The following is a 144,179-nucleotide window of genomic DNA, read 5'->3' on the forward strand; positions in this document are numbered from 1 at the left end:
TAAATTAAGTGAATGCACATTTAGCTTAGGAGTGTAGTCCACAGGAGTATTAACTTTTGTTAACATAAAAATTGGTTTTCAAAGGAGAAGTCCCCATAGAATTCGCTTAGTCATTATGGAATCCAATCAAACAGAATGCGTAATGTTCCATAGTCCAGTGATATATTGTTATAATGAGAGCTACTCTAGGTCAGACTTAGAGCAGGGCTGCCCGAGCTGCCCCACAGACATACCTTGTGGATGGGACTTCTTTAGTTTCACTTCCTTCCTCTACTCTTCACCTCTGTGTAGAGTACCAGGATATAATATCATATTCAAGCCCTCTGCCTTAGAAGACTGCATACCGCAGGTGGGTTAGAAGAGAGATCTCTGATCTTCCCAACCTGCCCATTGAGGGGTAAACCCACCATGAAACCAACTCCCCATAGAGTGATATGCGCCTGATAAAGGAGGACAGGGGTTGCTTAACCATCCAAGGCCAAAATGTGTCACTGCTTCTATGGTGTTAAACTCAAAATACAACAATGTTCGTATATACAATTTGAGTATTAACTACACTTTTACTAATAATCAGTAACAAAGTTTAGACTTACCCTATCCTGTAACATAGGAATGCAACTCCACTCTACTCCCAGCTATTCCAACCCTATTCTCCTAGACTCCTATTCTCCTAAACACTGCTGTAAAGGGTTGAAAGCCTGCAAATTGGTGATAGATGAACGTGTAAAAGCTACAACGAATTGGATCCCTTTTGATATGTGTCATACTTGATACATATGGCCTCATAACTATATTGAGTCTTAGGAGCTAACAGTCTGATTTAGAATATTTTACATGTCCATACAGCAAAATGTCTAAAGGTTATAATTCTGGGTTTAACGTTTCTTGAAATTTTAGCTTTAGAAAAGAGATGAATGACCAGTATCACTGATGAGAGTCGACATTCTTCTACCCTAGATTGCTTGCCAAAAGCGACTACAAGCACATCATCTCCAAATTGTCATTTTCTAGCTTATAGCTAATGTCACTTGGAAAATAAATTATATTTGAGACACACAAATAGAACGCACTTCCATCACTAGGACACATTAATACCAGGATATAAGATAGGTAGATGGTGTACCTACTGTCTATTCCCTTGATCACAGTATGACAGTCCAAATAATTACACTGGTGACTCAACCTTCCTTTTAGGAAGGGAATCTTTGACAATCATTTAACCAATATCAGCCCTTACTAAGATACAGGCTACACAAATAGCTCATTTTCCTTCCCGTGATTCACTTAACCACTAGGAGTTAATGTACCTTTACTAGAATGCTGTTTACCAAGAGGGTGGCAATAAATGTGTCTCTATTAGTGAACATGATCTTTATCATGTACACATTACTCTTGTTCACTATCCTTATATTTGATATATTGCATTTTTAGTAATTCATTTTAAGTGATATATTTATATGACTGTGACTGATGAAAATTTGTATAATCTATTTTTATATTTCTGTATAGAGGCCCTCTACAAACTTTGATCAAATGGATGTAAAGTAGAGGGTGAACCATAAATGACCCAAAAAATGCAAGAGCCTGCACAACAAGTCAGTACAGACTACACAAAAATGGAAATGGTACCTGGCAGAAAGAGGCTTGTCTGGCCAGGACCCAGCTGACATCACTAAACTGTACACCAACAAAAATAATTTTAATTTCGTTTTTGGTCTATTTGTTCAGAAAATACATTTTGTTTCCCGCTTTTCATTTCAGACAAAATTCGGGGGGAGGGCTTTTTCAATTTGGACACAAAATTCGTTGTCACTCACACTCATTCACACTCTCTCACACATGCCCTCTCTCTCACACTCCCTCACATTATTTCATTCACTCTGTCACACTCAGAGCGGACTAGGACCCAGAACATACACAATACATGCGTCAACAAATCCAAGAATGTAAACAGGTCCTGGAGGTAGGAGCTAAAATAAAAATAACCCTCAGCATAGCAGGCAAAATACTTCTAAGAGGGGGGAAATAGATAGTTCAAGGACAAGTTGTAACCTTTCTTCTTAATAGAGGGCAAAACTAAACTTTAATATTTTCATCCTTCCAGGTTGGTCCTACTACCATCAGTTTTTTATGTTCTTTTTTTTGACTGCGGGAGGAGTTGTGGGCATGATCTGAGTCCAGTATTGGCAAGAGACCCATAGCCAACCAAAACATAGAGGACAACTAACTGATGACATTGCAGAAGCTATTGAATAACATATGGAATGAGTAGAGTTGTTGAAGGTTCACTTTGCCAAAACTCACCACCATTTCAGTTGGTTTAAGGATTTTGGAGGCTGGATTGCTGTAATGTTTGTTTTAAGCTTTTAATTTGCATACAACAAAACCGCAGATGCTTTGTCCCTCACCACTGGGGATTAGTATATAGCGACTCCATGGCCATAAGAAGCCAAAGATGAAATCTCTGATAACGAGGATGATCCCCAACAAAACAAACTTTAATAAATATTGGTAACACAATTAGGCATTGGACTGCAAATGTTTGGCGTGTGTTTTAGTTCCTGAGCACAGTTTAAGAACCTCTAGTTTGTGAACAAAACAGTAAATCATATATCAATATTGGTGACAAAATTAGAGAGTGGACTGAGTGAAATACTTTTCCTTAGTATGCATTTTGTTTTTCATTTTTACTGACAAGTACAAAAACAATATGAAAATATCCGTTAGAAAGAGTGATTCCATTTTTCATGGGTCGGGCAGATCTGGCAGCAGGCACGTATGAAAAAGTAGCGCTGTGACCAGCAAGGCAAATTCATAGACCTAACATGGATACGCTAACTTCCCCACAATATCCTATTGCTTTGCCTTTTGATGTAAGTAAATGTAGGTCAACATCCCCAGTACTTTAGGAAATTTGATTTAGTATACTTTTTTCACAAACAAATTAAAACACAATTATTGCTCCTCTTATGGCAAACATGTTTCTTTGAATGCATGGCTTTTAATTAGTTGATATTTTTTGAAAAGGTGCACAACCTCCAGAATGAAGACATAATTAGCTTTGAAAAGTGTTTTGATCTAGTGTAGCTTAACCTAGTTAGAGACTTCATTAACAGTTGTATTGCTTGTAGGGAACTTTGCTTTCAATGTTAACATTCTTCAGATCAAAGGAGGTTTAAAACTAATGTTTATTACTGACTTAAATAATTTACCAATATCAGCCACATTAGCCATAAGCTCACTACATGTCTTTATCTTTTACAATCTTTCTGTTACTCACCTGTCCTCGGTTCCCACGTTGCCACAACAGCCGCCGCGGAGGAGGGGGAGACCCCCCTCCAACGCACGGCCACCTCCACAGCAGCCGCCACGGAGGAGAGGGAGACCCCCTCCAACGCACGGCCACCTCCACAGCAGCCGCTACGGAGGAGAGGGAGACCCCCCTCCAACGCACGGCCACCTCCACAGCAGCCGCCACGGAGGAGAGGGAGACCCCTCTCCAACGCACGGCCACCTCCGCAGCAGCTGCCACGAGGGAGAGGGAGACCCCCCTCCACCGCACGGCCACATATATGTGTGTGTGTGTGTGTGTGTAAGGGCAGTGTTCATGTATGTGTGTGTATAAGGGCAGTGTATGTGCATATGTGTGTGTGTAAGGGCAGTGTACATGTATATGTGTGTGTAAGGGCAGTGTACGTGTGTGTATCAAGACTGTGCTGACAAAAACGAAGCGTGTTTTAAGTGGCGATGCAAGCGCAACATTGTAAAGTGCAATTGCGTGTATAGGTGAGTTCCGCGAGATTAAAAAAAAAAAAGTATCCCTCTTTCACATTGTTTAGTTGATAATGTTATTGTCCTAGTTAGTATCTGAGTGAGTTTTTATAGACCACTACTACTGTGTAGGTAAGTTTTCGGAAATGCCTTGCTTTTGTGGAGAAGGTACTGAGTTATATGTTTATTCAGATAATTCTTTTATATTGCTTTACTTCTTTCTCAAAATACTTGGTGATATTGCTTTGCACCAAACACAATTTCAGGTTTGCAATAATATCGTGAGAGGCTGACTGATAAAATGTAATTATAAATAGTGTGAACTGGCTTATTCAGTCTCAGCGCTGACACTGCAGTGCATTTTATGAAGTGCTGTGCTGTTGGAAAATACCTTACTATGTTATGGTTTATGCATAGCTGCTTCCCACTGTTTCTTGTATAAGTGGTCCCTTAACACTACCCAAAATTAATCAGGGAGATCCCCTATGTCTCTATTAAGCTACACAAGTAAGCAGTTAATGTATAATAAGATCCTGCAACTGAAAATTATTTTAACTCAACATATATATATATATATCTTTATAAAATGGCCCAATTATATATATGGGTCCAGACTTGCCATCAGGAAAAAGTGCCTGGTCCCCTTCTTCAGTGTCTGGCAATAAGCTGGATATACCGTAGTGGCTCGAATATAGGCCGCACTTTTTTCTCCCACTTTAAGTCTGGCAGGCAGCAGGGTTAGGATACAGATCCCCCACAGCGGTGCAGGGGACCCGTATCCTACTCTCTGATACACTTAGACAGCTTCCCCTGCCGGCACTTTCCACGGGGGGAGTGCCGGCACGGGAGGTTGTCAAAGCGCATCGCGCAGACGTTCACCGTTCACGATGTGCTTTAACAATCTCCCTTGCCGGGAATTCCCACGGGGGGGAGTCTCGGCAAGGGAGATTGTTAAAGCACATCGTGCAGACGTGCCGGCAGCGGAGGTCGTTCACGTGCATTGCTGCAGCCGGTGACCGTCCGCACGATGCGTTTTACCTCTGCCCCCAGACTTACCAGAGCAGACTCCCGGGTGTCCTGCGGGGCAGGCGGGGGACATCTACGCAATACGCGTATACAACTTCCGGTGCCGGCACTTCCACTGAGTAGATGTCCCCCTCCGGCCCCGCAAGACACCCGGGAGTCTGCTCTGGTAAGTCGGGGGGGGGGCAGAGTGGCAGCATATCTTGAGGGGGGCAGAGTGGCAGCATATCGGGGGGGCAAAGTGGCAGCATACCGGGGGGGCAGAGTGGCAGCATATCTCGGGGGTGGGAGGACAGAGTGGCAGCATATCTCGGGGGGGGGAGTGGAAGCATATCTATTGCAAAACTTTTTCCTTAAAAAAGCACCAAACTTTTAGAGTGCGGCCTATATTTGGGTGCGGCTTATATCCGAGCCAAAACGGTACATAGCTGCTGCAAACTCACCTTTTTTGGCAACTCACTCCCTTAGTGAATAGACTGGTTTAGATCTACCCTGGAGGGACCGCTTATGATATTTGATTGCTGGCCTCCAGGTTGGGTGACAGCTGTGTTTAGTTCTCCCCATCCACTATTCTTTGACAGCAAAGGTGCCGTAAGTCCACTGAGACCTCTAGGTTTACGTTTACAGATATGATTGTACATCAGATATATTTGGTGGAGACAACCCATATATCAGCCATAAAAAAAACAACTCTGACTTAAAAATGTAGGTCCATAAGAAGCAACATTTAATATCAGACCATTTCTTCAACAATCATCCCGGCATGCTTTCTATTAAAGCTTTTTCCTCAACTAGTTTGGAGTTTAAAATAGACTGACCTTCTAAGGTGGTGGAAATAGGTTTTCTTTACTGAATTTTCGTTGTGGCACTTGGTACTCAAATGAAAACTAAAGCATTTATTTGAAGATGATATCTACGTATATATTTTTCCTTTATTTGGAAATCCATGATCTCAACAACATCCCTCAATGTGACTATGATAATTACAATGCCACATCTGTCTCTGCGTTTCGTCTAACACTTGAATAAAACAACAACGGCAGCCATTCTTTGCTCTAGAGTGTACCCACTGCATATTGTGTGACTTGAGAAAATGAAAATTCCTAATGAAATGTCAAGTCCTGTTAACAAGCAAAGCACAGTTGTAATTTAAGTGAAAGTGATGCTGCTAAGCATGGGAGCAAAACATCATCCACAGTAAACAATACAAGATGCATGAAAATGAAATCATTTTCTGAATATATATAATGCGCAAATTCTATTGTGACATGGATTCATTTCCTTCCGGCAGACTTTTTGCACCACTTACCGCATAAACAGCACATTGCTAATGTGTGATTTTTTTTCTCGTAAGTAATAAATTGTCTTTCGTTGATTATGCTATATCCACATAGCTACTTTGTGTTTTCTAATATGTTTATTAATCTATACTATCTAATGAGTACTTGACAAACATGCATAACACATTTTATTTAATATATGGTATAGATAATTTTAATTAGCATAGCTCTACTATATATTTAATACCAGTCTATATTAACAGTCTAGATCTTTGTATAATACCAATTATGATGTTCTAAGTTAGAAAGCTTTTATCTAGATCAGTGTCGCACTGAACTGAATTGAATTACACATTTCTAGACACCTAATAAACACAACACTATTCTCTCTTGGTAGTTTGTTTAATCAGGAGTTCTCAAATGTGTATAAACTGTCGGTGAAACAACAGATGAATTCCATGGACATAAAATAATAGTAATACAAGGAACTTTCTTGGACATAGAAAAGTCTTCAAATATTAACCTTTAACTCATCACATATATTCTGTTGTAGGGACTTGCTAATGTTGACAACCAAAGGGTTCTGATTATGGTACTTACCAAAACCATGGCTTATCACAAGGTAAAGATATTTTGAATTGAATATGAGGCAGGAATTTCTGGTGTGATATATTTGTGAAAACAAGTACCAGCTGGGATGCTCAAATACAACTGATACTGAGCATGGTGTATGAAGGAGTATGAAGGAGCTATAATATGAGCCTGAGACTCTGCTAATTCCCTGGAGACCCTGAGATTGGTGCAAAACCCCTTAGACTTCAAACCATGAGAGTTTCCATATGAATGCAATACTGAAGTTTTCAGAATCATTAAATATAATCAGACAGATCCAAGAGTGCAGTAATGTTGGCGATAAAAGTAATGTCTCCTCCTCTTAGATCCAGCCCTCGACAATCTAGTTCTGTGGACTTGGCTCAAATGAGGGACATACTCACCTCACTAATGGCATCGCATCGGTCTCCTCCATTCATGAGAGATTGGCCAATTTGGAAGCCCAGCCTGCTCGGGCAGGCCCACCACCCTTCCGCCCCTACAGGCCCTACATAATTCTGGACCTACCCCTTCAGGGGCCCTGGGGTCAGGTACATTCACTAGCAGATCTCCTTCGATTTCTCCAGCCCATTTTATTCAGGGTTATCTTAAGAAAGATATTCTGGTGGGGAAAGACATTAATTTATCAGTTCTCAAAGGGCTCTACAAATACTTTTCATGTGAATTTAGTAGATATTTGGTGAATTTTTTGTAACCCTTTGATGCCCATACCCACCAAACATTCTGAGCTCATACAAAAGAGGCCCAGCAGAGGAGAAAAGAGGGACAGAGGGATTTGGATCCAAAAGAGGGACTAGTTCTTCTTTATAGAGACTATTGGGAGATATGGCTCAGTATGAGGCACTCCATTGGTTCAAATGAACTTCTATATATTTCATATTTCATATATATATATATATATATATATATATATATATATATATATATATTACTTATTTATTACCAGACAGAAAGAAAAGCATTAGTCTGACATATAATCCATTTTATTGCCAAGTAAGAAATTCAGATAGAATTGAATGAGTACATATGTTAACAAATAAACATTAAAAATAGAAAAAAAACGTTTTTGTAGGAAGTATTGGTGATGTAGCAAACTCCTTCGTTGACAAGTGTGAACACCAACCTACCAACTGAACATACATTTTACTAAAAGTATTTGCACATAGACGAGTCTCATGTCTATACAGAGTAAGTGAAAATTATATGAAACAAACAAAATAGAGCAGCATTCTACAGAAGGGCAAATAAACCAAATATTAAGATCCAGTGGGTGAGAATTATTTTCATGCTGCAAGATATAGTTCATAAAATCAAAATGCATTAGTTACAACAACTGCTGTTTTATAGATTAAACAAAATATTTAATCAGGTAATTTAGCCTAAATTTTAGTCACAACATAATTGTTTTTTTTTCGTGAATACTTATTATTTAAATAGAATTTATTATCATTATTCTATATAAATATATAAACACTTTTTAGTTTAGTAGGTTAGCCCAATTCTCATATTGTATATAAAGGGACCACAAAAAATAAAATTTGGCCATTGACAACATAAATCTGTCACAATTTTGAAAGCAAAAATATTGAAGCCCTATTTTTTACGAATTATTTTTTGTGGTTAGAAGTGATACTTATTCAGATCATTAGGTACATATATTTATAAATATTTATATTTGGAGCTTGTTGTACTTTTTCCTCCTAGATCTCGGTAACTAGCAGAATTTTCTTTGGGGATAACTCGCATTTGAATTGTATCAATATATTTCCCAACAGCCAATGTATAGAGGTTCATGTGTGCTCCTCAACACGCATTAACGGTAAGTGATGCCCGAAAACTGAGTGACTTGGCACCTTCAGTTTTAGAAAATTGGCAAAGTTTCCTAATTGATATGATGCCCAAATAAACTTATGGGAAGGGGCTAGCTATGGAAAAACTTGCTTTGTCAACCACTATAAATTTGCAAGTACCAAAAGTCAGAGTTTCTTGCACCAGATGACATCTGCCTTCCACTCCGTGCAGATTCAGATGCCATCCGGCTGTGGGATTCCTGCATGTTGTTAAGCTTGCACAAAGCAAGTTGTTTTACTGGGGGTGTTTTGTGGATGTAAAAGACCTCGGGAAGATTCCCTAATGAGAAAAATATGTTGGTTTGTTAAAACTTTTAACATAAGCCTATATAAAAAGAGAAATGCTTCCCGTATAAAATATGTGGCTCAAAAGGTTTCTCACTTTCTTCTAAAAGATACAGCAACGGAGTCCACTACCGGGATTTTGTTGATACTTTACATCCGTTTTTAATAAAGTTTGAATAAAAAAAAACAAAAAAAAAACACACATAACAAAGAAGCCTCCATAGTGTAAAAAAATATAAAATAATATATTTATTACAAGCTAAAAAACACACTCACAAGTGACATGCATTAAAGCCCAAATGCATAATTGTAAATGTTCTCACCGCCTGTTGGTTACTTATCCCTGGCTGAAATCAATATTTAGCAGCAATGTCCTTTTTATATCATTTTTAAATATTTTTGTTGTAAAGGATTGTAAAGTATCAAAGAAATCCCAACATTCAAACTTTTAGCTATGTAAACCCCATAGTTTGCAGAAATGTCCATGTAGTATTTGAAGAGGAAATGTTTTGTTATCTTCTTGAATGCCAATTGAAATGTTTTGAAGGCTTTCTTGATGAAAGCATCTTTCAATCAAAAGTTATGATAAATGTTATATTTAATGGAATACAAATGATCTGAAATAGTATTTTGTGATATGCCTGCCAAAATTTCATATCAGTAAGATGATCTTATTTTATAATAGCGAGATGAGCAAAAATGACAAAATTCTGGTACCCAGCGAACAGGAACTAAATCAAACAATGACTATTGGAAAAATATGAGGCAGGGCATTTAATATTCAGCCATATAACAACTATAACAATTTGCATATATACTTTTGAATGAAAAAAAAAAAGATATTAATTTGTAAAATAATGATAAGCCTTGATGGCGCCTGAACATCAATTCACATCTTTTTGGTTTTCTTGCAGGAATTCTCGGTCACTGAATAGCTCCAGTGAATTTTGCTTTTCAGATGGTCTCCCCAAATTGGCAATCAGTAATCGTTTGTTAAGCTAACTTAGCATTCTTTGAAATATCAAATATTTTAGTATAATAAAGAGTATAATGAGTATAAGAGTATCTTAGCTTCCGTGCTTAAATCCACCTAATGGTTCAGGTTTGTGTCTCTTCTCATCAGCGCAGATGACTCCTTAACTTGTAAATAAGATAATTTAATATGTCCACCATTGCAGAATTAATTCCGATTCATACTGTTTTGGAGATCTATTTACTAAAGGTAGAGCTGAGCGGAGAGTTTGTGTGAGAGTTGTGAAGGTCTAACCCAAGGGAACTTCTGCTGCAGGAAGAGCTTGACTGGCCCTGTACGATGTATAGTTAAATCAGTGAGATTGCATTATAAGCCATTATGCATTATACAGCTCTGGCTTTTGTGCTGGAGAAATCTGCCAGTGGCCCTTCATAATTAAGAGTAAGGTAAGGCAATTGAAACCAAAGCTATCCGACTCTCCCTTTAGTGAATAAACCCTATGCAAACTATATACTTTCTAACATATAATGTAAGTGAATTATTCAGTGTCAGAACAACAATTGAAAATATATTAGAGGATGTTCAGATTTCCCAAATGTTTTTGCGGTGGAATCCCTTATTCTATACAATCAGCATGCCCATTTGATCCTACAACGTGCATCAAGTGATGCTTAATAAAAACAATGTGTTGTTCACTCATCTAGCCATTAATGAGTTAATACAAAGAAATAACCATGTTGCTAGAAACACATTCTTTACAGAGGACCCAGTAAACTGTCATTTTCTTTGTATGACAAATTAACGTTGATATAGAAAATAAACACAAAACCATTTTAATATGCAAAATGTTAAATTACAGAGTAAGATCTCATCAACATGATTCAGTTGCTAACTACAATGAGCAGTTTTGCAATAATGGAATACAGTGTAAGTAATTTCAGAAACATAGTAAATACATATAATTACAAAACTTTTAACTCGGCAGTGGTTGGACAATGTTTAATGGAGAAATATATGACCCAAAACTCAACACTATAGCCTCATAAAGCAATGAGGCCAGCATTTCTATATTACTATAGTTGTAATAAAGTGTATTGGATATTAGCTCCTAACTCACAATACCATCAAAATCTGATGGACATTTCAGGAATGTAATTTAATTTCCAAACTAACATAATATCACTGAAAAAAAAGACGAGTTGTGCAATCCAGCAATGTATTTACTTCCCATAGGCATGGAACCTAATATAAATGTATGGATCAGTGTAGCTTTTTGCTTTAATATTAGCTGTAAACATCTTGACAAATGTAGATATTTTGTAGATGCAGAGTTTTGTATTTCTTTGTACGCCATATCACCAATGAACGATAATAACGTCATTTTAGTTTAGATGGTTTTAAAGAATGTGACCGAAGAAGAACGCAAGGCTATGACGTGCAATTATTGAAAGCCTGCTGTAACACTGGTAACTCTCGACGCATCTTTTTCCCCAATGTAGTACCCAAAAAATAGCCGGGCACATATATTTGCCCCCCTGGATTTTCCCAGTCTTAAATATAGTTATAAATATTGAATATGAAATCAGTTGCAAGCAGTCAAGTGTTTTGTAATACGAAGGTGCTACAGTTGGCTAGATCTGAGAGGTCCTCATTTTGCCCACAATCTGGTGCTTTGGTGATCTTTTTCAGAACATTTTTAAGAAGTTTTCATCAACATGACATGGTGTGTTACTGCTGGAGATCTAAAGAGTAGTTGATGAAACCTCTTTTCTTACTTATTCTAACTTTAAACACTCACTAAAAACCCACCTGATCAGAGAAGCATACAGTCAATTTATCTTAACCCCTTAATGACAAAATGCATTGTTTTCATTGGGTTTAGAGAACTCCCATTGTCCTTAAGGGGTTAAATCCTACAACTGGCATTCTATTTCCTCCAACCTGAAGAATTTCACTCCACTGACTTCTGCATGTGCCTTTTATTAAAAATAAATCCCCCTCTCCCAAGCAGACCCTCACCTTCCACCTCATCCCCCCTTAACCTATTAATAGATTGTAAGCCCAGGAGAGCCGGCCAATCTTCGCTTGCCCTCTGCATTTTCATGTTATTGTTAAGTGTATATATTGTTATTTTAATATTTTTTTTGTATTCTCCCTTATTGTACTAGCGCTACGGAATCTGCTGGAGCTCTATAAATCAAATGTAACAAAAATAATAATTTGTCAGTCTGGCAGCCCCCCCCCATGCAAACGTGATGCAAAACATTCACAAAAATGACCCAAGGAATGTAAGAACAAAAAATACTTTCTGGTCAAATGGTACAATTAAAAACAATAAGAAATTGAAAGGCATTTAGGCAAATATATTACCTGAAAAAACATGGAATCGACCAGACGTTGCAATTATAGTTAGGAGAAATGTCAAACAAGACTGAAATTTGTTAACAATTTTTGAGCTGTGTTTTAAAAGAAAGACTAGTACTCAGCAAAGGAAATAAGCTAAAAGATCAAAGGTTCACTTTGAAAAACAAGACTTTTCATTGAACAATAGAAATACATTAAAGGCACCGCCCACATAGTATGTTTTTCAGTCATAAGCAAGTAGAAATAGGCAAAACATTGACTGAATAAGAAGTTATAGCAGACAGCGCCAAGTGTTAACCCTCTCTGCTTAGTTTGTGGAATGCCACGAAAGGAAGAACATGTGGATTTTCTATCTTCCAAACTTTTTCCTCAAATGAAAAATCCATATATTTACTTCTGATTTTTCTTGAAAGTTATCTCTTTCATTTATTTTTTTTAACTTTATTTTTTATAAAAACTTTTAAATTTCTTTTGTAATTATTTCCATATTAGCGTGGGACTTTCCACCAATAAGAAAGCCCCCATTCCCTTTTTAATGTAACAGTCTTTTAAGGTTCTTCGAGATATTTTTTTTTTTGCTTCTTAAGGATGGAAAGGCCTGTCTTCTAATGGGTTTTCACAGATGTGCAAAATAACGGTAATGAGAAGAGTTCTTGTAACGGTATTTCCCTTTCTTTTATACAAAAATATTTGCTCATGGACCTGTCCATCGTAATTTGTGTTCTTTCATCCTTAAGTGATTTTGCCAAGATGGAGGCTCTGTTGATTGTGCTACTTCTTTATCATAAACTTGAATTTCTAGTTAAAAAAAACAGTAAGCAAAAGTGTTTTCTTTTATTCTTCATTGTGAAGTAAAAATGAAGTCTCTCCTTTCCATTCAGTTTCTGTATTGCTGAACATTGAATACCAAAAGCACACGTTTCAATCTTCTACAAGGACTGTACTGAATCCTATTAACGTTTCTTCTGTGATTTTTGTCCTTAGGGGTTGATTATTATATTTCAGACAGTTACCTCTGTTTTGCTGTTTGTTACAAAGTATGGCTGTGGTGGAATGTAATGCTGATTCTGCGATGGAATCTGTTCATTAACGGATTCCACTGGGCAATGCTTCTTAGTTGCATAGGCCTGTCGCCGTAGGGAATGCTCAGTGTGATCCCAGGTTTTGTAGTCAGGGTTGTACGTTGAGGACAAAGGATGTGTGTGTATTTTGTTGACTTTGGATTTCTGCCCGTTTAATTTTAAAGTGCCACCCACTGGGCTGTCTTGTTCCATACGGACTGGATGTAGGGGAAGGCTTCCCTTTGCTGCTAGTTCTGCAAGATGTCGTCGCTTGGAGTAGAAGTCATCATTCCCTTTCTCAGCTGTGACAAATGGAAATAAAACGAGTTAGAAAAAAGGAAAAGAGAACATACTATAATGGTATCAAGCAATCACGAAGAATGGTGATTTTTATATTTTTTCATCAGAAAGTAGATTCAACAAATTTACTAATCAAAAAAGCACGCCTATAACATAAAGTACTATTGTCTTTAAACAGCTCGCTCTTCCTACTACTGTCTTATGTCGTCTTATTGAAGGTAGATTATACCCATTGGGTCCATCCAGTCTGTCCATTTTTTTCCTTCTTTAAAGACCCAAACTGTATTTAATCCTCGGTCTCGTCTTTTTTCTGGATAGCCATACATCTAGCCATACATGTTTAAATTCCCTCACTGTGGGAGCAAGAGGCAGCTGCCTTCTGTGTTGCTCAAATGTGATGATTCTGGCCATTGCTTACAGTTCCAAACCTAGCCTCCAGGGTATGAAGACTAAAATAAGCTTTAGTAATCATTTACACCTTGACCATATCCTCTCTGTGCTCCTTTTAAGAAGCCCATTTTGTCCAAGGGAGCATTGCTGTCCTTGCCACTGTTAACCAAATGTTTTGGACCCTATAGATTGGGCTTGACACTGTCTGGGACAAATGGCATGTTGGAAATAATTCACAAATATCCTTGTGAAATCCATGTTTCTGCATTATTTAAATCACCAACAGTCTAATTACTTTGGTGCCTGAAACATTGAATATAAAGAGTTTTGCTTAGATGGCTTCTGGAAGGTCTTTAATTTAATTTACCATTACATCAAAACCGACCTTTTTAGCCTGTAACAGGCGTGAACTGTCTGCACCCTCGACATCAAGTGCAATCCTAGTCTGAAGACATGTAATACAGAAAAGTATTGCACTGCATGTTAGCCTGACTTTCATCCAGCTGAACAAGAATCATTTGCTGCTGTTTTTTGTGCCTTCATTCCCTCAGCCTCCTACTTCTTTTGTATTTTATCTGCACTGTAACTAATACAAAAAGCATCTGCTCACATAAAGAAATTACATAATCCCAGGCATTATTTTCAGCATTTGTCCACCCACAGGCTGCAGGAAAGCATTCTGTTTATGACTACAAAAAAAAAGTTACCTTAACTGTCTCAGAGATGGAACACAAACATCTTACAATTTTCCCTTTGTGATCCCATTCTATATACTGATTTTTGTATCACAATTAACTTTTGATGTATTTTGATTAATGAATACTTTATCAATTGCTAAGCAGGTACAGATACAAAAAAACCAACAAAATAATAACATCCAGGTAGAGGTTATAAAATACGTGTTGTCTAATGTTTCAATCGGATGCATGAATTAATGGTAATCACTAAATAACTGCATTGTTAAATCCCTCTTACAGGCAAAATGCTTCTGGGATTATGTTTTATATATAATTTAAAATATAATTGGATTTAATTTAATATTTTACATTTTGGTTATTTGATTAATAATACATTTGACAAATTGCAAAAGAAGGCCATTTTTTGCCACTAGCTGGCATTATTCTTTTTTTTTGGAAATAAGAAACTTTGTACTATGATAAACTATTCTCTTTATGTTTTTTATTTTATCATTTTGAATATAAAAGAGGATTTGGTGGCAAAGCTCGCCTATCTACTTCATTGTATAGCCTAAAACCTTTTTTGTTTTTGGTCTTTGGGTCGATTCACTAAAAAGGTTGAGTGGTCAGTCGGTTAAGAGTCTCAACTTCAGTTGCGTGCCCACAAATGCTAACACTCACAAAACAACTTGCAAGTTCACTCATTTGTGAGTTGTTTGGGAGGGCATGTGAGTGCCTGTGTATTTTGCAAGTTACAGACGAGGACATGTGAAAGTTTGTATTTATTTTTTTTCTATTTCCATGGGAGAGCCCAAGTAACAAGCAAAAGATTAATTGAAGGACGTTGCTTATGTTTTCTACATTTTTTGCGGAGGTGTTATTCTGAAATACAGTATGGATTAAATATAGTTATTATATCAAACAAGCATGGGGGATATTATGCTGGTAAATTGCTTTCCAAAGATCCTTGTGTTTCTAACCTTTAGTTTTACATCTATTCTCCAGTTAAATAATCATCTCCTCTTTGAGAGATAACCGGACACATTCATAAATTGCATCATTACATACAGCAGACAAAGTAAAATGTGCATTTCCGCTATTCTTTCAACTTTTACGAAGCAATAGCTTGCAAGAATAATAAAATGTATGATGTTGCGATCTCCCATCATACTCAGCCATCAAATTAAGTAAAAGTTAAAATACATTTTCTAAATTGTATAATCCAGTTTTCCAAATTTAAAAAACATCCAGTTGTCTACTGTGTAGGATGATAATCAAAATCCCATAGTTTAAGATTCTTAGTATATTTAAATGGTCAATGCACAATTCTGCACCTCACAATACTGTTCATGCATAGATAGCATAGATAGCGATCTCCTTAGATAGCATTTTAGAATAAATGTAGCAAATAGATCTTTAGAGACTAATCACTTTAATGCAGGGGAAACAAGGATTATTTGTCACAGTCAAACATATTCATAAAAATTCTCACATTTAAATCATGATGTCTTGAATACATTTATAAAGTGACACTCCTGTATAGTTTCTGACCAGCTTTAACTCAACAGTGAAAAGCATGGAGAAGGAGCACAGGAAGAGTTAAGCTTCTAGATTGTAAGCTTCTGAGCAGGGCTGTCTTTACCTAATATATCGGTTTATTTTAGTCTTTCAGTTCTAGTTTTGTCATTGCCCTTGCATATATGTATTGTGAGAGGTGCTGCGTATCTATATATATAGATATATTTATATAAAGATAATACTTATAACAGCAGGTTAGTAAACAGTGGAATTCCTCTTTTTTGCTTATACTTTTCATATAAGTAAGGTCTGCTTAATCATTCTTTTAGCAGTGAAAATATTGTAATGCCTCTTTAAGGAATAGTTTTTGTGCAACAGTGTTTGACATTGTACAGTCAACAAGATGTTAATCTTTATGCACTTAGCATATAAGCCCCTGTGTGATAACAAAAATGTAAAACATCCTGATTTACCTTGTTAAAAAACTATATTTAAGCAACGCACTGGCCGTCACATGTAGGTAATGTAATAGCTAGCTGTGTAATGTAATTGGTAGCTGTGTTTTCCACTATCATTTCCTTCTCTGCGCAAATGCATGGAGGGATTCTACAGAATGCCCATGCATTTGTCGCTTTTCCTACCCAAACTCTTAGATTTGTAAGAAATGTGCTTAGCCAAACATATCTGCTGCTTGTCAGGGTTTTTGAGCGCTATACCTACCTCTGACCAGTAGTTTAGAGAATGTTACAGTACTTAAAATGTTCTTTCATATGAATTCTTAATTGGTGGGGCTACATGGGACACTCAGCTATCCCTTTAACATGGCAAGCAATATTATAAAGATGTCCCGTCTCCATTTGCAACATCTTATGGTGCATAACGATTAGACTTGTGCATTTCGTATATTCCTGTGAATCTCCAGATAAAAAAACAAATTGCAAAAACATCGACATTTTGTTAAATTCCTTAATGTTATCTTTCCCTCCTATACATTTTCTTGGATAGTTGCCAGTAATTACAAAATGTTGCTTTATCTTGGGTCATACAAGCTTAAGGAAGCTATTATCAGCATTTTTGGCAGAATTCTTGTAAAAATGTGGTTAAGGTTCAAAGTGGGTACATGTGTTAAGCATTTAGACCCCATCTAAAACGTGCTGCTTATTAGGTATTAAAAAATGCAAATTTTACAGGAAACAATTAAATGTGTCCAAAATATTTTTGGACCTAGTGCACAAGTCTAATAAAGATGTTAGCGTTACAAAGGAGTACATTATACTTATAAATGTAGTTATTTCTTTACAGATGTACTATGGTGCCTTTTTTTGTAATGTCAACTTGACATTTGCCGCATGCTCAAGATTACAAGGATTAAACAGTAAACGCTTTGGCTTTATTTGCCAATTTGTGCCCCAAACCACAAATTCCAAAAAACACATTCTATATTTTGACGGCTGAAATCCGTGTCTATTTAAAAATGCACATCTGTGAAACTACTTTGGCTGCTGTTAAATTTCTGCCTCTGCCTGAAGCCAAAACCACCTTCGGTGCTGTAAAATTGCACAGTGGGCCTCAATATTTATAAAAACCATCCCAGAGGATATCAGAAATTAGAAAAATACCGGTTTTCAAGTGTCTCCTGCGGGAACGTTAATTTAAAAATTCACATCCCAGATTAAACAAAAGTGTATGTGGTGCGTTACATTTTTGTTTCAGTAATATAAAAAGTAATAGCGCTATGCACATTCAAAAAATGAAATTTTGTTGGTCTAAGAGGTTAATCCATGTGAACTATTTCATCTTTAAAGACTCTAGCTTGTTGCTTTTATCAGAGCATTAAGTCTTATTTCAATTTCTTGATTAGCATTAGAAAGTAATAAGGGAGATGGTGTTCACAAAATATTTTTTCCATCAATTATAAACAAAATCTAAATTAGTGATGTAATACCTAAAAACATTAATGATTATGTATCAAAGAAGAAGTAATACATACCAACGGCCTTCAGCGAAGCATACTTGTTTAACTCCTTTCCAGGAGGCTGCTGTTCATATGGGTTTGAAATCTGTCCCATTGTGGGATAGGAATGAGGATGAGCCATCTGGGGGAGATGCGGAGATGTTGGAACAACATTGTTTATCTTTGATGTATCTGCAATGTAAAACATTCAATTAAATTAGCAAACTAATACATTGAAAAGATCATTTTGTAATTAAATGTAGATCACTGTTACTCTTAGGAAATAAGCATGGCTCCTATTACTGCAGTAGCCAAGAGTATTGTGTTAGGGATCTGTATTGAAAATATGGTCCTTGGCAACTATCTGCAAGGGGTATCTAAATTGCAGACTGTAAGCTCCTAATAGCTGGTGGTGTTTTTGAAAAGATTACTGGTTGTTTCAGTGAGGTGTGGTTGGTATCTGTTTGGGCGCAGTGAGTAAGTTCATATCATTTTCATACTGTATTTCCAGAGTTTTCCTTTATTGTCTCATTTCTTGGAGGATTCACCAATATATGATATCTTTAAATAGCATCCACTCCATCGAAAGAAACGTCTTCAGTTCACCTGCTCTACAATGCATATTTTTTACAATTACATCTTGTGATTTATTGTATGCACTCTCCTGTACAATGAAGAGCTTGACGATATGCCATGCACTGTGTATCTCTACCTCCAGTGGTCTGCAAGGTGTATGTCACCCTGTTGGCTCTCGGCAGAGGTAGACTGGACTGCCTACTGCTGGGGAGATCATGGATCACCCTCTAACTGGCCAAATGAAGGGAGTACAAGGTATGATTCTACAGACCCATGCTCCACAGGCCCCCACATTGTGCACCAGTGATTGAAGTTGAGTGACGTGATATGATATCATATCCCAGTGCTCAGCATTGAAGCTGTGCACATTGCAAGAGAGCACAGAAACATGATCTATGATCCCATCCTCACGCTCCCACAACAGGAATTTAAAAAAAGACAGAAAAAAGAGAGAGAAAGGAAGGTGATCGGAAGAAAGGAGGAAGAAGGGAGGAAAATGATAGCGAGAAAGCGTAAAAATGCTAGAAATAAGGGGAGAGATAGTGAGAAAGGAGGAAGAAATTGGAAAAAGAAAGATAAAGGGAGAGAGAGAGAAAAGAGAGAGTAAAAAGAAAGTGTGTAAAGACATGAATGTGCATGTGTATGTATGTGTGTGTGGGCAGGCATTTGCCTATGTGTGTGGATGTCTGGTTATGTTAGCATATGTATGTCTGTGTGTCTGTGTGTCAGCGTATTTTCCAAAAGTTGATGGTGGCCTAAATTTGATGCATGGATAAGAAAACAAGATGGCTTGTTAAAACAAGTAAGCAACAACTACTTTTACCTCCCTTGACTGCTCATGTATTCCAGATCATTCCTCCCCTTCTTGAGTTACCTTCTTTAATTACTTCTAACAATACTTCTAAAGCTCCAGCTGTTCTGCTTCACCTCACATGATTATTCTCTTGCTTCTAAACTTTTAATTTGGAAGCTATGGTTAAATGTTAAACTTTCGGGTAGCCTACATTTAAACGTTGTGCTTTGTAATCTCAGCAAAGCTCCTTTAGATTTCCCTGAACTCTCTTGGTGAAAGGCATTAAGTGAATTTCGGCAAAAGTGTTAAAAGAATGTGTTTTCCTGTTAAATTCTTTAAATCTCTAAGTGTGTCCTTAAAAGCAATATCATGCTCAGTTTGAGAAGTCAAAAGTAATATGATACATACAGAATCCTCTAATCACTTTTCATATTAAATTGTACTATGTGGCAGCAGGTGCCCACTCATAATCAGTTAACGGCTGCTGGGCCTTAATGAACTTAGTCAACCCCAGTCCAGACCCATCATATCCCAGCTCTACGCCTTTTAAGAAAACGCAGCACCGGGCGGAAGTGATTTATGGAGGCCTGTGCCATGTCAGAACAGGCCTTCATAGGGCTAATGGGTTGGCTGCGGAGATCAATTATCTTCCTTTTAAACAGCCCACTAAACAAAGGTGCTACAGGGAGCTTGATAGCCTAAGAGGGCAATAATCTCCCTGTTCCTGCCCCCCCCATGCCTAGTCAGCCTAGGCCAGAATATGCCACCGGATACATCTGTGATGCAACCTATAGATAGTTTTAGTATACCTAGGAGATAACACTGGAGACTATTCTATTCCTTGTATTAAATGAACTCCACAAGCTTAAAAGACAGGGCACATGGGGTAAAAAAGCTATTTTTCACAATACTAGCATTATCTTCACTAAGTGCTTGGTTAATAAACACCCAGGGTTATTTTTTTAATTTATTACAAGTTATAAACTGTTAAAAACCAATCTAGACTTGGCAGTGTATACTCAGTACTCGTTATCATAGCACTATGATAGATTATACGACATTCGCATTAACCTTTCCTGTCTTGCAGCAACACATTTTGCAACTATCTCTTTTTTTTAAGACAAAGTGTAATGAAATGTAATGCCCTACTTTGTAGACATTCTGTTTACTCATTAACTTCAATTTCAAGAAAAGCAAATACTAAAAAAATTATTATATAACTGTGAAAAATGAAAAATGGACATTTTTAGTATATTTTAGTATATTTAATGGATGTCCCAATCCAGAAATAATGCCTTAGGAAGAAATAGATACTCTACAAAAGAGGTGAAAGCCCTAAAGCACAGGTGTGTTGTGTGTGGATGGGAATTCTAGAGTTATCAACCAGCAGGGCTGGACTGTGGAAGACATTTTAACCCTTTCCTTACTAAGGCTTTTTAAGTACCAGACGTTCTTTGCTGTTTCTACCATGTGGATACATCGACCACTGAAAAGACATAGCCCAAATGCATATTCTTTTATGTTCCAGAGGGCCACATCCATCCCTTACATAGTATGCTACACGGTAGTGTTTTCAATACTTCTCACTTTAGGGGAGTACAATTTTTACACGAAGTGCTAGAGTAATGGGGTGTAAGGGAGTTTTTGAATATTTATTTACTGTTTTCTGTACTGTGTGGATATGGATAGAGATCCCTTTTCTCTCGTACTTCTTATGTATCCCATAATGTCACAATGCGCACACTGTATTGTTTATTTATTTTATTTTTGTTTATATTTCATTAAAAAAAAACTTTTTTTCTTTTTCCATTTGTTTGAAGGGCTAGAAACATTGACAGCAGAGGTCCATAGACTTGCACTGCTGATCGCAATGCATGCGATCAGCCAGCAGGGAGAGCAATTGGCGATATCAGCAGGGTCTAGATACAGTCTGTCTTGTGGGTGTCAGGAGTGATGCCTGCCAGAAAGGAATGCTCAATGACTCATTCGGGCATTGCTTATATAATAGTGTACGGGTGCTCGCAATGAGCCCCATTACACACAATCAGTCAGCAGGAAGCCAGCAATGGTGGTTTTTGCTGATGGGGGGGGTGAATCTGTCAGCCTGAATACTTGTCACACCTTTTGTGGACGTACCTGTACGTCGGCCTATATGGTAACAAACGGGTTAACATGTTAGAAAATTGTATCATGAGGTAAGCTGCACGGTGCACAGTAAATTTAACTGTTCTTGAGCACAGGAAATATGAAATATCAATTTAATGAACCTGTTTCTATTTTCTGATATCAGCAGCTATGGAACAATATAATAGGAATCCATTTTGGTATGCTTTTATAGACTGACAGTTAGGACCGTTTCCACGTTGTATCACCAACAATAGATTTATGGAGTTTCCATTTCAAGATGATAGTTGTTACATCAACAAACAATTTGAAGACCCGTTTCTAAATGAGTTATGAGAGACTTTCTATTTTTTCCACATTGTCTACACAATGTCCTTATCTGTAGACATCATTTTATTTGTTGTTGGCACCAAATCAATCATTGTAGAGGTAACATTAACCTCTCGGCTAAACTAATCACAATGTGTCCCTACTGTTCATCAAGGTGCAAATATCATCAGAACGACAAGAACCTCTGTTTTTCCTCCCCTCTATGTGTCTTTATTTTGCTCTAGTAATAATGCATCAAGAGCTCACAGGGCGCTATGCAAATCTCAGAACAACAGCCTGCTAATGAGGCAAAAAAATAACATTTTAGAACAACCCCTCATTTCCTATCAGCAGCATTATCCATTACAGTAAATTTAGTATGCAGTAGAAACATTTGCATCAGCGGGGTCACTAATTATTTGATATACAGTATGCTGTAAATAACACCCTCACATATTTACAAAATCGTACCAGATGAAACAAATCATTCAGTATGACTTACAAAATACAAGGTGTTAGCTGTTATTTACAAATGAGTCACAGCATGTACGGTACATAGAAAATAATGTATAACTCATAGAACGCCACGCTGTAAACCGGCAATTCTTCTGAATGATATGTCGGCGCTTCACTATTGCCAGATGGGTGCCTTATTATTCAAAATACCATTACATTTATTTTACCTATATTGAAAATAACAATCTTGTTTTCTTTAATTAAAATGTTGGTGTTTGTAGAACTATGGCTGGGCTATTTGAGAACAGAAGCTCAGTGACGCTGATTATAAAATGAATTGTATCATTTTATATGCAATTTCCTACCTAAAAGAACCTTTATGTTGTGAAAATGGGTTTCTTTTAAGGACTTTTTAAAACATTTGGTATTTTAGTCGATTTTGGAATAATGTTTTATATAATTAATTCTTGTTTCATATGTGTATTCCAGTAACAACATCTATGAAGTGCTAAAGAAATGTCTAACTGGTGAACTTTGTAGCACACAAGGCATGTAGACCCAACATCACAGTATTTTTTGCAATTCAATATCAAAAGGGATTAAAAAAATATATATTTGTAAGAAAGGATAATGTCTCATCCGCTAACTTGATGTGTTCAGTTTCCATTACCTAAAGATGATAAAAATCCAACAAATCTCAAAAGCCGGCTGGTGGATTCCTCAATAACCTTTTCTTGATAAGTCATATACTTTTGATCTACAGGATTCCTTTTAAAAAGACTTATAAAAAATCATGGAGCTGTTCTACAAAACATCAATTGCATTCTGTGGCGGATAGGGGAGGCATGATTGGGGTCGAGCCCCAGGATTGGCATTGAGTGGCCCTATAAAACAAAGGCTGAGTCAGCTTATGCCTATGCCCATTGAATAACATGGAGCGGGCAGGCACTTCTCCAATTGGTTGCCCTTCCACATATGATAACATGGAGACCATAAGTGGTTATGTTATTGGTCACCCTTCCTCCGGAAAGGGGAGGAAATCCTCCTACGAATCACCTTATCCAGTCCCCAAGGGTGCGCAATATTGTGCCTCTTCTGAATGGTTGTTTCATGTAAATTCCTCTGTTTAACGTATGTCATGATAAACTCTTTGAAAGGTTCTTAACAATCTAAAATCTCAATTTTCCAACAAATTAAAAGGTAACTGTCACTTCCAAGCTTTTAGCATAAATATCTATATAGCTGGGGGGTTATGTATATCTTGATCTGATGTGTATAGTAAGTCGCACATACATGTCAACTTTCATGTACACATCAGGGTCATGTTAACATAGTATGTTAACCTGAGTATAATTATAATGAATGTATATCTGACTTTTAGGTTTTAGCCAAAATAGTCAACATATATCCAGTTTCTCATTGCAGCACACTACAACGGCGGTGCATTCCTAATGTTTCATAAACTGTGTTCAAGTATAAATGTGTGACCCCCTTGTTCTAGAAAGTAGGAAGACCCTTAAAATCTATGATGTCGTCATATCTCTGACTCCAGCATCTGAAATAAAAGATACTATTCGCTAATGCTAAGTCAACAATTAGAACAAATGAGAAATTTCTATTATTTCTAAAAACAGCTCACAGAGGTCTGGGGGTAACAAATACGTTAACCTTAGAAGAGAAATAACAAAACCGTTCACTGACAGTACTAAGAATCTTTATTCTAACATATATAAGGCAAATTCTGTAGTTTCCAAGTGATACAAAAATCTTAATTTTGCCAACTTGAGGCTTTGCCGACTTTAAAAGTAGGGCAGCATGTAGTAAGAACTAGAGAAGAACTTCAAAAAGTCATTTTAAAGCCAAAACAGACAAGTTAGACATTTGGTGGTGAAAGAATTTATGAAAGCGTTATTCCAGTATCACTCCAGTCAAAGTAAAATTTTGATTAATTCCTTTTTGAAAGCACTGAGCCTCCAGAGAGATTTGCAACTTGAAATTTGTGTACTGCAGTACAGAGGATTTAAACCCTCTTACGGGAAAGCCCCTGGCTTGAGAGAATGTTTTGTTTTGCTTTTCTGAAATTCTTACTAATAATTTATTAAGCTGCAAAATAGTTTCCAATTCTTCTCAATTTTCTATGCTAGCATTTCATTTCCCACAGGCTTCCGCTAGTATATCACAAACCTACCTGCTTTGCTTGGAGCTGGAATTATATATATTTCTATACATATACTTCTTGGAATGTGGGATTATATATATATTTCTTACAAATATATCACAGAAGTTACAGCAGTTATTATTTCATTATAGAGAAAACAAAATGTAAATCATTCTCAGATCTAAATTTTACATATTTGTTGTTATTGTTAAATGAAAAGCATAAACACGAATTGGTTTTGCATAATAAGTCAAATTAAAAAATGTGTATGGCTTCTGGTATTTTTTCCACAGCTTTATGTAACAGTTAATCATATGGGAAATGTATATATATATATATATATATATATATATATATATACATATATATATATATATTTCATTTTGTTTGGTTTGCTTTTAAATATTATAAAAAAAATTAACTTTTAAATTGTTAACATTACTGGTATGTTTGGCTTGTGTTGAAAATACTCGGGTCACATGACCTACTTTGCCGTTCTTTGCATTATATAGATTTGTTTTACCCAGTGGCACTTTCATACATACAGTTTACAGATTAATGCCACATCTCACTCTTTTCAAAAAGGCCAAATAATATTACTGTTTTATGCCAAAAAGTAGTTATCTTTTTAAAGAGTCTTCAAAAACCCTTGAAAATAACAAAGTGAATATGTTTCAAAGCAGCTAATGAAAGAAAAAAAAGACACATTTTCAGAATATGTTTTTAGAATTTTATATTTTTAATTAATTCCACATGAAGAACACCAAACTTAAGATCTGCTATAGAAAATGACAAGCGAGCCATTTTAACAGAAAAAAATTATTAAAGCTTGTCTTTTTTCGTGAATCTCATTGACACATTAAAATATTTAATGTGAAACAATTTCATGTAAGAATTATAACCTCTTTTAGCAATTAATGTCACCTCAGGAGTTATTGGGCAACCTTTAAAAAAAGGTCAAGTTGTGGTTATGTGGAGATGATTTAAATATGTTATAAAATCTATAAATCATTCCTTCATTAAATACTTAGAAAAGTCAGCCTTTTAGTATATATGGCTTATTCTACATATCTCTAAGCTGTAAAATGACAAAAGTTCAATAATTCTATGTTTTACCCCGTTCCCTCCATGCTAGGGGCTCTTTTATATAAATGCTTTATTTTTTCAACTGGTTTGGGTAGACCCTTTGAGAGATCTTGCCCTGTTTTCTATTTACCTGCTGGCAAACATACATGTACAATTAATATAAACATTCTACATTTTCAGTGCCAACCATGTCAGTGGTATGTGGTTGGCAAAATGGGCCCTAGATGGCAATCCTGTACCTTATATGTGGTGGCACTTTAGGATGTCCTATATGTAGTCCATATAGGCTGCTAGTCGGCTCTCTAAATCAATTACCTCCTCCTGATTGTATCTGCCTATCTACCCACTACCAAAAAACAAAAACTGTCTGCGCTTCTTACCCTAATAAAGTTGGCAACAAATATATAAACATAATATAAATGAGAGGTAGGCCTCGTATTATCCATTTGTATTATTTGAGCCTGTGACTAGCTTAGCGCACTGACATTTTTTCTTTTCCCTATCTACCCACTACCTACTACTTCTTAGACTGTAAAGTCTTTAAGGCAAAGCCCTATTTTCCTAAAGTATTAATACCTATTGTACCCTATTATACAACTGCACCATCCCCTTTATTATACCGTAAACTGTAAAACTACATCCATCAGTGCTAAATAAATAAGAACATACATATTTGCAAACAAAGTTGGAGAGGTTCCATCACTTACTATTGTCTATGAAGGCACTCACTACCTCGGTAACCTAAACATCACTTTGCTAAACTGACTATTCTTAAATCTAGAGTATCAATGTCCAATTGGGACTGTTTTTTGAATACATAGTTCCAGTGGTTTGATTGCATTGGAGTCACGCCACTGAATTTAAAATTTGACAAAAAAAATCAGACATTAAAAGCATCACTACTTTTGACATAATAAGAATTCTATATTGGAATGAATTAAATCATGATGAATTAATATTCTTTTATGTCTTGTTAAACAAAAGAGGTAGGAAACTGGAACATGAATATTCGATACTGATTGAGTCCCTCTGTGAACTTTTTGACAGTTAATACTGGTAGGAAAGAACACTTAAGGACATTTTTTTTCTTTTTCACAAAGTTAACTTGTTGTTCTGGCAATGTATTTCCCGCACAAATTATCTGCCAAGTACAAACATGCAGCAAATTGCTAAAATGATGATTTTCTATTTCATTTTAATGTTTTTTTTTAAATAATGTGGGAACCCCTCAGTGTTTTCCTTCTTCCAGAATAGATTTAAATACATTTGCTAGCAAATGAATATTCAGTTACTTGTATTATTTTTTTTATAGGGCAGCATGCAGGATTTTCTGTATGTTTATGCATATATTAAATGTTCTGTACTCAAAAAAATACATGTTCTCCACCAGACTTACCAATCGTGTTTCTAGAAGAACAAAAACAAAATGAAGTATTTAAGGTGTACATTGTCTACAGGGGAGAGCTGGCACCTTTTGGCCAGTAAGTAATATACACGATAGAACACACATACTCACCATAAAACACTCACTAAATCATTCTCACTCATCCCTTACATCCTAATCCCCACACCTCACTCCTATCACACCATCTCACACAACACCTCATTCCCTCGCATCTATCACAACTCACTTCCATCACACATTACTCCCATCTTATCTATCACATATAACACCTTACTCCCTTGCACCTATTACATATCAAAGTTCACTCCCATCACATCCATTACACAGCTCACTCCCATTACACCCAGCAATCACACATCATGCCCATCACACCTATCACACATCCCACACACTTCCCATCTCTCATCCTTACCTCAGTCTCCTGTGGATCCTTACATCTAATATCCAAAACCCAGTAAGGCTATCCTTTGTCCAAAATATATACACTACTGTTCAAAAGCTTGGGATCACTTAGAAATGCCCTTATTGTAGAGGCATACTGGAAATGTTTGCAGAACAGAATTAGCCAAGTGAATTCCTTAAGGTTCTATTTCCTTAGAAGAAACCATATATTTGTCTAATATCAGGAAAATAAATCACGGTGTAGTTAGGAGCTCAAATTTGTTATTAAGGAAGGGATGCTTTTCTGTGTGCTACTTTAAGCAGTCAATCGTGCTGTTCATTTAGCATGACTTCCTTAGTTAACCATGCACGAGGTCTGCCATCCACAAACCTTATCATATGCTTGGAGTATGATGTGCATTGTTCTAGAACGATATGAAATTACATTAGTGTTCTTACATACAACCTTGCATTGATGCTTTCTGTGCATGGCATGAATATTACAAAGGACTGAACTAGCCCATTTCTCCAAAGCATTAATGTCTATAGGAATAATCATAATAAAAAATAAATGTATTTGATGTATTTGTAATGTTAAATACTGTGATATAGATCTACATTAGCCAAAGATTTGTGTTATTATAAATTATATTAAATTAGGACCAGCATTCATGTTGTGCTTGTTACTTTCCATTGGGGCAATAAAATAGACAAAAATAGTAAGACAAAATTGTCTTACATTAAGTACTATGTTTGATCTTTATTAAAGCATACAATTAGAGGTAGATTTATGGCTTGATATGAGAATAAGCATGGTGCTTATTGTCTATTGTTTTTTTTTCAGTGCATTTAATGATGATAATGGTATAATGTATGCATTTCCAATGGTACAAAGTAATGTGGTGAGAGCTTGAAGATAAAAATAATATAATAAGACTGGGATGTACAAAAATGTTACATATGAATAAGGTGTTACGATGCAGCACAAGGCAGCCAGAATATATTCTTGATGGATCAGAGGAACAGTGAAGATTATGACTATGAAGGAAAAGAACATGGGTTTATTCTGTAGAGGAATGTCAGACGCTTGTAAATTTAAGGAATAGGTTTGATAACAGTATGCTGTACGGCTAAGCATGGGCATAAAGCTTAGCATAAAAGAGTTGTCCTTATATGTAATTGATGTTTAGAATTAAAAAGATTATAAATCTGTATTGGGTCAGACCTGATAAATGTTGTATGTAGGTCATAGACATGATAGAGGTGGAAATCATTAGAAATGGGTGAAGTTACCAGTTAACTGGAGGATTAACAGATAAACCCTGCTCGTGGGCCATCCACACATCTGTAGATAAAGATAGATAGATAGATAGATAGATAGATAGATAGATAGATAGATAGATAGATAGATAGCCATAAAACATGCATATCTATAAGGTTGATATAAAAAGCAACTGTTGTTGTCTCAATATTACTACAGGACTTAACCCTGGCTGATTAATCAAAATGTCCAAAAGGAAATGATGCCGTAATAAAATTTAACACATTCTTCCAATTTAACTCATTGTTTTAACTTCACGAAAAAAGTATTATTTTGCCAATCTGTTTTAAGAGTGTGATACAACATGGAGAAAACATTTTCTGTGAGTTGATGACGTCCCACAGAGATCCAGCGCTTTAATTTGCTTTAATGAGAAAGAGCTGTGTGACGCTTAATATCATTATACAATTGATGTGCAATTTAGAATCACTTTGCATTTGACAGTAATCTGTGTGCTTCATACATCAAATATACCTGAGGTTATTAACCTTGTAGTTCTATCAGGTTACTGTGTTGCAAACAAAAGCGCATTTGAATATTTGGTACTGAAACAGCAATGAAAGGGTTATGGTAATTCTAATGACAAGTTTCAACTGTAGTTCCTATGATCCACCTTGAGGATTTTCATACTGAAACCTTAACCTCCTAGCTAATTAATAAATCTCTGAATTCTGGGATGAAAGTTATGCATGAAATAATCCAAATACATTAAAAAATACTATCTTCTTCATCTCCGTTTTATTAGTCCTAAACTTCATAATAGATTGTAAGCTCACAAGAGCAGAGCTGTCTTCTCCTTCTGTACCAGTATGTCTCAACATGTGTTAATGCTATTGTTAATTTTGTATGTTATTAACTTTTATGTTAAATGACAATGTGCAGAGGGATTCTGCAGAATTCCCCCATATGCATTTGCCCCTTTCTTTGATTCCCTTAGCTACATGATATACGACTTGAGTGTTCTTGAAGGGGTCTTATGAGATCCCTGAAAACTCCCATGTGCACCCTCAGAGAGTTTTCCCCTTTATTTCAATGGGTGTGATTTCCCGCCACTTTCAAGCAGCCTGTCAATGGCATGAATCAGACCATGAAGGAGGCATTCTGATGCAGCGCTGGGGCTGCAGCTACTTCTTAAGGTAAGACATTTTAATATTTTACCTTTAGTGAATGCAAATTATCAAGAACTTTCAAATGCATTATTTCTTGATGATCCTGCTTGGAATCTCGGAGCAGCCATTTAGTTTCCTTATTTTCATAGTGGTGCAGAATCTCTCTAAATAAAATATGATGTAATTTAGCAATTCTAAAAGCTGTAATGTTAAAATCTATGAAAAGGGAATGGATTTGAGCAGACTATGAATGCATATTTATAAAAATGATTGGGGTGCATAGGTCACCTTAAAAAAAGGATTATAGGAAATATTAGGAGGTGGAATTACACAGCACAAACAATTAATCCGTATAGTGATGTTCTATACTTCCTTTTCTCGTATAACGGGCAGGATGAATAGAGGGCTGGATAAGAAGATGGAAGTGTGTCAGTTCAGCAATGCTTTGACTTTGCCGAATAGGCCCTGAAATGTATTATCTACTTTTGGGGTGTTGAAATGTCAGACCTTGTTATGTTATAAGAAATTGCTTTTTATTTTGAAGATCTAGGGACTGTTGGGTTTGCTTCTGTTTTCAAATGTCTGTGCGAGTGAAACAGAGAAACGGTATTTCTCTCTGCCAACAACAATATCTTAATTCATATCCACTGCCAAAAAATCCAAAATGCATCTGTCTTATTACATAGTTGCAAACACAAAAATCCAGTGCTGGGTATTTCGATTTCTTTTAAAAAAATGCTTCCTCTGTAGCCCCATCCAAAATATTTCATATTAAAGGGACACTCCATCCATCATATAAACAATCAGCCGGTGACCGCGCTTACATCATTGGCAGATCGGGTGAGTATGCGGGCAGAAGGCTTGTCTTTCCCTCAGAAATCTCATGGTGCTGCCACAACCACAAGGGATTCTGGGTAGGTGCATGCAAATAAGCCCACCTTTTGCCTATATATAAATATATATATATATACATATATATATATATATATATATATATATATATATATACATATATATATACATATATACATGTGCCTTCTGGCTTGTCTGGTGTCTGTACCAAGCGAGTTTGAGCTTGGTGATCCAGTCCCATCAATAACTCTTGCTTCTGAAATCTGAGTTTCAATTAGGAAATAGCTGACCGGTGACCGGCTCCTGATAGTATAGGTTCAAGAAATAAACTGAAAGAGAGAGTGAACTGATGTCAATTAAACATTAAAATGACAGCTAAAAAAGTATTACCATTTCTTCAAGTCATGGCGATGTTTTTCCAATAAACTGTTCATAGCTCATTGGGTAAAACATTTTCAACTGGTTCTTAGCTTTTTTGTGGAAATACCTATATATTTAAAGTCTGCTTTGATTTTAAACCATTTTACCTTGTTACATATTTATGTTTGGTCCATATCTGTTCTTTCTAACACTTGTTTTCATCCATTACTTATTATTTATTCCAGATTATTTTATATTATGTTCCAGATTGTTGTTTATTTGAGCTTGATGGCTTTTGTACAAGGATTTATATATATATATATATATATATATATATAAAAATATATATACCGTATATATTTTATAACTATATATTCACTACAGCTTATAAGAAATTCTTCTGTCAGAGGAGTAGCATCTTATCTCCAGTGACACAACAGTACATTGAAAGAAAATAGTATGTAACTGTTTTACACCTAATTAGCAAAATATCAACATAATAGATGTGTTATAGAAAGTGTGTTCTCATCACAAGTGCAGTTTTTATTCTTCACACCTTTACATTACCATATATTGTTTTACTGCTGTATTATGTTTATATTCATCACCAGTTACGCATATATTGATTTTAGAAAATATATCTATGGCGGGGTCGGCCTGGCAATGTTGAGACGGCCCTGGCACTTTAAGACCAGTAGCCGCCTGATGACATAGGTGCGGATGGCAGTAGGATACGTGCGTCCACAAGCTATATTTTTATGAGGTGCACTCCCAGGCATATCCAGCCACTGGAGTGGAAGATCGTGTGAGTGCGGGATTCTCTGCACAGAGAAACCAACCCACAGACTCAAGGTAGAAAGTTACTCAGAGACTCCAAGTCAAGCTCAGAGTGTTTCCAAGTATGCATATATTATTTTTTATATATCGCATATGCTTATTTCTGATCTCAGCTGCTCGTGAAGAAATCACCAAGGTGATCTGTAGGTCATTTAGACATAATCGTGCAGAAATGGTATCATATGTCATCACATTCACCCATGGCATCTGATCTAATCCTTTAACCTAGCTGTTATTGGCTTTATCTTGCTTTAAATGAGATAAATAATAAGCAGTGACACTAATTTGTTAATGAATGCACAGCACAGTGTGCCCAGTTTAGCAGACATGTGCCAGGCCCCATTAGTCTAAAGTAAAATGTTGAGTGCCTATTATTTTGTTTCAGAAATTCTAACAAAAACACTCCAGTGTACTTAATATTTGGGTTCTACACGGATTGAAGGAAACAAACTGAATAGTATAATAGAGTCTCCATGGCTACAGTATGGATTGTGGTAATTATACTGAAAAGGAACTACCTCGATCTTCGGCATTGAGAATAATTAGCTGATGCTCATTAAGGTTGGCTAAACAAGAGTTCCATCAGTTTCATTCCAGAAAGGTGAGAAATACATTGATCATCACTATGACATTCAAAGATTGTGAAGACAATTAATTGAAAAATGTCCCCACTAGTAAATTATTTTTTATGGAGAAACTGAGCATTGGACCCATAGCCGTGGTTTTTTTTTTGGGGGGGTTCACCTTTATTTTCATGAATTACTATAGAGAAAACCTTGCTTACTCCAGAAAATGTTGCAGGCGTGTGCATTGAGTATGTACGACTGATGCTCCTACTCCATGACCTCTCTGTGAATAGTTTACTACTGTGAGTAGTTACTCACTGGACTCATGGTATGATTTTCAAATCAAATGGGCTTAATTGTAGTTTATTAATGGAATACCACAATTAATGTAGTATAAATTAATGTCAAATATTATTATTTTTCTCTTGCATATTAACAAAAAGGTTTACTAATCTGATAAAATGGGATAACACGGTGGTCTAGCCTAGTTCAATATACTAATAAATCAGAATGCAAAAAAACAGAATGTTGCAGAATCTTGTAATACCGTACTAATAACCACAGATAATACCTATACACAAGTATATTCAAGACCAATACAAAGACATGTTTAGATCTCTTCATTCATATAAACTCTGCAGACAACACAGGAGGATGTTCTAAGTTTATAGGAAAAGAGATTTATTTTTACAGTGAGGACAGTTAAAACGTATAATCTTCTGCCAAGTGAAGTGGCTTTTCAGGATTCAGTGAAATAATGTGTAACTATTTTACTTGAACTTAGGTACTGTTGATCCAGGGAAAAATATGATCACTTTTTTTTTGGGCCAATATTGGACCAAAGTCTCATCTGGGTTTTATTCTTCTTCTGGATCAACAGATATGGATACCACTGTAACAAACTTGATGAAATTTGTCTTTTTTCCACCTCAGTAACTATGTTACAAATACAACTGTGAAGCAGGCAATTAGTACTTATATATACTAACAAAGTTGCTACTTTCATACTTATCATACTTATATGAAGACCAAATAAATCAAGGTCCTGCTCACATAAGAGTAACATGGTAGAGGGAACCTAGCAAAGGAGAAGGGTCAAACATCCCGTTCTTGTTAAACGTACTCAAGAAATATATTAAAAGTATTTATTTTATTATTGAATGCCCAAACCCTACCACAAATAACCAGTTAACCACATTAAAATGTGGTCCAGGTCATTGGGCTAGTTTAATGCTACCCAATGCCATGCAATACAAGCAGAAAGACCTCGCTTGGAATACTTTATTACCATTACAGCAGAAATTGTCACTTTTATTTAGCTTATGTTCTGTGTTTACATTTTTAGAATTATTTAACAAAATCAGGTTCTACATTGCCTAACATAAAATAATACTATACTATGTTTTCAACAAAAAACCTACAATATTCACCGGTTATCTTCCATTTTATACATATTGTCTCAGTTGACAGAAGGAAAAAAATTAAACCTTCCAAGTCATGGCGTTATATTCTTCGCTGATTTTAGAATGTCCCCTTAAAGTGAATGATTGATTGCTAACCATTTCCCGTTGAATAATGACATCCAAATTCATCAGTATATTATTTCCAGACCTGTTTGCGTAACAATTATCCATTTCTAAAGGCAATAACAGCATCTCACAATGGAATAACGTAAATAGAATTGTTAGCACCTAATTAATGTTCGTATCATACAATGCAAGTCATAGCTAATAGGGTCTCAGCAGAACATTTCACCCTTGAGCAAAAAATACAAATCCCAAGAAAAACATTAGCCAAAACATATTCACAACAGAAGCAAAATGACTGCATCTAGCTGGCAGAGAACTAATATTTTTACTTGGACAATTAGGGATTTGGGGAATGGAACACAAACATTAGTCTTATTGTTTACGCAGCTAAATTGGTAAAACAAATTTTATTTTTAATTAGAAACTAAAAGGCAGGAAATTAGAATATTAGGTAAGACTATAACAAATGACACCACCTAGAGAAAAATATAAAATCAATGACTTTTGCAAAATAAACATTTACTTTAATGATAGGGATAGGGACAGATCACTGAACCGGTCATCTTCCCCCACCTGTCTCAAAATGCTTCATTTGTCTACACCTAAAGTTTAATTTTAATTATTGGGTTTTTTTTAAAATTAATTTTAAACATGGTTTCTCGACGGGTATAAAATGGGATACATATAGAATGTTACAACATCCACAGTATTTGCAAGAAGTCATTATTCTACCATTCTGCCATGTAGGGGGAAACAATATGTAGTTAAAAGATGTATTTTTTGTTAATCAACATGTAATTGTCATTTATTAGCCTTACATCGTGTTTCTGTAAATCAAATTGTTATGTACTACTTGTTATGTTCAGATTACCCAATGTACAGCACTGTGGAATATGAATACGCTATATAAGACAATAAAGAATATTGTCTGCTACTTGCGTCTCTCATGTATCTGCGTGAGGTGTAACCCTTTATTGGTCGAGGCCAGCTTATATTCATTAAAGCAATAAGCGTTTCTTGCTGATATATTCTAGTTCCATAACAGTAGTAATATATAATATATATATATATATATATATATATATATATATATATATACAGTATGAAAGTAATTTGCCAAACAACATGTGTTATTAATGTTGATTAATATGATTATTATCTATTAGCGAGCTGCTCTGTATTACCACCGCATAGACAATGAAGTATTGTTGTGAAACCTGGAATCTTGATTATTCAGACAGTTCTTTAGTAACTACTCTATGAAGCAATATAAAGTATATACAACGGTGAAGAACATTTGTGGAAACACTTGTAATAAAAAGATCATGGTGCTGTTTTAATCTTATCAGTGCCAGGAGTCAGGACACATTTTCTCCCTGGGAGGCCGAGTAAATTTTTGTAGATTTGATTTATTTAGATTTAATATACAAACTTATAAAGATCTTAGTTCTAAAATCACAAAAAGTGGTCTTCCCAACCACTTGGTGGTATAGTAAAAATGTGTTTATTTCCCTTTAATTGTGAATGGACGAGTCTGTATAGGTAAGTATTATTTCAGCACACACTCACACACACATATATATATATATATATATATATATATACATTTATTTTTCGTATTTAATAATAATAATAAAAAAAATGATGGAATCCTTTTTTCCTTTTATAGCACTTCTTGCCATAGTAGCAGGCAGCCACTTTAGGATACCTCCTTCATGTACCGGCATAGCTCATAGCAGCAATTGTCCCCTTTTTTACTTACAGAGAAGCTGCTGATTGGTCACAGATCAGTAGTGTTCTGAGCTTCATATCAAGCTTTAGTGAGAATACAGCAAACATATCTTTGTGTTGTACATATTACTTTCACATCATTGAATAAATGAATGTTGGTAATTCAGTTGTCAATAATGTCACACTATAATACACAAACCCCTCAAGACAAATGCCTTTCAAAGCTTGTATAGTCACAAATACACACTACCAATAATGGTTTTCAATAATGTGTCGTGTCATGTCTAAACATATATTAATCAATCATGCCAAGATTCATATAAATAAAAATTACCTCTTTGTGTGTACCGCATACGCTCATTAATAAAAGAACAGCAAATATAATCAGGTTAATTATCAGTGGATGTTGGTATATTTTTGTCTGAATAGGCTTAATTTTCCTCTATACATGTTTAAACAATTAGCTGATATTTTGACAGAGGGGTAGATAACTGTTTGTTGTATAATCTGCCAACTGAGTGAATTCAGTAATCAATAATGTCACACTGTAATACACAAGCCCCCAAGACAAATGTAGTCACATGATGCATTTCTGTGTTTGCAAAGCATATAGATAAGTGATAACATATGTAGAATCTGACAATTTTTGTGGCATCCGTTTTTTTTTCTTTTGGGATATAGCACTTACAAAGACCACACTCACTAAAGTCCTATATGTCTCCTCCACATAACAGAGGCCCTTCATTTTCTACATTTCTAAAGAGTACTGTATTAAAGACAGACCTTGTTTTCATACCAGGGATCTTCCCGGGGTAGCTAAGCTATCCCAGAGCTCTCTCTTTTCTGTTAGGTGGCTTCATGAAGATTTGCAGCTATCTATGCGCGAGGTGGGTCTACCCCACACGACTAAGGCTAGCTCCAGACAGCACTTAGCGGGAGGGGAACAGACGCGGTTAAACTGCTCCCCTGCCCGGATAACTGAGAAACTGACCTGGAGACGCAAGGAAGCAGGGCTTCACCTCAAGAGTTCCCAGGCACGCTGATATTCTTGGGTTTTCCTATAGTTCTCAGAGATTAATTAATGCCATACATTGATACATATGGTTGTGTGCTATGCCGATCTGTTTGTGAATCAGAGCTCATCGACTGTCAGTTTTACTCTTGCATTACTTGATTGGTTGGTGGGCGACTGGTTAAACTGGGCTATTTTGTATGTCAAAGAATGTATGATATATTTCCATGAAACCTGAATTTCTTACACTGAAAGGCATACACAAGAAACATTTAAATGTATTTTTTCTTCACACGGGAAAACATCATAAATATACATGTAGATTTAATATTTTACTGTATAGAAAATGCTGATTTAGTATAAACAGTTCCCATTTCTGAGTTTTATTTATTGAAATTGTTTATCCGTTTCCTCTCAATAGCATGCAATGTGAAGACAAATACTGACTCCAGAGGTTATTCTACATTTATATTAAGGAATATTCACAGCATGGGATGACATTTTTACCACCTTCTCACTTTCATTGTGCATGTGTTATGTGGCTGTTCCACACGCAGAAATGGAAGAACCCTAAGGCATTGAGAATTAATATATTTTGTTCAATTCTCCAAATACAAGCACATGTGGAATACAATTCACATGGATATCTTTCTTAAATGTAAATTGTACATATTATATAAGTGGAGCTCATTTTACCTTTATTTCCTTAATGATTTCTGTGTCAATATTGTTATACTACTCTAAGTGCATTCACTGACATAAGGATACTTGTGGGCTAATCTAACTTTACTTGGTAGTAGACTTGTGCATTCGTCTTCAGGCGGACATGAAAGGAACACGAAGATTATTGATAATTATTTGTTTGAGGTGGAGCTTGAATATCTTGGGAGAACATCTAGAACTTAGGCAGCGATGCTATATTTTGTTTCAGCACAAGATCTGAGATGTTTCAAGCGAAGAAAATGAAAGATATTGTAACTGATATGAGCCAGGTTTATCTGAGCACACTGCGTCACAAGGTTTCAGACGTGATCTTGGATGGGATACTAGTTTTATATTGGCTTTCAGTAATCATATAATTTCTGACAATTGAAAACGGTATTACTGGTGCACCAGCTGCACTGCTAAACCTTTGGATCCATTTAATATGTTTTGACATTAAATGTACATATCTCAAGAGGATATTTAAGGCATTATGACCCAAAGAGCCAAATACATCTTTTGCCATATTTATTTTATACTTAGTAATGCCATAACACTGTTTCTTATCAAAATAGGGGTGTCTGGATAATTAAGAACAAGTAAAGCTAAATATATATTTTTTTAAGTTTTAATATTATTTTTACTGAGAAACATTTATTATTATACCTCCTATTAATATATCTCACCCTTTACTTCTTACTATTAGAGCTACTACTACTGCAACAATAATGGTGCATGATCTTGGAACAAAAGCAATGAGTGTCAGCTTTAGTATGTGAATTTATTTTATACATCGTAAGGGCTTTCCAGAAAAGCTGGATTTTTTGAAAAAAACAAAAAATTTCTAGGAGTGCATAAAAGGAAATACTTGCATGTTTAAAATTGGTACAATTGAACAAAATAACAGATTCTATTTATCCTTCCAGAATAACCATTCATTAAATGTGCCATCAGCAATTTGCAGTCACACTATTTTGAGGTGCATTAATCAGATATGTTAACTAATGCCAAATTCCTCATTTGAATACACTCAGCAATGTGACTAAAAAGGCCCAGTTTTCAGCAAATCACTTTGGGATCATGCAATTAAAAGTAATAAATGACATTGCAAGATAACGTCCATTACTTTTCACAGCATTTTACTTATAATGAGTGACTGGTTTGGGATAATATTTAAAGTGACATTAATCTTTTTCCACCCTTAAAAAACAATTAAGCAAAACTTACCTACATGAAAAGCAAGGGTTAAACAACTGTTATCTTAAGAATTACTTACCATACCACGATCAGTTCCCGCTGTCATCTTCTTTTCTCCAACAGTATGGGCATCGGTAGTGTCTATACACAGTTTGGATTCTCACTTCCAACAGTGAGGATCCGACAGCTTGTTATGGACACTGCCAGCGACCATACTGTAGGAGAGAGAAAGAAGGCAGCAGGAGAAGATCAATGCATCTGCAAGTAACTTTAAGAAAAGATTTTTAAGCAAACAAAAGAAAAAAATAGATGCTAAACATATTGTACTTGTATTTGATTGTGTTGATTGAATGTGATTATATTTAAAAAGGCATAACTCATGTATAAATATATGTATGTAAGGTATGTATATTACAGGTAAATATTGTATTTACAGGTATACACACAATGGCTGTATCCCATTTTCTACTACAATCTACTTGAGGAATACTATCCAATTAAGTTTAATAGATTTATCTGCAGCTTTGAACCCAGCCCAATGACAATAGTACCCAATATGACTATTGCTTTAATTTCTCAGTTCACCCTAATGTGTTAATCTGATTTTACAATCAGACAATGCAAAATCAATTAAAGAATTTTATAGAAAATATAATTTATTACCTTTAGACTGAGCGCAGCTAGGAACACCCAGTTAAGTCACAATGAAGTAAACACCTCATGTCCCAGCAGAGGCTCACATATCCCTACTCTACCAACAGTAACCCTGACTCATTTTCATAGTGCCTGTGGTAAAAGAGTGGGTAAAGAGCATTATGTGAACTCATGATAGCAGCGTGACTGAACTAAAGACAGGACGCACCGATATAAGAGGGAGGAAAGGAGAGAGAGAGGGGGAATTGTGAGAGGTGAGCAAGCTGTGCCAGCTGCACAAGCATTTCTATAGATGGGACGAGCGAGGGAGGTAGGGCAAGAAAGAGAGGGGAAGGGTTGAGTGTATGGTGTTAGCATAAATGTGTGTACATGTGCATTAGTGTATGGTGTTAGCTTGTGTGTGAGCATTTAGTGTTTAAGTGTGTGTATTACTGTATGGAGTTAGTGTGTGTGCCAGTGTATAGTGTTGGGGTGAATGTGTGTGTGTGAATGAGTATGATGTTAGGGTGTGTGAGCATACGGTGTTAGCGTATGTGTATGAAGAAACGGTGTTAGTGTGGGTGTGTGCAAGCATATGGTGTTAGGGTGGGTGGGTTAGTGTATGTTGGTAGAGTGTGAGTATTACTATGTGATGTTAGCATGAGTGTTTCTGTTAGTGTATGGTGTAAGGGTGTGTGAGCATTGTGTGTTATTGTGTGGTGTTAGAGTGACTGTATGGCTGTTAGTGTTTGGAATTACAGTGTACATGTGTGAACATATGATGTTAGAGAATGTCAGAGAGTGTATGTTATTCCAAAGAAATATTACATACAGGAACCACTGGTAGTAAAGAGTACAAAGGCTCATCACCCAGCCGGACACTTGTGAAATGAAAGTCTATAAAGGAAGGGACTACATTAGAACTGCCATGAAGAATCAGCTTAGTGAGGTGATTGAGCAGGGAAAGTCATCCCTTTGCTATCAGTCATTGCTATGCATGACTGATAGCAATGGCAGTCTTCATGTGCTAAATTATATTATTGTATATAGCATGGAATTATATGCTCTTTTAGAAGAAAAAATATTTTAATTCCATGCGTCTTCCCTTTAGAGGAATGGTACAGCTGTTACCAACCTTTGTTCTGAATGTACATAGCTTACATATTTTGCATTGCCACTGGTTCACCTTTTCAAATTTCCCATTATGATTAATATCCCACTTGACACCAGTATCTCTAACCTCTCTGCTTCAAATTCAGACCCGAGGCACACTAAAGGTGACCTTGTTTCAGGACAGGCAGAGTAATGCAGAGTTTCTTTTCAGAAGCCCAGATAAGATAATGCAGCTTTCATTATTAATAAACACTTTAAGAGAGATAAGAGAAATGCTACAATGGAAGCAAGTCATACCTGCAGAAATAACAAATGTAGTTAGTCAACACCACAGTGCCACCTAGAGCCCCCAAATACCTTGTTTGTGCTACTTTTTACCCCCAAACAGCTTGTCTGTGCCACCCCTAAGGCATGTTGTCAGTGCCCCCAAGCACCTTGTCTCTGCTATCTTCCTCCCCAAACAGATTTTTGGTGTTCCCAAACAGCCTGTCTGTGCCACATCTGCCCCTAAACAGCATGTGACATCTCTAGCTCTAAATACCCTGCCTGTGCCATCTCTGCCCTCTGAACAGCCTGCCTGTGCCATTTCTGCTCCCAAGCACTTATACATTCACTCATTTACTTACTCACCAATTCATTTAAATCAACCAAGGTTAAAATGCTGCGTTATCATTACTGGTCATTCATAGCAATAACATTATCATAATCTAATATGGCAATATTTGTGTTAAATGTAGTTAGTTACTTACATATTATATTTACTGCATGTGTTTATTTCCCTGTATTTGTAGAATTTCATTATGTGACTCAAAAATTAGTGTAATCCTTAAATAGGGATGTCTTTAATGATCAACCTTCCCTAGTGGGTCCTCCTAGTGCCCCCTCCCAGCCATGTTGTACCTGCTCCCAGTAGCAATGCAGATCCCTCCTTTCCTACCCCTTTTCACGTAATGCTGTGATATTCCACAAGCACAGAGCAATGAAGTGTCTAAGCGACAGCTGTTGTGGGCCTCTAAGATATGCTTGTTCCTATGGTAGCTGCCATTTTTTGGCCTGAGCATTACATGTGTTTTAGGCCATTATTCAAAGTTTGGACTGGCACAAAGTGGACTGGCACAATAGGAAAAGCTCAGAGAATGTCAAAACACAATGACAGTTTTATTGAATTACAACTAAAAACCCAAATAACATAATTAAACATTTCTAAACCAAAAAATATTGATGATAATAAGTGGTGAGCTTCCTTGGTCTATGTATTTCCTCTAAATATTCTTTCAGTAATAGACATTTTAACCAAGATAGCTTAACATTTCTTTATGTGTTAGAATCATTACATCAAGTATTGTTATACTGAGACAATGGATAACAGTGGCAAACATGTGAAAAAGGGAAAAAAGTGCAGCAGCTTCAAATTAAGAAAGCACTACAAGCAAAAGCTACCTAAAGGAATAGCATCATCACTAAACACATAATTACATATAATACAAATGCATACCCCTGGAAACTTCAGGTGTCCAAAAGGGGACACCTGTGATGGTGGATGTGGTAAGAAGTATAGAGGGGCAGGGCTGGTCCACCAACTGTACCTAATTTGCCACCTTGCTACATTAGACTCCCAAGGGGGCCACATGGGAGCTGCATTGGAAGTCTGTACCCAAAACAATGAGAAAATTGGGAATATCCTTGGAAGACCTGGACAGTTGGGAAGTAGACAAAGCTTCACAGATTCCATAACAGAAAAAAATACACAGCTGTTTAATTTACTTACATGGAATACCTTTTCTGTACAACCTTCAACAATTATGGTACAATGGATGAGGTTGGAAAAAATAAAAGATAACCATTTGCTCAACAGAATAGGATAACATGAAATTCTTAAACCATAATGGTTCTTTTTTTACTTTCGATAGGTTTCAAAATGGTGGATGTATGCAGAAAGTAGAGTGAGAAGGACACTATTATTATTGAACCAAAATGACTAGTCATCAAAACTGGAAAACTGCCACAAAAGCCCAATATTAATTCTTCTAAAGCCTACCTATGCCATTAAATGGCTTATCCCTCTTTTGCAAGGCTTTTAATTTCTCTTCTAAAATAGAGATTACCGGGTCGTTAAATGTTAATGTGATTTTGCTACATAATAAACTACCATATGGTTGAAATTTCTCAAGAATCAATTATGAAAAAATGTGTTCCTATTAACATTATAATACCGGCAGCTTTGGTGCACCCTGTCGTGAAGGATGTAGATTGAAAAAGGGGGTTAAATTAAATGCCAGAAAAGGTCACAAAATAAAAATGGCTAACAGCTAAGACATATAGCTTCACAAGGTAACTCCCCAGAGTAGAGCACAGATTCTAAACACACAAATTAAGAAATGTGAGATCCAAATGGTGCCCAAGTTTCTTTCTTAGGAGAACTGGACCGAGGACAAGACGTGGGTGTCATTATAAGATGCAGTAATTGTCATGGCAACAAGTACAATTTGTATCCAAAATTGTTGTAAATAGGAAAAACATATTTTGCCATGGTAAAATTATAAAATCTATGTTAATACAGCGTCCTATGGGCACTAGTCTTCATGTATACATTTTTAATGAGCTTATTTATTAGTACAGTACCAGTATTTTGAATTTTTTTCTATATAATATGCGTTCAAATCATCAGAGTAAGTGTGTTTTTAGCAAACATATTAAGTAGAAGCCAGGCATTAATGGCTGAGTTATGGTACTAAATATCCTCATTACTTTATAACCCATTTATTAAAACCAAATATGACATAACATAAATCCTGGGGCTAGCTTTGTCTGATGTAATATTTGGCATCACTAGTAAGACAGCGTAGAATTTATTAATTAAAATCATATTCTGACCTAATGGCATGAGAAGAATTTAGTATATTGTGTGCACTTATTATATTGCACTACTTCTCTATATATCAGACATAACTCCTATGTAAGAAAAAAACAAATCACACATTTAACTACATACTTTCAATCCACAAATACCCAATTCATTCTACTTGGATACTAACCCCACTAGATTTGTTGCTTCTTTTACTAACAGTAAATAGTTTGTCCTCCCTCATCTCTCTCTCTGTGCCCACCTCTATTTTTCTCATTTGTCTTTCTTCTCTCACCCCTCTAATATTGTCTCTCTCCCAATTTTCCTCTCTTTTCCCTATTACTCTTTCTTCTCTCCCTCCCTCCCTCCATCTCTCCCTTCACTTCCTCCATCTCTTTTAGTCTCTCACTCTCTCCATCTCTTCTCTCCCCCACTTTATTTTGCCTCTCTTCTCTCCTTTTGCACGCTTTACTTCTCCCCTCACACCCTTTCTGGCTTTTGCTTCTGTCTCACTTTCTTCACCCCCTGTCTTTTTCTTATAGCATCCCAACCCACCTTACCCACTGCACACACCACTATTTGGCAGTCCCAACCCAAACTCTCCCTCCCACACATAGCATCAATTGTTAACCACCCGCCCCCACCGGGCACAGCATGAACAATCTATTGTATGTGTCAAGTGAATGCCTCACAATTTTAACCCCTTAAGGACAATGGGCGGTTCCTAAACCCATTGAAAACAATGCATTTTGAACCCGTACATGTACGGGCTTTGTCATTAAGGGGTTTTAAAAAAAACTATAATATACATGAAGAGTTTCTAAATGATCTCTGTGTACCTCTGAACTGTAATCACGCAATGTTAATATTTTAGTGCTAAACAGCACATGTGGTTTGTTATCAACATTTATCGTAAACAACTGCTATGCAGAAAAATTGTGAATCTTAGTAAGGCCATTGGGTATAAACTAGTTACAGCTATGTCATGCAGATTGGCAATTTAAGAATGGCTTGGAGATAACATGCTATTACGGTGCTATAAATAAAGAACTGCAGAGAGTAGTAGAAGAAAAATCTTTCTATGGAATTTGAACGAATAGATTTAAACGTAAATAACGTAAATCATTATTCTGTAACAAGTGAATGTCATGAGCATATGTTCAATTAATGTGTCCTTTTATTTCCGATTTAGAAACAAATGTTCTATTTACAATACAGACACATTCAGTGTAGGAAAAATAAACCCTTTTAATCTTGTAATTTTGTCTAGCCATCTGCAGAAGCTGGAATAAAGTACATCATACTGTAATATCCTTTATGTTATGGATCCTAACAGTTTCTACATGGCATATGCAACTATTCTGCATATTTTACTTGCAACAATAATTATCCATTTTAGGAATAAGAGACTTTACATATAAGAGTCTATTCAATACTTTTATGTTAGAATTCACAAAGCACCTTGCGTGTTCATTCCTTAATTAAAAAAAACACTGTTTATAATTTGATGTGAGTTCCTGAGACTTACAACACGCACTTCCCTAAATGATTGTTACATTTTCTCAATCCCTACTCATCCCTACTCATAAAAATCCAAATAAAAAACAGAAACATAAATAAGTACATGTGAAAAAATGAGTCCACATGACTCATTAATCTCTGAGTTGGGCAGTGAGTTCACCCTTATCCCCACCAAGGTGAGAGGGGTTGAAGGACTTACAATATGATCCAAGAAAGACCTATAACTCTCCAATGGAACCCCCCATTCCCTATAAAGGCAATATAATAAAAAAGCCTTTAGTAGGCATAAAACCCTCATTAAGCACCCATGTGGTTGAAATGTATGTTGGGAGAGTTTAAGTGAAATATAAAAGTAAGAATTAAATAAACGCCAAACACCTTTAAGTATCCAGATAGATGCAGGTGGAGAAGAATCTCAAAAGTGGGCCGTTAAAATCACATCGAGCATTTTTGATCCATTTGTGTCAAGGGGGTGGACAGTGATCTAACCTCCTGGCAAACATCCGAGAACATTGGATTTTACCTGATCCCCCAATATCACAGATCTTCTATAAACTTATGCTAATAAAATGCATTTAATTCCCTCCATTCACATAGCATGGGATCAAAGGGGCACTGTTGGCCACCATTCCCTATAAAGTATGCAAAGCAAAACATAATTATGAGTTTTAATGACCCCTTGCAAAAGATGGGACAGAGGAGGTTCACGTGTATTATTTACTATTTATTAGACATCACATATTCACTGTTTTATGTGATTCATTGGCTTGCTGCGCAGTGACTCCTTTTGAAATACAGATAAACTAAATACAATACACATATAAAATGTGCCCTTTCAAATAAAGTTAGATATTTAACTTGTTATTGTGTATGCACTTAGTATAACAATTCTTCAGTGTAATTTATTTTAATTTAAAACTGGCTTTCTATTAAACAATGAACAATTACTCATAACCACCGCAAAGATGACATTTAAATTTATTAAGAGGAGAGGAGCAAATTATTCTCCTTCCAAAGATAATTGTTAATCTTTGCACCATTTTCAATTGTATATGTCTACCAAACATAATGCATTGAAAATAAATTATAGTTTAAATGCAGTTTGCCAAATGAAAACGAGAGTATTCACATTTTCTTTTCCAGGCTAATCTGGAAATTGTCGATACGTAATGTAGGGGTGTTAATGCAACTATGGTAAGATTCCGTAGGGCTCAAAGGCTTTGTAATGCGTACTGATTTAGCAGTGGGTTTATTCATTCATTCTTTTCCCCTTGTATTATTAGTTTCTAAGTAAGCCAACTATTGATCCCATAATCTGATTATTGTTGATTGAAAAAAGATGTGTAAGTGAACAGGTGAAGATATTAGCCAACAGGTAGCCCTCCACCTGTTCTATACTAGAACTGCCATCATGCCCAGAAACAGAAACACACTATTTGTGTATCCTATAATGAAAGGGAATATTTCTAATGCACCTGTAGCTAATGATTTCTGTAAAGGAACACTGGTGCCAAGTGCTTTATCTAGAGTGAAGTATTCTATATTACATAAAAAAAGATCAGGCAATATAGCTACAATATACAGTATGTGCATTTCCTGATAACATAGCGTACAAAGCACAAGACCAACTCAACTGAGGACAGCAATACAACAACCTGATCTATAGAACATCATATTCTCATTATATAGAAAAAATTTCCATCAATATATCGGCCTGAAGCCACCCACAAGCATTCGTCTCCCCTCCCTCATTGCCCCCTGGCATGTGAGCAAAGAGATCCATATCTATACTCACCTTTACACTTGTGGTGAACCTCATGGGATTGCCAATAGTGTACAGAAAGATATGAGACCAACTCAACAAGAATGGACAGTGACTTAATAGTCTGTCTAAAGGGAGCCACATTCAAGATCTTCTCAAGTTTTAGTTCATTCTTATATCAATTATATCAATCTTATCCTGGCCTCAAGGGCAACCTCTGTGTATGCTATTTCTCCCCTTAGGCAGCTCTTACAGTTCACCACAGGTTTAACAGCGAGTCACCCTTGTGCACTTGGACCTAGTAAGATATTGTCTCGCTAAGCTTCATTTATTAAGTCAATAAAGCCAAAAAAAACCCAAACAGAACAACAACAAAAATGTTTAATTTAATTTCTCAATTGAATACCATGCATGAAGCCTGAGGGGTTCCTTGGAGCCCCTAATTTGGTCTGCAAGTGCATGATTGTGCAGGAGCAGTTATTCATGTAATTTGCCTGGATGGGTAAGAACACCACCTTGCAGGGGGTCCAAGAATACCCAGCACACTTTCAATTTTATCCAGGGAGGGAATTTAGAGGTTGCAAATCCCCCTTGTGAGGAGTGCAGTAGAATAAGAATATTGGGGACCTGGTTTCCATTGTGGCCCTGCCAACTATTGCATCTTGTTCACCTTCGGACACCTTGGTGGGACAGTGGGAAGCGCAATTCACCATGGGCTTCAACAAGAAAAAAATCAATGCATGGGATTGTCGGTTTCCATCCATCTGCTGTGTCGATATGAACGGACTGATATGTGCATGAAGTGTTTTTCTCTGTAATAAGCTAAGATTTGAAATGTTGTCAAGCAGGCATACACAGTAGGACAGGCTATTAAGTGGCTCACATTTGAGCTAGTTTCAAATCCCTTTGTATGCCATTTGGATAATGTTGTAATGTCAGTGCATTGAGCTCTCGGATAGCGTGATTTTCTCTGTACGTGTCACATGCTTAGCTTTTCCATCTTCACTGCTGCATCTCTATCTGTGCCTCTTCCTTTTCTTTTTTCTTCCCTTGAGTTACTGTATTTGTGTTTGTTTGTTTTTTTATTTTGTCAGGGGCTATGCCTGCCCCGCAACCCCAAAGAGAGAGAGAGATTAGTTTACATCTATCTAAATATACCCTTTTGCAGCTGCTGTGATGTCATCAAAATAGTTTCAGGAGCTGTCTCTTTAACTACAGCAAAGTAAACCATCCATACAATTCCCTGCAAACATAAAGCACTCTTTGTTCAAACATAAAAAAAATTAGGATTGTGTGACATTTATATTTGCTACGTTCTCTCATTTCAAGTCTTTTAAAGGATCACTTATGTCACGCAGTGAAACAACTTCACGTCTCTTTCAGGCGCTCCATGTTGAGTGATTGTATAATATCTGTGCATTAACCATGTTTAAATATTCACTTGCAACACCGTGCTTCCTGTTGATAAAATCACTGGTTATCAACATGAGTTGTGATTAACCGAAAACATCAGCGCTTTGTAACGAGTGTAAAGGTATAAAGTTCCTTAATCACCTAATATACAATATTAGTATATTTTTTTTTATCTGTAACATTTTTTTTACCTTAAAGGTAAATAATAACATTATTATGATCAGATTACAAGTAAGATTTCTGTTGTTATTTGCTTTTTAACCCCTTAATGACAAAGCCCGTACATGTACGGGCTCAAAATGCATTGTTTTCATTGGGTTTGGGGACCGCCCATTGTCCTTAAGGGGTTAAAAAAACAGTTCTAGTGTTAAACATAATGTTTTATTTTCAGACAAGGTTAAACAGCATTAATGTATACACACTGGGTTTTATATTTACATACTCTTTAATTACTATGCTATATTACGTTGAAATTTGATTTATACTAACTCATATCCATTATGCATACAATGCAATAAACTACTTTAACTACTTCAAATGTATTTCATTAATTAAGCAATACCGATATTTTAACATGTATATTGCGGTTAATTGGTGAAACAAAAGCAATCTTGAACAATTCAGAAATGTTTTACAGCAATTACGTCGAGTTAATGACATATTCAACAAAGCTCTTACACATTACTAGGTGTTTGAAATAAAAGAGCAGCTAAAAAGTCCAACATGCACCACCGATAAATGAAAAGAATTGAACATCTGTCAAATAAGGTGATGGCGCTAATTTACTGCCGCCCCAAGATAGTTCTGTCTAGAAATATCAAATGGAGATGATCAAAGAACCTAAACAGCACACACATGTATTTGAATAAAAATGGTCTACAATTACAAAATTGTACGAGCTGACACCGTTAAATACAAGATAAGAAAGTTAGGAAGACCCAGAAGTATTTGATTTAATTAATGCAATTAGTTGTATCTATTGATATATTTTATACGGCTCTATCATTAAGTATAATTATTAAAAGTAGCCGCTAGCAAAAGAAAAAAAAATCCAGAATTCTACTCATACAGTAATTCTTTGTTGTTGAGGCAGATTTAATTTACATAGAAGTGAAATATGTGAATATTTGCTGAATAATGTGAAAGAAGTGGAATACGTAAACATTTTAATGATAGCTATCAAACTTTTTTACTTAACCCGCTACATTTTTTAACCCCTTAAGGACAATGGGCGGTCCCTAAACCCATTGAAAACAATGCATTTTGAGCCCGTACATGTACGGGCTTTGTTATTAAGGGGTTAATAAAATAAAATCATGATATGAGTAATGTGACTTAATGAACAAATATTCTAATACTACAAAATGTGGAATGTGGGAGATATCCTGAATGTAAGAATAATTGTAGGGGAAGTGAACAACGTCTTTTTTATGAACTAGTACCCAAACCTGTTCTGCATATTCATGGTGTGGTCTTTTCGATGATATATAAAAAGGCAATGTATAATTATTAAATTATTTTCCTGTGAACTTATTCCCCTTTTAATATAGGATAACAACTTGCAAAAGTTACATTTGCAAAAGTTGCCAAGATTGCGGACTAGTCTATGATCAACAAGTAGCAGTAGGTACTCCTCCATAGCGGATTAGTGAGAAGGTATTCGTTTATAATTCGCTTACTAATTTTATGCTAAATGTCCCAAATAATTGATTATTAAATAAAAAAGAATGGAACCAAGGATAGTCCCTTGGGCTACTGCATTCATAACCTTTGGCAAACCTGAAACATGCTGACTCGATATTCTAAAGGATCGACCAACCATAGCCTCTTCTACAATAAGGACAAAGTATAATGTATAGCTTAATTTGTCAGATATCTTGAAAGCCACATCACCTGCACAACCCATCACAAAGCTCTTGCTAAGGTGTATCCTTTATGGCAGTGTTTAATGTATATACATTTATAGTGAAAGTGGTGTATCAAAATAACTCCTCATTCCTTAACTTGCAAACTTTTCTCTAGGAATAATAAGACAATAGCTTACATTTAATAAATATTTGCAATTAAGATGTACAAATTCCACTTGGGAACACTAATCTCAAATAACTAATTAACTGTGTGTTCCGGGGCACAGGAACAAAATGGACCTTGCATCTTCAGTTTATTATTTACAGCAGTGCTTAACAACTTGGACAATTTCTGTGTGTGGCCTTCGATGTAAAGGATATAACATCTTATTTGACAAAATTATGAGTCTCAGAATCTAAAAAAGAGATAAAAATAGCAATAGTATCATTTCAGATACTCAATACAAATAATATTCTTATAAAGATATCATCATCAAATAATTCTATTGTACACAATTCTGTTGTAATTCTAAGCTGGGACTACTTTTTTCCAATAAGCACTTTAATACCACAATAGTATATAAGAAAAATATTTCCCTTATGAACTCATTGGTTTTAGGATGACAGATATGCACCTGTATGCTTCCAGGTGATGGAATACATTTATATTTTCAGTAGTTATTGCCTCGTCTCTGTTTCTTCAAGAAACTCTTTCTCCTTCATCCATTATATAACTTGAAAAATGTATTTTTCAAAAACAGTTAAAACAATGGAAAAATTATTATAAAAAGTAATTAGACTGAAATAGATTTTTATTATAAGTCATGTTAAATAATTATATGTTTCTTTCCCAGTCTGGCCCTGCTATTAAACGTTAAAGCAATAGGCATATCTGTTAGTGCTGTAAATATATAGATTTGAAATTAATAAAATATACTATTTTACTATATAAAATATACTGTTTTCTATAGAAAATGTAAGAATAGGCTATAACCTCAAAATATAAATATTTCAAATTCTGTGATCTTCAATTTTTTGTACTTTTATAGATGTAAAAGCTTGCCAAATATAACTAGCGTTAATACGTGGATGACATCAAAGTACATTCATTTATACCAGAAGAGAATTAGAGGTGACTTTCCAATCTGATCACAGAGTAAAGATGATTTGTTAAATGGAATAAAATGTTTGGAGGCTGTTAAGTGGCCTATAAATACTTTCACAGTTCTTTCTAACATTATAATGTGTTGGGCAATTTATCTTTCAAAGTGACATGCTGAAGGACCAAAATGCAACCTGCACATGATGTAATACATGAGAAAAAAAAAAGAGGCAAGCCTGATGTCATATGTTAGGCCCAGACCCTACCTGCCATTACAGTGGTAAAAGTGTAGTGTGCAGCATCATGTGTGCTTTACCAGCCCTATTCGGTAGCGTTCTAAATAGTGTTTTTAACCAATAACAGAATATAGGTTGTAAATAAAATTTAAAAAAAACATTTTTTTAAAAAACTTTAATTATAAGCACACATCTCTATGTCTCATCAGTCCTTATATTGTTCTACCAGGAGAATACATTATAGAAAGACAAAATTAGATCCAATAATTTTGTTCCGGATATTGCTATTTTTTATGCTCCAAAAAACAACACAACCTGCAAATTCTGTTCTTTCACAAAACATGTCAAGTATGTCCTCTTTCTGAAGATTGATGAATTGCTCTCCCATCTGTCTTCATCTGTTATGTCATAGTCTATATTTCCTTCTCTTTGCTTCATAAGACACGTGAGTCAGATGACAACATTGGTATCAGACAAGTTCAAAATGTCATGCAGCTTAGACCATTACAAATTCTGCTTCCAAAATGGTTGAAGGAGGGAAAGAGCTCTATTATAAAGATGACATATTCCTCATACAAAATAGTTTAGCTATATACACTGTATTTATTGATGTTTTATTTATATGTAGATTGAAATTCTAAAGTTTGATTTATTTATAAAAAAGGTCAATGTATGCAATCATTGTAAGCACCTGGAAAATTAATTCATTATATTAATTCACTATATAATTCATTATATTCATTAATATGAATATACTTTAAAAAAAACTACTTTATTATAAATTAATATGGAGGTGTGTTATTTTACAGTCGTACAGCTTACAATTTAAAATTATTTTCTAAACTGGTTTAAAGTTATTTAGCATTCAACTCGGGAACTTTATAATGTTTCTTCCGCATGACACTAAATTTATGTTTCAGTATTATTTATACCACTACTGCTGCTGTCTTATTAATAACATGTGAAAACTCATATATATCTGTCTGTCTAAAAATGAACTGGATGTACTTCCGCAATAAATATATCTACAAAAGTAGACATGATGTCATAACCAAAACTAGAACTACAAGCTACAGGGATTCCGGTTAATAAGAATCAACATTTTGACATGACAGGTTAAAAAGTCGTATTTTATCGTGTCATGGCTGCCGTAATACTTAGATTAAAAATATGTTTAGAGGAAACATAAATGAAAATTATGCTACATATTGTAGCATAAAAATGTACAGTATTTCATCATACAATATGATTAGAACGTATTTGTCCATTTAGTATGAGTGTAATTGGTTTTGTTTCAGGTTACAAAAAATGGTTTGTAAAATGTGTACACTGATTTATAATCTGCTTTGGAGACATATTGTGTACAACACAAAGGTTTTTGTTTCCACAGGGGTATATATTGTTAAGTTAAGGGATATTTTACTTGCCTGAGGCTTGGATCAAAATTGTAAATCAGATTAGAGAGCCTCTAGGTAGCAAGATGTCTAAAACATGGTGTTAGATAATATTCAACATTACACTCGAGAAAGTGACATGTTTGCTTTATTTGACAATGTTCTGTTAATCACGGTCGCTTTTATGAACAGTTGGATTGTTCTACTTTTTTAGGTTTCACATTCCAATTATTAAATTAAAATTATCCAGTTGGATATATAAATACATATATATATATATATATATATATATATCATTATTAAACACTCATCTCCAGACACCAGACAATATTGTTGACCTTATTTGCATGCGCCTACCCAGAATCCCTTGTGGTTGTGGCAGCACCATGCAATTACTGAGGGAAAAACAATCCTTCTGGCTTGTCTGGTATCTGTAGATGAGTGTTTAATAATGCTTCTACTACCCCTTAATTTTAAGTGGAAGGGTTTTCCATCACCTTTACCCACCATAACTTATGTAATGGTATATATCATTGTTTTTAAGGTGGTTTTCTTTTTCTAGTAATATAGAGAATAAATGTTAAAAGTAATTATTTTTGTAGCTTTTTCAATATTCAATATTTCGAAATTCAATATTTATGGCAAGCCCTATTCTGCATAACAATATTTTGAGATTGCAATTTATTTTCTTATTTGTCTATTTTACATATTGTACAATAAGTGACTATATTACATTAAAACATGCCTCTTTTGTTACAATACATATTGTATCTTTTTTTTTAAGGCTTACATATAATGACCTGGGGCCACAATTAACATATACCAGTGCAAATTAAGGAAAGAAGAGTCTGCTTCCAACAATTCAATAAAATCAGAACCTAATTTATTAACCTAATCTTAATCCAAAATAATGCTGTTGAGTGGTTAAGTGGTTGAGGGATAGGTATAAAATGTCAATAAATAGTAGCCTAAAAGTTTGGGTTATTCTGGCTAAATATTTTTTTTACACCACTAGGTCTGTTTGCATCAAGATTAAATTCTACTACTATTTTGGGGGGATTTAAAATGAAATATTAACATGAATACCTGTATATTTCACTAATAATTCATATGTGTTACTTTTACACCTGAAATAAATAATAGTTATAATTTAACAAACTACACAGACAGAAACGTGGTCAGATAGGAGATAGTCTGTTCTTTTGAACATTAAAGTAAATTTGAACATTAGAAATTACAATCATGATCTGAAAATTGTAATTAGAGCTGACAGTTTCATTACACACTGAATTAATGCTGTTGACAAAACATACACAGGGATTAGAAAGGAGCACCTGACATTTTATATAAATCCAATAAAGGTATTCAGATATTTTACAAAGTGGTTTACCATACAAATTTAGAATGTTCTATTCTGTCTCAGTATGTTCCATGATTAATAAATTCACTTACTGCTGAGAATCAGAACATGGTATATTACTATATTCTGTTCTCTTTGGTAATGGCCTCATAAATAGTAATCATCAAAGACTGGAAACTTAAGATGTCAGCAGGTATGAGGAACAAAAATCCCATATACCAGATATGAACAATTGCCCTAATAATATATATCACATTTTAGGATGTTATTAAACATTCACGGGGGGAAAGCTAGGTTCTGTCTGGAATAAACATGCTTATATCATATATTCACATTATTTAATTCAAAAAACTGGTGAAAAATATTCTGCATGATCTAATAGCCGGTCAGTATTTTGTCATGCTTGAAGAATATGTCATTAAGACAGAGTAATTCCAGATGTTACATGTTCATGTTGGAACTTTCAGTGTAGGCTACCTAGAGTTCTCCATGTTTTTAGTTTTACATTTTCATATAGTATTCTTTCACAAGTTATCGGTGAAAAAAAAACAATTAATGTGACCAATAGGTAGAAAAAAGCCCTGATTTTTTTTCTATGTCACATTAATTTTGCATTCTAACATGACAAACTGATTTACATTTTACGCTGGATTAACATTTTATGCTGAAGTTTTTTAAAGCTCTTAGCTCGTTCAGTAATGGCCAAGTTTTAGATACAAGGTTAAGTACTTAACAAAACACAGAAATCAGGTGCACTCTCAGGTATTTCTCTAATCTCAGCATATTCATTATTCTGTCATTTGTTCCAAAGTTTCTTCATGAAAGGGGATGAAACTTGGGAAACTAGCTACAACTTTTAATTTTTAGTTCAGATGGGATCTGTTTTTATACACTACTGTTCAAAAGTTTGGAGTCACTTATACATTTCTCTGTTTTGGGAAAAAAAGCACGTTTTTTCCATTAAAATAACATGAAACGGCTGATTTTTAATAGAATATTTTCATAGGCGTACAGAGACCCTTTATCACTCCCATCACTCCTATGTTCCAATGGTACTTTGTATTCACTAATCCAAGTTTAAGTTTAAAAGGCAAATTGATTATTAGAAAATCATTTTGCAATTATGTTAATACCGCTAGAAGTGTCCTCACATTTTTAAATGGTAGTGTATATGGTAAATTTGTTTTTTTTTAAATTAATTTACACTTTTCAAACTGTCCACAAGTAAATCTTAGCGGGAGGCTTATAGGCAGGGCACTTTTGAGGTGTTTTATGCGACTGTGACATATTCAGATCTATTTAGCAGACAGAATGTTTTATACAGTTAATATATAAACAGGTTTTATAATGTTTATACATATCACTGTGACTTTTAGGATTGTAGAACGCTGTGATTCACATAAACTCTGAAACCATTCATTGCCTCTAGAAAAGAGAAAGGTGGGGTCACTTAGGAGTTACAATGTGTTGGATCACCAGCAGCTTTGTTCCAGAAGACAATATCTTTGTGGACGCCATAAAAACAGGACTTTAATAGCGGAAGAATGACCACAAGACTGGAAAATTGAATTCCCTTGAAGCAGCACTGACTGTTAAATGACTTTGCATAGGTTATTTATTAAGGGTCAGCTTTGGTATAAGGCCAATTGGGCATGTCCCGCAAAATGCAGTTTGTCCTGTCACCCATGTTATTTCAGGCATCACACTTTTTATTTCCATTAGAAGCCCACATTTTAACAATGCATTATTTCTTAGGAAGTGCATCGAGTCATTCCTACATTATCGCTCTAATGCAACTTTAGCCAGGGATGGTCACGTGAATGGATGTTCCAGTCGTGTATGAAGGAGGGAACTAGTAGGGTGGATAAATATGTTTGTTCTAACTGTGCAACTATGGGAGTGGACACTGTTTAGTATGGACTTAAGGCCATCCCAAGGGCTTAACATTGAGGACAGGGGAAGCCTCTTCAAAGTCTGTCCATGCTTCCTTTAGGTTTCAGGATGTCTGGGGGGGGTGTTTGGTTTCTTAATTTTTGTGTGATAAATGTTCAATAAGTAAGCTTAGTGAAAATACTGTGTCAATCTGTGATATTAAACAAGAAGAACACTCAGGGGAGGGCTGGCAAGGGTAACACGGGAGTAAACGCCCCATGGGTTGCCTAGATGTTAGATTGTCGCCAGTTTTTACAATTCCATATATCCTTTTATAATAAAATAATTGCATACTATGCAATAGAGAAACACAATATAATGTTTTGAAGATGAATAAATCAATTTCTTGACTAGGGCTTTACTTGATCTGATACTTAGTTCTTTGTTATCTGGATGGTCTGTGAGTTTGATTAAGATAATGTGAGACCATTAGGTTTATGATTTAGATCTATACAAACTAGGACATTTGTCCCAAGATAAATAATTGAACTCTGTCTTGCGTACATATGTTAGGGTAACAAGAGTTTAACATTTAACAAAGGGAGACACTTGGTAGCTCTTCAATTCTTCATTAAATGCATGCCATTTAGATAGAGATTAATTATTTAAGAAGAATACTTGTCATGTACCATTTAATGAGCAAAAGGTTTTTACAAGGCACAACAAAAGCACGGAATGTTTGGTATGAAAGCTTGTCATCATGTCCCTGTGATAATAGCTGACAGATTATTCTGATGAATGATGATAACAAATTCATAAAAACAAAGCACAACTTTTGAAGCATCTAAGGTGACATTTCCAGTGTACTGTGTGATGAATAATTACTTTGAAAAAAGTTTACATCTACAATACGTAAACTCCTCGAACAACGAAAATATTAATACCGTATTTGCTCGATTATAAGACGACCCTGATTATAAGACGACCCCCCAAAATCTAAATATTAATTTAGGAAAAAAACAAAAAGCCTGAATATAAGACTACCCTATAGGAGAAAAAGTTTTACTAGTAAATATTAATTCATGTAAACAATATTTTCATATTTAATACAAGCTATGATTGAGAAAAATATATATTTTTTTATTTCCTTTTATTTGCCAACCTGCCCCCCCAGTTATGCACATCTGCCTCCAGGGTTGCCACTCTGCCCCAGAAATGCCTTATATCCCCCTATTTGCCACTCTGCCCCATGATATGCCTTTTAATCCCCTATATGCCAGAGTGGCAAATAGGGGGTATAAGGCATTTCTGGGGGTGTATGTATATATATATAAACTGCTAACAGCAATCACACTCCTATCAAGCCAAGGCAGCCAGTACATGGTGGAACCTGAGGATGATAGGAGTGTGAGTACAGCCTCCCTATGCCATGCTACCACCACCATTACACATCCATACTAACACACACTCATTCACAAACCTTTAAATACTCATTCATTCACACACACACACACACACACACACACACACACACACACACACACACACACACACACACACACACACACACAACCCCCCACCCCCTTACCTGAACTGCAGATCTCTCACTCGAAGACTTCTGCAGGTCCCGGCTGTGAGTGCAACTTCTCTGGCCCCGCCCCCAGAGGAAGGAGGGGGGAGGCAGAGTTATGTGACACTCTTCTAGCTTCCTTCTTTCCTGCTGCTCGCGACCAAAGCCCGGTAAGTAGCATGGCCCCAGCGGAAATTTTGAGGTCTTATTAGAAGACGACCTCGATTATAAGACGAGGGGTATTTTTCAGAGCATTTGCTCTGAAAAAAACCTCGTCTTATAATCGAGCAAATACGGTAAAATGTAAAGATAAAATGTACGTACCGTCCAGGGTATGGGTATTGTAGCCCATGGAGCATACACAGCTTAGTGGAGGGGGCCATGACAGAGACAGGGGGCGGGCCTATTAGGGGATTTTGATTTAATTTAATTGGCCAATTAGGGTAGGGGCAAGGTTGCATAAATAAGGGGCATCCATTTTGTTTAAGCACATTTAATCAGTTTTTCAGACATGTTGGTGTCCCACCCTCTCTCCCTATGTGAAGGTTGGGGGGGGTTCCCGTTTTGTCACGGCGGCGGAGGTGGATAGACAAGCTGGGGGAGTAGAATGGGATTTTTGGTAGAAATTACATAGAGGTTAGTTGGGTGTTACATTGGTGTGGTAAGTTATTGTTGGGGGTCATGATTAGATTATGAAATACAAAAGCAGAGCTTTAAACCACAAAATACATGGTATCATTTAATCAATGGATATTCTAAAAAATAGATGGCATCCATACATTGCCAAGCTCAACATCTCTTGCATCACAAAATTGTGTTTAAAGAATGGTGTCTTACTATGTGTAATCCAGTATGGAGATGCCTCTGTAAATTAGAATTTAAGAGAGATTGGCCTTCATAACTCAATATTTTAAATGCATAAAGACTGGAGTCTAAGTAGAAATTGTAGATAATACAGCATACATACTGAACAAAATTTGGGCATCCAAATTGAGACACCTTTGTTGGGGATTGTGACTGGGGAACTTTAAAAACTTTATTTCAGGGTGCAATAAGGTGCTATAAGAGGCTACTTATCCATTGCTTATGGCATGCTTATACAGAGAAAGCAAATGACTATTAAAATGCTACAAAATGGGAGCAATAGCAATACCAGCATATTTATCATGTAGCAGAATGATAAATAAATACAATAGAAATATTACTTAAATCTCTAAAACCCTGGCAAAGAATTTCATTAAAAAAAAAAAAAAACACTTTAGCTCTTGTCTGCACAATTTATTGTCGCTGCCAGAAAATATCTTAAAAACTGATTTTCCATTATTTCAGCACATCGACAGAACATTGTGATCTAGCAGTCCTTGCTTTTTATTCTTTGTTGTAAAATGTGTTATATTATGTGAATTATTTATATATTTTTGTACTGCAGAAAAATACAGATGATGATATCACTTATGTCCTAAGTACAATTATTATTGTCAATCAGCCTTATGGTTCAGTACCTGAATGTGATATATTGCTTTCTACGTGCTTACTCAATGCATCTCCAGGTAGAACCTTTACATCCCCAGTTAGTCAAACTGCCTTACAAATTGTTCTTTTTTTTGAAAGAAAAATACATTTCAAATTTAAATCTTTTATAGAAAAAGATGGGGAAATTACGGAAGTTCTCAGGATCTCTGATATCTCTTCTTCAGGTAAAGAAGAGATCAATGAGGTCCTAAAAGCTTACGTAAGCATACATTTTATTTACTTTTCATTTCTAATGGCCCAACAAAACGCATCCGTTTCAACTACGTTTTCACTTGTGCTAATTCAACTATATTCATTTTTCTTGTAAATCTTTAAAGTTAAGGAAACATCTCTGTATATCCAGGTACTGCTCAGTTTCTGCAGGTCCATAAAATTAAAAAGATATATAAGTCGGCAGAACGTTTTTTTCCTAAAGACGTGGTTCTCAAAGCCGGCTGTGTAGTCAGTGTATTGTCTTGGTCAGTCTTCTCCCAGAGGTCCAGATCTCCCATGGTTTCTAAACACATTTGCTTTCCCTTTAGCTTTAAAGAGTAGTGATTTAAATGAAGCAAATATATAGTATTTTTTTCAATTGTTTTATTTTTAGTTTTTTAAGTTTTTTTTCTTTGAGTTAAGATGTACTGATGTGAGAATATATATATATATATATACAGGAAAATAAAGTTCTTAGGGTTCTGGACCATGCTATGAACCTTAAGGTCATTTCAACTGGAAATAGAAAAGATCTCCATCACCTTAGTGCATCCTGGAGGTGTAAAACCTTTGGAGTTCTGAAAAACTCAATATTAACAAGGTAAGATTTCATTGCAGCTATAACAAATTCCATTGACCCACTCAAGCCCTCTTTGTTAGTGAGTGTATAATCACTCTACTTGCTGCATGCTGCATGCTGCAGCGTCGTGGGACCAGATTCAATCTCGCTTCAAAATGTCGCCTCCTCGAAGAAAAAAAGCCAGCTCCGGAAATGGCCGGGCAACATGCATCCAAGTAAAATCAAAACGAGCTTTATTCAGGTCCTTAGGCGCTCAACACAAGGCGTAGAGCGAGCCTACAGCTGCTTTTGAATAAGCACGCTAGTGCGAAACGCGTCAAGCGCTGGTCCTTGTCTTGTTTGGTCTAGCTCTATGCTCTGTGTTTGTTAACGCCTATTGACATGAATTACGCTTGTTTTGATTTTACTTGGATTTTAATTGTAGTGTCCAAACTCAGCTCAGTAAATTAAATATCTGGCAAATATTCCCATAGTTTAGCTTCCAAAAGGAGCATTTATTATATTATATTATATTATTATATATATACATTAAAGGAGCGCTGTATTTGTATGATTAAATTCATTCAAGATCATTGTTAGAAGATTGTGATTTAAAATATTCAGCTTAAAGATAAAGGAAGATTTTACCTTGGTGAACTTTAGTGGCTGATGGTCTCAAAACATGCAAATTTCACCTACTCATCGGCTTCCACTAAAAGAGCAGCATAACTTAATGTTGAACCTGTTGCCAGAAGTCCTTCTAAGCGGAGAGTTGGGATATGACCTCATATCCTGGTGCTTAGTAGGTAGACAGCAGCTATGGAAGTAGAGGGTGAGTGCACTGAGAGCCCCCAACATAACTACACCAGTAATGGGGACGTGATTTGCAGAAATTTTGATTATACTATTAATTTACTTGTAAATTCTGATACATTAAATGTGATCAGCTTTTTTACTAATGGATACATAAAATTACAAATATATATATAAAAAAAATCAAAGCGCCTATAATTATAAAAACGTTCCTGTTCTGGAAGATCTCAAAACTAATGTCCTGATGAGAATGGTCATGATCATTAACAATATGAAAGTGTTTATATTGAAGAGTAGCAGTTAAGATATTATCAATTTATATTCTTTTAGGAAAAATAGAGAGACTGATTATACCTCTTTGTGGAATTTCAAACTTATGGAACTGACAGAAAAACTCATCAAAATTAATTTCAGATAAACTATATGTAACTCGCCGTCCAAAGGAACATATGTTTATACTTTCTACTGCATTCATCGCGAATTGGCTATGTTTCTGGAACAGACACTGTTAAAGTCAAATATATTTTAGACTCTTTTTTGCCGTTTGCTAAATATTTCTGGTTCTAACTATGCCAGGAGATTTAATTATGTTCACAAATGCCAATCGAGCAGGGATCCTTTTTTAACAGCTAAAAAAATTTGGCTGCCTGTTGACTCTGGACAATGCTTGTTTATGGCAAAAGAAAATATAATTAGCGGCAATCGTTCGCAAAGACTGACAATGCATGAATATTAAGTTGGCTTGTTCAACTAAATCAATTTAGACCATTAACTCCTGTTATTTAAAGTGAAAACGTACCATTAAATGCCAAAGTTGCAATATAAATCGTGTTTACATTGTGAAAAAAATGCATCCTAGTGAATAAGCATTGTTATAAATAGAAGAACTGTATGACTCAGACAACTGCCATATATATGGTACTATTTGTCTCCTGACTTTATTGAAGTTGGATTTGGTTCAGGTCGATAAATGTTTATTGATGCCAGCACTTAGTCACGCATCCCCTCATTTTTTAAATGAAAAAAAAAGAAGAAAAGCCTGCAAACCACTTAGAATTGTGTGGTTTCATTCAAACAGAGAGTGGACACATTGATACAGCAAATGCATTGATAGAGCAAATTCAGTTTAGAAAATATTGAAGAAGAGTAATTTAGAATCAGCAACCTTTTGCAATACTGTACAGCCCCAAGGAGATGTGCATGGGTTTCTGGGGTAGAGCAGGTGGGGAGCAGGTTGGGCCAATGGTCTATCCCCCTATAGTTTGAAGGGATTGGAAAGCTATGGGGGCATGGTACTTGCCTATACCTCTGTTTGCTGGCTCGAAGAGCTGGGTGTAGCAGGGAAGCCAACATTAGTGAACAGTTAGGCTGGTCAGTCCAGCTCTACTAGAGAGAGTTTTGATGGGATCTGGACATTTCTTTTCCTTACTTTTTAATAATCTGTTTCAGGACCTTATTGCACTAGAGTACCTTGTTCTAAGACCTGGATAAAATACTTTAGTGGCGTTCTACTAAGAGGTTTGTCACTCTATGCTGTCACAAAGAATCCATGTAACCAACCTATTTGTTAATAGGTCAAAATGTAATTATTAGAGGTTAATATGTGTTATGTATGGTGTTCAAAAAATGAGCCACAATGAAGTGGTATGTATATACATATAGGTGCGTGCTATTTTACTAACTTAACAAAACAAAATAATAATTCAGAGCATAGCCAGCAAATACCATTTAAGAAAAACCTATCTAAGGCACAAATATTGGGATCCCGTTACATTATATGGCCATATATTGCTCGCTGCTATGTTAAAGTAAAGTAGGTCATCAACATTTCAATAGTATCAAGTATATTAAAATTATAAATTACAATTTTTATTTTTCTAAGAATACATATCCGGATCTATAAGGGCCTTTTAACAGCGAATTGAGATTAATAGCATAATTTTTTTTTAATTGTATGCTGAAGCGTATGTTTCATTGTTTGGAATGCATTCAATAGTTATTAACAAAACAGTCCTTTTCGGTGTAGCTATGATGCAGATCCAAAGCCGTAATACAAGGAAGAGAATAAATGCCATAACTGCCCGGGATAAATAGGATTAGCATTGGAAACAAGAGTATTGCTGCCTTCTTTTAATCAATCAATATGCACAGCCTCTTGGCTCATTATATCTTGTCTCATTCGTTTAGATGAAGCAATACACAATGTATAAAAGTGTTATTTTGGCGATATCTTGCAATTGAATTCCGAGTCAGTTTTAATTGAAGGAACAATCCGTCCAACTGTCACTTTAGTCATGGGTATGTAAACACTATTACAAAGAACTCTATTTTAAGAAACATTTCCCCTTTTCGATTAAGTAATTTCCTGTAACCCTACGAGTAAAGAATTTGATATACAAAGCAGATGGATGGAACTAATCTATTACATACTTATAATGCAAATTCAAAACTAAAATCCTGTAGGAGATATATTTTTACATACCAGGGAATCTATTATTAGTCAAGGGAAAAGAAAATAAACAGAAACAGCATTATACTATTATAATGTTTAAAAGGCAACTTGAATCTGAGCTCCCACCTTCGGGAGAATAAATATGCTACAGCAAAAAAAATTATTCAAAAAATGGTATAAACTTTTATACTCAAGGCATCATAGTTAACATTCTATGCACTACATTATAACACACTACTATTAATTGTATTCATTAAATAGCTCGGTATATGAAATCTTCATTGTTCTTTGGTTGCCCAAAAACAAACTATTTATTTTGATGAAACATACTTTTTTGTACTGCTCAACTGAAAGATGACGGTGGTCATCCAGTGGTAGGATTCAAATTTAATAAAGCTCATTTTCTTACTTAAAGAATCCATGTACGTGAATGATACCTGCATTGGAGCTACATTCAACCTTAACCTTTGTCCAAGTTGTCCCCAGCTGAGAACGTTACAAATGCATGATTTGTACCTACTTTCCTCTCACTTCTAATGTTCATGTTCCAAACCTTAAACCCAGTGATGCATTCAGACCTAGGCTGACTGAGCCTAGGGTGGCATCTCCAAGAGGACAAAAGCTCCTCTACCACATAGCCAGGGCAGATGGTTATTGGGTGATCAGGAACACCCCTGTTCCACAAGAAGTAGGGCTCTGATCTACCTTGTAACTGGCCCATATTCACTATGGACTACTGTGCTTAGGTGGCGCAGCCTCCATATTGAACTTACTACTTAAAATATTACTTAAAATCCAGCTGGGATATCATGGGTGTTGATTACTCAATTCTTGTATTCAGGTTTCAAATTATGCCAGTAATCCGGTCCTACATATAAGATACTGTATATCTTTAACTTAAGCACGTTCACCAGGATGTATGTGCTGTGTAAGTACCAAGTTAATCTATTCATTTACTGATGTTGGTCTGTGTCCAGGTAGAACGCGCATTAACACAATAACAAGTGCATATTTTTAGCGGCCGAGAAATGTCTCACTCCCACGCAAAATGATAAGAAATGTCTGACTTGTCATAGATACCAGCGGACCTAAATCCTTTAATTATCAGTGTGTCACAACATTCAAGGGATATTAATGAACTGTGTCTGATCTTTAGAATCATTTCGCTTCAGAGCTTAATGCCAAATACACACAAGAGCACTGTAAAGTTCAGTATTTTTATGGTACTGCAGCAGAAAAGACAACAGTAAAACTAAACATCTTCTTTCAACAATAACTGTTTAATCCACTTAATATATAATTAAAATTAAACACAAAAATAGCTCCAAATTATAAGTGTGTTGAGTTTTTTTTTTTAATCTTATAATAAAATTCAAATAATTCTGGTTCCATGAATCCCCCTAGGGTAATCTGAATTAATCATGATTATAATTAAAATGGCTTTCACCTTCACAGCTCAAACAAAGTGGGTCTAATCAAAAAAATCAGCCATTGATTACAGTAACATCCAGAGAAATGATAATGGCTTTGCATGATTGACTAGCAGAATGGTTTAAGATGTACCATGATGTGAACACTATTAGAGGACTTAAAGATAAAGTGATACAGCAAAGTTTGTAACCAATGGCTTGGGTGCACAGATTGGCTTCATTTTGAGGATTACCACACTGTCCACTGAACTGAAAAAATCTAACAAAAGTATACATTTCATGAAACACAATAACGAAGGGACTATGCAGTTTCATTAGTGCATGTAGTTCATATGACATGTTTTCCTAACAGTTATTTAACCAGCATGGCTACTGTACCTAATACTAGTGATAACACAGCACAGATAACTATAGGCAGAACCCTTTTTATTTAGGTAATGGAATAGTAACAGCTGAAAGATGTTGTATCTCTCTGAACCAGGGCCGGCCCTACCATGGAGCAGAGTGGGGCAATTGCTCCAGGCGGCACTTTTGAAGTGGCGGCACTTTGCCGCCCCAAGCACCGGCTCTCATCACACTGAGACCATTCTACATGCAACATTAAAATCAAAACCGATAACCATACCTAGGAGCACCATGGGTTTGACCAGGAGTCTCCGTGTGAAGCACTACATCCCAGAGTCTCCGGTCTTCTTTCTCTGGGCAGTGGAGTGGCCTTTGGCTACACTCACTTTCTGCCCATTTAACCTCCTCTTCCTAGGTAAATTGGGCAACCTTTGCCTCCATGAGCAGCTAGCTTCACCCCTCACATGACTAACCACATCCACATGTGGCTAATCCCACTTCCATGCAAATCTACTCCCCAGAAGAGGGAGAGCTCTGGGGGCCTAACATGGGAAGCTCCCAGCTATATGCCAATAACTTGAATTCAATATACTGTATAAATAATTGAGGTGTAACTTTGGGTTTACATGGAAAAAAGGTTGTATATCTAAAAGCCTGTAAGTCATATTTGATGTTGCTAACAAACTTTGTGACTTTTTTTTAATCGTTTCAAAACATTGTTATAATAGAAGTACATTATCACCGGCGCATTGTAAAATTATTATTATTTTTAAGTGGGAAATCTAAGCCTGTTTTAATTATTCTCTCTACTGACAAAAGTCTCCTTTATTAAAATCATACCCTTTATAAAACATGAACTCTGAAAATGATGAAAAAAATCTATTGTAACATTAAATTCCTTCTAGTCTTTCATCATATTACAAGCATAATTGCAGTGATTATCTAATGCAAAAATGTCCAGGATGTTATCAATATTTATTTAAGCTTGCTAAAAAAATGTACATGCTAATTGGGGTGTTATTTTTTTTAAGCCTCATCTGATATCCCACTGATAAGGATTTAGAATTAATTATTTGTTCTATATTTTTAATGAAGCATTGGTATAAAAGATAGTATATTACACCCTTATATAACCTTATTACCATACCTGGGAGGTCTCTGGGTTTGACCCAGAGTCTCCAGTTGAAGCACGGCTTCCTTGGGTCTTTGGGTGTTTTAACCCAGAGTTGTGCACGACTGTGTGGATACAGGTTCAAGGATAGAAAGATAAAACTTTCACTCCATGTGTGAAATCATGCATATAATTTATTAACCAGCTCAAGATACATGACATGCATAATAATCAACTAAAAGAAGAACGGAACTAATTATGGTTACATCCCTTCCTGCACTGGGAGACCCTCAGAGCTATACGCTGCTTCACAGTGCGAGATGGGCTGCAGGGCTAGACGCCAAGCATCGGAAACCCATCCGTGACTCAACATTTGCTGGTCCCACTTTTATAACATTTAGTAGTACAAAAAGAGTTTACGTTAAATCTATTAATATAATACCCTTCAAGTTCTAGGACAATGTTAGCTGTGCTCAGCAGCACTAGAGCCTTCTACATGACATCACTTTGGTTTAAAGCTAGTATTATACCTTTATAGACCAACATCATGGTTACCTTTGCTCAACAATTGACTCTTACAACAGCATGCCTTCATCACACTATTAACCCTTTTGCATCACAATTCTCTTCCTGGCACTACACTGGGTCACCAAATGGAGATACATTACATGCATAATAATCAACTAAAAGAAGAACTCAACTACCCACCCACTTACATTCTTTATCCAGCCCCATTAGTACCCCAGTTCTAATATCAGAAAAAAAGAAAGGCCAACTAGATCAATCAGGTGATTCCTATATATTCTAAAGAGGCTGTGCACATACTTCAAGAAATTCAAATATTTTTTTTAACTAAGTGAGATTAACTCTAATACACATACAATTTGGCTATTAACGGATTTGTTTGTTAATTTTTAGTTAATGGGGATATTTAATAACATAAATATATGATAAAGCCTCACCGTGAAACATGTGAGACTTCTCTGCACTGGCTTTGTTATTATATAACTATTTTTCAATAAACTTCATATTTTTATACCAAAGGGACTTCTGTGGATTCATCAGTTGGAGTATGAAGATGTATTCATTTGCTCACACTTTTCTCTCTATTATTGATATTTAATAGCAGACTAGATGGACTCAATGGCTCTAATCTGACATCAAATTGTGTATTTCTTTTTCCCTACAAACCTAGGTCATTCTGAATGAAATTCAATTCAAAGTAATGCATTCATCCCACTCGGATAAAAAATATGACCTTCATTTTTAGTCTTTATTTGAATTTGTATGGCTTAGTTCTGGCGTGAGATGGAATAATGTACATCGACTTGTAAGAACAATCATTTTGTTAGGCGTGATCGAATGCCAGAATTAGGGTTTTGCGGAGATAGTGCTTGATGTTTCCTACTAATGTATGTAGATAAATTACCATGGTTCTATGAAGTGCATCTTTAGTGTAAGTTACACAGCATAGAAATGCCTCTTTTTAGTTATCAATCAAGTAGTGTGTCAGAACCAGAGACGGAGCGTAGCGCAGGATCAGGTAACCAAAAGGCTTTAATGAATAAGGTAGATTTAAACACACAATTCAAAAGACACCAAGCACAGTACCGTAGTCTAGCAAACAATTCCAGGTTCAACAGGTAAGCAGCACAGTTCTCAAAGCCTGAGGCGCAGTTCCAATTAAAGGGGCAAAGGCAGGTAGAGGAATCCAATAAAGGGTAGCCAAAGTTCAATCACCAGAAAGTCAAGCAGGGAACATCCAAAATCTTCAAGCAGAAGGTCGTAGGGTATCCACAAGGAACACGGCTCAACTAGCAAGCAACTAGTGTAGGATTTGCAGGGTCTTTATAGTGTTTCTGATTGGAGATCCCTCCCTTGCGCACCTGATCCCCCTCAGAGCAAACCTGGTCTCCTCCCCTGCACACCTGATCCCCTTCAGAGTAGACCTGGTCTCCTCCCCTGCACACCTGATCCCCTTCAGAGTAGACCTGGTCTCCTCCCCTGCACACCTGATCCCCTTCAGAGTAGACCTGGTCTCCTCCCCTGCACACCTGATCATCTCTCATGGGCATGGCAATGAGTATGGGAGCGGGAGGCAAGCTCCTCCCCCTCCCTTCCTGATTAGCATCTTCCCTCTGTCCATCTCTCGCCTCCGGGGTGTAACCACGCCCCCCCGCCACGAGGAAAGCGCGCGCTTTGGCTAAGCGCGGTACGCGGCGGAATCGAGGCCGGGGATACGGCCTGCCCCGCGGACGGGCGATCGCGCCGCGAGGCATCTGACGCCCGGGATCCGCTCCCCGTGACGACGACTCCCGCCGCGAGGTAGGTAACGGACCCCGGTCCTGACATACCCCCCTCCTTACAGACGACCTCCGGGCGTCTCTAGGACCCGGACGTCCTGGATGTGATTGGTGGAATTTCTTGAGTTTCGCAGGGGCGTGAATGTTGCAGTGAGGTTCCCAAGTACATTCATCTCGGCCATAACCTTTCCACAAGACAAGGTATTCCAAACGCCCCCTACAAATGCGGGAATCCAGAATCCTTTCAACCTCGAACTCCTCAGATCCCTCCACACTAACCGGAGGGGGTGGTTGGCCTTTTCTTGGAGTGGATTCCGGAACCCAGGGTTTAATCAAAGAAACGTGAAAAGTGGGATGGATGCGCCATGATGGAGGAAGTTGTAGACGAACTGCCGCAGGACCCACCAAGGCCGTGATGGGAAAGGGTCCATGAAACCGTGGACTCAATTTCTTTGAAGGACCTGTAGTCTTGATGTGTGCTGAGGAGAGCCACACCTTATCTCCCACTTGATAGGAAGGGGGTTTACTCCTGTGTTTGTCGTAAAACTTCTTATGATCCTGTTGTGCTTTACGAAGCGAAGTCTTTAATATGGGAAGGATCTGTTGCAACAACTGAAGACGGTCACCCACTGGTGGGGCATTACGGGCTGGGGGTAAGTCGATGAGAAAAGACGGATGGTACCCATAATTGGCCCAAAAAGGAGACATGCCTATAGATTTCTGAGTGTGGTTGTTATAGGCAAACTCCGCCATGGGCAACAGCGGTAACCAGTCATCTTGCTGATGTGTCACATAACATCGCAGGTATTGTTCCAGTATCTGGTTGATTCTTTCTGTTTGACCATTGGTGCTGGGATGGTAAGCAGAGGACAGGCGTCTCTTGATTTGTAATCCTTTACAGAAGGCGGACCAGAATTTGGAGGTAAATTGGACCCCTCTATCAGATAAGATTGAATGAGGGATACCATGCAGGCGAAAAATGAAGTTAATAAACAGATCGGCCGTTTCCGCTGAGGTAGGTAATTTGATGGTGGGTACGAAGTGGGCCATCTTGGTCAATCTATCCACCACGACCATGATGGTGTTGTGTCTTTGGGATGGAGGTAAGTCCACTATAAAATCTACGGTTATGTCCTGCCAGGGTCGCTCTGGAACGTGGAGAGGCTGTAAGAGACCGGCGGGTGGAGAGTTACTTCCCTTGGAACAGGCACAGGTTGAACAGGAGCGGACGTATTGTTGTATGTCTCTTCTCATGGTAGGCCACCAAAAGGATCGGGTAGCTAGTTCTAAAGTTTGTCTTTGGCCTCCATGTCCGGCTAAAGGATGATCATGGATGTACTGAAGAACGGTGTTACGTGTTAAAGGGGGAACGTAGATTTGACGCCCTCGGTAAAACAGTCCATTTTCGGCTTGTAAGGAGGAGGTTTCCGAGGTGTCGCCTAGAACTCGACTGTGTTCCCTAAGTTCTTCTACCATCGAAGAGTGAAGCGCCAGAAAGTGAGATGTGGGTAGTATGGTGTCCGTGGTGGGGAGTTTGGCGTCTGATTCGTACAACCGGGATAGGGCATCAGCTTTAGTGTTCTTCGTACCTGGACGATAAGTGATGTGCAATTGAAATCTCGTGAAGAAAAGGGCCCATCGGGCCTGTCGAGGGCATAGTCTCTTGGCTTTCCTGAGGTATTCGAGGTTGCGATGATCCGTGAACACCGTGATTGGATGGATGGCCCCTTCTAGGAGATGTCGCCACTCTTCCAGAGCCATCTTAATGGCTAGGAGTTCGCGGTCCCCCACACTATAATTGGTCTCTGCAGGGGTCAGTCGTTTAGAGAAAAATGAGATAGGATGTAAAGAGTCTTTCTCCCCATCACGCTGTGACAGGATGGCACCCACCGCACCCTCTGACGCATCTACTTCCAAGTAGTAAGCTTTCTGGGGGTCAGGGATCATCAGGATGGGAGCCGTTGTAAAGCGTTGTTTCAAGATTTCAAAGGCTTTTTGGGCTTGGGGGTTCCATGAAAACGAAGTCTTTTTCTTGGTTAAAGCGGTGATGGGTTGAACTATACGGGAGAAACTGTTGATGAATCTGCGGTAGAAGTTAGCAAAGCCTATGAACCTTTGTACGGCTTTCACGGAGGTAGGTACTGGCCATTGAAGGATGGTAGTGATCTTCTTAGGATCCATCTCAATCTTTCCGGGAGTGAGGACATACCCCAAGAATTCCACTCTATCAGCTTCAAAAATGCATTTAGACAGTTTAGCATATAGGTGGTGTTGCTGGAGACGTTGTAACACTGCCCGGACGTGTTCTCTGTGCTCGGTGAGAGTAGGAGAATAAATCAAAATGTCGTCTAAATATACTATGACGAAGGTATCCAACATGTCCCGGAACACATCGTTCAAAAAATGCTGAAAGGTGGCAGGAGAATTGCATAAGCCGAATGGCATGACTCGATACTCATAATGGCCATACCGGGTGCGGAACGCCGTCTTCCACTCGTCCCCCTTGCGGATACGGACCAAGTTGTATGCACCTAGAAGGTCGATCTTGGTGTATATCTTAGCGTCTCTGAGTCGATCCATCAGCTCCGGGATTAATGGCAGTGGGTATTTGTTTTTAATAGTTATGTGGTTGAGTTCTCGATAATCCACACAGGGACGTAAGCCTCCATCCTTCTTTTCAATAAAAAATATCCCCGCACCTGCTGGGGAGGTGGAGGTTTGAATGAAGCCCTTCTTCAGGTTTTCGTCTATGTATTCTTTGAGAGTCTTTAGTTCAGGTTCTGAGAGTGGAAATATCTTTCCAAACGGTATGGCGGCTCCTGGAAGAAGGTCGATGGGGCAGTCGTAAGGTCTGTGGGGTGGCAGTCGTTCTGCCTCTTTGGGATCGAACACTTGACTGAACTCTTTGTATGAACTGGGTATCTTAGGTGCTTCTATCCCTTCTTCTCCTTGAACTGTTGCAATAAGGGAAGACGAGAGACAATGTTGTTGACAAAACCTTGACGAGAAAGTGACTTCTCCAGATGACCAACGAATGAGGGGGTCATGTTGCCGAAGCCACGGGAGACCCAAGATCAGGGGAAACAGAGGAGACTGGACGAGGTTAAAGCTGATTACTTCGATATGTCCGGGACCACTGTATAATTTGATAGGAACAGTCTCTAGGGTCACAGGACCTGATGTAATGGCTCTTCCATCTACCAGCTGGACGGTTAATGGACTGGATTTTGGACGGGTAGGGATCTTGAAGGTCTGGGCCAGCGTGATATCCATAAAGCTCTCGCTGGCTCCTGAGTCAATGATGGCGGTGGTTGAGGTTTCTTTATTTTCCCACTGTAATGAGACTGAAATGGATAAATGCCGGGAGGTACCACTCAGTAAGACAGGAGTAATCAGGGGAGTCGTCTTACCTCGGGCGGCCAACTTGGTACAGTCACGAACGATGTGTCCTGGTTCTCCACAGTACATGCAGAGATTGTTTCTCCTTCTTTGAGCCTTTTCGGACTCAGATAAGGGTCCCCTCGTCAGCCCGATCTGCATGGGTTCGTCTCCCGAGGTGGTTGGTGAAGGGTACCCCGCTGGGGTTGTCTGGGGACGAGTGGGAGTACGAGTAGTCCATCCTGGTACAGGTGTACGTTCCATTCTCCTTTCACGGAGTCTCCTGTCCATTTGGGTTACTGTATGTATCATGGCTTCCAAAGTATCAGGGGCCTCTACTCGGGCTAGTTCATCTTTGAGGGCCTCGGCTAGGCCTAATCGAAACTGACAAAGTAGGGCAGGTTCATTCCAGTTTATTTCGACGGATAAGCGGCGAAATTCGGTGATATAATCCTCAACGGGTCGGCGACCTTGACGTAGGTTGTGGATCGCCGCCTCGGCGGTAGCTCTGGTATGGGGGTCCTCGTATAAAATGTCCATGGCTTGGCGGAATTGGACCCAAGTGTCCAGCGCAGGGTGTTGAGTCTGTAGGAGATGTTGGGCCCAGGTTAGGGGGCCTCCGGACAACAGGGAAATAGCGGTTCTCACTCTAACAAAGTCTGTAGCATAGGTTCGGGGTTTGAGTACAAACAACATTTCACATGATGTAATGAAGGCTCGGTATTTGCTGCGGTCTCCATGGAATCTTTCGGGTAACAGTACCTGCGGTTCAGGGGCTGCTGCAGCACCTCCTCCTGGTTGCTCCATGGGTGGAACAGGGGGTGGACCCGCTGGAATAGGAAGCGGCCCCCCCTGTAAGGCTTGTACTTGGTTTTGTAAGTTCAGTTGATGGTCTTGTACCCCTTGCAAAGTTTGGGCAATAACAGCTATTTGCTGGGTCAGAGCTTGGATAGCGTCCATCATTCCTGCAGGCTCCATATGGCTTGCTAGTTTTGTCAGAACCAGAGACGGAGCGTAGCGCAGGATCAGGTAACCAAAAGGCTTTAATGAATAAGGTAGATTTAAACACACAATTCAAAAGACACCAAGCACAGTACCGTAGTCTAGCAAACAATTCCAGGTTCAACAGGTAAGCAGCACAGTTCTCAAAGCCTGAGGCGCAGTTCCAATTAAAGGGGCAAAGGCAGGTAGAGGAATCCAATAAAGGGTAGCCAAAGTTCAATCACCAGAAAGTCAAGCAGGGAACATCCAAAATCTTCAAGCAGAAGGTCGTAGGGTATCCACAAGGAACACGGCTCAACTAGCAAGCAACTAGTGTAGGATTTGCAGGGTCTTTATAGTGTTTCTGATTGGAGATCCCTCCCTTGCGCACCTGATCCCCCTCAGAGCAAACCTGGTCTCCTCCCCTGCACACCTGATCCCCTTCAGAGTAGACCTGGTCTCCTCCCCTGCACACCTGATCCCCTTCAGAGTAGACCTGGTCTCCTCCCCTGCACACCTGATCCCCTTCAGAGTAGACCTGGTCTCCTCCCCTGCACACCTGATCATCTCTCATGGGCATGGCAATGAGTATGGGAGCGGGAGGCAAGCTCCTCCCCCTCCCTTCCTGATTAGCATCTTCCCTCTGTCCATCTCTCGCCTCCGGGGTGTAACCACGCCCCCCCGCCACGAGGAAAGCGCGCGCTTTGGCTAAGCGCGGTACGCGGCGGAATCGAGGCCGGGGATACGGCCTGCCCCGCGGACGGGCGATCGCGCCGCGAGGCATCTGACGCCCGGGATCCGCTCCCCGTGACGACGACTCCCGCCGCGAGGTAGGTAACGGACCCCGGTCCTGACATAGTGTTTGCGGATGATTAGAGAGGAGATGCCATTCAAATGAAATCAAGAATATTTCACTTTGTCCTAACCACTGAATACCTCAAAGTGAGAACTAATAAGTAGCTTTTTATTTTAGAAGCCTTATATATCTATATTTATTTCTACTGTTGTTTGGCAGGAAAGAATACAACGGTGATAGAGTACGTTATATAAGAATGTAAAAAGCCACATTTACATAATATTGTGACAACTGGAAAACAGTTATTCAAAATGCTAATCACCATAGTAAGTCAGTGAAATTTGGCACATTTGGCTTCAGTTTAGCCATCAAATAACACATACATTAGAATATTAGTTTCAATTTCTCGATCTGCTATGTGCGAGTGCTACAGAATTTAAGAAATCAAGTACTTATTATTATCTTTTATTTATACTGTGCCAACAATCTATGCAGTGCTTAATACAATACATATATTTAAACAGGAACCCCCATCACATTCTTATTAGTATTATTGAATTGCTCAATCTTTGCCATTGCCATAAAGAATCAGCTCAGTGTTGTGATTGAGCGGAGAAGTCACCTAAAATATTACATGGCTGACAATAATGGCAGCCTCCAGGTCTGAAAAGTTTACTGAAATGAAAACAAAAAAACTTTTTTTGTCAGCACTGACCTACATTATTCTATACAGCACTGGGTTTTATGCTTAAGGAGAAAATATATATATATTTTTTTTGTTCCATTGGACCTTCCATTAAAAATTGAGGTTCGGATTTAAACATAATGAAGTATAGAGTGATAAAATTGTGTTTTTGTATTTTATATGCAATATTAAAGAGCATAAGGTCATTTAAAAAAAAAAAACTATTATGCCTCTTGATATTCTTTGATGAAGAGCCAGGGGTTTAAAACTTTGGCGTTTTGTTCTGTCATGAGGCATTTATGTTGTAAATATATTTTTTTTTCCTAGTTTGAATATGTGCTGTCACTTGCTATTTTTAAGGATACTATTGCATTGGGGGGGGGGATTTTAAAGCCAAAACAAAAGTCAAGAATGTTGCAAAAATATTCAAATGAATTAAAAGTATTTACAAAAATATTGCTATCAAATAATACTACAGATAAAACACATATGCGGTGCTAATTAATATATGGAGACTTTAATCTATAAACAATTAGCTAAAGAGGAAAAAATATGAATATCGCATTTAAAAATATTCCTGTGTCAAAGTAGAGATATAACTGTTTGGTGTTTTTTTATTTGTTTAAATGCTTGATTTCATATTAACCATCCACAATCCACAAATGTGCACATTAAAGGCTGTAAGTTAATAGCAAACATATAAAGGCAAGTAGAAATTATATTTACCTGTAGGAGCTCTCCCAATAACCAGGTCGGGAGTGATTCGGCACAGATGGGTAGGGGTATCATTGATATGGCGTTTAGCTACAATGTAAAATAAGCATTATGTTTCATTAATGCTAAAGTAAAGAGGGACATTTTAAAGTTTTTACAAAAGCAGACCATTTTAATTATTTAGGGCACAGTCTAGAACTATCGACTAGATATCGACTAGCGGGAATGAAGAATTTACATAGGAGGTATAGGTTCTACAGAACTCAGTGAATGTCACAATCCTGCCATACTTTTAATATGATTCCGGTGCGTATGAAATTAACCAGTTAGTTTTGGCAATCAATTTTGTATGATCTAGAACCAGAATTGTACAGCTCTGTTTTAGAATGAAGTATTTCCCATGTAGTGATAAAACAGTTGTAGGTTTTACATAAACTAACATAAAACGGCTGGATTTTATCATACATATATGTTGTATTTGACCATTAAAATCAGATGATTAGATTTGTTTGCTACCAGACCTTACAGCACTTTATAGTATAATTTTGGGGCAATGAATTAAAAAAATGGCAAGATTAGTTTTGAGTTTCTACAGAGTTAGAAAATGGCATTTTACATGTAAATTGGGTATATTTTGTTCTGTAGAACATTTTCTCTTAAACAGAAATTGTCTCAAAAAAAAGATATTTACTTAAATTTGAACATGTTATACATTTATAACTAAATGCCCAATCCCTTCCCAGAAATAATTATTTAATCGTGTAAAATGTTGCTATGCTTCTAAGTTTTCCTGTGAACACTTAAATGTCATGTGACACAAAAGCAACAACTAGCTGTTGCCATAGAAACTCAAAATGCTTCTAAAACATTTCTAAGTTTTTTTATGTGATTAAACCTTTAGAAGAAAGATTAAAAGCAAAGATATGTTTGTCTATTATTAAACCTAACATACCAAGGTGTACAACGAATGTTTTGCCGTCTAAGGGTTAAATTAGAAGAAGAGAACAAATTTGATGAACCAAATAATAATTTACTGTCAAATAATACAGTCTCCCATTTAACCAATTGAAAGCCAAATGAATGCACTTGAAATATCCCTTTTATATTCGAAAGGTTAATGTCCTTTGACCTAAAAACTTTTGTTGTTTCGTCTGAGGAATATAATGAAAAGCTTTTGTTGCTCTGCTATAGCTGTACAGTTCACTGCACATTTGTGATAAAAGGACCCATTTTTTATTCAGTCTTTGGACATTTACTGTTGCCATTTTGTTTTCTAGTACAACAGACAATGAACAATAATTGCTTGCTTCATCCATAAATAGCGTCCATGGGAATATTAGTTAAAATTTATTGCCAGAAGTAGCCTAAGGGTTTTAGGATTTGCTCATAATTCATCTTGGAACTTGGTCTGAAGAATTAAAAATGTAACCTCCATTGTTTAAACTGACTCGGTAATCGGGGAACACGTTAAGATATGATGTAAGCATATTATGTGTGCCTAGATCCTAGCTTGAAATACGAGCAAAGTATAAGTTTAGTTATTCTCCCATACCACATGCCATGTAGAGAAATCACACGTGATGCATAGAATACATTTACCAACATCTTATAAACCAAGAGTTTATTTAATTTATGTTTTGCACAATAAAAAAAAATCTAGACAGACATTAGAATAGACATTAGAATATCTGTATGTTAAAAGTGGTTATTTTTGGGTAATATAAAAAATAAATGTATTAAAAAATTGAAAGCATAGTTTATCTCAGTAACTCAAATTTCACCCTAGCAATAAACGGAGGATTGAAATTTGTTCCAGCGTGAGTGATCAAACGGGATTATGACAAATAGTTCTAGATGAGATGCATTAAGTGGCTGGGACTAATTCTCCCAATTTGACACTTTTATTCTAATAAAGATATCAGCGTCCGTGATAATAATATTACACCTTATGTGATCTATGTATACTGTGGCTGTTTTCTCAGTAATAAATGTAGAAGTTACTCTGTTCTTGCCTTTGGTTGTAAAATATTTCACATTGGCTCAAACCCATCTAATCTCTTGCTAAACATTCATGGTTATTTCTTGGAACATTATGAAGGGATGAAAAGCCGTAATCTTGACTTTAATACACTTGTATGACAGTAATGTCAGATGAACTTATCAGGTTGCTGACAGCTTTGATACTATAATAATATTTTCCCTATGACTTCGGAAGGAGGCCACTCACAATATTTTTACCTCTTGAGTGACTTTCAAACTTCAAAACTAAAAAAGAGTAATGCAATGTAAACCTAGCAAATGGTAAGGAACCAAACCGTGCTTTGGATTATTTATATGACCAGAGTTTGGAGAAACTATCAGAAATGTAGTATACCTTTTGCTGTAAATGCACCAATCTTTTCGGAAATGAAACAAACACTGGGATTCAATAATAAACATTCATTTGGGAGGCTGTAAACTATTCTATGGCATGTCTGCCAGTGATCAATTAGGAACGCCATGTTTGTATACCAGTTCAGGATTGTATGAAAGGTGAATCCTAGATTGCTATCACCATACAGAGCATACAGATGATGATTTTCACAAATGCTATTGTTCTCTCCCACTAGGCTTACATATATTGAAATTTCTCATTCAAATTCAAGTTTGGATAAATGGAAAGAGAAGACAAATATAACATCTAATCATATATTGTTTTCCCAAGAGGATTGATAGACAAATGGGCAAAACTGATCCTCAGTCTCTGGTAGAGGTAGCTACATACCCATGGAAGGTGATAACCTATGGCAAAACCTAGAACAATATACACATGCTGCTGTCACATGATAACTTTCATAAGCATAATATTTTCTCAAAGTATTTTTACAGTGATCTCTTAAATTTTGGACAAAAAGTGACATCTTGCAAGTATCAAGGTTGATAGATAATTCTAAAAGGTCTAAAAAGGTCTAAAAAGCCTACATATTGTCTCATTTGAGAATTGGGTAAAACATATAAATGGTTCTTTTTTAGGTACTGGTTCCAAGATGTCGGCTCTCCTTGGTGACAATCCCCTAATCATAAACACATCTAAGACTATATTAATCTTAATGTGTCTATTTAATTATCAGGGGAAATCAGGCACACCACTGTCAAAATTATTATTAAATAAGTTATTGGCTCAATTAAAATGTATAATAGGTGAATGAGATTATCATATAAAACAAGGGTTATGGCATATAAATTCTTTTCATCTTGCTAGTGTTTTTGATGAAATATTTGATATGCAAATCTCTGTGCAGAATAACACACATGGGGATGCAAGTTTTAAATGTCAGATATTTTTGTTCTCCTTTGCAGTGTTTCATGTTTATTAAAATCTGATATTACCATTATGTGACAGTTTTTAGATTAAAGTATTTCTGGCCTGCAGATATTGTGTGGGTTTTGCATCGGCAATGTACTTCAATTGAATTTTCAGAAAGAACTTCCTTGCTGTATTGAATGCAGTGTTGTTGATCAATTTCCCTAAAAACAAAAAGACTAAGATTAACAAAGAACAGCCTGTTAATATATTGGTACTGCGTACCATCCACAAATTATCCGTTCTTGTAATTTTCCATATCTTCTGACACAGACAGATTTTCATGGGTTTCCAGTATGCTATTTAATACCGCCCAACCATCCATTTTTGTGCAACAGTCCAAATTTGAGACACGGTCCCATGTCTTAATTGGCATGATCCCATCACCTCTCCTCATTGTGTCGTTAGAGCAAAGAGTGCTGCAAGGTGGCCAGAGGGATAAGGTGTGCCCCCCTGTGCCTATACCCCTTTATATTACCCGATTTGGATAGCTAAAATGTTGGGGGTAACAACCCTTGTTATACACTTATGTTTCTTTGAACACAACTGAAGAAGTGTAGTTATGTTATATTCGGCCTTTAATATTTACCCTGTAATGTTTTGTACTAATTAAATAGTAATTAGGGATCTAAACTTACAGGAACTTACACATTAACGTCCTTCCTCCTATATGCCTTTGCTTACCTTTTCCAGCCCCTCTTCTGGAATACTTATACATATATATTGTATATATATATATTAACATGTTGAGTTTTGAAAGTAATACTTACTTTATAGTATATATATATATATATATATATACCGTATTTGCTCGATTATAAGACGAGGTTTTTTCCAGAGCAAATGCTCTGAAAAATCCCCCTCGTCTTATAATCGAGGTTGTCTTCTAATCATACCTCATTCTGCTGGGGCCAGGTTGCTTACCGGGCTTTGGTCGCGAGCAGCATCCAGGAGAACAGGAAGCTAGCACAGTCCTCACATAACTCTGCCTCCCCCCCTCCTTCCTCTGGGGCGGGGCCAGAGATGTTGCTGGCACAGGCGGACCCCTGCAGAAGTCTGCGAGTGGGAGATTTGCAGTTCAGGTAAGGGGGTGGGGGAGGGTTTTTGCACAAGTATGGAATGAATGAGTATTTAAATGTTTGTGAATGAGTGTGTGTGTGATAGCATGGATGTGTAAGGGGGGTGGGGGTGGTGGTGGTAGCATGGCATAGGGAGGCTGTAATCACACTACTATCATCCACAGGTTGCAGCATGTACTGGCTGCCTTGGCTTGATAGGAGTATGATTGCTGTTAGCAGTTATATATATATATACCTCCAGAAATGCATTTTAACCCCAGAGTGGCATATAGGGGTATAAGGCATATCATGGGGCAGAGGGGCATATAGGGGGTTAAAGGGCATATCATGGGACACAGTGGCATATAGGAGGGTATAAGACATTTCTGGAGGCAGAGTGGCATATAGAGGGTTAAAAGGCACATCATGGGGCAGAGTGGCAAATGGGGGGGTATAAGGCATTTCTGGGGGCAGATGTGCATAACTGGGGGGGGGCAGGTTGGCAAATAAAAGAAAATAAAAAAATATATATTTTTCTCAATCATAGCTTTTATTAAATATGAAAATTAGTTTACATGAATTAATATTTACTAATAAAACTTTTTTCCTATAGGGTCGTCTTATATTCAGGCTTTTTCTTTTTTTCCTAAATTAATATTCAGATTTTGGAGGGTCGTCTTATAATCAGGGTCGTCTTATAATCGAGCAAATACGGTAATTTGTTTCTTCCTGCTACCAGACACAGGGTTTTAGCCTTTGATGTAAAGCCGCATATACTGCCCAACTTCCCTTTTCTTAATCTATTTCAAGACTGTTAATTTAGAAAATGGTGTAGTGAATGTCAGGCTTTGTGCGATCATAGCTTACAAACTCTAATTATAATTTATTTGACATAGCCAAAGAAAGAAAGTCCCCTGTGAATGCCTGATAAGCAAAATGTGCTTGTTCATTTTGGATTTTTGGGTATATGGGTTTTATAAGTATGTGTTAATAAATAAATTCATTTTGTTTTTAAGTAGTAACATATGATGTCCCATTTTTTTAAAAAAACAGAACAGTAGATTCAGCTTATCAGTCCCCAGTAAAATCCCATTGGTACTTGGTATTTTAAGGGACACTTCAGTGTCTCAGGGAGCCCCTAAACAAACAATGCACATGAAATTACTTTGCAAGAACAGAGCTACAGTTTTCCTACTTTGTGGTCTAAGGATTATTGTCACTGATGGGCTGCTTGAAGCAACCCACGAGTGGAGTGGTGTTCCCATGCACACATACAGGGGTCTCAACAGTCCCCCATTCACATAATTTGCCAAGGCAGCACTGTAGCTGAGTGGTGTACATAAAACACGTAGAAGGAGAAACACATCTCCTGTACGGAAATAGCCGGCGGCTGGTGAAAAGGGTGAATGCATATTGGGTCCATGCATTTGCAAGGGGGACACCATTTAAATTTAAAGAGATCTCTCAGTTATCATAGACATCGAAATACCATGGGAGTCAATTGTATTTTTGGGGGGATTTATTATCTACAGTATTCTTTTACAATATATTTTAGAACATCAAAAACAGCAAAGAAGGGCTGCATGGTTACATTTATCTGATCGGTAACTCTATACAAATAGATCAGTAATAATGCATTTTACTATTAATAATATTATTATTCGTACTATTATATAGAGGCCTCCAAACCTCCCAGAACTATTCTTTGTATTCCAAAAATGTTGTATCCCCCTGGCAGTGCCAACCCACAATTTACCTGTCGGCTGCAGTATTGTAGTAGGGGAATGACAATGTTTCTGCCTATTTCTATGTGGATCTTCCTTCTAATGTTCCCATAAACATCTACAGATCTGTACGGCAGGATTGATCTAAGCTGGATTTAGAAACAAGGTAGCCATGACTACCAAACCTTCACCGTTTACTGCAGCTGCCTGTTTCCGCTATCGTTTATGGATTCTTAAAAATGCATACTTTTCTGGCTCTAGATAGGCTTATATATAGTTTTATATATATATATATCTATATATAAAATTTAGGATTCCACTCCTCGTGCTTCCATACAACATACAACACATGAGCTGTTAACTGGCGTAAGCATACTAGTAACATTGTTATATAACTAATTTAAAATTGACAGTATATTTTATAAGAACAGAACTGTCTCACCCTGTTCCCAAGAGGCGTAAATACAGCATGTGCAGTCCTGGAGGGCTGCTAAGATGGTGAATAGTTTGCAAGTTAAAAATGATCAAGAAAGGGATCTCAATATGTAAAGCGTGGAGGAGAGAGCGGCTATAATAGAAGCATTTAGAACAAGAGGTCATGATCTAAAACTGGAAGGTCAGGGCCTTAGATGTATTGTAAAGAAGTTTTACTTTACTGAGAGGGTGGTAGGTAAGTGGAGTAGACTACCATACCTGGGAACTTCTGGTCTCCGGGTACTCAGAGACTTCCCTTGCGGGACGCAGCCAGGACTGCCCACTGATGTCAGCGGGAAACACCCTTTTAAAAGAAAAATGGGCGGGGAGCAGGATGTGTCAAGACCCCGCGACCCGGGGGATTCGGGTCTTGACCCGGAGAAGCGGTTCTTCACCCGGCAATCAAACCCGGTCAAACCCGGAGAGTTCCCAGGTATGTAGACTACTAACAGATGTTGAGGTTTTACTGTAAGGGATATTAAACATGTAGGGGATAGGCATATGGGTATCCTGAATCTAAGAAAATATCAAGAACTGATTAAGGTTTCAGTCTTTAAAGCACAACAAAAAAACAGACAGATTGGGGAAAAATGGTTCTTATTTAATGTTTCTATTAACAGTGTTATTCATTTTTTTTGAGCTCCTGGCGATATCTTAAAACTCTGCAAGGTATGCTATCTTTAAGCATAAGGAAAGACATCCCTAGGTTTAGACTATGAATAAGGACAGAATCAGAATTATATTGGCGCTGAATTATAATGTTGCATTATATGGCATATAAATACCGGTTTGTAATATTATTTTACAAGATTGTAGTATTTGTTGAAAATGGTGGTAAAACTTAGAAAATAGAACATATATTTTATGCAGCTACTCCAGCTGAGTTATATGAGTCATCTCCTACAGCTGGGAGGTGACTCACTGTGACATATTTACCTCCATATAATTATGCTCATATATATTTAGTCAGCAAACCCTAATTTATTGGGAGGCGTAATAACGTTTTCTAACCTCTGGGGGGTTCGAACTACTATTTAGCAACACTGGGCCTGTGACATTATTGAGGGGTATTCCATTCTCTATACATATTGGTAAAACAGATACACTTTCCAAGATGTATTTTCAAATCCCCGATAAATATCTTGACTTTGAAGAATACACCATTGGCAATAAAGGTGCAAAAAAATACCATAGGTGCAACAGTCAAATATTGAGCTGCAGGGTATAGCACAATACAGCCAGAGACTATGTTTCAAGATATTTTTCAAAATTTTATTATTAGCCTTTACAAAATCCCACGGTGACCACCAGTGCAAATTCCCACACTGCCCCAGAAAAGGCTGCCACCTTTTTACGCTTGGTAAGAAGCAACAATACCATTTTTATAGTTCTGCTTCCTTCTCCACAAGCGCCACAAAAGGTGCTGAAAACACAAGAGCTTAGTGTTTTCTCATGGTAACTGGAAGAAAGGGAAGGCCACGTGGTTATCTAAGTGGGTCTCACGGTGACTTACAAGCTACCGCGCGGCCAAACTAAAGGCTCATTTACAGCAAGAAAAGGCATCGATCTATGCATGCAGGACTGGTATGAGTGCAGAGTCCCGTCTTGCCTTGTGCAAATGATGGCCCTATGACTTAATGTCCAACATGTAGACTTAACTGTTTTATCGATAAACAATCATGGCCACCCCTCACCTTACCTGGAGATCCACCTCACATCGCTCAGCACAGACCTAGGATCTTACCAGCTAACCCAAGATCCCCACTATCCGCAGAAGCGGAACAGGGCCTGAATATCATGACTGACCGTGAAAACCAGGAATGCTGTTAGCTTTGCATTTTTACCTTGATTGCACAATAATACTTTATCTATCTTACATGAGATCAAGTGTTGCCTATTAAAAAAATCCAAATAAAGTCACGCACTAAACAAACACAATGTGCATATATGATATGTTTTTTTATTGTTGCTACTACAGGAATTAATCAGTTGGTATCGGAATAAAATACATTTTATTCTACAACACCCCCCAAAGTGTTATGCATATGCACAAATAAACACAATAAAGTAGCGTGAAGAATGGCTTTTTTTAAAAAATCTCATCATGTATCAATGATTTAATGCCACTGTGCTGGTTTACTGTATGGAGAACCATGTTCTTAATAACATTTTATACAGACAAACCTGTAGTTATTTTCTTAGTCACTGGCTATGTACGCTAAGCATTCCTTCAGTAAAATGGACTAATGTACTAATGTAATTCATCTATATTTCATCTATATTTATCACAGGCCAATAAAACCTCTGTGTCAAATGCAAACAGTACAACAAGCAATCAAGAAAAAGTGTGTGTGAGATAAATATGTAATGCCAGCTGCTAATTTGTAGCTGTTTTTATTCGACCTGATCCTGGCCATTATATAAATCCTACATCTCGTTGATATTATTATTATTATTTTCATTGTAAAGCAGAATTGTTCAGTAGAACCAAAGCTTCGCTGGTCTCAGCAATCTACTAATAGCTTAAAGGCTCACAAAGCTAGTTCCTCCATATTTTCCGTGGGATTAAAGATGTTAGATTGTTGTGGCAGAAAAGGATCCAGAAGGCAAATAATATTTAAATTAAGCTCACCAATGGGAGAAATGATCTTGCATTGATTGCAATTTGCTGTCTATGTCTTTATTCAAATTGTGGTTTGTTCTTCTTAGTTGCTGAATTTAGTATTTCCAGTATATCCTAGCAACTAGACGTCTATATTTCCATCTATATATAATATGCATTAGTTTGCAGGTTTACATTTAGGCCATGAAAATCTGCAGTCCTACTGTTGCCATGACAACCTTAAACATTGGCAGAAGGTATTTCCTGTTCAAATCTGCATAGAGAACGAATTAAGAAACATATCTGAACAATGCATTCAGTCAAATAAGGTTATTCAAATTGTAAATATGTGCCTTATTCTAAAACACAGCCCTTACATCATAGAAACAGAATTTGACGGACATTAAAACCCTTCGGCCCATATAGTCCGCACCTTTATTCCATATGTAAGACTCAGTGATGATGGGTCTCGTTTTAGATTCAGGATAGCGGTATGCCTATGTCGTGCATGTTTACATTCCCTCACTATTTTAATGTCTATCACAGTCGATAGTGTAGTAAACCCAAGTCCTATTCCATGCAGTAGCTTCAGTGTACTAATAATGTTCTAATTAATGGTGCAATGAACAGTATACTAAGGACAGGCATTAGGATCTCTCCATGGATGGGGGAGTTGTCAGGAGAGTTGTGTTTCAGTTCCTCGATTTCACTGCTTATTATAAAGGCCCAAACCCCAATGAGCTTCTGCTGCAAGAAGAGCTTGGCTGGTCCTGTATAAGGTGTAGTTAAGTTTGTTCACCCATTGACTTATACATCATAAAGGGCCAACTCAACCTTTTGTTGGAGAAACTTGCCAGTTTTGACCCTTTGTAATACATAGTAAATGAGTTAGAATCTCAACTCTTCTGAGTACCACTCATGGGCTGCCATAAACACATACTGAATCTTTACATACAACAGTTAGGCACATAGTCTTTATGATAACACCTAAGATTTTGGATAGCCCAGATCTTGTGGTATGCCATGTCTCAAAACTACCGTACCCATTTTAGATCTCTTGCTTACCTATTATTAGCTAAAAATATACATCTTGCAAATGTTAATGCCATAGTGAATTGTCAGAACATCATCACCTAGCAAATATACTTGGGGCAAAAATCAACATATCATATCGATCTTATACAGGTTTAAGCAAATGCCCGTCGCCACATATGTGAATAATCTGATTAATGAAAAACTTTCAGAAGCTCCGTCACCAAAATACCTGCCTTATATTGTTAAATACTACTTTAAATGCACTTATATGTGTAATAAAAGATTTCCAATTACATTTTCCTGTCTCATCTGCTGAAAGAATATTTCCCAGCATACAGCTGGCCTTCCTTTCCTAATTGGCTATTCAGTTAATGGGTTTCTAGATTTTTGTGTTTATTAATTTACCTTTTTTTATAGACTGACACATGTACCATTATCAGCTGATCTAGGACCTAGGACTATTTTCACAAGCATTTAAATCCATAATACTCAATACAAAACATCTTCAGAAAACTAAAACTGAGTAATTTTCTGGATACTTTACCATTGAGCTTGCAACAGGTAATTGTTTTACATTTTCTAAATGTTCTCTTCTTCTTATGTTAAATAAGTGATTTCAAAAGACAATAGCACTGCATTTTTTTCCTAAAGCGTTCTAATTTGCTACTGTAGGCATGTATTTCATCTATATCTTTCATGGTACATTAGTTGTTTTATTAGTCAAAGTAAATTGTCTATTCTTTTCAGCTATGAAACCAGGATACCAAGATAGCATTTATAAAAAAAGTATTATTTTAGAGTAAGAAATAAATAAGTGCATATTGGTTCTTAGTCTTTGGCTAAACAATGATCATTTCAAACAGACTGGGATATTTTTTTCTCAGGATTCCACAAAGTCGCAGCCGGCATTATTAAGCCATAAGTATAGACTGGCCTTTTTTTTTTTTTTAATTGCGTACAAATTAAAAAATTCTATTAAGTACAATGGACACAACGAATGTAGAAGAATAAAAACTTAATACCGCAACAGGGAATTTATGTTTTACCTGTCAGTCTCTAGAATAAATTGATATTAAAGATTAATGGTGCGAAATGTTTTAATGTAGACATTTGTTCCAAGTTAAGATATGACTTCAGCCACAAACCAGGCAGAGGATATATTGTGCAAAATAATCAAATCAGTTCTTTGCAGCTAATATCCATCTGATAATCAATTTAATTGTCAAACTATCTCCATAAACACAATATCATACCCATCTTTCACTGTTTACCAAGATTTCATCTCTGCGTTTCCCATATTAGCAAACTAAACATAATTAATTTGAATTCAGCTGCTGGATTACAGATGATAATTTTTATTGAAAATGTCATTATATTATTATGCAAAACAGACACATGCCTCTAAAAAGGGAATACTGTCAAAATATCATATTTTAGACATGCCTTTACAGGCTGTTTCACTATGCAGTATATTAATAGATTTCGGGACAGCGAAGCCATTCATGCTTGTGATCACAATATGTTTTTGTAGATGCACAAGTTGTTCCACTGTAAATATTTTGAATTTTAAAAAAAATATATATTATTTGGACTACATAGAGAAAAAACAGCATTTATATGTAGTAAACAAAAACAAATAATCACAAACCTTAAAAAGCCATGAACACTCCCATGGAATCAATTTAATGATAAAATGTTGTATGAAATAAAATATCTATGTAAACGAAGCCTCATGGTAGGCAAGTACTATGGGTAAAAATACTAAAACCCTCATTGGCAATTTTATGTACTTTATGTAACAGGCTTGCCTAAAGGTCATTAATTATAACAGAAACAATAATCAACAGATTTTAACATTTTTGCAGATCATTTTTACTTGTGCCCTCTGGCAGCACATCATATACCCATAGGAAGAAGGTTAAATAGAGAAGGCACGTAATTAAAAGTTTTTGCTGGTGGGACACATTGATCTGGGGACACTGCGCTTGTTTAACAAAAAGACAAAAGGAACTTCAGTATGACAGACGCAAATGTTATTTTACATTATAGCTTATACAGCAGCCAATCAGTTCATTCTTAACATGATACATATTTAGGCACCATGTTCAGCTGATATCACAACTGAGTTTAATGAAGAAGTTACTGTTGTCGGAGTAAATAACAAATCGTATTTCCTCTGTGAATTTACAAATTGGTTATCTTGCATTCCCTTTGGAGAAGGAATCATCCGTCTCTTCATGTGGATTAAAAGTATCTGTTTCTTAAGTAATGTTAGACACACTCTCAATATGAATTCAGAAATGTATAAGTGATTTTTGGTTTGGTGATGATTAATTTACTAAGGCTCAGAAAGTATCGAGCTGGTCCAACAAGGGTCTGAATTACACCTTGCCTGTTCTAAATACAGCCTATTATAATCATAGATATTACAAAAGATGCAATAATATGTCTGTAGGTTTTGGGGAACTCCAATAATATGTAAAATCACAGTACCTATGTACCTTATGCAATTGCTGCTAGGCCTTCAGCTTGTCTTCTAGAAAAACCATAGGGGAGGAAGAACTTGGCTGAATGTGATCCCAGGCCTCATGAAAGCTTCCTACCACCACGAATATTTGACCCTTGGACTCAGTAATTCACATTTTGTATTCTATTTTTTTCTTGGGTATCATTTCAAGGCTACAGGAAGAACACAGTTTCCTAAATAACAATCCAAAATGCTGTGTACAGTTATGGGCAGTCATGTTAAGAATCAGACAAGGTCATATGCCCTGGCATGCTAACAATCATGGGAAACTGATGTATTCGAGTACATGCAACGGTGCAATATGACAACATTCCCTCAACTTGCAATATAAAAAAAAAACATTGACAATAAATATAAAATATTTTTAAAAAACAAAATGGGATTCCCTAAAATCCCATTTTAGCCAAAATGGGGCAGAATACCATCAGGCATAGAGATGATGCATTTGCTCCACTCATGTGTGTTTGCTGCTATTTTTCCCAACTCACAGACTCCTAGCGGATATGCCTCATAAAATAATATTACACATTCATAAAAAACAAAAACCTTCCATAGAAAAGCAGCAAGACACATATTCAGCTAAACACAAGTCCTTTGCCTCATCCCACTTTCTTTACGTACTTTCCATCTGGTTAACCTTGTTTTCTTCTCTTATCCGTTACAATTTACTTTGAACAAACATCAGTGAGAACAATGTAATTATTTCAGTTACAAAGCATCACAAGATGGTTTTATACACCACGTTGTACACTCCAATTAAATACTAACAATCTTAGAATGTGCGTGGAAAGTCGAAGCATGCTTATTTATTTCGCTTTAGCATTTATCCCCCAATCTTTTAAAGCAACAGTTGACATTTAATATAGTTGTTCTAAATCCGAGCCCTGGAAAGAGTTTCAGTGGGAAACACTTTACAGAGACTCTTGTCCACCCCTTTTGGGCTTTCGGGCTTTAGTATGTTAACTTAGCAAACCACGTTTCTGTATGAAGAAACATTTTTGAGGTGGATAAAAGGTTTTTGTAAATCAAACAGTGGTCAGCATGATCAATATATCAAATAAATACCTGGACTACATGGAGTTTAGTCAATGTCATTCCTAGAGATTTCAAAATACAATGTACTAAGGGGAATTCCCATCATCAGATTAAGAATAAGTTGTAAAAGCTTGTGTTTTATTTTTATTTTTTTGCATAATATGTTTTCAGGCAGCTGCATTTTAGCCATTTGTATGTGTTCTCGCTCTGTTATCTGAGCCCAAATACCCCGACTCCTTATCATGCAGCCTGTTTTAAACAATAGAAAGGCTTGTTGTTAATCACCCATGAGACACTGTGACTAATGAAAGTCTATGGGGGAACAGACTTCATTAGCATTGCCATAAAGAATCAGGTCAGTGTGGTGTTTGTGTTTTTATTTTTTTTGTTCTGATATTTGTATAAAATATTATGTAATAGCAGGCGATATGTAAGCAGAAAAAAGGATGAAATAATTACAGAGCGATCACATAATTGCTGGTTGCTCGTAAGTATTTGATTCGATTATGTTAATCAGTCCAGCCCCTTCCACCAAATCTGTTTTATGATAATATAGATTATATTATATTAGTCTACCCGAAGACAATCTATGAGAAAACTACAAAACTGAATGAGAGGCAGCAAAGCTCACTTATAATCAATTTCTATTCCTTTTTACTGTGATTTGACATTTAGCAGAAATATTGCCTGAGATGGTGAGGATGAGCAGCGTTTTGTAGTTGGCTAGTGAAGCAGAAGCATCACAGTGTGATTGAAAATCAGTTCAGCTTTTTAACCAGGTATGCAAGCATAATGTTCATGTAATAGCAGCGGTGCAGAATTATCTAATTGTGTTTATTTTCCATTTCATAAAATACACAATAGTCTACTTTAAGCAAATAAAAATGATACATGTTCATTTATTTAAAGGGAACCTCCAGCCATCATATGACAGTTGCCTGGTCCTTTTGTTTCTTGGTTTCCATTTGTAGATTTTGGCTCAACAAAGACTGCGTGATGCTTGTTAGGTTTTTTTTATGTGTAGGAATGCTTGGGTTTTTTTATGTGTGTAGGAATGCTTGTTTTTTTTTATGTGTAGGAATGCTTGGGTTTTTTTTATGTGTGTAGGAATGCTTGTTTTTTTTTATGTGTAGGAATGCTTGGGTTTTTTTATGTGTGTAGGAATGCTTGGGGTTTTTTTTATGTGTGTAGGAATGCTTGGGGTTTTTTTTATGTGTGTAGGAATGCTTGTTTTTTTTTTTTTTGTTTTGTTTTTATTCTCCGCTTAGTAAGGCTTGCTCCAAGAGATAATTGTCAGCAGCCCTTTACTGTGTGTAAGTAATATGCTTTATTTTATGTTTCGCTGATGAGGTCTCATATAGCCTTGCTAACAATGTACATGTGTGGCCCCGCTGAGTGAGGCTCTACCTAGTTGTACGTCTGTCCCTGAAGAAACCTATGAGGTCTTCAAAGTACGCTCGATTTTAAATCCTCTTGTGTTAATAGAGGACCCCATCCACAATTGTCATCGTGTCTGTCCCTCGAGTTAATAATTTTTAGTGTTCCATTTTTACATAGTTAGAATTTAGATTCTCCAGCTTCTGTGATCATATCTACCTCCACCAAACACATAACAAGAGTATTTAACATTTGCAATCAACAATTTGAAACATTTACGCATGTAAAACACACTACATCAGGATAGCAGCTTTCACATAGAGCATAACAGAAACACGTTTTTCATTGGCACTAAGGTGATAACTATGTGGGACGTGCATGAATTAGGATTGGGGATGATCTGAAATGTGATACATTCTCAGCAAACAAACATGTAATATGTAAATAATATAGAAAACGTTCTTTGTACAAGACCTAGAAACAAATTAGGAAAATTGTATAGTCACAATTTAACAATTTTGTCAGTTGTACATAGCAAATTTAGCACTATATCACAGGTTTTATGACGGTCCTGACCTCTAGTGCTCTAGAATATTAAGATGTGATAGTTCTTTACACTGACATCTTAAGGGACAGCAGGTCACAGCTCTTACTGTTCACAATTTATTTTTGGTGATGGTAATAAAATGATTTGCTCAAAGTCCTGCCACAGCAATTGAACCGTGATATCTTCCTCTGTCTAAGTGTAAGAAGACGTGTACAGCTACTTACTGGGCCAAGATCTCAACTATTATTATTTAGCTCTCCAACAACATCTTTTTTAGAATATATGAAATTTTTGTATTTTTTATTTACTCTCAAATTGCTAAAGGTAAATATAACTGCAACATTTATGTGTAAAGTATCCACGATATACATGGATGGATAGATAGATAGACAGATAGATAGGGAAGCAGATATACTAGACAAAACCATATAGAAACATAGAAACATAGAAAGTGACGGCAGATAAGAGCCAGAAGGCCCATCCAGTCTGCCCAACCTCTGAGTACTCTCCTTTAGTACTTGCCCTTATCCTATATCTAGCTTGGCATTATGCCTATCCCATGCTTGCTTAAATGACTTTACTGTATTAACATCTACCACTTCCATTGGGAGGCTATTCCATGCGTCCACTACCCTTTCCGTAAAGTAATATTTTCTGATGTTACCATTAAACCTTTGCCCCTCTAGTTTATGCTTGTGTCCTCTTGTTGCGGTTTTATTTCTTCTTTTAAATAAACTTTCTTCCTTTACTTTGTTGATTCCCTTTAAGTATTTAAATGTTTCTATCATATCCCCCCTGTCCCGTCTTTTTTCCAGGCTATATAGGTTAAGATCCTTTAACCTGTCCTGGTAAGGTTTATTTTGTAATCCATAAACCATTTTAGTAGCCCTTCTCTGCACTTTCATTTAAATTTGTCAGGGAATGTAACATGTAATACATGTTGAAAATAGAGAGTGTAGAAAGCAAATGGGAATTGATTTGAGTGGTCAGTAGAGGGTTAACTCAACTAACTACACTAGACTTAAGTTGCATACCCATGTATGCTAATGCTCCAAAAACAATTGCACATTCACTAACATACACGTTGTTTGTGAGTGCCTGCGACACTTACTGATACATAGTGCTAGCTGTAGAGGCAAAATACGTGTATTTATTTAACAAAGGCGTAAAGAAACATTGAAACGAATATCAGCAAAAAGTATAAGCACCCATACCATGAGCATCCACAGAAACATTTCCCAGGGCAGAGGGGCAAAATATTAGCCTTATGCAAGGGGCAGTACATATGCAAAATTGCATGCCACTGGCTCAGAAACTTTCCAATGCGGGGAAGAACTATGACACCGGTTTGGATATGAAATCCAAACACACAGCGCTGTGATTACCAAGGTATACCTGCGTAATGCGGCTCTGATTTCAGCAAGCAATCTGCTTTTTTCATGAAAGGCCTCGTTTTTCGATGGGTCGTTGAATTCGAGCTCACAAGGTCAAGAAGTGAGTCATTTCTGCACATTGTCATTAGGATGGAACAAGTATATTACTAAACAACACACAGTGAACTATGTAACCGAACATACTATTTTGTCAAGGTTAATGGATACGCAATGAGAACTTGAAAGTAATTGGCAGCACTACAGACCAAAATGTACCTTCAACAAAATGCATCCAATTTTCTCAACCCGTGATGGCCATGACATATTTAGACTTATTTACTTAATTTTGGTATTATTGCCCAATTATAATTACTCAATGGATACAATTTTAGAGAACACAGCCTGCTTTAACGTTGTGCTTACCAATTTACTAATAAATGCAATTATTTAAGCAGTCATAGAACAGTTCAGTACCATGGACAGCTCCACTACAATTAATATATAACCTTTAGCTGAACCCTGCATAGTGTCCAATTAAATTCTATGAACTAAATACTCAACTTTAAAGGACCTTTTACAATCATACAAATATGCCATTCAATCATGTCAACTGTTACAAAGTATTATACATATACAGTAATTAACCATATAATATCCACACTGAAAAACATATATTTTTTTTCTTAAGACTACAATAAAATTTAAACATGAACAAGCGCATATATTTATTTGCATGGAAAAAATAATTATGTTTTATATAAAACCTCAAACACTGAGTATGATGTAGAGGACTATATATATATATATATATATATATATATATATATACAGTATATAGTATAGATATATATATAGATCTATATAACAATGGACGAGAGGTCACGGGGGGTGATACTTTTGGGTGACCTGCTCCTTAACTGTGTTGCTGCTCAAAGGGCCAGTTACAAGAGAGATCTTTGATCTCCCCGACTGTCCCACTTACACCATTTTCTGGTGCAGAGTATGAAAAGTGGTCTTATCACCATGGTAACTTGTGTAATGCTCTTGAATTATGCTTCCAAGAAGGAATTAGCTGTCCCTGCACAGTGCATCATTAAAGGGAAATTATATATATTTTTTAAATGGTGCAAAGCTTGAAGAATAGTCTTATACCCATAGCAACCAACAGAATTGCCCAATTACTAAATACAAATACATAATAAAACTCACATACTCCATCCTCCATAAATATCATAAAAAGATGAACACAAAGTTAAATCTCTGCCAATTAACCATACAGCTATTGTATTATTATACCAAACAGGAGACAGATCACCAAATGCAGGCCGCCTTCACAGGAGATACTCAATACTCAATCTACAATTTCTTCCGTTTCATATAGCACATGGGAGGATCTATAACGCAGACATATAACGCAGACATATAACGCAGACATATAACGCAGACATATGCCTATTTGAAGTAGGAAGATAAGTGATTTGTAATACTAAACATTTATTGCATTACTGGCATAAGTGAAAGCCTCATACTTCTAAGTTATTTTGTTCTGCCAAGTGACATAAGCTTTCCATCCTTAGCTAGGCATTGTTATGTATTTTTAAAAAATAATGATTATTGAAATAATTAACAAAAAAAAAGTTTTCTGTGTTTTTTTTCTATTTTTATTTAAGAAAAAAAAAATGATTTAAATCCTAGAAGAGTAAATAATGATATCTGCATGTGAACGCTCAGACAGTTTATATGTATTATGATATTTCTGGTGAAAAGCACAATGTTTTCTTTTTCATTCTGTAAACATTGTGACATGGAACGTTTACATGTTGTCGCATCCGTGACGGGAAAACATGCCTTTTTTTATATTAAAATCACACTGGATATAGTAACATAGCAGCGACATATCTTTCTGGCTTAGAACAGATAAATGCGGTATGGTGGTGAAAAGCAGGGTACACAAATTCCACACACCTCAACATTTCTAATGACAAAAGGGAAACGTGTTTCTATTGGGGGACATAGCTGTTATGGAACCATTATATATATCAGCAAGAAAAAGCTTATTGCTTTAATGAATATAAGCTGGCCTCGACCAATAAAGGGTTACACCTCACGCAGATACGTGAGAGACGCAAGTAGCAGTGTATTCAGTTATCTATATTTTACTAACCGCAAGCGCCATCCTGGCTATATCTAGTTGCAGGAAAGTATCTAATATTTGCTTCTAACTGTTTTCTGCCTTTCTGCCTATTTCCGCATAGTTTCAGGATTAACCAATTAATAAGTTTTACGTAACCTGACGTCCCTCTTTCCGGGGACTATATAATCTATAATATAAACAAAATAAAGCAGAGTGATTTTGGACCTGACCCAGAGTGTGTCGTGTGTCTTATTTCTCTCTCCGTGCACGTACATTTATATTCATATAATTTGGAGCAGTTCAACAATTGAAGAAAGGCTTTATTGGAAAGATCCAAAACATAGCTTTATCATGAGACAGATTCTGAGCTCCGGGAAATCAAGGTAAAAAAAAAAAAAAGAATACATGTATTAAAGAGGGGGTCTTCCTCCAAAAAAAGGGGCACATAATTATTATGCCAGGTCTATGCATTGATTGATTGCAAAAGAAAATGATAGCATACTCAAGAATATGATGGTACATATTTATAAATGAATGTGATTCAGAATATTACCAATTAACCATTTGAGTTATGGTGATTAATATGGTACATATTAACTCATTATGTATCGATATATGCCGATATTAAGGATTTATTGGGGAGATGTGCTAATTTCTAGGGAGCACCCACTCCAATGAAAGAATACTCTTAGGTTTCAACAAAAACAGCCAAAAAAATATATTCGCATTTGCCGTTAAATCCATTTTACGATTTACCATGTTAAGAGAGAAACAAGGCTAAAATGCATTGTAATCGTACTGCGCAATTCCTATTTGTAAACCTACTGGGACCTTGAAACTCAAAATCAGCGGAACTTAGGAGACTCCATTAGCAACCTGGAAAAATACACAACCCAAGACGTACACAGATGGGTCTCGTAATACTATAAATTCAACCATGGAAAAACTGTCTTCACATCTGCACGTCGGAATGACAGAAGAACCTTAAATGACCTCTGCCTTTTCCTGTCACCTGGAGCAGACAGGACCAGGGAACGGAGCATAGAGGAAAAACAATGGGGTTATGTAATTAGCTTATTTATAGGATTAAATCCGTTAAACCACAAATCTACTAAGCTTTTAATGAAAATCTACATTCCACAGTGTAATTGCAGCCTCCCCCTGCTTCTAATGAAACAGTTCCCCCTTTGTAGGACTCACGTAAATTATTTGCGGATGATCTGGGCATGGTTTCATAATGCTGCACATGAACGACGAGGTTTGCATCTCTTTCCATGTGGTCTGCTGTGCAATGACCCTGTTGTCGCATCACATCAGCGAGAGCCCTAGAGACAGGAGTAAAGTTGTACACTCAGATTAAAATTGTTTGCAAACTAGAGCCGAATAGAGCCGAAAGCAATTGATAACACTACATACCAGTATAAGTATACCAACTAGCAAAATGCTGCTGTTATACCACAAATTATTACTATATATTCATAGAAACATAGAATCCGATGGCCGAGAAGAACCATTTGGCCATCTAGTTTGGCCATCCAATTTTCCCTGATATACGACTCAGGTCTTAATTAGTTTTTGGACCTGTCTTATGCCTATCCCATGCATGTTTTATTCTCTCGCTGTATTACATTTGAACCAACAGATCCACTGTATAAAAAAGGAGTCATGTTTCATTTTAAAATGTAATAACAGTGCTTCTGGAACGTCTTCTTTAGTTTTACTTTATATTTAAATGCCCAATATTAAAAGTTAATTCTCGTGGTTGCAGTAAGGAAATGGAGAAAACAACAAATTCCTTTAACTTGTTCGTTACATTTATATATACAGCGTCAGCTGATTCTGTAGCACGGTTACAAAGGGGACAGGGAATATATTTAACAAATTTAAAATTGCTAATAACATTAACATATTCATATTCTGGTTCAGGAGGAGAAGAGGTCCCTGCCCTTGTGAGTATACAATATATCAGTTCATGTTGATAAGATAAGTTAGTGTCACATTTACTTCCCATCAATAGACCCCCCCCCGTTTACACTGGGACAAGGGCAGAGCATGCTAACAGCAGATCCCTGAGTATTAGTACGGGGAGAGAGGAGATTGTACCCCCTTACCTTTATTTCTTCTATATGCTACTGTAAGCATGCAGAGATCTCTAAGTAAGTCGGTTTTTTGATTCCTTTTCTTTTATTAACAACATAAAAGTGTTTAGATAACGAGAAGGGGATGTTTTTTTAAAAAAAATAGGTCATGAAATATATAGTTCTGTTGAAAGAAACAACCTTGAAGGCAATTGTCAATTTAGGTCTATGTGAGAACATTGCTTTGGAACCCTGAAAAAAGATTTGCTACACAATGTGCATTCACTATGTAGTTAAAGTAAACACCCTCCCCAATATTTCAGGGGATCTGTGTAGGGGGGTGGGATAGAACAGGGGGATTGTTAGAAGCAGGGTGGGATCATCAATGGTCCTCAGCTTCAGTGTCTTTAAAGGTGGCCATGTAAGAGCTGTGATCAGTTTCAAAGCACAGGGGGATTCTCTGATCTTCCCACTTAATATATGCCTCACATCATGCTCAGCAGTGCACAGGTTAACCCATTGAGGATGCTTTCTGAACATCATGACACTTGTAAGTTCATAGCAGCTGGAGTGCAACACATAACACACATTGACCAGGACTGACCATCTGGCACACAAGGAGAATGCCGAGTGGATCAGTGCGTCATGGAGCCTCCTGTGTACCCTTATTGCCACTCATAATGCGGATCCCAACCTTAAGTGTTGTGGTCACATGCTGCAAAATGTAAGAGCATAGTGTGCGGGTGCGTGTATTCAGCCATTGGCCATACATGTCATTCATTGGCCTCTGGCCTGCAAGTGCCTGGGCCAATTGTAATCCTTAGTCTGTCCCTGCATGTAATAAGAAAAAAAACAACAAGTATATGATTGGAAGTTGTAAAGTATATGTTGATGTGGATATTCTACCTATCAATCGTCTATATACGGGCCTAAATCTACAGTACGTCCCTATCGATGTCTCTAAAGTGGGGATGGAAGTAAGGATAAGGGACTATATGTTGTATATTGGCATTGGTTGTGAAAATACAACCAAGTACATTTATTTGACACATTAGCATAACTTCACTTAAATGTACTGACAACTGGGATACCCTTTTGTTATTTTGACATGTAGGCATCCTCTAATAATTATTACACATGCAATGGCTCTGATAATTCCCCCTGACCCAATTTTATGGAGGAAAAATAGTTTTTTTTTTGTATACTTTTGACACAAAACAATGCATCTGTCATGTTGTATTACATTATTTCTACAAGCTACATTTTGTGATTTAATAAAACTCAACACAACTTGACACACAAGTCACAATGAATCAAACAATTTCATAGAAAGGACTGGTCTTTTATGGGTTAGTGACTTCAACCTTTGGCACCAAAGATTCTGCACATTCAGACCAAGGGTAAAATGGCTTTTTTTAAAAAGATAAATAAAGGATTATTTAAATTGTTATTGATCGAAATATATCAAATTAATTGAAGCTAACAAAATAGATCCAAATTGTTTCATTCCATTGAGCATCTTCAAAATATTTTCATAGTTATTTACAGGGAAAATAATGTATTGATTTAAAAAAAATTTACTTGGGTATAACCAATTTGACATATATCATTATAGTGGTAATTGAAATAATTCTTGCTGCCTCTCAACATCAGATTAAAGCAAATGAGTTTAGAATAGTTGTTTTGGAAATCTGGATCTTAATCCCTTGTGCTATTACAATAACAAGTTCAACTTCAAATGGCTTCTAAATCAAATTACATTTATGAAAAGATAATGTGAAAATAATGCTGTTTCTTTAGACCTTTTGAGAAATATGTGTTCAAAACTTGGCAAGACTAAAGAAGTGAACCGTGCAGATGCATTTGACGCTTCCATATGCATTTCATACCTCCAAACACTCCCGGTTTTCATGCAACAGTCCTGATTTTACAGGAAGTGGGAAGCACAGGCCTGTTGGAGCGATCCTCTGATCTCCCATATACATTGCCTTTTGTTACACCGTCACTGTCCCTTTAATGCATGCTTGTATCTGATTGCAGTGTGTAATATGTGAAAATTAGTCACATAAAGTAGAAAAAAGCAGTTTTTTTCAAGCTGTCATTTATTAAAATTCCCACCTGACTGTTGAGGTTTAGTAAATCCACCAATTACAAAATATATTTACTTTCCCATTCACTAAACTGCTCCACTATGCATTGTGATGAGCTAAACCAAGTACATCACAGTTTAAACCCATTTAAATACATAAATTCTTATTTAAATCCATGTTTAAATACGAAAGGCTTATTTCAGAACATCCTAACCACTAGATGAGTTTAGGTGATGATAAGGACTATTATTAGAACCATTCGGTTACTTTCATTAGTGGGTCACTACAACAGGATCTTTGCGATGTGACTATTAAAAGGTTAATCTTTTAAGATTCTCGGAACAAACTGGTCCTCAGGATGACACACGTGAATAGTATAATAGAGTCTGAAATTTTTTATTTTATGTAAATGTATTGTATTTCTTGAGTAGAATTTAGCTTAATAGTGAATCCGCTTAATTATTATATGTATGCATTATCATCAAATAATTTATGCTTAAAAATATCATCATGATTAAGTGGCAACCTTTATCTACGGCCCTTGGCTCCACAACCAACCTTTTCCGTCATGGCCTATTGTTAATTGAAATGTATGCATTACAGAAAGGTAAAACGCATTTTGCCACTTTGCCATTCAAAAGGTTACATGTCTTCTGGGGCTTTCAAATGTTTCATGTGGGATTGGAAGGGCGACCATGTCTGTTTAGGGAATTCATGTCAGAGATCATTCATTTGCAAATATGATTTTGTTTAAAGGTCAAAAGTTCCAAATATGATGGACATTTATGCTGCTTTTGAATGATGTTCCTCTGTCTTTCCGTATTCACTAATAAAATTAAAGTGGCAAGATGACCACAACTCCACATTACCCTAGAATATTGGAATCAGCTCTTTGTCCCTGGCAGCAGCACACTTGGACTATGGATTGTCGCAAAAGGCCGATTAGCATCTGCTCTTCTAATAACGCTCATCACACCTATAACACAGAACACCTTACTCAATCACCCTCGCCAGCCATCACTGTGTACATCTGGATGTAGGGTAGAAATCTACGAACGCTTTGGTGTTCCACATGCATAAGCATGAAATGGCAAGTGGCTGTTGGTGGTCTGGTGCTAGGCAACTGTAAATTGCAAAAACCCTTTAAACACAGTTTTAAGAGACATGGAGCATTTTAAGAGGCCAATAATGTGAAACATCACCTTTAAGAGGATAAAAAACATGCATGCATCACATCTAAACTTTCAAAGTAGTCTGATTTCTATATTAAGAAGAAGTAAAAAAAATAAACATGTGCACTTTTTCCAGGCACTCCCACGAATGATAACTTTCTGCTTTCAGAATGACTTCAATTATCATCAGAATTAACTGATTCAGCTGTCAAATTCCCTGTCAGTTTGGTTGCTTTATTCATGTTTTTAGTTCTGTTCTCCTCTGAAGTTACATTCACTGTTTTTTTTCTGCCACCAACTGATAGTTGGATTACTATTTGTCAGCACAATTACTATTGAATTCACCCGGATCTGCCACATTGACTATCTGCTGTCTACATAAAAATACACAAACACAATTCAACAAGTGGTTGGTGATCATAGAGACAGAGGTGTGATTAACCGAAACCTGTTGTTCAGGCAGTATTTCTCACCATTATGTGTTCTTTTGATGTGATTTCTACTGTTCTATGCAGCCGTTTGTGCGACTGCCAGAATCTGTAGCATAACAAAGCACAAATAAGAATTTGTTAGGGTCGTTTCCATTGGGCTTTTTGTGATAGGAACATAGATAAGAAACAGATAAGAACCATTCGGTCCATCTGGTATGCCCATTTTGCCTGTTATAAAGTGAAACTTTTTTCAGTCCTTGGTCTTATGTTAGCTTAAGGATAGTCTAATGCATATTTCATGCACATTTAAATCCCCTCACTGTGTTAGTCACCACCACTTCTGTTTGGAGGTTTTTCAACTTATATACCACCCTCTTGGTAAAGTAAAACTTTCTTACGTTAGACCCTCTCCTTTTTCTAAGATTATCCCTGCATATACTGGAAGTGTTATTCTCAACCTGGTATTACGGCAATATCCAATGACAAAGTAACCATTGCAGCTTACTGGTTATCAAGCCATTCCTCAAGAACCTACTAATACATGTCTTTCCTGAATAGCTACCATGCAATGGTGGTATTGTGATCAAGCTTCATGAAAGCTGCAACGGAGATCTGTGTTGCAACAGCACTGACTCGCATTACTTTTTTCCTGCCAGTCAAGGGAGATCAGAGGACCTCCCCAAATGGTCCACGGGACAGTGGCACAGTTCCTGGTAATCATTACTGTCCTGTGAAATCTGGGACTGCTTTGAGATTTGAGGCTTTCTAAATATGTTTAAGGCCGGCCCTATCCTATATGCACTCATTTGGTAGGGGGCCCCAACTCCAATGTCCAAGATGAATGCATAACTTTGATGCAATGCACTCATCAAAGAAAGAAAGTAATCGTCCCTTAATGGCAATTAAGCAAATGTGGTCACCCTAATCAGGGGCCAGTTGGGGAGATCCCCTGCAACACAGACCTCCATTTCAGCTCCCATATGGTCACCACGTGACACTCTGAACACCACAAGGTGACTATTTCTGTAAGGCAGGTGAGTGGCCACACTATGACTCTACCCAATTAATCAACCAAGTCTCTCCCAACACGCTACTACATAGGAGTTCTGATTTGGACACTTGAAATGTTGGGGGTACGGTAGAAGCATTATAGATTATATTAAAACCAAGCCCAAAAAATTATTATTTTTTAAATATTGAAAAAATTGCATGGCAGGTTTATAAATCTATAAAAGTTGTTTTGAAACGTCCAATGCTATCTATAATTTAAACATAGCTTGCTAGTATTTGTATACAATTTGAAGAATCTAGTATCTGCATACCATGTTCTAAATTAGAACACTGAATATATAGTATATATCTGTATATACATGAGAGTTCTACAACTGTAATGTCAGGTCATCCATATAATCAAAGATTTAGTAACAGTAATATTTATAATTATGTTTTCACCATCTTACTGAGAAACGTAAGTCATTTATTTTGCCAATTAGTTATAATTACCTAAGCAAAGTATGCATAAGCAATGCCGGCTTAGCGATTCTGTAATTTCACGCACTCATTCATTATGTATTAGATTTGTTGTAACTTGTATATACTTTTATTACACCCATCGGAAAGACAGATTAAATCAAAGTATCGGTTAATTTTCACTTCTCAACAAGAGACAAATTTACGTGCCGTTTGTCCCTGGATACAGTATCTCCAGGGGAGCAGTACTCCTGTATTTTTATCGTGCCCCATAGCAAGAAAATAACTCTGGGTTGTGTAAAGTCATTCTGCATTGTGCTCGGTGAGGTGTATTAAGTAAAAGAACTGCCATATTTTTCTTTGTTTTTCCTATTATAATAACTCTTTGGCCAGTCTATCGTGTCTAATCCGTACCGGGCATGCTGGAACTAGATTAAGGATTGATTTATTTGAAATATAGATAATATGTTACTTTAAATAACCAGCCTTTTGTGTATTTTAATAAATACTAAATCAGTATTCTGAAGGAAACTACCTTAAAAGGTTCTGGTGATTTATTAAAAAAAAAATAACTGTAGGTTGCAGAGGAAAAAAGTTAAATGGCAGATGTAGGGAGGGTTAGTTGAATTGCTGATATTGGAAGAAAAAGTGTGGAGGAGTAAAGTGTATGAAAGCAACACTTGTTTGTCCGTTTGTGTTTGTTGGCTACTAAAGTTACAAAGTCAGCCTACAGTATGTGCTATGCCTTACTGATAAACATTCTCACCTAAACGCATGCATCATTTGAAACGTTCAAATAGTCTGAATAGTTTTCTTTCTATAACTGTTAAATAAATAATTTATTTAAATGTTACAAACCCAGCATTAACTAGATGTTAAAAAACTCACAGCTTAAAAAAAAATAATAAATGCATACGTAAATTTATTCATTATCACTTTTGGACTTGGTGTGGGTTCAAAAACATCAATCAACATTGGACACCCTATAGCTAAAAGGACTTTGTCGGTGGTACAGCATAACACCTATCACTATATACTGAGGCACACATTGACGGTGGTACAGCATAACTGCTATCATTATATACTGAGGCAAACATTGACGGTGGTACAGCATAACTGCCATCATTATATACTGAGGCAAACATTGACGGTGGTACAGCATAACACTTATCACTATATACTGAGGCACGTACTGACGGTGGTACAGCATAACACCTATCACTAGATACTGAGGCACACTTTTATTAACACACCAAAATTGGACAAAAAAAATAAATAACAATCTTAATATATATATCTTCTCCTAAACATCTGAACACAGATAAAAAAAATAGCAATAGAGAATGTTAAATATAATGAATTTATAATAATATAATAATAATAATAATATTGTCATTCATATATCTCAGGTATAACTATGGCTGCTATTTAGTACCACGTTAAATTCAATTTCCATCAACTATAATGTGCACATTTTCTTGTTCTGAATGGGTTGCTAAAGTTTCATCTAACGTTGACTCCATTAAGACCTCTTAATTGTCTAGTTTTTAAACCATCTCATTTATATCTAATCAGGCCTATGCAATGTATCTAATTAAAATATAATGAGGTTATTTTAATGAAAACTTAAAACTAATTAAATATGTCCATTATTCCTGTTGAGCATATTTAAGGTGTAAAATGCTTTTTTTTCAAAACTCATTGTTGCCCCTTAGTGAATTCTTCTAAGAATACTATATTCATCAATATTAGTCTAAAAACAAATCTCGAAACATGAAAAATGACTTAGCCCACTCGTCCTTAATATTCTGCACCCACTCAATAATGTACTGTAAGATCAAATCACAGAAACATAGGGATTTCAAATTCTAATTTGTGCATCACTAAAAGCATATCTAAAAGTCAGGACAACCTTTCCTTTATACTCAGTACTAGTAATAATTGGCTTTTTTTGTCTGTATCTGATTTCTGTTAATAGGAAAGAAGATACATGTCCATTTCCTTAGAATCTTGAAATATCTTGTAATTGTTACAAACTAGTAGTGTTTTCTTTCAACATTATATGGAGACAGCTGAGTTCCTCGCCCAAACTGTAGTGTACTTTATATTTTCATGAAAAAGCCTCTTTACCTAATGTATCAGTTTGTCTTAGTCTGTCAATTCTAATTTGTTTTCCATTTGAATATAAGTATTATAAGAAGTTTTGTGTTAATTGTCAGTGCTAAGTAAATGAAAGATAATAATTATATGATCATTAAGTTTTATTTTTCTAATAATGACACCTATACTAGAGTACTGAATCATCTTTCAAAACCATAGGCACATGCACCGTCTCCCTTTCACTCTCTATATATAATTGCTCTCTGGGCTGCTCTGGTTTTAAGGCCACTACCAGAAGTTATTGTGCATCTTACTTGCAATTCCACTTACAGCCCCTAGGGTGTACGTTACTCATGGTATGCATTTACTCATTACCTGGATCATTTCTGTGTTTTGTTTGTGTCTTTGTGTATTTCTTTCCTGTAACTGTGTTTTGGACAAGGCTGTGTAGTACTCACTTTGCATATTGTCTTCCAAATTTAGGTTGCTTTGTTACAAGGCTACCCCTACTCTTACTCCTAATCAGGTAACAATCTAGAATAAAATAAAATAATAAAGGTTAATGAAATAGTGGTTGGATTAGGGGTAGCTCTGTTCTTATTGATTTTTATGATAAGGTGTGAATATCTGTCAATTACATTCATATTACATAATCACCCACTTTTCCAATATGATAATATATAGTCCATGTCTTAAAGTGGTGCATTCAGGGTAATATGTAGTCAGGCTGTGATCGTCATCATTTGTTCACCAAATGTAGATACACAACTAAAGTAATATAGGTCAACCGTTAAATACAATAGGTATTTGCATTGTTCGCATTGTATTTTCAGATTTCTTGTGTTGGTATATTTCCAATGTTAAAATAATACAGTGATATACTTATTAAATTGTGTTTTCACATGTCTTTCTAGCCTAAAATCCTTGCTATAGAATTTTCCAGCATATCGCTCCATTTCTAGATTATTAATGTAAAGTACAATATACATCAATATCAAAGCCTGAAAAGCGAGCTTTAGTTTCTATTCTCTGTGTATGACTCATCCAATGTTAATAGTCCTCTGCTACCTGCTCCCCTAAAATATAGTTTAATAAGGAATTTTAATTGTTCTCAGAACTTTCATTTTCCTTACTTGTTCTGAATTTTTTCAGAAACATTCCATATAGCTCCTGTTAATTTTGTGGAGCCTCTATGGAAAAAAGTAGAAGAGTTTTATTTAAAATGACAAAAAATGTTAGAAGCATATCTGGGAACAGCTACCTGGAGCCCCTCTTGCGTGAGAGTCCCCGCTGACATCGGTGGGAGATCCCGCTGATGTCATGGGCGGTCCTGCTGATGTCAGTAGATGGTCCTGGTGATGTTGCTCCCGCGACCCAGAGTTTCTCTGTATCAATCCCCAGACCCAGAAAAAATGTGATAGTCGTACAGCTATACTGAATCTAACACTAGGGACTGATTAGGGTTTGAGCAGCAAAAATGGGAAGACTAGATGGGCTCTTATCTGCCATCAAATTCTATGTACTTTAACATAAAAACACAATAGATTTACTTAGAAATGTAGAATTTATATCGTTGCAACTTGTTCATTTTAAAAGAAATACACCTTTAAAAATCTACAACAAAATTGCCTTTTCTAAGCCCATGTAAAGAAAAACATTTTTGTTTGTATCCAGCAAGTTATTAGATAACCCCAGTGTCACTGGCAAGAATAATCAGGTCAAAGAGAAAATGAACTATAAAGTTATCTTATTTCGATAAGTGTGCATGATGTATACAATGCAGTCCTCCAGACGTTCAGGGACAACCTGGTTTCTTTTGCCATTTAGTTGAATGAAGAACTGCTCTTGAAACAGTTTTAGGCCAGCAGAAAGGTTAGCAGAAAATTGCACAAATAAAGGGAATCCCTCAGGAAGCCAAAACATATTTCTCATATTCTTTGGACAAGGTTCAAAAATGTGTGCTCTAAATCCATACAGTGGGGTTTATGAAAGGAAGTGCCTATTAACAGCTAAGTAAGATAATAAGAAATTCCGACTGGCCATCGTACACTTCTGGCAAATGTCTGGTGGGCCGATGCCCGATAATCTCTCCCACCCACTGTCCAGGCTGGTGTATTATTGTAGTCACTTTTGTCTCTATGCTGATATAAAAGTACAGTTTGCAGCTGCATGTTATTTTCAAGTCATCTTAACTCAAACTCGTTCCTCCTCTGTCACCTGGTAAATTCAATGCAACCACAACTATAGTCTAAAGTCTCTCTCATACATTCAACTCTTAGGCCAAGCTCCTATTGATAAGTAAACAAGCTTGTGGCAAATCTGTAAATACTGGAATATCCAATCAGCTAGACACACAAGGAGTCCTATCAGCCTTTAGCACTGCCTCCTTTTCTTTCTCAATGAGGGTAGGGGAGGAGCATTAGACCACACCCACCTACTCCCCACCCACTTCTACCCCTATGCATGGCTAGCCCCACCCCTTAACAAAGCCATTACTCTGCAGAAGGTGTGCTTCTAGGGAGTCAACCCTGAGGTCCCCAGGTAAGCATTGAGGGTCACCTCAAAGACGACATTGAATCATTTATCTACTGCTCATGTCTTCTTAAATTATTTATCAGGCATGTGCAATCGTTATCTTATGTCTGACTTATTGGTATATAAAATTGTCATCATATGTTTTATTTACCCCAGAATATAACCGCATGTTTCAGACACAATAATTAAGATCTAAAACATTTATAAAGTCACAATCTAAATAAATGAATAGAAAATAAATAGAAAATTCTACATGACAGGTTGGGTTGATACTTTCACACATTCCATGCAGAGTTACTTTAACGGTTAAACAAAGTATCTGACAGCATCTTGCGATGATGTTTTCACAAGCTCTGGCATAAATGGTCTTTTTTTTAAAACATGTTTCTTTATTATGGCAAGATTCAGTTTGTTTAATATGTTAAATATGCAGACCACATTATACTGTCTGGAAATAGCCTAAAAAGTGGAACAGGCTCAGCGTGATGACAATAGTTTTTGGACTAACTGCCTGGTTTCACATGTTGCACAGAAATTATCATGGATAACACTATAAGATACAATAAGATCAAAGTAAGCCGCCCACAGCTTTTGGAAGTTACCATAGCAACTTCAAACATCCATTAATTTTTTGTTTGGAAAAAAAGGCAGTTTATGAACCTTTGAATAACACAGACAAAATGATTCTTCTGTGCCTTTGTTTAATTTCTCCTTTGAACTCTGTCAGAAGGCTTGGATGATTTGAGTGGCATAGGAGGCCACCAAAGAGTTAGAGATACCTAATGTTATTTAGTGAAGCATAATAAACATTGTGCAAATATGAAATAAAACACTTTTTTATTTTCACTTTGTTGAGTTTTTTGACATTGGGGTAAATGGCAGGGGTAGTATTTTTTTTCACTGTGAATACCTAAAGATGTACAGCACTGGAAAATATGGTGCTAAAGATGGCGCTATATAAATCAATAATTGTTTATATTGCAAAGAGGACATTTTGGAATAGAATGGGGAAAATATTGATATGGAGGCTTTCTCATGCAAAGTGTTCAACCAGTAGTAGAACAAAAGTTGCCCAGTTAACTGGAGCACCAGTATTATTGAATATGTATCCTGGTCCCTAAAGGCTTTACTCACAAGGCTGGCGCTAACTATAAGCAAGGTAGGTGCCAGCCTAGAGCGCAGACCTACGTGGGGGTGCCTGGTCTGCGGTGGACTGGACTACTGGTCCACCACTGGAGGAGCAGGGCCAGGGGTGGGGAGTCCAGTCAGCTACAGAGGAGGACTGCAGTTGTAGGGACATGAGGCCTCTGTCTCACTGCTCTCTCGCGGTCATATTGTGACATTATATCACGGGGTCACCAGTGAAGCCGGGTGCACCGCCACAGAGCACTGAGATAGAGGCCTCATGTTCCACAGGACTTCAGCAAGGTAAATAATGGGAAGAGATAGTAAGAAAATGGAGCGATATAGATATATGGGAGAGATAATAAAGAGAAGAAAGAAAGGGGAGAGAGATAGAGAGAAGAGGTAATATGAGGAGAAAGGGGAGATATAGCGAGAAGGGAGGGATAAAGAGAAAGAAGATGGATGGGAATAAAGGGGAGAGAAAATGAGATAAGGAAAAGTTGCAGAGATAATAAGAAAGGAGAGAGAGAGTGAGAGACTAAGGGGGAAGATAGGAAAAATGGAATGAGATAATGAAAAGGAGGAGAGATGTGGCAAAGGGGAGAGATAAAGGGAAGACATTAAGAGAAAGGGGAGAAATAATGTGTTTGTATTTTGAAAGTGTGTGTATGTCAGGCAAGTATGTCTATGGGTAAGCAAGTGTGTAGATGCAAAAACAAGTATAAGCCAGGATGTTAATGTTTAGTGACAAGCGTGAATTTGCATGTGTATGTATGTGTTTATGGGCAGCCATGTGTTTTTATGGGCAGGCATTTATAAAAGTAGCGTATATGTGTGTATTTTGACAGTCTATACATTTCTGTTACATTTTTGGGCCTAAAGTGTATAGAATGGATGTGTGTGAGCCAGCCTGAGAGGAGCCCTGAGACAAGGCTTGAGACTCTGAGGAGAGGCCACTGTAGGTGCAATCTGGGTGCTAGGTAATCCTATGGATGCAATCTGGGCAAGCCCTGTGTCTGTGTGTAATCTGGGTGCTGGTATAAATCCTTAAGTGTGTGTTATGGGTGCTGGACAAGTTCTGTGGAGGCAACCTAAGTGCTGGGCAAGTCCTTTAGATGTAACCTGGGTGCTGAGGCATGTCCTGTGTGTGCAAACTGGGTGCTTGGCAAAAACGATATGTTTAATATGGGTGCTGGGCAATTCTGTGGATGCAATCTGGGTGCTGAGCAAGTCCTATGTGTGCAATCTGGGTGCCGGGGAGGGCCTTTGGGGTGCTGGACATGTGATCTATCATTGTAATTTAGGGTTGCTGCGGAGCCCATTGAATCGGTTTGAGAATTTATTACGATTTATTAATATATGCTTAGAATGGCAAGACAAATTATTAATATATTTAGAATTCATTTAGTATACATATATTTTTTCAATATTAGCAAGCTATGTTGCTTACAGAACAAGCGAAGGGTTCTCGACATTGTTTTAAATCCGGCCAAGAATGTGTAGACAATGAAAATAAAACAGGCTTAGCCTATCAAGTTAGATGCTGTTCAGACACGACGTTGATGGCTTGAGACTAATTTGTCTTATTTCTTTTTCCTTTCTAGCACTGGTTGTTGCTCTTGTTAAATGAGCGTAACATGAGAAAATTGCAAAGGGAGAGGATGTTAAACTGCTTGGTGTTATATTAGTAGCCTATTGGGTCTGTCTTAACTCAGATGGGCTTCCAGACTGTGACAAAAGCAGTGCATGATTTAACAAAGACAGACATCGTATCGCCTTACAAGTTTGAGCACTAATGAGTTTTTATTTATTTTTTACTTATTCGACAACAATTTTGTACTTGTAAGGAAATGCTGGTGCTGCTGTCAAAAGTCAGCCATCCTCATAATTACTATAGGTAAATGTTAATGAAACAAAAGACAGCAATGTTTAGTTGAGTCATTCATAATCAGGTGGTAATGTAATCCAAAGTATAGAATATGTATACATTTCCCAGACTGCAAAATGTTGAGTATCACATTTCTTTATGAGATGCATATTTCATATATTCTATAGCTTTTCGTTTAAATGTAATTTTTGCATGATATCCTGACGTAATCTACTTGACGGTGGAATAATCAATATCTCATATCTGTGGGACTGATTGTATAATACACATTTTTCATATATCCCACGGCTTTTTATTTAAATTTCATTTGTGTATGAAATTCTGACGTTTAAGTATACACTTCTTTTTTCTCCATTCTCACTCAAATAATGTTTGTCAAATGACTGCTCACATACATTAATATTACACAGTAGCTCACATAGATACATAATTACATAAAAGGAGTACATTTATGCAAAGTAAATATATATAAATAATATATAATACAAACATATTTAGCAGAATAATACATTATCGTCATCACATGAGAAATCAACTGATTTAACACAGATAAAATGTACATTTCTGCTTCCAATTTTTTAAGAATTACAGAAATAACAGTATTGTTTGAAATCACATTAAAAAAAATAATGTAACACTAGGTAGCATTACAATAAGGCGTAAAACAAACATAAAATATTATATGAGAATTCACATAGTAAATAAATATATGTAGTGTAAATCTATGTAGAACATGCTGCTCATTGGGGAACATATAAATTAAGTAACTTGGATTTTCAGGGGGACCCTATAATTACTATGATTCAGCCCCTAGGATGATCAGTTTTTTTTTATGAAATTCAGGGCTATTTTTTAATTTTCTCCTTTTAAATTAAGTAGGGTTTAGGAGACATTTCAAGAGACCAAAACGTTCTGGGGACAGAGTTCACAATCTGGGGATTGGCCAATTACTCTGGTTACTCTACCCTAGGAGGTCTGATAAACTTATACTGGATGCCCTTGTCAAGGGTATAAATTATAATTCCAAATGCAACTGCAATCATTCATTTCAACTTTACAGTCCATGATACCCCTGCTATAGAAAAATACATATTAAAGTACTTACAGGGTACTTTAACATGCATTATTCAAAATGAAAAAATAAATAAAAGCACTTATCTGGCACAGAATATTTAACCCTGCTGCAGCAGCTGCCCTCCTCCCACAATCAGCCAATCAGTGGCAGGAAAGTGCTCCCGTTGAAATGAATGAGCTGTAGGCGCCGGGAAGGGGCAAATGCATGCGTGGGGGGTCTCCAGAATCACCCAATGAATTTGTAAAATGGACAACATGAACATTTAAAGGGGCAATTGAAAGCTATCATATGCTTTACATCCCATTGGATGGCTGGAGTGTCCCTTTAATGAATAAAAAATAGTTAAGGTTCCTTGGAAACATGAGACAAATAAGCATACGAGTGATACAAAGAATAACGAGGTTAGAGTTATTTCTTTTAAACACACAGATTTCTAAAATATTCTTTTCACAGCTGTGTTTGTTTTTATAAGGTATCGTAGCAACCCAGCATGACAAATGCACTCTGAATGTATTTAGCTATCGACTAACCTTTACAATAGGCGAAGAACAATGCAAATGATTCAATATTTTTGCCCTTCTTTCTGTTTTGCAAGTGTTTACTTTACACAGATCTTAAAATTAGCCGACCCCACTGAAATAATTCATAATAAGTAATACACAAAATGAGCAAGTACATGTTCTCAAGGTACTGCACACTAACCTGTATTTTCTTCAAAATACATTATTTACAGCATAACGCTTGGGTAGCCGCAGATAAACAAATCAAAATACATGGCCGTGTGAATATGCAGGGTATTTGAGGAGGTTTAAGACGTTATCTGCATTTCTAGCACCCTGCAGGCTGCTGTTATATCGGCAAGTCAGTTGATTATAGATTTACTTATAGGTTAGGAGTATAATGATAAGCTTTTACAGGGCCTGGGACATCATCTGGGAACATTTTCAGCAGTATAATAGTTCTTATACACCACTTACACACCTCATATACACAAAAGGTATGTACACACATCACATATTACATATACACAGAGGTACATATACCAGAGGATGGTTTACTACATCTCATCCTTCAGATGCGTGTACCTGATAGAAATCCATAGGGACTCAAAACTTGAGGGGATAATCTTAAACTTGTTTAGGTTCGGTTCCAGGTAGCATCAGCTCCTTGTACCCCACACAGATGGTTGAGTGTCCAGCTCAAGCCCTCACGGTTCTTCAAACCCATTTAGTAAGAATGTAGCACGGTTCTCTCAACATGATGTATTGGACTGTCTCTGTCCTACCAATATTATCAAATCTTCAACATCAATTCCCCTCTCCAAAGACATGCTAACAAACCAGCTATTGCCTTTGCTTGCATCAAAACTTTATTAACAAATGTTTGTTACCAAAATTTGTTAACAAAGTTATTTTATTTTTCTATCAAATGTGGAAGGTAACAATTAAGTGTTGATGCAAATAAAATGTTTGTGTTGTTACAGTCCATGTAACATTATCTCAATGTGTTATTATTTATACTATACTGATTTACAACCTTTGGAAAAAAAACTTTACTTATGTTGTATATATAGATAAATACATTAATTGAATGATACATAATGATAAATATGACTGCCCTTTGAGGCGAAATTTGCAGTAGATTTACAGAGGGATTGTCTGACGTCATCCAAATAAATGCGGTTAGCAATATCTTGGAACGGTAGAACTTGGTGAGCATAATGTGTTTCCACATGCTTCCTAACAGTGTATGTCAACATTACATGTCTTTGTAAAGCATTATGTATACCTCATTGCCATATATATATAATTCTATTCTAAAGTAAGTCTATGAGGGACGCATTCACAATGAACATCTTCTAGTCACATACATCTTATCTGAGGATCTCCACTTTAAGCAACCCAACTCAAAAGGTCCCTATATCTTTAGGACAGATGACCTTTATAGATATTGCGCCGATTAAAACAGCTTAAAGTTTGATGATGTGATATTTTTCTTACGCAAACCTAAATGGTATGATCTATCTAATACCGATCTTAAGAATTCAGAATACCTCTAAGCCTTTAAGTATTAATACTTCTAATGTTATCATTGCAGATGGTGCAGGTTTCTCCTATCACTTATCGTATTATTGTCATGTGCTTCATAACAGTGCTGCTGATGTCAATCAATTAAACTATGTGTACAAATAATTTCAAACCAATCTAGAAAATAGCCCAACTTTTTTTATTTAAATGTGTAAATATAAGACATTTCCAGATGCTGTTTTTGTTGGCAGCAGCTTTTATTTCATAATTTAAAAGAATACAGATAAGCTAAATAATAAAACATGTGAGGAGTGAATTTTCCCCTTCAAGGTTTTCCAAAATGTTAAAAAAAAATAGTTTTTTTTTAATAATGATTTAAGGCGGGTTGGGGTTGAAACTATCTTCAAAAATTGCCATTACCCATTAAATGTTTTTGAAATTTTACATAACCGATTAAAGAATATCCTTATGACACTATATAAGTACAAAACATGTTTACCAACTGTTATAAATGTAATCATTCTTATGGCAAAAGGGAAATCCCTGATCAGAATGTGAAATTCTGAAAACTGCCTGCAGAATGCCAATAATCTCTAGAAATATACAGACGGCAAGAAGTCCCACTTTTCGCATGTCTGGTCTTAAGGGATACCAGAGGCGTACCATATCCGGCTTCTGCCACCACAAGGGTATGGGGTCCATAGGTATTGTGAATAGGGGCCTAGGGCTCAGATGAGGGTGGCTCAGGTGGACGCCAGCCCTTCTCAGCTTCATGCACAGAAAAGACATCATTGTGTATGTACATGTGTGCAAGTGTATATGTATGTGAGAGTACATATATGTACAGAGAAGAATGTTTGTGTGCATAAATCATTAGAACCTATGGAAAACGTAAAGAAAAAAACCAGGTGTGAAACAATGTTGTAAAGTAAGAATTCAAAACTATATATACATATACTGTATGTGTGTATATATATATATATATATATATATATATATATTTGGGGAAAAATAAGTAATTACATTTAAAAAAAAACAGAGAATTACTTTGCACCTGATGCTACCCTCGGAACAGCCCTGTTTGTATCATTTCTCGCCCGGAAAATTCACTTATGCTTATTTTAAAGTCAGATGCATTGGGGATCAGCAATGTTCTCTGCTTTTTATGTTTTGTGGTAATAAAAAATATATATATAACTTAAACAAACACTTAAAAAACCTGTTAGATATAAATAAGTGTAATGGTGATGTTTCTAAATGTAGAGTCACTTTGTCACCGCGGTGGCACTTTCTGACCTCGGGCTGCCTGATTATTCTGCCGTACTCATGAAAAGATGTTCAATGATTGTCTAAACATTCACCATTTACAAGACTTTCTTACGGTTCTATGTTAAATAGACCTTTTTAGTGGCGCTACTTAGCTGAACCAAGCAATCACACAGCCAGAGATACGCATGGAAAGGTTATAATATGTACAGGCATGTTTAAAATATCTCATTACGCACAGCATGTCACAGATTGTGAGTTATTTAGGGAGTTCACATGCAGGACTAGAAACAGCAGATGTACCATAAGCAGGAATGTTATAATTGTCTTGTATATGCGCTGAAACCCTCTTACGTGCATAAAATTGTTCTGTTATTATATGCCAAATAAAATGTGTTTTTGGCGAACATTTAGTTCCAATAAAACGTAGAACAACCTTTTTCAGTATAAGAAAACAGGTCCATCCTGCATGATTATGACATTATAATATAATGTTTTAAGCAAAGAGTTTTTTTGCAGAATATTCCACGATATCTACTGAAAAAGAATGAATACCCAGTAAAAAATAAAAAAAAAAAAAAAAAAAAAAGCATGATTTATATAAATACCATGGTATGGTATTCGATCATTTAAAATCTCTGAGCATAAAATGAAGTTTATCCATAAAGATTGTCAAAAATGGGACAAATCAAATAATATTTCCAATAATATGCCAAATAATCATATTTTCTACTTTCATTTTGACTCATATTCTGCTGTTCTACTGGTGGTGTTGTGGGTTGTGTCCATATCTCCTCACTACTAAATTGTGACCTTGATGTCTAAGATTATTTAAGTAGCTGAATGCCAAGAGTTAACTTTATACAAGAAACATATCTTACCTAATTCAGACTTCAGAATTACATCATTTTCTGAGAGCTCTCCATTGAATCACATTCAATCCTTGATGATTGCTCCATTATCCCATGCTGCTAATTTTACTACGGTTTCCTGGGCAACCAGGTAGAATCACAAAGAAATTAAAAAGTACCAGTAGACAGAAAAAAATCATAGTATGGCAGTTATTTGCATAGTTAGTATATTCATGTTATGTAAGTAGTACTTTTATTGTAATCTAAGGTTTTACTAGAAAATATGATTATTGGCATTGGCTTAAAAACACAAAATAGCCATTTGTTTCTTATGTTTTTTACTATGAAAGGAAATCTTTGTGATGCATATCCCCAGTTATCTTTCTAAAGAACATTGCAGACACTTTCAAGAAATTGTCACATTCAGCAACGAGGGATCAAGACCCAAGTTTTTCATCAGACAGTAAACTCCATAAATCATAGCAGGTCTGTGCCTCAATGAGATGTACGATGCAACAGTTTGAGAAGCCAAAGTTTGACACATATTTAGCACAAAAGTGGCTCATTGTTCCAAGGATGATAGTATGTCATTTTGAAAACTACCTGTTACAATCTGGTTTGCCCAATCTGTAAATATTTTTGATGTTATTATACCAGTAATGCATACATAATTCGAGGATTATTGGCCGGCGATTTCTGAAAATAGTTTATTTAGAAGGGTTTATTGTTTATGGTAAAACTGCATGGCAGGCAAGCCTCCATTTAATATTCTATAAGTCAAAATATGCAGGTATGATAGAGGACTTTATCTTGTGATCTTAAAACTTCCTAATTCTTTCATATATTTTGAATTAGAATCAGTCATAATTAGAAAGGTAAGTAAAGAGTTACACTTAAGAGAGCCATTGGTGATTAGATGCCTGAATTATTAGTTTTAGATGTTAGGTATTTAATTATCATGAGACCTACTATCCCGCTAACGTTGGATTAATCAACAATTATGTGATGATTCTCTATAAACTTCCATTGCTGGCTGCTTAAGGACAGTACATGGGAGTTGTTTTAATGGATGTAGAACACAATTATATAACCAGGGATAGATCATTTCCTAGTGTCAGATAGAAAATACATCCTTAAATATTAATGTAATTCATTTATAGCATTCTGAACACAATACTGTTCATTTGTCTTCTGGATATTATGTTTGAGGTCCATCAAATGTTTTCACTTGGTTTCTACTTGGTAGGGAAATCCTCTGTTCTAGGTGCTCTCATTTTTATGGCTTTCGCCTATTAAGATTCCTTTAGCAGCAGTCAGAAGAAATGTGACGTTATTTCATGTATCCCATACAAAAGATTCTTTAAAAATGGATGCATGTACACCAAGTCCAATGTCCTGGGAGTTCCAGGTGTTTAATGATACCTACACTGGGTCCCCATTATATGGGGAATGCTAAGATCTCTGTCCACCATCCCAGTAGTTCATTGACAAGCAGTGGAGCAGACCTTTTGTTAAAAGAGTTCTGGTAATCCCGTTATTTAACACTCATTTATATAAGCTCATACCCTATAGACTTCAGTTATTTACGCTTAATAAAATGTCAGCAGGAATCATAATTGGAATCCTAGTAAGGTACTTTTTTAATGAAAATGCACTTGTGTGTGGATCAACATTTCAAAGTTATCCCAATATTTATGCATGCCGTTCTTTGTTCAGCATTCCATTTTGTTTCTGGGTTTTTGTTGACTGGTTTACACTGTTCTAGACTGTATTTGACACCTATGCCAAACTGCCATGTGATGTAGAAATTAGTCAAAGCTGTAGCAGCTGCTAAAAAGCCACATCATTCACTAAATGAGCAGCTATACGTTTTTCAATTTGTGGCTTATAGCAATATATCTATATCTATGCCTCGTGTATATATATGATTTGGGTCTATACAGTATACAACCTGTTACTTGGCATGGGAAGAATTGTGAAGAGAAGGAAGTTGGCTAAAAGGTCCAGAGCCTAGTGTCCACCAATATGTTTAATTGTACGGTTACAGGGCTTCAATGAAAAGTTTCTCCCGCTTCTGATTCAACATTAAAAAATTAAAAAACGTGATTAAGAATATTGACAAATGGTTAACAGTTACCATATTCACCTATCTGGTACAATAGGTTAAATCAGTTATTCTTTGTTTAATGCAAATTATTAAATGCCTAAATGCCCTATACAGTATGACTCAGTATCCAGAGCCTATTCCATCAGTCATCCACCTTGCCCTATATATCCTATACCCTTACATCACCCCTCAGCCTGTCAATCTATTGCTCCAGAGCATAACCACTTATTATATGTTGTAACTGTTCAGCTGATTACAATTACAGATGTCATAGGGAACACTCCTAGAACACCGCAAAGGGCAATTATTTGATTTTCTTTTTCATCTAAATACATTTTTTGCATCATTCCATAAGAATAAAAGGCAATTTACTGTACATGTAACCAAGGAATACATGACCAATACAAAAAAATGTACTAGTTAAGAATAATGATGGGAGCTTCAGGCCATCAACAGATGGTATGTTGACCGTTATACCGGATTCAATATTTTCTCTATAGTTCAGTAGAGCAATATAATTACGGAATGCTACCCGACTTCGGGAGGTAAGAAATAGAACTGGTCGGTACAGCTGTGAATACATTATCTTGTAGGTGATTTTACGTAGAAGATCCAAATGTATTTTAAATGGCCCGTGACTAAACCTTCATATTGGTCTCAGGTATATCCTACCTTAATTTTGCAGACAGCTGAATAGCCTTAGAACAGTCTATGATTTCCCCAAACTTCTTTAGTTAGTATATGTTTATAAAAATAATTAAACATGCCCTGCTGGTTATTCTTACATCTTTGAGCCATTGTTGATATTGAATTGATCTTTTTTGAGGTCACTGCCATAAATTCAGTCTACATTATTTTGCTTGGGTGCATTATTTTCAATATTATGCATAAAAATGATATTCCGCCTTTTCTTTATTTCCCCTTTTTGAGAGGTAATATATAAACGTATGTGAGTACCAGCATGCCAAAACCAGAAATGAAAGAAACATCTCAAATGCCTAATCGGGGTCAAAGTTATGAAATGTTGTGCAGTTACCATGGCGACCAACTGAATTGTCCTGCTAATTGCTCAACATTGGCCACTTTTCACCAGAGCTGCCATTTATAAGGATGTTTCCAATACACACCAAATACACCAAATACGATATATTAAGAAAAAGTGTTTTTACTACATAACAAATTCTTCTGTTGCGAATGAAAGCATTGAAAAGTCTCAATACCTGCGCTATACCTGCGCTATCTCTAAGCACATATCCACAAAAGCCTTATCAATTTATCTCAATTTTATATATATGACAAACTATAAGGTTTATAGTCTAGAAAAATGGGGAAAGGTACGGTGACTACACCAGGGGTCAGACTCTGCTTAATTGCTCATTGTTCCTTTTTCACAGTGCGTTTTACTCATTGTTAGCAGATAGCTAAACCCGAAATAAAGTACAATACAAATGAAAGAACATAATTCCGCGTGAAACGCTTGCCATAGTGGAATGAGAATTCTGCTGTGTGACATTTTATGCTGCTAAAAATGGTTTTGGCTTTTCCTTAGAGAACAATTCACACTAAATATCTCCCTTGCTTATTCAGTCCTATCCCTGAATGGTAAGCGGTTAGGCTGGGGAGGAAAGCATTCATCAAAATGTCTAAAAGGTACAGTTTCCCAAGGGAGAAGATAAACAATATGAAAAGGAAATCAATGACTCTATTTTAATGGCTGCAGAGAAAATGAGAAAAATATCCTGTTAAAAAAATAATTAAATCAACTATAGCTTATTATTATTAAAACCTTGTTATATACTGGTGAACTGTTTATTTCTGTTAATGGTAGACCTAACATCCAGAACATCCTCCAAGCGTATCGTGTATATAACCAGAACACAATGTACACAGTAACAAGTAAACAAGAGTATTAATGGCATATTTTCTCACTGCTGTAATAAGTGATCGTAATGTGGGGCATAGTAGCACAAGCCTTGGGTTAAAAGTATGTGCACTGTATATATATATATATATATATATATATATATATATAAACAGCCTTTATTTATCACTACCTAATGACATCATGTCAAGTAATACTTTGTTACCAAACATTTTTCACAAGATTTCCTACAGTCTGCATACATCATTTTACACGCTTGCATAACTGCATAGATATATGCGCTTATAAAGGCATCTGTACATTCAGCACACGGTATTCGTGATGCTTCTAGAATCGCGGAAAAGTCAAATTTTATAGATCTCAACCTGTTTTTTTTGTTTCCATCTGCTATCATGTGGCTGAGATTTGCATAATGAATCAGAACACAGAGAAGTTAAAAATATGTCTTCACACTGGAGCTGACACGATCTGAATGTTGAGATGATAAAAAAATGGGCTTTTGTCCCAAGCTGTCAACCTGCCCAGTGCCCACACACATCTTTCTTTCTCTCCCCATCTCATATATTTTACTCTTGCCTTTTTTTACTCATCCATCAGCTTCTCAACTATTGATGCAAAATCGAATCTATCTATCTATTTATCTATCTATATCTCTCCTATCGTCTCTCTCTTGTTTTTCTCATGATAAATCACAAAACAACAGAACAGCAGCCTAGAAAATGGGAACTGCCCCCGAGAACTGCCCCCCCCCATCATGACCCAATGTACTGATACAAACAAACTATCCATTTTCCTCCAAAAAATCTCATCTTTTATTCATAAACATAGGGAAGAATATTGTGTAGACTAGAGGTTTAACCCTGTGTAAAGAAAAGATGAAGTCATTAGCCGTTGGAAGATGTCTTTAAGACAAATGAGTTTAACCTAAATACCTGCACACCATGCAGGTGTATATTATACTTCCTAACACAAATACAAATGCTGCAGAGCACAGAAGAGGCTTTCATGTGGCGGATGAGTGAGGTACTGTATTGTTTATACCACAGTAAGGTTATAATTGATGGAATAACTTCATAATCTAAGGGAGGTAGTGTACAAGGACACCTGACCCATCTATACCGTCTTCACTTGACACTGTAACTGTAATAGCCGAAGTAAACAAATGCAGGTGACATTTCTTAGATTACCACCTAATCGTGATAAAAGAGAACATGATCTTTATCTGAGAAACACTGGTGTTCTTGATGAGTTCCCTTGGGATCATAAAGAGTTAAGAGAGGAAATATCGCTTCTGGTGGCAATACAGGGCTTGAGGTGCAGAGAATGCAGATAGGGGACACTTTAGGACATTTCTGAAGACGACGAGAGGTTACATGCTTAATGATGACCTACCTTGACATATTTTCCCTCTGCGGTCTATGAGCTTTCTCCAGACCGAGTTTGGTGAAAATTCCAACAAGGACCATGACAGCTACTACTCCACATATGATATAGACAATCAGGTTAGCTTTATCCCTATTGGGATCAAGCAGAGGATCATCAATCTTTGGGGGAGTCTTTCCAGGAGCTAGCCAGTTCGGTCTGTCGTAGTTAGTGCATATACTCTGGTCCAGTTTGGCTTGTTTGAACTTACAGCAGTATCTGAAGCCACAAGTACCACAGCAGTAGAGAAATTCCCCGGAGCTGCAATTAAAGGGAGGGTCCCATTGCCCCATAACATCAAAATATCCTCTGCAACCCTCAGCAGTCTGAGGGGGCTCCGACGACCCTAAATCTCCATGGTTTGAAAGGTTTACATCGGATACCACCACAGTGCTTCCAAAGTGCTGACCACCTTTGCTCTGTGCCCAACAGAGCAAAGTAAAGAGATCTACTAAGAAGTAATAAAGAATCGCCTTAAGACCTTTCATGATAAGTAACTATCTTCCTTTATAGTGATTTGGAAGATCCAAAGTTGTAAGAGACAACCATGAGGAGAACACAGAGGACCTTAGCCCATCAATCAAGGTCCATCGTCATCAATAGTACAACTGGGCATTGCAGTCCTCACCTTGAAGGGAGGTGTGATGATAACCCTCTTCTTCCCCACAGTTCTCTTTTTGCGGTGATCTCTCTGTGTCTGTGTTCAGCTCTTGCTATTCAGCACTTGTGGAATCGAGGAAAGCAGAGGGGAATCTGGATTGTTTAGAGTAGTGTAAAGAGAGAGAAAAAGAGAGAGAGGGAGGTGGAGGGGGTAGGCAAGAAGAGGAGGAGGGAGAGGGAGGGATGAGGGAGGGGTGGCAATGGGTCATGAGTATTTGAGGGAGTGATTCCAACAGATGAAGGGGGTGTGTGATTTAACCTTACAAACGCTAGGGGATTTTGTGCATAGCTTTCTGACACTTAAAAGGTTAAATGTGAACCAAGTGAGCAGTAAGGATTCCCATCCTTCCCCTTGTATATGACGCTGTGCACTCTCAGTAGCCAAAAACAAGATCAAGCACTCTCATAATCCAAAAGTTTCCCTGTTTCTTACCGAGGAACTAAATTATACCGATCTTCATTGCAGGAAGAAAGAAAATGTATATCTGTGTAAATCGTTTTAGATATAATCTAATCCACAACACATACAAACAAATGAACTCGCACACGAGTGTTCTTCCAATGTATTCCCATACCTCCTGCATCTACGGCATGTTAAATACGATTTAATCAGTCTCTTCGTATACCAGTATATATAGCACGTATCTGTCTGTAGGTGTGTGCCATATATATAGAAATAGCATATACATCGCATATTACTATCTATTCTGACCGCACAACACATGTGCTTCCATAATAGTGTCCAAAGAGGGATTTCAATTACAGGAGAGACTCCGTGGGTTTAAAAGTAATGCAGCGCCACTGGTTTAGCTTCACTGTAAGCAAAACAGTCAGGTGAGGAGTGGATACGACTAACTTTGGAGTATTTTTATGTAGGGGGCTAAGCAATGCATGGCAGTATTGTGTGGCTGAATCCTGAATATCTATACACGAGATAAGTGTTTTCAATAGTATGTATACAATTTGCAGTATGTGTTTACCGGGAATGCACTGATTCCCTCCTTTGTTGTGCATAGATAGATAGATAGGTATATAGATATAGACAGATAGATAGATAGATAGATAGATAGATCATAGACAGATAGATAGATAGATAGATAGATAGATAGATAGATAGATAGATAGATAGATAGAAAGATAGGTATATAGATATAGACAGAGAGATAGATAGATAGATAGATAGATCATAGACAGATAGATAGATAGATAGATAGATAGATAGATAGATAGATAGATAGATAGATAGATAGATAGAAAGATAGGTATATAGATATAGACAGATAGATAGATAGATAGATAGATAGATAGATAGATAGATAGATAGATAGATAGAAAGATAGGTATATAGATATAGACAGATAGATAGATAGATAGATAGATAGATAGATAGATAGATAGATAGATAGATAGATAGATCATAGACAGATAGATAGATAGATAGATAGATAGATAGATAGATCATAGATAGATAGATGGACAGATAGATAGATAGATAGATAGATAGATAGATAGATAGATATGCACCATTAAGAGGCTGATTAAATTATAATGCAGGTGCTGTGGAAATACATTTTCTAACGCAAGAAACCTTTGGTTTATGAGCATATGCTGAGCTTGTGTTGGACACCATTATATATATATACATAGTAGGACAGGAGCCCTTGCTGTTCATTCCGTTCATATTTAACATTTATTTAGCATTATGAGCGGATGTAAATCACTGCAATCGATCCACTGATAATGGCAAGGTTAAGTCACGCACCCCTACAGCTTCTGGAGGATCTCCTTCCGATACTCATGACCCATTTCCATCCTTCCACTACCACTACTCCTTCCTGCTCTTCTTTCCTACCCCCCTTCTCTTCTCCCTCTCCCTTTCTTCTTTCTCTCGCTTTGTACCACTCTAAATAATCCACACTCCTTTCTGCTCTCCTTGATTCCACAAGTGCTGAAACGCACACGGGGAAAAAAAAGCTGCAGGAAGAGAAGGTGTGGGGCAGAAGAGGGTTTATCATCACACCTCCCATTTAGGTGAGGACAACACTAACCAGCCGCAGTGTTTTGTATCTGCGTGAAGCTCTTGGTGTTTTGTGTCTGTATGCAGTTCTTAGCTTTCAGCACCATGGAGAGAGAGAACAACAGACAAAGAACAGTGGCCATGGAAAAGGTGCCAATGGCTTATGAGTCTTCGAAGGAATGTAATGAAAGACAAAGGGTTGATTTCACCCTGTGTTTGTATGCAACGTGTGAACTTTCCAACTCAAAGGAATACGTCTGAACCAAGTGAGCAGTGAGAGTTTCTAGCCTTTCTGCTATATGTGAGGATGTATACTCACATAATGCAAACACATGCTCAAGACATATGAAACATTTCTCTATTTATTAATACCTATGGAAATATGCATTAACATTGTATTATACAACTTTTTTAATGATTATCTTAGTAGCCCCTGTAAAAACACATAGAGATGTGTCTCGACTGTGCTCGACTTGGCATTGCCTGGCTTAGTAAGAAAAGGGTTACGCAAGCTTTTAGGGAAAGACATGGCTTTTACAAAGACAAAGTAAAATGAAATATATATATATATATATATATATATGTAAGCTTGCAAGCAGGGTACTTACCTAATGTATCAGTTCATCTTATTCAGTTCTAATTCTGCCATACCTTTCTAAATGTATGTTTTATTGGCCCTAAGTATAAGCTAGCATATATATATATATATATATATATATATATATAAAACATTGAAAAAAAAGTGCAGGTGCCAGTATCAAATTGGATCAGGTGTGTGGTTTAGTGACCATCTGAAAGAGGGAAATGGTTTGAAGAGGCTATGGGTAGAGAGTGAGGGACAAACAAAATCCAGTGAGGACAAAAATATCTCACAGATACATGTGATTCACCAGCGAATGTTTCATCATTTCTAAATATATCATGAAGAATGGTGGAAAATCTGTTCAAGGAAAGGCTGGGGGCTGGGGGATATCTTCTATTTATCTTAAGTGTTATAAAAAATGGACAATCTGTGTTTTTTCCTTTTTTTCAGATGTCACAAAACTCAAGCTGTGCTGTTTGTATACTCGTCAAACACCTTGTGATGGTGACACATCCTCCCTATCTATATGTACAGTAAGGATAGGTTAATAAGCTAGGACATTTTGTGATATTGATTAAGGATGGCAAATTGCCAAATTTCACCCTGTTCTGGAATAGAACTCCCATTACTTTCAGACATCTGGCTGATAAAATAATAGTATAATGATACTTTTTGATTAGTTATTTAACTATACCTGAACATGATGGTCACTTTGGGACTATAAAGAGGTGTATAAGAGAGCCTGTAGCATACCTCTAAACAATCAAACTTTCCTGGTGCCCTGGGTAGCTGCCACACTGTTTCACTTTTGTGGGCAGTGGGGATCGTGGGTCAGACGGGGAGACTATATGACCTTTCCTGACCAGCTCAGGAAGCTGTAAAATCATCAGAGGTCTTTGCTACTGTCTATGCGACTTCCCTTCCAGCTCCTCTCGACCCACTGCAGGTATGGTGGGCGAGTGACAGAGCTTCAGAACCTATCCACTCCTGGTGGTGGCGCTGCATGCTTATGGTGCCAGCTCCTGCCAGTCCCTTTTCCAAATTACACACCTGAAATGTTGGGGGTATGTGGTAGCTGCTGCAGAACATCTTGAGACACGCACATGAAAGTATCTTTTTTTAGGTGAACCTGCATGAGAAGATAGATGGATAGAGAGACAGATAGACAGATATGCAATTAGTGAGTTGCGGGAGAGTTGCTTGAGATGAAAAGTGTTAGCTCATTGCATTGGTATAAGAAGGGCCAGTGAGTTTCTCTTGTAAAAAAGCAGAAAAGCAAATGTTGTGGTCTAAGGCCAGAAGCCACTAAATTATGTTCTTGTGGCCACAAGCTGGATACGTCTGGCCACATGCTATGCTCTTACACTCTAGCAGCAAACTCTACACTCTAGCAGCAAATAGTTGCGCATATTGAGCCTGCGGCCGCACACTGAATGAGGTAAGCATTGGCTACCTTGACCATCTACGCATTGGCCATTTGCCCGGTATGCTAGATGGTCATTCTGGGCCTGGTTAATATAAATTATTAATTCCACCACACCTCACTTACTTACATACCCAGAAACCTGACAGGAAATGCTCCACTGGATGCCTCCCCCTTTTGCTGCATATAGAGATGGAAGGGTAGCAGACCCGGGCAGGAGGGGACTGGGTTACTTGCACCAAGGGGCAGAAATAGCCACAGCTGGGCAGGGTGAGGGCAGCAAGTGGAACTAAATAGAGTGGACAAAGCTAGACAACACTCCTCTCATCTAGAGATCAATGGCTGACTCATAGGCCCATTAATCAAACGTGATACTCTGATCCTGTAGGGCAAACCGAGGTATGCATACAATTTCCCAGGTATGCCAACATTTTCAACTTTAGTGAATTAACCCTAAAGATATCACTCTCATATCACAGTAAAATGCACTCCCTAATTGAATGGGTACATATAGTACAGTTTAGGATTAAATAGTGCCACAAAATGGCCCCTCACCAACCAGTTTTAGAGATTTGTATGTAACCAATTGGGGTGATGAGTCACAGAATTGGCAAAAAGGTTTCTAATGGGGGTTAATATCCTGTTGGATGCACGTGGAGGTTTTACTTAAAAAAATGATTCTGACAAACCACTTGAAAAGTGGTCTTGTCACTATAGCAACCAATGGATTAGTAAAACTACAAGGAATATTTCATTAGTTGCTATGGAGATAAGACCCTTTTTACACAACATGGCATTTTATAGATAACAAATATTTGAAAAGTGGAACATTGATTTTAAGGAAATATAGAAGTATAGACAGAAAATTACATAGAAAGAAGGAAATTATTAAAACCAGAAAATTAGTAGTTCAAGAGCAAGGGTTAAGTCTACAGCTCTTCTGTAACACTGACTGCCAAGATGTTCATCCAGGAATAAGCGCACTTCTTAAGGAGGGTAGTTTCTAAGGGAGGATAAATTGAGCAGTTGCTTTGAGGACCAGCTGCTCCATTGACCAAATCATTCCCTGTGATCATGTGTTTGTACTCTATGAAATTACCAGCTACCAAATATGAGCCTTTTGTTCACAATACAACCTAGTTTCCCCAAAAGTATCTCCTTAACGTATAAAGCAAACTGTGGAATTAACTAGGGGCAGCAAATGTGCATCCTGCTTCTATAAAACATGGCGCGGTGTTCTCAGCTTGCCCCCCTTGCCATTTCTTCCCTGCTTCCATCTTTCCACTGCCGCACTAGACAGAGGTTAGACAGGGCAGGCGTCTGCTTTGAATATCACTAACCCCTCTTCAATCCTGTCAATGGAGGGGGGGTTACAGAGGTCAGGAGGACAGGGACAGCAGCCTGAAGAAGGAGGGAGGAACAGACAGAGGAGCTCCAAGGACTCTAGTAAAGGCGGATAGAATTAACTCAGTGAGAGCCAGAGTATCATGCGTTGTAAGATCATGGCTTTGGAGTAATTCAGCTATTATTATTAGGTTTTATTAACAGGGTGCCAACGTATTCTGCAGTGTTGTACAATGGATTAAACAGACAAAAACAGAGACCGAAAGAGTTATCTCATACTCTATCACATGTCCTATTTTCCACATTGTATCTAGGATAATATACAATATTATCATCTTTTTGGAGGGGGTACTAACTATTTAAGACTTTGCCTTGATGGACTAATAGCCTGTAAATACCCCCTGTTGAATACTTATAGGATTTGCAACCTTAGGTCTTACCCAGGGTAGTTTCCTAGCAAAGACTCTGCCATGCATCCTCTGAAGAATGTCCGGGGCAAGAATGCTAGAGGCAGTACCAGGTAGCCACAGACTTCCATGGTGCCAGTGGACCAGCAACAGGGGAGATCTGTGATCTACCCAACCAGCCACCTGAGCAAGCAGCACAGCAGGGAGACAATTGCCCAGTACGGTGATCTGCCCCAGATTTTGTGACAGACCATCAAACATCGTGCCTTGGCCTAGGCTGAATGTAAAAATGTAAAAGATTTGTAAGCGCTATTGAATCTGTGAACCCAGAGCCACTTTATTATTATTAATATTAATTAATAAAATATGGGTAGGAAGGGGTCAGAAGTGCATATTAAATATCCACATGCCTATAAGAAAGAATGCAAAAAAAATGCAATGTGTTTACTCCCCAAATATTGTGACATAAAAGCAGCATATTAAGAATGTGTCAACCGTCAACCAAGGAGCCACAATTCCCATGGGATGATCTTCCAGGGTATAAATGATTATGCATTGTTGTGTAAATCAAATTTTTAACACAAAAGGAAATCAAAGAAGACGCATTGTTTCAAAACATTAGCAATTTCTCATCGGATGAACCTATTGGGAGTTATATCTAAAAAGCACTTATGGTTTAACCCCTTAAGGACAATGGGCAGTCCCTAAACCCATTGAAAGCAATCCATTTTGAGCCCGTACATGTACGGGCTTTGTCATTAAGGGGTTAATGTTGTAACGTGTTGCAACTGTTACTGCAGGTTCCTTCACTTTCGCCACCAAAATAACTTTTTAAACGTAGTCTCCATTGTTACATAGTTTGTAGTAGCCAATTCAGACATTGTATGAAAGAAAGTTGACCTGATATAATAATGTGATATGAAGGGTCAATCCTGCAGAACTTACGCAATAAAAAGAGTTGAATATATTGTTGATATTACTTATATTGATATTTGTTAATAGTATTAGTACTGTTATTACTACAGCCTGTGTAGTTCCAGCTTGTTTTAATTGTTACCAAGTTCCCAATTTTTTGAAGTTTCTAGAATCATATAAAAAATATTGACAGGAATTAAATAAAAGTACGTTTTTATTCTCACAAATATAGAATTTAAATAATTTATTTGGGGCATAGAGTTCATCATGTGCTATCTCAGGCTGCCACCTGTTCAAGCGCATATGATTTGGATAGCTATAATAGAATTTGAGAGATAAAAAGTATATTGCAACAAATGTGCAAAATATATGTACCACACGTTATTTCACAGTAGGCATCTTCTAAAAAAAGTATGTATTTTTTTGGAAGATACCCGGGCAAACATAGTGAAGAGGGGGAAGGAATTAAGTTGTCTCACAAGGCTAATGAAATTCATTACTTGGAACTTTTTTTTATTTATCACGAGTACTTTGATTAAAGAGAGATGTCATCGGCTGCAGTGGTGTGCTTCAATCCTTATACCATTTTTATTGTTAGAAACAGATATACAAACCAAAGTAATTGCTTTGAAGTAACGTGTCTGATGATGAAATAATGTGCCACATGTTTGATGACCCATCCACCTGGTTCTCTAGCATTATTGAGCAATCAGGTAATTCCTACATTTTCTGCATAGTAATAGTTGCTCTAGAAGGCTGTCAAAAAACATGTGTTGAACACTAATAATCAGATTCCAACTAGTATCTCTTCCTTCTCGCTTGTTATCTGTTGATTGCCTTCGGGAAGTAGCTTGTTTCCTGCACCGGCTTATTGGCTTCAAAACCTACGTGAAGAGAAACATCAAAAAATGCCATTTGTAGAAGTTCATAGTTCACATCAAGGAAACAGATGTAGAGTCTGTAATATTGGTTGCAGACCCTAAACTATCCAAAACTGTTTGATAGCAGAATACATGCATTTGGATAAATTATTAGGGTAAGGCATTCCACATAATATGTGAGATTAAAAATTATATGAATTAAGAGTAAATTGTTAAACATGTAATATGTGAAACTTTTGTCACTAAGGTTCCAAAAATAAGCAAGACGTAGACATGCTTTCTAAAAGCTTAATCTTTTTGAGGAATACATGATCTGTGGGAGATGTAAAAGTCAAGAAAGTAATGTTGAAAAAAGAAACTTGTTACATGGGTATGGAGTGGGACAGGATTTTTTATAACTCCGCTCTATAGATGACATTAACTAATTCATATTTTTATTCAAAATTGGTCCCAGAGGAGACAATGCCCTTGTAGTCATATAAATGATAGTACATCAGGGTGGACATGTTATATGACCAAAAGTATCTGGACACTTGACCATTACATCTATATAACCTTGTTGGACATCCTATTCCAAAGCCATGGGCATTCATATAGACTCCAACCCTCTGTGACTATAACAGCCTTTACTCTTTTGAGAAGGCTTTCCACAAAGTGGTGGAAATTTGTGCCAATTCAGCCAAAAAAGCATCTGTGAGGTCAGGCACTGATGTAGGACGAGAAGGTCTGGTTCACAATAGACATTCTAATTAATTCCAAAGGAGTTCAAAGGGGTTAAGGTTAGGCCTCTGAGCAGGCCACTCAAGTTCCCCTTCCACAGACTGGTGCCACAAAGTTGGAAGCATACTATTGTCTAAAATGTCTCTGTATGCTGTAGCATTAACATTGCCCTTCACTGGAAGTGACGGGCTCAAACCCTGGAAAAAACAGCCCCAGACCATTATCCCTCCTCCACAGAACTTTACAGCAGGCACTATGCATTCCGGTAGGTAGTGTTTTCCTAGCATCTGCCAAACCCAGATTCGTCCATCAGACTTCCAGTGAAGAGTGATTCATGACTCCAGAGAACGTTTCCACTGCTCCAGAATCAAGTGGTGCTGTGCTTTACACCACTCCAGCATATGCTTTGTCTCGCACTTAGTGATCTTAGGCTTGTGTGCAGCTGCTCGACCATAGAAACTCATTTAATGAGTCTCCCGATGCACGGTGCTTGGGCTGAAATTGCTTCCGGAAGCATCTTGAAACTCTAGTCAGTGATTCTACAGAGCATAGGTGATTTTTACGCGCTACACGCTTCAGCACTTGGCATCCTACTCTGTGAGTGTGAATGGGGTGTCCACATACTTTTGGTCATATAGTATAACTAAGATGGTAAGAGAATAAAATTATTCAACAGAATATATAGACATACCTTATCTTAATTATTGAATCACAGTTTGAAAATAATTACTCAAGAGTCTTTAAAAATAGGATCTACAGATGAATTGTTGGTAGAGGACAGGGTTACTGATTTTGCCTTCATCAATATTACCTAGGCATTAAAGTATTGCAATGGCAAATCCCCATAAAATAACTCTATGAGCCACGTGAGATTTAGCAGCTTTTTAATGGATCATAAATTAAATTATGACTCTGTGTGTGTGTGTCAGCGCACATTTTAGCAAGAATTAGGAGTTTCTTGACATCATTGTGGGAGACATAGAGGCATTCTGCGCTGTCATATCTCATCAAACACGTTTTGATACATACAGCATTTACCATGAAAGAGATAAATGGTTAGAACAGATCCTGTGTACCAGTGTATCGTGTTCCATTTGCCGTAGCTGAATGTAACCTTTATGCTCACTCTAGTATAAAACAAATGACTTCTGCTTTCCTCTTGTTAACAATGGTTTATCCTTGTTAGTGTAACTAACAATGCTTCTAGTAGTATTGAACATGTGTCTACTACAACTGTCTTGCTGTAAGTACTAGTGAACATGGTTATCACCTGAAGCAATAAATGTTCAAATATTTAAAGGGTAAGTCCCCTGAAGCCACACATGTTCAAATATTTAACTGAAAAGTTACAAGATCATTTGAAAAAAAAACATGTTTTCCCTAGAGCTCCTTAAAAAAATGCCAGGTAGCCTTATTAACCAGAGATGCTTAAGAAAATGTACACTCCGGGACAGTCAGAGTTCACGCTCCTTCTCGTTTTCCTTCTTTCTGAGAGTTAGAATTAAGCTTTCAGACCAGAAACACACACAAAGAATTAATATGGAAAAATAAGGGGTTTATTAACAAAAGCTGGAGTTTTCATTTTTTGGGTTTGCTTTCTGAATTAATTATGCATGATGAACAGCCAACCCCCAGAGAGCCTTGGAAGAAGGGCTAAGGATGTCCTTCAAAATGTATACTTCAATGGGCAATGCTTTGTGCAAGGCTAACTCATTTTCTTGCTGCGAACGTTCACTGGCGTTTCCCTTGAGAATGGATAGTGAAGACTTTTTTTTACTAAAGGATAAGTTGCGTTTCCTATACATTGTGACGGAACATTCTTGGCACACTTCTGCTACAAGAGGAGCTAGGCTGGCCCCGTAGAATGCATAGTTTAATCAGAGGGATTTCTGCAAAATCTCCTCAGTTATTAAATTATGTATCATGCTCAGTCGTTCTAACTTATCGAATTTCCGCTTCCGTCAACTCACGCGATGCCGCGAAGATAAGGTAGCCTAGATGGGGAAGGGACCGGGGAGATTAGTAGACGAAGATGGAGATCTTCATGGTGTGTGTCTTTGTCTATGTTTTCTCGCCGCCGTCTTCTCTTCTTCGTGTCTTCGGAACGAACAGGAAAACGCACTCTTCATGTTCATTTTCATGTTCGCCCAAAGATGAATGCACAAGTCTACTGCTTACTGTTTAGACTTACTCAATGTCCCTGGTCCTACTGCTTCATGTTCTATCTGCTGGATTACTGGATTATTTGCATAGAAACTTCTTTGAATAATTGTCACTATGTAAGAATTCAATTTGTTCCCTTTCAGTAACTTCACATTTATTGGGTTTGTTTGAACTGGTGACATTTGCTCACATATCCTCAAGTGTTTTTAAAAGGCTTGATCCCCTTCAACATGATATTGATGCGCACTCAAGATGTTTAAGACACAAAATGAGCAATAAAAATCAATATAATGAAATTCTCAGGCCATTATCTCAGATATTTTTAAACCACTGGGAACAATTTTAATGTTTCAAATAATGTTCTCTCTCAATCATTCCTCACCATACTGTTTCGTTCTTCCCTTATTTAACAAAATCCCATAGGTGTTCGTTAAAGAAGATAAATCATTGTTATGAAGTGAAGTATATAAATCATTTAGATAGAAATTAAAGATTTTGCTTTGAAATGTAGTTACTTATTTTATTTTTGCTGCTGTATGAAACAATTATGTTTGACAACTCAGAGGAGGACTCCAGGGTAAGGTGGACTGGAGGAAGTAAATAAATAAATATTATTTGTAATACAATGTGGTGTAGCCATGTATAATACCATTACATAAATTATGGTGGGTAAAGGTGATGGAAAACCCTTCCACTCAAAATTAAGGCGGTAGTAGAAGTATTATTAAACACTCATCTACAGACACCAGACAAGCCAGAAGGCTTGTTTTTCCCTCAGAAATCTCATGGTGCTGCCACAACCACAAGGGATTCTGGGTAGGCAATGCAAATAAGGTCAACAATAATCACCTTTTGCCTCTATATCCACTTTATACATGGATCCCTTGAAAGTAATTGCCCGCTGTACAAGCCTTTAGACAAGACTCGAGTAAGAGGTGCAGTCGCCAGATCACTACTCATGTGTAGCCATGTATAAATTGATTGTCCATAAGAACCAGTTCATGTTTTTTTTTAGTTTAGGACAGTGAATGGTGAGCAGTATCATGGATTCAAACAATCTCCCTGTCAATATCAAACAATATAACAAAAAATACTACTTAAGAATAAGCTTAAATGCATATAATTAACACATGCATTTTTGATGACTAGTTCACTTTATAGAGATATCAGAAGAATGTGTTAAGTCGCATCATGACAGGAGCAGGGTTCATGCATTAGAACGGCGGTATTAAACTTTAATAACTTCAATATAAATAAGTAATGAGAGTATATCATACAATATATAAGATGCTTATCTTGAACTATCGAGCTGCTAGGTAAATGTTCCTTCAATAAGAAAACTTTCACTGATGCTCTTTACAAACCATAAGATGAAAAGGAAGTGCTTGAGCTCATTTACATACAATATACCTCCAGACAGCAGCTATAAAACTGTGCTGAATTTGAACAATATCAATATACGCACAATTATGAACTTAGCATTTCAAACTCAATACTTTAATCTCAGCAGGGTCATCTTTAATACAGGGAATAATAGCCAGTTCCCAGGCTTATGTTAGGGGTCCCTAGTACCTGTTCCCCGGCCCCTCACAAGACTGCACAGTCCTGGGCAGAAGGTCGGTACAGCCACCAACAAAGACCTCTCCTTGTGCTTCCACCGTTGAGTCCTGCACACCATGTGCTGTTGGAGAGCGCCAAAGTATGACATCATATTGCAGTGCCCAGCAGCATGCGGCACACATATATCACAGATATCATTTGGAGTGGGCAGTGTGTTGGAAGACCAAGAGGGGATCTTGCCTCGGGCTCTTTTTTGTTTAAATATGGACCGGAATGTCAACAGCTTTCATTATACAATATTCTTACGATTATCCTTATTCCATATAACTTGAGACCAGTGGCAATGTGTGACCGTTTAAATAGGCAAGATGTGTTAACATATGTTCATCTTATTAGGAATAATTCACTCCCTGTTTTCAGGATTTTCTGTTATCTAATTCCTCTCTTTTTTGCTGAACCTTGCTAGGTTGAGGAGAAAAGGATGATTTTTAGACAAACACACTTTTATTATTATTATACTTATATTTTTAGAACTTACTTATAGAGTTTCTGCCACTAACAACCACTGAACGCAACTTCACTGAGGTCAAATAGTCTCTTATTTTAAACCTAATTCTTAAAACACCATCTACTACTTATACTATAGGTTATATATATTCATATAGAATATAAACTGCTAAATACCGGTATATCTGTTAGCGCTTAATAAATAAATATATATATATACACCTATACCAGTAAAAAAAAATCCCAAATTATAGGTTGTTTTAATTAATTAATGAAAGCAAAAGCCAAAGGTGATATTTCCTCTTGAAGTCCTTGAACGCCTTGACATGCATGCATGTGATTTGCAAGATAAATTTGCTTTTTTAATGTAAGGCTTTGACGGATACAGGGTCAGGAGTTTAAGGCTAAAGCAAAATGTATCTGTTCATTCATACCATCCTCTTGTGCAATTTACATAATTATAATAATAGGAATTTAGAAATACTACTCCGTAGTGGGAAAAAAATATTATTTTCTACCTTTCTTTCCTGTTGCAAGAAATGTTCATTTTTTATCCTCCTTATTTTGCCAGAGTAAAGGAGTATCATTACATAGGATGCCAAAGGGAAAAATACCATCTAGCTTCATTAGCATTCCAAGTTTAAATTAGGTCCACTAGGCTCTATTTTAATGATATTTTAGATGAGAAACTATTTTTTTCTACAAACCACCTTGGTGATTTCTCCTGATCCACTCCACTGTGGATTGTACTTTACTGACGCCAACCATCATATGTGAATATTGTCTTATTTCTGCATGGTTATCCATTTTTTTCTAAATTATAGTCTTGTGCAATACGTTTTAGTACAGTTATCCTGACATCGACAGAATGTTTGGCATATTCTCTAGGCGCTGTGCTGTTAAACATTTGCCCAAGACAATGTTTTTCCAGAAAAAAATCTTTGCTTGCTGTTTCTTGTGATAGCACCAACATTATAGAGCAAACGTGAGTGAACAAAAAGAATTGTAATGGTTTATATTACTGGGTTTAGAAGATGAATATATTTAGGGGTGAAGTGGCAGCTTTGTACGTGAGGGGTAAATGCACTCATAATATTTTGAAAACAAATACAATACTGTACGGATATGTGACTTAGAGTCAATGGAGGACATGTGCTGGTGTTCTGAGAAAGGTATATAATGGAAAGTATACATAGTAATATATAGGTGCTGTCTGGTTTACGGGTTTGTTATTGCAAAGCAGTCCATGTAAATGTTAAGGGGCAACAGGGGCAATTACACTGTTGAGTACCAAACAGGGCTGCCTTAAATATTAATGGGACCATTAAGCATTTGCTTGCCTACTCCTTGGCATACAATCACACCACCCCCCCAACACCAAAGAGGAGGCAGGGGAGGAGCACTATACTATGCAGATTATATAGCAAATTAATGGTGCCGGTCCAGCGAGTGACCTGAAATAGAGTGCGAATAGTGATCATGGCCGGCTTTAGGTGTTCAGATACCCTGTGCGGTTCATACCCCTGGTGTTCCCTCCCCCGTCCTCACCCATAGAGTCCTTTTGTCCCCTACTTTTCTCCATCATGTAGTTCAGGTATAGATAAAATAAACAACAGATGGAAACAGGGCATTGCAGGTTTAGATCAACCGAATAAGACATACAAACCCTGTATTTGCAGGTATTAATAAATAACACATGGACTATAGCACTGCAGCTACAGAGCAACTCAATAGCACACAAACAATGCCTTGCAGGTACAGATTAAACGAAATGCACTCAAATTGCATCCACAGGACCTGCCAAGCACCCAGTTTGAACACATAGCCATCTGTCACCAAACCGCCTGTCTGTGCCATCTTTGCCCCAAACAGCCTTCCCGTGCCACCCCCTCACACACACACACACACAGCCTGCCTGTGCCATTTTTGCCCTAGACAGCCCATCTGTGGTATCTGTGCCCCAAACAGCCTTCGTGTGCCATTCTTGCCCCAAACAGCCTGCCTGTGTCATCCTTGCGTCAAACAGCCTGCTTGTGTCAAATTTCCCTCCACTTACACATTCATTCTATTGCACGCAAGCTTATTCACAGATATTCACACATTTACAGATACTCATTCATTCACAGATACTCATTACACATATTCGTTCACAAATATTCATTCACTGATACTCATTTATTCATTCACTCATTCACAGATACTCATAAATACACCCTCCTCCACACCCTTACCTCACCCGATTTCTCTGTGGCAGTCTCACACTTCCGCAGGGGCCCTCCGCTAACCTCTGCATTGCTCGAACACTGTGCAAACAACTTCTCTTACAGCCTAGAGGAACCAGTAACTCAGCATTATCACGTGAAGTAACACGACCCTGCTTCATTTCTACTTCTCCTGGGTGGTATATGAGAGCAATGCAGAGGTAAGCTGTCCCTACGTTACAGCTAAACCTCTGACACTGTAGTTTTAGATTATGACCTCTTGTTCTAACATTTCTCCTCCTTTGAAATAAACTTCCCTCCCATACTTTGTTAAATCCCTTTATGTATCTCCCATCTTTCTTCTTTCCTCCAAGCTACACTATGTACAAATTTGATTCCAATGGATACTTTTAGCAGTGGGGGGTTTTGACATTTACTAACAGCTGGATTCCTAAAATCACGAACTGTGAGCTGAATTAGATTAGTTTGTAACAGTTCCATGCAGTATGCCCTATTGATGTATTGGAACTGAGAAGAAGTAAGTAGATTTGCCAATATTTTAAATCGGGATTTGCTTTATTACCTGATGAAACCAATCAAATTAGCAGATAAAATCCATTCTACATTGGATTAACATTTCAATCACTGTGTCATACCTATGGGCAGAATAAACATTGCAAATGCTAGTTTTGCAGATCTATGTGATAATGGCTAAATTAGCACACAGAGGTAACTTGATTATTGACTACCCTGCTGAAAGATATTAACTATCTAGCCTTCATTTCAGACAAAATGTTCACATTTTAGGCACCCAAATATGTGTTCTGATCTAGCAAACTGCCATAAAGTCCCCGGAACAATGGCTGGGTTGTATGTAGGCAATTCCGTGTCATGTTTGTATCATGAAAAGTATTTAAGGGACAATTTTTAGGGTAGACCCCCATTTAGACCAATTGTCTCCCACTCCCAATGTACTTTCTGTTCATGCCTTTTTATGTCCGTGGGAAGCGTTACCTGGGGAAATAGTAAATCCAGATACTGAATGGCTTTATGAGTACAGTGGATACATTTTGACAATCTATTTTATAAATGTATAAACAAAATAAAATAAACTGTGGCTAAAGCAGATATACATCCGTGGTACCTGCTGGCATAAAAGGCTTCTACCCCTCCCTTTATTTTGGTGCAATACTTGGCACTCGTCTGGACAATGCAAATGGTTGAACTTGGTGGTCTTAAGGCAAGAGACAACTCAAGCCAATAATTAATATAATTATGTGAGACTTTTAAAATCTACCATATGGCTAAACCATAGCAGTAAGAGTATTATCTGAAGCAGGGCCATTCTGTGGGTTAGGTATCTGACTGGGGTAAGGCTTAACCAAGATTTTTTATGCCTCTTTGGGGCCCAGTAATTATTTAACTGGGAGAGTTATTAAAAGAATAATGTATATTACTTACACAATTACATTTATAAACCAATTTCACATTGTTTCTATACCTATTTTAGTTACTTTTAAGGCTGTAAAACACTACATATTACTCAAACACTCCTTGAAGGATATCTTAGGGATATTAGGCTAGCAAAGAACGTCAGAAGGATTTCGGTCCCAAAGATCGACACACGGGAGGTATGGTGACACACTGTGTCTCCACACCTATTTTCACTGAAACATATTTTGAGGTGGAAAATAAGCAGATTGGGTAATTTCATTAGTTGATTTACTGCTCACTTCAGCTGTGAGAGGCTTTTTCTCGGTAAGGTAATCCCCATTTACGTCAGTAAATAAATTCAATTCTACTCAAAGAATTGAAAACCACGCTGCATGACTCAGTTTGAAATCGCTCCACACAAAGTGTGTCAGAACTCTAATGCCATTGCCGATATTGCCTTTACAATACTCAGGCTGCCATTACGATAGTGGGTTTTGAAGAAGAAGTGCATTTCTCGTTATTTTTGGTATTATCCAATTGTGTATAGCAGAAAAAGAATTTCAGAGAATACAATGCTTGCTCCCAAAATATTATATAGTATGTATGTTTGATCTTTATACCTACCTACCACAAAAGTGTGCAAACTTTACTATACTGTCCAGACGGAATTAACAATCATCAAGGCGGGCTACGTATCTCATATGTTTATTGTACCTGTGGGTGGAAGGGAGTCCATCTGTCCTAGATCCCTTTTTATATCTTAATTGTAATATCAGAATAGATAACTTCATGCTGATGTCGGTAAGTTGTTTTCATTTAATAAAAATAACCAATGAGGCAGCATACATTAAAATGTATCTGTCTCCTAAAAATGTAAAAATATGTAAAAAAAAGGAGAAAAAGTAGGACATTTCTGGCTAATAAATGAAAATTGCAGATATTGGTTCTGATGTGCAAAGACCTTAATTTGCCTATTTTCTTTCACATCCTTACCTTACTTCCATATCCATGGTAACGTCCATTTAGTGTTACAGAAATATGCTCCTATTTGGTGCTTTCTGTCCCACTTACCTCTATTGATGTCCCAAAATTGCTGGGTTTGATTGTATCACAGTGTTCCACAGCACGGAAACTGATAATAATTTGCAGAAAATTATGTTTATGAATGAAATTATATTTTTCCTCTATTAAATGTCTTTCTCATTTACATCAACAGCAATGATGTCATGTTGAGTATTTTCACTCAACTGCAGTTTGCAGCAGTTTGTCGCTAGTTGGAGAAACTTCACTAAACCCAACTCAATTTGGCACATGCAACAAAGCACTCTTGACAATTTTGCTTGCAAAGTATGCAAGTTAAAAAAAGAACTCCAAATTGCAAATGCCCCTGCCAGTGCAAAGCCCATTAGACATATTATGTCCTTGTGGTCAAATACCACAAAATCCTTAAGATGTAAAAGTTGTTAACTAGTTAAACTTTAAGTGCCATGTAATACTGTTTTTGTCTTTAATGAAGGGAAAAAGACATAATACGCAATACGCTTTCCAAGGCATCCATAATTGACTCCCATGAAGTTAAAAAAAGGTCCTTTTAAAAACAAGCCAGCTTTGCTCAAAAGGGAGAAGAAATCCTTTGAATCCTGGAGCAGCCTCAATAAACCATGGATCAACAACATTTAAATGACTGTATGTAAACTGCATACAAAAGATGGAGAAACTAGCTGAGCCAACAATAGACAGATTTAAGTGCTCTGTCCCCTAGGGAATCCCTACTTGGAGGAGTCTTAACACTTACACTATAGCAGAGGAAGAGCCTTTCTCAGAAAATTTAACAAATATCACCCATAAAATGGCACCCACAGCCCCAGACATGCATAAAAAAGTGAGACTAGCACACCAAGAACCGACAGTGCTTAAATTCCTGCTCAAGAGACTCTCAAATATTACCTCACTTGTGCCCTTACAGAGGACAAAATCACCGTCAGCATAACAGAGTAATCTCACCCACAAAGGACAGTCTAGAACCAAACCGCAAGGCGAATTTCCTCTACAATATGGTGGCGTGTGCTCTTGGCTGAGCTAGTCTCAACTTTTTTGTATAAGTCTGTTTTCCTTTGGGAACCTCTTGGGCTTTTTACACAACTGTAAAGGTGAGTCCAGCTAAGGACCTCCTTTCTACCTAAAGAGATGCCAATTGTATGTTATTGATGTAACTCAGGAAAGGCATAGCTATATCTATGCTTACAACCTTAATTCTATACTATTTTTTCATGTTAATTTCTTTCTTTGCATTAAAAACTCATCGAGTTTGGTGGGGGGTGGGAGTCAGCCTTTTTTCCGCCAACTTACTGCTTCTTCTGGTAAGGAGCAACATTTGGCAGGATAGGGAAGGTGCTGAACCCATGGTGCGTGCCGTGGTTCTTGCCTTTTGGGGAAGTACTCCAAGAGCCCACGGATCTTTGGAGAAAGAGAAGACCACGTGGTCAGTCTCTCCCCCATTCCTCCAATCATTGATGATGTTGTCGCTGTGGTGTGCACTAAGGTTCTGCCCTGTGGCAGAAGCACAATTCAGGAGGCCAGGTTAACCGAACAGATAGCAGGGAGATGTGGAACAAGAAGACAGGAGAAAATGAACAAAGACAAGACAAGACAATAACGACAGCCTGGTCTCCTCTCTGACAGCTGGGGCCAGGGAATCACCATGATGTGGCAAGGATTTGCGGGGTCTGTAGAAACCTTGATCAGGTCTGTTGCCACAATAACACAATTTGCGATAAGTCAGTGGGCCTGCATGCATACTGCATCCCTATGACAGAGCTGTCACAGGGCTGCAAACAGCAATCAGAGGATCCCTGTAGGATTACACTGACTTCTATAGAGGAGAACCTCACTGGGAAACCCTCTGTTGTATACGGGAACCCCCTGCGTGTTGTGCAGGAGAACCCTAAGAGGTGAGGTCCTCCTGAGACATCAAAGGGGTTCCCATGTGCTAATGAAGATCCCGGGATCTCTATATGTGCACTGCTCTCTGTTTAAAAATATTAAAAAATACCTTTCCCACCCCTTAAAATAGCATGTGTAATTTAAATTGGGGGTGCAACTAACTTAGGGGGTATTACTGAACATAAAACAGATGCATCTGGAATTAAGCCTTTAGATATCAAAATGAGGCATTCAAATAGAGAACATAACAAATTGAGATTCTAAAACATGAAAAATGTGCTTATGTTGTGCAAAAAAAAGCAACCAAACTGTTTGCAAAAAACAAATTGAACGCATTGCCCTTTTCCACATTCAAGAGAATGCTTTTAATAGGACATCTTAATAAAATTCACATATAATAAAAACTGGACAAGGCTAATTTTTTATTACAAGTATCACATTCAAATGAATTTAAAAAAATATTGTATTGTCTTAAAACCGTTCCAGTTGTTTGATAATATTTTTGGACAGGTGCATATTTGATTTGTATACGTTTCTCGTTATGTAATTCCTGTTCTCGCCGTCTGCATATAATCCCCTCTGTTAAAATGATTCCTTTCCTTTAATTTGTTCTGGCAGCCTTAGAAATGTGAACAAAGGGGAGACAGAGCCATTCTGGACAGGAATCTGAATTAGTAATGCAGGTCTTGTAACCAAGGCCTCCTTCAGTGCTATTGTAGTAAAATCCCCTCACTTTAAAACAAATGTTTCCCAAATTATTATACTGATTGGCATAAAAAAGCAAAAAACCAGTGTGGTAACAGATCAATGATAATTATACGGTGGATTAAAAATGCAGACAAAGTAAGGACATTTCCAATATAATCAAAACTCAACATATCTTGGCATTCTTACAAAAATGATGTTTCTTCCCTGCTAGCAAGCAATCTGTTAAATGCATTGGACCATGCCCACCGTCAAATAATATTACTGTGAAGGTGAACTAAATTGGGAATACAATTTTACACAAAATATAAATATTCACAATTTAAAAAAAAATAAAAAATTGAATGGGTACATTTTATGGTGACGTTTGCTGCATATATACGTAGTGCTATCCAGATTGTTTGAGAGGGAGTACATTGTAAATTGCTTCATTTTGGTTTTTGCTTACATCTCATGCAACTAATTTCTCACATTTTTGTTGTCAACAATTTGATCCTGTTGAGCACCAGCAAATCACAGCTGAGTGAAATATTGGTGTTTGAAGAAATTCTCAGGTATTGTGTGATGGAGGACTTCATTTTTCCTCTCCATATGGGAGCTTGAAGAGGTAGAACTGGGCTTTAATGAGCTAGAATTAGGGATACAATTATAGGCATAATGCCTCAGATAATGGCGACGATTGCAGCGTTGGGTGTAATGGCGGGGGAGCTGAAGAAGAGATAGTTGATTAGCATTACATAATGTAGGAACTAACATTAGAACCTGTCTTAGTTGGACATTGGACAAGATAAAACAGACCTCAACAAAATATGAAGCTAATATAGGAAGAATAGGGACAACAAAAAAAGGATTGGATCTCGTATAGTGTTAACGAAGGAAAATAAATGTTTGCCTTAAAAATAAGGTTGAGTGTGCAAACAAAATGGCCACTAGATTGTGGTTTAGGGTTTGGGTAAGGTTTACTGTAATGAGAATGTGGCGTTATTTTTCTTGAACTATTTTGACTTGGGTCAACTGGAATAGGATTGTGCAACGGTACCCTATCGATCTAAAATTACTTCGAATGACATGTTCTATTCATTCCCGGCTATTTGAAAATGGCCTATAAGTTGCTTGAGAAGCATCATTAGATACAACGAGCACAGCAATAGAAAACACCGATTTTGGAAATAACGTGCCGAGGTCCAATTGCTTCGTTTATTTTTAGATCATTGTCCTTTATCAGCACAATATATGTTATATGTGAAACATCTTAGTTAAAAATACCTTTGGGGACTCTGTGGATATTAAGAAGAGAAACTCCTTTATTGCACGTGCTGGAAAACTAAATTAAATTGAAGTGAGCTTGTAAGAGACATGGCACTTTTTTTATAGCTTCTTCATTAAACATGGAATAAAAATCTTACAACGCATAATATCTATTTCATCTCTTTTGATGTACAGATAAAACACAGGCATATACTCTACAGGTGGTCTGCCATCTCACGGCCTGGAGAATACCACCCATTGCAAGCTGCAGAATATACCTGGAAGAGGGGGCTTTGTTGTTCATATTTTTTTTACTGTGGCTCTAGCTAACTATAAGAGGACATCAGACACATTTAATACACTTCAGTATTTGTACAAAATGATCCAGAGGGATTTCTGATAGGATTCAGATGTGGAATATGACATTGCTTTCATGGCATTTCAGTTTTTGATAAGCTCCATGCAGTTTTGACATACAGAATCCCCCGAGGGCTACTCATTAGAAAAGCTGTCTACTCTACAAATTGCTAGTTTTCTATGGTTAACCCATTGTAAACAAGAAGGCTATGCAGTGCATTGGGTTTTACTTCCAACGTTTCCAAGTAAACGACACCCAGAGCTCAACTCACCACTCTCTCCCGCCTGCTGTCATACATGGTAGGCTTTATTGCCTAAAGAATGAGTTGGCAGGAAAGTTTGTTGGGAGAGTTGGTATTTTCAACTCCCCTATTTCATTATTCATTATGAAAGGCAAAAATGGTTGTGCTGGCTATGTAATTCAAATCTCACTGGTTCAACTATACATTATATAGGGCCATTATACATTGCCTTTATTATATGTTTATGAAGGCATTTTTCCACTTTTTGAGGAACAGCTCCAATACGGTGTTTGCATTTTTCCACTTTTTGAGGAATTACTCCAATACGGTGGTTTTTTTTTCTTTCTGGGTGTAGTGCATTTTAATTATATGACTCCTGAGCCCAGTCACCACAGGGTTAATTAGTTAAGCATAGGTATATAACTTGTAACTTAGGCATCATGCGTCAACATGTACAGATCACTGGGCCCGAATAGGTAAGGAAACACCCAAGCACATAAGAACAAAATGGCGAAGGGCCTCTGTTTAGGGTGCCTGGCCAGCATCATAAGATTCACAGAACAGAAGCCACCTAGAGATAACACCATCATGTAAAGACATTCAGCCCTGGAAGATTCTGGAAAGTCCCCACGATGACTATAAAAACCTAAGACCGCAACTACCTACGGTGTTTGCGAGAATGTGCACGGGCAGCCGAGGATGGATCCAGGGATCCTTGCGTCCAAGACAAGTGGCTCTTTTTAAAGACTGTTCTGAGGGGCTTCCCAGTCCCTGCTGAGTTGGAAGTTAATCAGCTTGAGGAGTGATAACTACTTGGCTCGGCGATGTATTACTGTATTGATATTTGACACTATAGCATTGATTACTGTGATATCGATTGATTGCTTAACTCGTTTTATACACACATACATACATAGATACATATACGTTCGCACACACAACTATTTTCTATCTGCTGGAGTTCTATCAAATTATTGTGCTCTCATTCCGTATCCTCATTGATTGGTCAAAACATTTGGTCAACAGCGGAGGTGAATTTGATGGTCTATGTTACAGTCCCTACAGCTCAGTCCTACCATTGACATCACCTACATGGCTGCATAAAAGAGATTGTTTTTGCACGTGCCATCATAGAAGTGGCTCTGTGTTAAGATGCACCTGCACATCGTTGGCTCATATATGCCTAGTTAATCTCTTTCCCTCTCTGTGCATTGAATTTATTTTTTTTTGATATCTTGTTTATAAATTTATCTCCGTGGCAAACACTCTTGTAATTCTTCTCATTTTTTCCACTTTTTTATTTAGAAATTTTCCTTTTAGTGAATGTTAGGAATCTGAATGTAAATAATCAATATTGGATTAAATGGGGATATTCTCTTTGATATGAGTTATTAGACACACCTTACTCCCTAAAATAATGTACAATATTGGAAATTGTATGCTTGCTTATTTTTCTCCACATTGTTTGTTTTATGGAAAGAAAAAAAAAATAAAGAATGAATTATGAAAAAAAAAAAAAAGATGCACCTGTATTCTCTGGTGCATCAAAGTCGTTGCAGACAAACTTTTCCCAACCTGTATATTTTAGCAGATAAGAGTCACCAACGTCTGTTTTGTCCAAATCTTTGCCTCCTCCTAAGGTTTTGCAAAGACAGCCTCCTTTTTAAACTATAACGTTACTGGCATGCATTTTACACATTTGTTAAGTGTTCTTGCATGTCTGAAACCTTAATGAAACATATATGAATTGTACAATTTAATATTCATCTAACCCCCTCTTCTTGTATTTCAGTAATTACCAGAAGAAAAGATATGAACTGCAGATGCATAATTATAGATACTGAATTAAATTTTCAAATGCTAGAGAATACATTTATGTCTCAGCTTGTTACCCACAAGCAAGACTCCCCCCCCCCAATTTATCTAGGTTGTGAGATGCTGCTTCTTATTTTTGGCTTTCGTATGAAACAGCAGAAAAAATAAATTGTGAAGTGATGTCCAGTTAGATTAATTAGTCCCCTGGCTGGTCCATCAGTGAGGATATTAATGTAAGGTGATTGCGTAAGAGCACTGAACATGATAGCTTTCTCTGTATACGGATTACAAATGATTTATATATATATATATATATATATATATTATAATAGCTTACAGTTACCATATCATGGTGGAAAAATCCAGTTTTGGTGAATGAAACACTAAATAATGGATAAATTAACACCAAAACTAAGGTAAAATTCAACAATCTGTAGTTTATTGAGTACAGATGCCCCAAAATTTTAAAGATCAGCTGAGGTTAATGAGAAAAGTCTGTCACCCACCGTGCAGTTTTATGACATTTCAAATGCTTGGATTTTGCACAAAGGGCAGTCCATTCCTGACCCCAAGTGTAAGGCGAGTCTACACGGGGACCTTCTTGCTCACTTGTGCCTACATGGATACCCAGGGTTCCTTTGTGCAGAGAAAATTTGTGCAGGATTATAGATGTGGATTATCACTGTGGGTAAGGTCAGAGGGATATATACATATTAATTCTTTTTCTGTAATGATAAAAATGTCCAAATACTAATGTACTATAGGGCAGGGTATTAAGTTGCTG

The 144,179-nt window shown here is 36.9% G+C and overlaps 1 protein-coding gene and 2 long non-coding RNA genes across 4 annotated transcripts; all 3 read right to left on the reverse strand.

Annotated features, from left to right (window-relative positions):
• Window positions 1-11,950: 11,950 nt before the first annotated feature.
• On the reverse strand, window positions 11,951-119,915 carry SHISA9 (shisa family member 9). Of its 2 annotated transcripts, XM_053470446.1 has the most exons (5): window positions 119,241-119,915; window positions 94,952-95,076; window positions 74,535-74,612; window positions 18,095-18,250; window positions 11,951-13,521 (listed from the first exon to the last, which is right to left on the reverse strand). In XM_053470446.1, the coding sequence occupies exons 1-5, from the start codon at window positions 119,756-119,758 to the stop codon at window positions 13,160-13,162; spliced, it is 1,239 nt and encodes a 412-aa protein (XP_053326421.1). In that variant the 5' UTR covers window positions 119,759-119,915; the 3' UTR covers window positions 11,951-13,159. The 2 variants fall into 2 exon arrangements, with proteins under 2 accessions (XP_053326421.1, XP_053326422.1); XM_053470447.1 differs by lacking the exon at window positions 74,535-74,612.
• On the reverse strand, window positions 25,604-26,148 carry LOC128501105 (uncharacterized). The gene is made up of 3 exons (XR_008355019.1): window positions 26,068-26,148; window positions 25,726-25,895; window positions 25,604-25,690 (listed from the first exon to the last, which is right to left on the reverse strand). It is a non-coding gene; the product is annotated as an uncharacterized LOC128501105 (long non-coding RNA).
• Window positions 43,684-44,258, reverse strand: LOC128501106 (uncharacterized). Its single transcript, XR_008355020.1, has 2 exons — window positions 43,953-44,258; window positions 43,684-43,840 (listed from the first exon to the last, which is right to left on the reverse strand). It is a non-coding gene; the product is annotated as an uncharacterized LOC128501106 (long non-coding RNA).
• Window positions 119,916-144,179: the final 24,264 nt, after the last annotated feature.

Source organism: Spea bombifrons, chromosome 7, assembly GCF_027358695.1.
Source record: "Spea bombifrons isolate aSpeBom1 chromosome 7, aSpeBom1.2.pri, whole genome shotgun sequence".
Lineage (NCBI taxonomy): Eukaryota > Metazoa > Chordata > Amphibia > Anura > Pelobatidae > Spea > Spea bombifrons.

What these genes read in the sequence shown, in the direction of transcription:
- SHISA9 (XM_053470446.1), bottom strand. Translation starts at nt 119,758, where the DNA reads ATGAAAGGTCTTAAGGCGATTCTTTATTACTTCTTAGTAGATCTCTTT. An exon ending in CAGAGGGAAAATATGTCAAG is followed by an intron (nt 95,077 to 119,240) that starts GTAGGTCATCAT and finishes TCCTGTCTCTAG; the next exon opens with GGCTCTCGCTGATGTGATGC. An exon ending in TGCTTCGCTGAAGGCCGTTG is followed by an intron (nt 13,522 to 18,094) that starts GTATGTATTACT and finishes CATTTGTCACAG; the next exon opens with CTGAGAAAGGGAATGATGAC.